A 137,016-nucleotide genomic window follows, 5' to 3' on the forward strand; every position below is an offset into this window, starting at 1 on the left:
GGGAGATGGGACAGGATTTGCCGGGGCCAGTTTCTGTGGGTCAGGTTGAGATTTTCTGAAAGAGGATTCTAGTGTGCAGAATTCTTTGGCTTGTGGGTAACTGAAATTCAACCTAAATCAGTTTAAATAAAAGGAACATTTTGGGGCTCGTGTGATACAGAAGGACAGTGATGGAGCTGGTTCATAGTGTAACTGACTCAGGTGTCTTCAGGTTCCTCTAATCCACCCTCTCTGTCCCCCCCTGTCTGTATGATGTCCTCCCTTCCTATACATAGACTCTTTCACTTCTGACAGACATACCCTAGGCACCTTCAGATGTGCATTAGTTACTCTAGACAAACGTAGAGAATCCCACAGAGAGAGATCTTTCTTTTGTACTGATACATATACATCTCCAGGAAGGACTCTGACTGGCTCTTGCTGTTGTTCAGTCAGTCAGCTGTGTCCGACTCTTTGCAAGTCCATGGACTGCAGCATGCCAGGCTTCCCTGTCCTTCACCTTCTCCCAGAGCTTGCTCATCACCATTGAGTCGGTGATGCCATCCACCTCTCGTTCTCTGTCATCGCCTTCTCCTCCTGCCCTCAACCTCTCTCAGCATCAGGGTCTTTTCCAGGGAGTCAGCTCTTCGCATCAAGTGGCCCAAGTATTGGAGCTTCAGCTTCAGCATCAGTCCTTCCAGTGAATATTCAGGGTTGATTTCCTTTAGGATTGACTGGTTTGATCTCCTTGCAGTCCAAGGGACTGTCAAGAGTCTTCTTCAACACCACAGTTCAAAAGCATCAATTCTTTGGCGCTCAGCCGCCTTTATGGTCCAACTCACACAGCCCTACATGACTACTGGAAAAACCATAGCTTTGACTATATGGACCTTTGAGTGACCCTATTGAGTCACATATCCAGCTTTTGGACCAGCCACTGTGGCCAAGAGGATTGGCCAGACCTAGGTGACAATGTCCATCTCTGTGGCCAGGGCAAGGTGGCTGTCCTGTAATCAGCAGCTCGGCCAGAATCACATATTTGGAGTAGGGAAAGAGCAGTTCCCCAAAGAAAGGAAGAATATTGTTATCAATAGAGAGCTATGCATTCCCCTTGGGCTGTGGAAAAAAAGTCGTATTTAACACACAGCTTTTGTTTTCCCATGAGCCCCATCCCTAATCCAAATGGCACCTTGTGCAAATCAGAAAAATTAGCCCCTTCCTTGAGATATTTTGCCACCATCTGCTAGAAAACTATCATCTTAAATATACTAATCTATAATGACTACAGATGTGATTGGTTCCCAGAATTGCGCAGTGCACAAACCATACGACCGAATGCGCACAACCCATACGACCGACTGCATACAACCCTGCCGCCTTATGTACTATAGTTCCCTTCAGTAACTTCAGTTCCTCATTAAAGAAAGTCTGACTCCATAGAGCTTTGGGCAGCGGCAAGGCAGAGGCCTAAAGGGCAGAGCCATAGTTGGGAATGACAGCTGCCTCCCACCACCTCCCCTCCAGTGCCCACGGACAGGGAGCAATGTGCTATCAAGGGAACACTGACCAGGAATTCCAGACGGTGGCCAGCAGCAAAGCAAACTGGAGCTGCATCAGGACTGGAAGTGGCAAGAGAAAGCCCCGAGGAGCCGTTTCAGGGAGACAACTTGCGAAGGATGGGAGATAAAATCTCATGTTTTCTCTGAATGCCAGAAGAAGCAAAGAAGTCGGGGCCGGCAGACGCTGGACTACATTAGCAATACAACCACATGGAAAATGGTTGTCAGGTCAGTGAGCAACGCAGGATAAAGAACCTTGCAGCGAAAACACCAAGGCTTCCACCTTGGTCTAAAGACACGCCTCTGAGGGTGTGAATGACTCACTGGGAGATGTTCGAAGTCTGGGCAGAGCAGGAACTTCTCAGACCACAGCCAGGCCTGGCCCCCAGGGAGGGGCTGGACTGTGCTGAAGCTGGAACCACAGAGAGCCTCTGGGAGGAGAGGCGCCATGGGGCCAGCTCCCAGGACCGAGGGTGACAGCTGCCCGGGCTTCCCTATGCCCCTTGCAAAGGTCACTCTGGCCTGGGCTCAGCTTAGAGCTCTGGCTGCCAGAAAAGTCAGTGGCAGTGAGGGGTATGGGAGACTGGGGGACGTTTTGGGGGACAGTTACTTTGGATTCACTCAAGAGAGTCTCTTGTTTGCCCCGGGGGCAGGAGCTAATGAGCAACAAGAGATGGGTCATTTCTAGACACCTCCACTAGAGGTCACCACAGCCCCAGAGTGGAAGTGGGGGAGGGGGGCTAAACTAACGTCGTCCTTCCCCTCCCCAGCTTCCGCGGGACAGATGTCTAGTCAGTGGGGTGGGGGAGTGTTGGTAGAGAAATGACCCTCAGGACTGCTGTGTGGTCCAGCTAAACAGCTGTGTTGGGGGGAGGAGCTCATGGGTGTGAGATGTGGGTGTGGACATATAGACAGCCACACACTTGATAAAATCCTAGTCACCACAGACGTGCCTGGTGGTCCCGGGGCAAGAAACTCCGCACACTGGGGAAAGCACGGGGCCCAGGTTCGATCCCTGGTCAGGAAACTAGACCCCACACACCACAGCTGAGATCCTGTGCAATCAAATAAATAAATAAAATCAATATTTAAAAAATATATAATGACCATAGGTACATATAGGTGGCCCTATGTACATGTGAATGGAAGCATGTTACGTGGGCACAGACAAACACCCGGATATAAATAACAGGCCTGAAATGCCAATCGCACGGGCATGACAGCGGTGTGTGTACACACTTGATACAACTGTCGTGTCTGGGATATGCAACATCTGTGCTCATCTGGGCAGAGAGTGCATGTGGCTGCATGCGTGTAATAATACACATCTGTGCACAAACCTGCTGTGAGTGTGGGAGCGTGTCTATGTGAGTAGCAGGTATGCATTTGAATAAGTGTGACACGCAGTGGAAGCATTTGTGTGACTGTGTGAAGGCTGTAGTTTACATGTCCAGCTGAGCATGTATGAGTGTGACAGTGGGCAGGGGGGAACGCAGCCGTGAGTGTGTAGAGTGTGCCAGCCAGTGTGTCCTGGGAGTACTTCTGGGAACGAGTGTGAAAGGAGAGTCCTGTACAAGAATGAGCCTGTGGGCTCAGACGCATGTCCACACAGTGGGCGTGTTGTGCGTGCATGTGTGTGAGAGAGTGGACGAACGTGTTGAGTGTGTCACGCTCTGGGTCAGCGGCCCCCCAGCCCAGGCAGTCCCAAGCCAAGCCCCGGGCACCCATGAGGCAAGCGCGGCCCAGGCTCCCACCTGAAGATTGGCTGGGTCCTCAGGTTTCACTCATGACCCTGTGACATCAGCGGCAGCAGCTGTCCCCGCCGGCCGGCCCCCCGGCCAAGTCCCCCAGAGTCCCAGCCCCAGCCCGAGGTGGGCACGCCGCTCCGAGCTCATCTGCTCCCGTCCAACAGTGAGTACCGCGCCCCCGCCCTGAGCCCCGCCGGGCCAGGCACCCCAAAGACAGGCCACCCCCAGGGGCCCAGTGCCCTGGCCCCCAGCCCAGCCTGGCTCCGAGGAAGTCACTGCTTTGCTCCAGGCACCACTGTCCTCCTGCCCACACCGGGCCCCGCTCCGCGGACACCCTGCCCCAGCTCCTTGTGCCATGACCCCAGCCGGATCCCTGTGCTTGCCTCTCCCTGCCCCGTCGGCCTGTGCCCCTGTCTGGCCGGCCAGCCCTGCCCTCAGCCAGGGTCGTTGTCCTGATCACAGACGGCCCAGGGGCTAAGGCTCGGCTCCGGACGGGGTGACCCAAGGGACAGAGATGGGACTGAGTTTCTCAGCGGAGGAGGGTGGAGGGCCCAGAGCAGTGACTTGGCTCTGCCTGATCGCAGTGCCCCAGAAGGCAGGGCTGGCGGCGGGGAGGAGAGCGGGAGGCCGGCTGGGGGGTGGCGGCGGCTCCTTTGCTCTGCTGGAGCAGGAATCTGTGAGATGCCAGCAGAGGACACATCTCGGGCTGAGAGGCCGGCCGGGCTCTGCCCGCTGCCCCTGCCTCTCCCTGCCCGGGGCACACTTGGGCTCCTCTCCTGGAGAAACCGAGGAGGAGGTGGGCAGAGGAGCAGCTCCTCTTAGTGAAGGGGGTGTGGGGACAGGGAGCCAGAAAGTCCAGAGTGAGGGGCATCCCACATGGGGCCGCCGCACTGAAGCGTCTCTGGGGGACTCAGAAGGAGACGGGCTGGAGTGAGGGGGCTGGAGGTGAAGGGGCAGGGGTGCGGCGCCAGGGCAGAGCACAGTCCCCCACCCTGCTTCGCTGGCAGAGCAGGGCACCCAGGACCCTAGGAGGGAGCATGGGCAGGGGCTGGTGGAGAAGGCCTGATGGTCTGAGCAGAGAAGGTGTTTTTGGAAGCTCATGGAGCGGAAGGGAGGGATGTTTTGTGTGTATTGGAGGAGTTTGTTCAAAAGATCGAAGATGCCGCATCTAGAAGGCCTGGGGATGGGGGTCGGATGGGAGGCTTCCAAGAATGTACTGGTAGGGGCAGGGGGGCCTGAGCCCCTTCCCACTCCGCCCCATTAAGTACTGTGTCCCAATGCCCCTCACCCTGCTCAGGGCACGGGGTCAGGGCAGGGGGCCAGGTCCTGATGAGAGCTTGTGACACCCCGCTGTGGGGAGATGGCTTTCCAGGTGGAGACTGGACAGGTCCGCCTCTGACTTATACTGCCCACTGCAGGCGTCTGCCCCAGAGCCCAGGAAGACTAGAGCCCAGGGGAGCCTTGACATGATGTAATTGTCGCTCAGTCTTGTCCGACTCTTTGCGACCACGTGGACTGTAGCCCACCAGGTTCCTCTGTCCATGGGATTCTCCAGGCAAGAATACTAGAATAGGTTGCGATGCCTTCCTCCAGGGGCTCCCCCAACCCAGGGATCGAACCTGCGTCTCCTGTATCTCCTGCACTGCAGGCAGGTACTTTACCGCTGAGCCACCTGGGAAGGCTTGAAGGCCATTTAATTCGGCCCCTAAAGATGAGCCAGCTCGGGGAGGGCAGCTAGAGACCAGTTTCCATGTCTGTCTAGTCTGGTGAGGGGAGGAGGCTGACAGAAGTTGGGGCAGAACCAGAGGTGAGCGTTGTTGTCACTCGTCTGGGGTGGCAGTGACTGAACCCAGGTGTGCAGAGCTGGGGTTGGGGGCAGGTGTCAGAGGGCTGGTTCTCTCAGAAGCCTCCCGCTTCTTCCAGGGTCATAGCTAGTGCCCTGCTCGTGGCCAGTGGTGTGGATGATTATAGCCACTGCACTGGTATTTGGAGCTACGTTCCCTGTGTGGGATGATGCAGGGGCCCAGACATAGCCCAAGGCCCACCCCATCTTCATGCCTGGAGGCTCTCAGGGGATGGGAGGGGTTTGGGGAAGGTACTTAAGGGTCCTTCCTAGGTGGTCCCATCCCTGCCTGGCTTCCTTGTCATTTTTGCATCGGGACCTGCTTAGGGTGGAGACTCAGGACTCAGGGTCGCCTCCAGCTCTAGACTGGCCTGAGTGTCAAAGTCTGCCCAGCCGGCTTCCCTGCCCTGACCCACCCAGGCCCAAGGGTCGGGGAGCCCTGAAGCTCATGCTGAAGGCACTGAACTCCTGGTCAGATGTTGGAGGTGGTCCTGACAAAGTCCCTGCCTTTGGGGGCAACTCTGTCCACCAGATCAGAGAAAAGCGTGGGTGATGGCAGGAAGGGGTGGGTTTAGAGAAGGCTCCCAGGGGAGGCAAGGCAGAGAGGAGAGAAGGGATTGGACCCTCCAGACCAGAGTGGGAAGGCTCACTCTCTCCAGGTGATAGGAGAGATGCACAGAAGGGACATGAAAGATCTGAGCCCAGGGGCCTTGGAGAGCAGGTAGAGAGAAGGCGGGGGCAGGAGGAGGGAGCGTCAGCAGCCCCAGTCCACATGACGCAGACCTCTGTCCCTCGAGTCCTCTTAGAGGGAAGGCTCAAGTTCAGAGGGCCCTGTCACTTACCTGGGGCACACGGCTTGTGAGGGGCCAGGGCTCTGTCCACAGTAGCCACGGCCCCTACTCCCTGGGGCAGAGCTCGCCCCCGAGACCCCCGGGGGCAGTGGGTCCCCGGTTGCATCCCTAGCGGTCCCCAACTCTGCAGGGGCAGGAACAGGCCCGGACTCCCCACGGCTCCACTGGAAGGTGCTTGTGGGGCTGGGGAATCCCAGGGTCTCTCCGCCTCCGCCACCCCAGCCCCAGGCCTTTCATGTGCTCTGGCCCCCATTCTGCCTCGTCAGCACAGCTATTTTTATTCCCTACAGTTTTCAGTCAACAGCCCTTGTGTGTGTGTGGTGGGAGGGGCGGCAGGGCACGGGACAGCCAGAGGAGCGGGAGGGGCTCGAGGAGCCCACTGGGCAGTGGGGATGGCAGGGGAGCCGTGGTGCCGCTCAAAGGGCAGGCTGCCCCCGGCCCCCCACAGGCCCCCTGCCCTCTGCTGGGAGGCTGAGCAGAAATGTTCAGTGCAAAACCCACAAGAGTCAGCAGACCCCACTCTGTTTTTGAACTGGTTTGTGAAACCAGGTGCCAGCCCCTCCTCCACCCCCATAGGTGCTAGAAGGTCATGGCCCAGTTTAGACACTGACTGGGGTGATGATATACCTTAGTGGTTCAGAGCCAGGGTCTCTTCCGAGAGCCCCAGGGGTCAAGTTTCCAGCCCCAATTTACTACCTAAATAACACCTGGCAACTTCCTTATCCTTTCTGTGCCTCCGTTTCCTCATCTGCCAAATGGAATAATAACAATAGGATCATGTCAGGATTACATGAGCTCATTGCATGTGAAATGCCCAGCATAGTGCTTGGCAAGTATGTAAGTGTTAACCAGGAATTCATTATTACGCTTGTTATCAGGTTATGACTCTGAAATAAATGTCTCCTTGTTGGGGGGTTGGGAGTCACAGAAGGGGAGAAGTTACAAGTTGGGGGTGCCTGGTAGGAAGCATTAGACCCTGTCCAGCTTTGGGTACCCTACATACCTGGGAGGAGGTGGGTTTTTTCCTACCAAGAGATGCTTTTATTATACTGACAGCAGAGCTCCCCTTATGAGAGTGTGTGGTTTACAGGGATTGCCTTAAGCTCTGTGAGAGTAAAGGACAAAGCCGAGCTTCCCCCTACCCCAGCCTCCCCCAGGCTCAGGGTTCAGTAAGAGCTGCAGGTGACTCTTATCTTTTTTGAGGCTTGTTAAGTTCTTGATTGGCCTAATTTGGGAGAAGTATCTTCCACAGGGTCACTGGTGAGAAAACATCCCTGGAGCAGTTTCCGGGGTTGAACCAAATTCTCTGAGTGGCAAAACCATGCTGCTGAAGGGGTGGGACGCCGCTTGGGGGTTTAGGTTATAGGCTCAGGTTCTGCGGGCCGCCCTTCCTAATGCTCCTTGTCCAATTCCCTGAGCCCGGCAGGGACCTAGAGCCCAAGTGTGGGGTGAAAGGGGTCAAAGCCCATGCTACCCAGATGGTTAGGGGTTGATGGAGGGAAGCGGGGCCAGATTGGCCCTGGAACTCTCCAGGCTCAGAATCAGTTTCGAACCATCCTCTTCTCACCCTCTGGGTAGACCTAAGGCAGGAAAAAGGCCTGGCAGCCATAGTCTGGGAGTGGGGAGAGTGCGTGGCAGAGAGAACAGAGGCCGGCAGATCCAGGGGCTGACCTAAGTGGGAGCCCGCAGGGTGAGGGGAGGCAGCCCTGTGTGCAGGGGTGAGTCTGCCTGAGGATGGGCAAGGTGGCTCTGGATATGTGTATAGACAAGGCTGTGCACACACAATTTGGAGGGGGACCATCCATGGAGCCCCTATCACCATGCTTGGGGGCACCTTTGAGAGAGCTAGCAGAGGGCAGGAAGCCCCAGGCCTGGGTGGAACTAATTAGCCTCCTCACCGCTTGGAGCAGCTGGGAAATGACTCATAGAAGCAACGAGTGAGTGAACGAGTGTGTGTGTATGTATGTGTTTGGTGTGTGTTTGTGTAGGAGCAGGCTGGCTGCTGAGGAAGTTGGGAGGGTATTTTAGAGTTGATTGGTGCAAATGAAAAACCAGACCTCGACAAAGGCTCTTTACCAAACTACAGGTGGGGGCCCTTAATCCCCACCACTCCCAACCCCCAACTCGAGGCCCCGGGAAGCCTGAGCCTGGGGCCTGCCAGGGTTTGCCAGACGCCCACCCCAGCCCACGCCTTTCAGGGGCTTGGCCCGAGGACTCTGGTCTGTCCTTTGAAGAGGACAGACAGGTGAGGATCAGGCCAGCCCAGGGGGAAACTGGATGGGACTGCAACCTGGGCGTGCCCCGGGCTGGGGGAGGGCAGCCAGGCCGAGCACCATCCCCACTGGGAGTGCCAGAGGGAGGCTGTGTTTGTAGTAGCAGGCACGTGGATTTGGCCCCTCCGAGAGCCACATTCGAATCCTGGCTGCACCACTTAGTAGCTGGGATGATGAATGCAAAGCACTTGAAACCGTGCCTGGCATGCGTTAAACACCAAATAAACATACGGATGACTGCTCTCGATCAAGAAATAATTCTCAGTGCTGGATTTCTAATTAAAAAAAAATAGATATACAACAAGCAACAAAGCTTTACTGTCTAGCACAGGGAACTATAGTCAATATCTTGTAAAAACCTATAATGGAAAATAATCTGGGAAATGATAGGTGTATATTATAACTGAATCGCCTTGCTGGGTATCTGAAACACTAAGTCAACTCTACTTCAGTGAAATATACATTTATATATATATATAAAGAAAAAAAATAATTATTGGGCCTCCACCTCTCAGGCCCACACATGTCAGGATGACAGGTGAATGCACTGAGGTTTGGGGGTCAGAGGGACCGCCCCACTCCCACTCCTAATAGAATCTTCCCCAAGCTGATGCTGATGAGGCCTGGAATTTACACCCTGAGATAAGATCAATTCCTTTGATTTAAGGCTCAGTCTCGGGAGAAGCGGGGGCTTCCCTCATATGCAGGAGACCCTGGTTTGATTACCGGGTCGGGAAGATCCGCTGGAGAAGGGATAGGCTACCCACTCCAGTGTTCTTGGGCTTTCCTTGGGGCTCAGCTGGTAAAGAACCCGCCTGCAATGCTGGAGCCCTGGGTTGAGAAGGTTCCCTGGAGAAGGGAAAGGCGACCCTCTCCAGAATTTGGCCTGGAGAATTCCATAGACTATAGTCCATGGGGTCACAAAGAGTCAGACACAACTGAACGACTTTCACTTTCACTTCACTTGGGAGGGAAAACCCATTCCTGGGAACCCCATCTCAAGGCAAACAGTAAGTGGAAACGTCACTCCAAATCTTTGTTGTGATGAGACAAAGAACCGAGGAACATACACTCGTGTGACATCTAATAAATGTGGCCACACTACGATCATTCTTTCCCCATAGGCAGGACAAATCATCAGGCTGGTTAAATCAGGTGCCTGAAAAAGGGAGGCTTATTTCAACCCAGTGAGCCCCAACTGGAAAGTGTCATCAGCGTTAGCCCACCCCTTCCTTGTCCAGGGTAACCCCCCCACCCCCCCACGGTGTGACCATGAGGGTTTCTGGAACTCTCATAGCTCCTGAGTGTCCAGAGGTTTCTGCATTAGGCTCCAGGCTGCCCTCCAAGACCTCTTGGAACAGATTTCCTCCACAGAGAGTGTCAGACCAGAGGGGAGGACCATCTGGAGTGACTTCCTCCAGGCCCCTGGCCTGCCAAGGCCGAGGCCCTAAGTGCTGGCAGAGAAACAACACAGCTACCCCCTTCCCATCCTTACCCCCAGCCTGCCCCGGCTGAGAAAAAGCTGTGATTTGAGATTTACAACTAGGGGGACTGGAGGAAGGGATCCATTTTGCATTCTTGGTGCTGGGCCACAGCAGAAATGAAGGAATTTGGGAAGTAGGCCACCAGGATGCCCGGTGCTGTCTTTGGCCAGGACAGAGAAAGTTTGATCTGTTTCAGCCTCCCAGAAAGTCCTGAGTCTGAGCCCTCACTGCAGGTGAAGCTTGAGGATTGGCTGCAGCTCTGGGTAATTTTGCCTTCAATCCAGAGAGAAACAGCTTGAGCCTGGACTGCGGCTTTACTAGAGATGAAGGGCATGCTTGGTTGGCAAGAGAGATGGTGACTGAGAAAGGCCAGCAAGTCATCCACCATCTCTGCATCCTGGGAAATGGGCCCTAGAGTGAACGGGAAGGCTGTGAGGGGCAGGTCTCATCCATTCTCAGTCTTCCGGAGGTTTCCCACAGCAACTGTTACCAAGCTGGCAGGGCATGGCTGAGGCTCCTTGGGGGGTTTCAGGCCAATTCAGTGCAGCTAGGTGGTTTGAAGGACCCTCACTGGAAGCTTGGTGTCCCAAGAGAGAAGGTTCTAGAAGCATATAAGTGGCAGGAGGTGGGGATGTCTGTCATGAGTTTTGTTTGGCCAGTAATTTGGGACAATTAGGATCATAGGCACTCAGCTGTGAGGGATTGGTCTTGAACTGAGTGGAGAGAATCAAGTTTTTACAAAAGATTGCAGGTCAAGAGGTGCAATGAATGAGAGGCACTTAAGTGGAGGTAGATGGAAAATCCTCCAACCGAATTTGGGCTTCCCAGGTGGCTGAGTGGTAAAGAATCCTCCTGCCAATGCAGGAGACATGGGTTCAATCCCTGGGTTGGGAAGATCCCCTGGAGAAGGAAATTGCAACCCATTCCAGTATTCTTGCCTGGGAAATCGCATGGACAGATGAGCCTGGTGGCCCTATAGTCCATGGGGTCACAAAAGTGTTGGACATGACTTAGTGACTAAACAACACCACCTGAATTTATATTAACCTTACATCCTGAAACTCTGCTATAATCATTATTAGTTCCAAGAGGAGGTTTGTTTGTTTGTTTTTGGTCAGTTCTTTTGGGTTTTGTACAAAGACAATCATGTCATCTGTTAACAAAGACCATTTTATTTCTTCCTTCCTGATCAGTGTAACTTTTGTTTCCTTTTCTTGTCTTATTGCATTAGCTAGAACTTCAGTATGATATTGAAAAGGAGTGGAGAGAGGTGACATTCTTTCTTTGTTCCTGATCTTAATGGGAAAAGTTCCAGTTTCTCACCATTAAGTACCATGTCCACTATAGGATTTTTTAGGAAAATGTTCTCTATCAGGTTGAGATAGAGAACTATTCCTAGTTTGCTGAGAGCTTTTATCATGAATGGGTGTTGGATTTTGTAAAATTCATTTTCTATATTCATTGATATGACTATAGGATTTTTCTTCAGCCTGTTGATATGACAGATTAACATTAATTGATTTTTGGAACTTTCCTGTGCTAATTTTCTTAGCACAGTGTCTAAGACTCTGTGCTCCCAATGCAGGCAGCCCAGTTCCATCCCTGGTCAAGGAACTAGAACCCACATGCCACAACTTAAAAAAAAAAAATGATCTGGCATTCTGCAACTAAAACCCAGTAGAGCCAAATAAATAAATAATTATAAAAATTAACTGATTTTCTAGTGTTGAATCTGTGCTGCATACCTGGGGTAAATGCCCTTTGGTTGTATAGTCCTTTCTATATGCTGTTGGATTTGATTTGCTAATATTTTGTTGAGCTCCACCTGGATTTAAAAGAGAAAAGTCAGTTGCATAATTACAGGATGGTGAAACTCTGATATGGCCACAGTTCATGATGAAAACTCCAGGGGTGTCTGTAAATTCCCCTTGTAAGTGGGCTGCTGAAAATGTAAATGCCATTTTGGGATGAATGAACACAATGGGTGTTCAGGCCAAGGAGAAAAAGCCTCTCTCTCTGCGGTCAGACTATATCTGGAATTGGGTGTTCCGACCTGGCAGCCCCACAGAGAGAGACAATGCAGGGCTGGACCCGCTCCAGAGAAGAGCTGCCTCGCCCTCCAGTGTCCTCCCCGCCCGGGGACAGCTGGCCCTCGCCTGGCTCCCTGACTCCGGACCCTTCTTTCACACCCCTTGCCTCCAGGTTCCCAAGACTTTAACCCCGACTTCCGCCCAAACTTCCGTTTTGACGCAGTTTCGGACGGAACTTCTCACTTCCTAACTGAGTTCTGGTGCCCACGGAACAGGGTTTTGGCCTTGGCTGAACCTTTCATTTATCATTCTCTAAAATTATCTTATTTGCTTCCTTATTTATTATCTGCCTTCTCCCTCGGGAATGCAAGCTCAGTGAGGACAGGGACTTCGCCACTCCTGTATCCCTGGCTCTCCAAACAGAGCCCCGCATAGAGTGGATGCTCAGGAAATGTTTGTTAAAGGAATAAATGTGTGGCCTGGGGAGTAGGGAGTTACTGCTCCTTTCAAGGCCTCAGTTTCCCCATCTGCAGAATGAGGGAGTTGGACTCCATGTCTCTGGTCCTTGCAAATCTAACATTCTTAAATTCAGTGGTGGGGGTGGGGGTGGGGGGGGAGGGGCACTGCCTGATGATCCAGTGGCTAAGACTCCACACTCCCAATGCAGGGGACACAGGTTCGATACCTGGTCAGGGAACTAGACCCCACATGCTGCAACTAAAGAAGCAACAAAGATCAGAGAGGCCGAGTGCTGCAACTAAGACCTGGCACAGCCAAAAAAAAAAAAATATTAAAAATTTTCCCGTGAGAAGAGGTTCCCCCCCAGGCCCTCAGACACCACATCTCTGAGGTGGAGGCCAGAGACTGGCTGGCGGAAGGAGGGTTTGAGCTATCACATGATCCCTTTACTCCAGGCTGGATTTGAGGGGCCATGTGGTGATCTGCCTGCGAGACACCCAACCCACTGACATGGGACATTATCAGTACTTGTCCCTGCCAGAAAGTCGCTGTGTGTATACCCCAGATGTCTTTTCATTCTCCACTGGTGCCACTGCAAATAGCACAGCTTGTCATTCTATTCTAGACACACTATTAGGGTGAGCAGGGGGCACATACCCACTGGCCAATGTAAGCAACCCAGCACCCCTGGGAGGGGCTTTCCAAACCAGGGGGATGAAGCCCAGACTCCCAGATGTGGTCTTCAAGGCCCTGGCCTAGCTGCCCAGCCCACTTCCCCAAAGCCCATAAACAGGGATTCCCTGGTGGCTCAGTGGTAAAGAATACCCCAGTCAATGCAGGAGACGTGGGTTCAATCCCTGCTCCAGGAAGATCCCACATGCCACAAGGCGACTAAGCCCATGTTCCCACAACTACTGAACCTGTGCTCTAGAGCCCAGGAGCCGCGACTACTGAGCCCACATGCCCTAGAGCCCACGTTCCACAACAAGAGATGCCACCGCAATGAGAAGCCTGCTCGCTGCAGCTAGAGTCCGCCCCACTCAGCCACAGCTAGAGGAAAGCCCACACAGTAACAAAGACCCAGTGCAAACAGAAATAAATAATCGTTTTAAAAAGCCCATACAGATTCCAAGCCTTCCAAAGACTGATGCAGCGTAGCTCCCTAGGTCCGGCTTCTGCATTTGCTCTGGCTGTCCCTTCTTCCTGGAGTGTCCTTCCCTTTCACTTCCCTGCTCCCATAACTTCCTCATCCTTTGTGACTCAACTGAAAAGGCACATCTTTCCTTTCCCTGGTCTGGAAGTCACCACTCCAGCCACCCAAACTCCCATAGCACAATCAACTCCCTTCTTTCTTTATTTATCTTTATTGGAATATAATAGCTTTATAATGTTGTGTTAGTTTCTGCTCCCTTCTTTAGGGCGAACATCTCTGTCTCCTCATATCCGAGCTTCTGGGCCCATCTCCCCAGCTATCCACTCTTGGAAGGCAGGATGCAGAGCTGGTGCATGTGTCCTACTCAGGGCTAGCTCAGCTTCTGACTTATGAACAGAATGAGCGGATGGCTGGGTGGGTGGATGGATGAAACCTTTCAGAATCCATCTTATTCCCAGAAAGATCGATATCCAAGGCGTCATCCACTCACTGAGTGTCTGCCGAGTGCCCAGGCCTGGGACCAGCCGTGGTGGTCTGGACAGACAGAGTTCCTGCTTTCTCGGCATTTTGGTCTGGTGAAGGAGATAGACAAATAAATTAGGCCAATAAACAAGTGATTATGAATTATGATAAATAATGTCAAGGAAAATACACCATCATGGGAAGTACAAGGGGCTAGGACAGAGAGATGAGGAGGAGAAATCCTCTGGGAGAAGGGACATTAGAGGCTTGATGGGAAAGTGAGCAGGAAGAGCCACGTGAAGAGATAGGAGACAAGAGCTCCAGAGAGAGCAAAGATCCAAAGGCAGACATGAGTTCAGTGGTCAAGAAGCTGGAAGGAGGCCGGAAGGACTGAGGCAGAGTGGGTAGGGAGAACAGATCAGCAGACAAAGGTGAAGAGGTATAGTTAGGGGCTGGATCACCAGGGCCTTGGAGACCACCAAAAGAAGTTTAGGTTTTATTCTAAGCACAATAGGCCATTACTGGAGAAATTTAAGCAGGAGAAACAATATGATTAGTTTCTTATTTTTAAAACAGTACCCGCTGGGACCTCCCTGGTGATCCACTGGTTAAGATCCTATGTTCTCAAGGAAGGGGGCCCAGATTTGATTCATGGTCAGGGAGCTAGATCCTACAGGCCACAACTAATGATCCTGCCACAACGAAGATAGAAGATCCTGCATGCCGCAACTAAGACCTGGCACAGATAAATAAATAAAATGTTTTTTAAAATGTTTACATAAACCAGCACCCGCTGCTTTACTAGACTGGTTTGGAGAGGGCAGGGGCAAAAGCAGGCAGCTATTGCAAGAAAATGCTGTGATACGGACCAGGGTGGGTGGGGGGAAACAGAGGTTATATGTATTTTGGAGATGTTATTAATAGAACTTTGGACAGGCTGAATATAGAGATGAGGGAGAGGAAGAATTCACAAAGACATCTCAGCTTTTGATTTGAGCAAATTTGGGGCTTGGATGGATGGTGGTACCATCTCCTGGGTTGAGGAAGAGGGTGAAAAAGACAATGATCTTGAGGAACCTAACCTTGCGGTTGATATCACAAATGTGGGCGGTCTTGGGTAGACTGTGTCCTCAAGCTTAATAGTTGATTGTAACCCCTTTGGGGAGTGAAACCTGTTCTCCATAGTGGCTGTACCAGTTTACATTCCCACCAACAGTGTAGTAGGGTGCCTTTTTCGCCTTACCCTCTCCAGAATTAATTATCTAGACTCTTTAGCAATGTTGAATCCTTTTTCATACGCATTTTAGTCATCTGTATATCTTCTATGGAGAAATGTCTATTTAGATCTTCTGCCCATTTTTTATTGGATTATCTATTTGTTTGTTTTGAGAATATATTTCTGTTATCTTTTTATTTTATATTGGTGTATAGTTGATTTGAGCGACTCTTTGAGACCCCGTGGATTGTAGCCCACCAGGCTCCTCCATCCATGGGATTCTCCAGACAAGAATACTGGAGTGGGTTGCCATTTCCTTCTCCAGATAGTTGATTTGGTGGCTCAGAGGTTAAAGCATCTGCCTGCAATGTGGGAGACCTGGGTTCGATCCCTGGGTTGGGAAGATCCCCTGGAGAAGGAAATGGCAACCCACTCCAGTATTCTTGCCTGGTGAATCCCATGGACGGAGGAGCCTGGTGGGCTACAGTCCACGGGGTCGCGAAGAGTCAGACACGACTGAGCGACTTCACTTCACTTCATAGTTGATTTGGGGCTTCCCTGCTGGCTCAGTGGTAAAGAATCCGCCTGCCAATACAGGAGATGAGGGTTTGATCCCTGGGTCAGAGGATCTGCTGCAGAAGGAAATGGCAACCCACTCCAGTATTCTTCCCTGGGAAATCCCATGGACAGAAGAGCCTGGAAAGCTACAGTCCATGGAGTTGCAAAAGTGTCAGACAGGACTTTAGGATTAAACAACAACAACATACTTGATTTACAATATTATGTTAGTTTCAGGTATACAGCAAAGTGATTCAGTTATACATATACATGTATCTCTTCTTTTTCAAATTCTTTTCCCATTAGGTTGTTACATATTATTGAGCAGAGTTCCCTGTGCTAAAAGCAGGTCAGTGGGCAAATGTTTCATTCCAGATGCAATTGGTTGCATGCCTATTACTATCCACATAGTGGGGTCCAGTAGCCAGTTGAGTATTTCAGTCTAGAGTTCAGAGGAGAGAGTTGCCATACTCCTATAACACTATCTACAGTCATAGGAATGATGCCATCCAGACCCAGACAGAGCCCTGGGGAGAGGAAGAGGGACAAACACAAAGGACATTGAGAAGGAACAGCCAGAGAGGCAGGAAGTAAAGCATGGGTGAGCTGTCATGGAGGCTGAGCAGGTAGAGCCTGCCCAGAAGCAGGCCACGGCCAACTGGGTTGAATGTTTCTAAGAGGTTGAGGGAGGTGAAGACAGAAACGTGTGCAGCAGGCTTGGCAGCATCGAGACTGCTAGTAACTTGACAAAAGCCACTTCCGTGGAGCGGGGGAGGTGACACACGCCAGGTTGGAGTGGGTTGGAGAGGGAATAAAAGGTAAGGAAGTAAAGACAGCTGGTGTAGACACTTTCCAAGCAGTCTGTCCATGAAGAGAGGCAGAAAAATAGAGCGAGAGTGAAGGGAGATGAGAATTCTGTACTCCCAATGCAGGGGACCTGGGTTCCATCCCTGGTCAGGGAATTAGATTCCACTTGCCATGACTCTAAGATCCTGCATGCCACAACTAAAAAAAAAAAATCCATCTGCCGCAACGAAGATCGAAGATCCTTATGCCTCAGCTAAGATCCGGTGCAGCCAAATAAATCAATAAAAATAAAATATCTCTTTAAAAAGAAGGAAGGGAGGCGTGGAAGCAGGAGGGTGCTTTTTGTTACCACTACCATTATTTTGAAGATGGGAAAGCCTAGTCACTGAGAGGGAGGGGCTGGTGGTGGGAGAAAGAGATGATACATAGAGAAGGAGGTCCTTGGGAAGGCAAGTGGAGTGAGGGGCCCAAGCCAAAGTGGAAGTCCTGGTCTTGCCTCTTCTGTTGGTAGGATGGAGGAGGAAGGGGCGGGCAGTGAGGCTAGGTCCATTGGTTTGACTGTGTGTGATGGATCCTGTGTGTGAAGACGGAGACTAAGTCATCAGCTGGGAGCACTATGGGGAGGATGGGGAGGGGATAGTTGGAGGAAAGAAGAGAAAGCACGAAATAGTTCTCAAAAAGAAGAAAAGTGAGACACTCAGGGAAACCTATGCTTAGAGGGTGGCACTCAGGGAAAGCCTGGAGCTTATAATCACAAAGGCAATGTGAACCCAGCCAGGTCCTGCCTTGGCAGCAGTAGCACCCAGCAGCTCAGGGACCTGACTCAGGCAGAGCATAGCTGGGCTACCAGGTAGATGAACGTTGCCCCTGGTGAAGGGTGGAAAGAGAGAGAAGGCTATACCTAAGGGTATTTTCTTTTCTTTTCTTTCTTTTTTTTAAAAAACTGGACTGCCAGGGAAGCCCCCTAAGGGAATATTTTTTACTATTATAGTGTAAGCATTCTATTGCTGTTCAGTTGCTAAGTCGTGTCCGACTCTTTGCAACCCCATGGACTGCAGTGCACCAGGCTTCCCTGTCCTTCACTATATCCCAGTTTGCTCAAACTCATGTCCACTGAGGCAATGATGGAGAAGGCAATGGCACCCCACTCCAGTACTCTTGCCTGGAAAGTCCCATGGATGGAGCAGCCTAGTAGGCTGCAGTCCATGGGGTCTCAAAGAGTCGGAAGCGACTGAGCGACTTCACTTTCACTTTTCACTTTCATGCATTGGAGAAGGAAATGGCAACCCACTCCAGTGTTCTTGCCTGGAGAATCCCAGGGACGGGGGAGCCTCGTGGGCTGCTGTCTATGGGGTCCCACAGAGTCGGACACGACTGAAACGACTTAGCAGAGGCAATGATGGCATCCAACCATCTTGTCCTCTGTTGCCCCCTTCTCCTCCTGCCCTCAATCTTTTCCAATGAGTCAGCTCTTCGCATCAGGTAGCCAAAGTATTTGAGTTTCAGCTTCAGCATCAGTTCTTCCAATGCATATTCAGGGTTGATTTCCTTTAGGATTGACTGGTTTGATCTCCTTGCCATCCAAGGGACTCTCAAAAGTCTTCTCTAAAGCCACAATTCAAAAGCATTTTATTATAAAGGATAATAAAGGGTAAAAATGAAGAGCCAGATGAAAAGGTACACAGGGAGAAGTCTGGAAGGATTCCAAGCATAGAATCTTTGGTCCCCCAACGGTATTTTCAAGGGGGGATTATGATGGTTCTTGTAACTGAGGCTGGAAGAGGAGGGAGGTGATGTCGGAGGGGCTGATGGAGAGGGAGAAATCTCAGGGTCAAGGGCAGAAGACAAGCAGAAGCTCAAGGATTACACAACCCGGCACTTGAGCTGAGTAGTAGGCGGTGGGGGAGGGGAGTGCTCAAAGCAGCCATATCAGAGGAGATCCAGGGTCTGTTCATGATTTTAGTTCAGAGTGGGCTCCAAGGAGAAATAACTCAGGTGGAAGGGCCCTCTCATTCATTCACTCATTTGATGAACTCTTCTTCAGCATCAGGCACACAGGTGATCCAAAGGAGAAATCCACTCAGCCAGGGTTACCAGGGAAGGCTTCCTGGAGGTGGTGGTTCGTGTGTAGGTTGAGCCTGGAAGGACAAATTAAAGCTCTCCAGGGTGACAAAAACAAGGAGTGCTGCAGGAGACACGGGCTTCAGTGAAAAAGTGTGGCCCATTTGTGAAAATGGAGGTACCATGGCCAGAGGGCGGGTGCATGTAGAGAAGGGCTGGGTGACGAGGTAGAGATCGGATCATGGAGGGCCTGGGAGCCGCATGGAGGAATGCAGACGCACTTTTAAAATAAACGTTTTATTATGCATTGGGGTCTAGCCGATTAACAATGTTGTGATAGTTTCAGGTGAACAGCAAAGGGGCTCAGCCATATCTATACATGCGTCCATTCTCCCCTAAAGTCCCGTTCCATCCAGGCTGCCACATAACTTTAAGCAGAGTTCCCTGTGCTTTATAGCAGGCCCTTATCGGTTATGGATGCATTATTAATCCAGCAAAGGATTAAGCAGAGGGTGACTGGAACAGATTTATGACTTTAGAAATGGGGGTAGAGACTTCCCTGGTGATCTGTGGTTAGACTCCACTCTCCCAATGCAGGGGGGCTGGGTTCGATCCCTGCTTAGGGAACTAGATCCCACATACCACAGCTAAAGATCCCCCACACTGCAACTAAGACCCAGTGCAGCCAAATAAATAAATTAAAATAATTTAAAAAAAAAAAAGAAATGGGGATGGTGGATTGGAGGAGAGCCAGGTGGGAGGCAGGGAGGCAGATGGGAGGCTGTTTGAATGGAGCGGGTGAGGGGTGTTGAAGCACCCCCTGCAGGATGGAGAGACAGGTAGGTGCTGAAGGGAGCCTCGGCGAGGTTGGGAACTGACCAGATGTGCCACTGGGATGATTTTGGCCATCACCAACCAAACCTTTGCCTCCACTAGCCTAGCCAAGGAGGGCATCCACCCACTCATATAACACAACATCCAGATGCTAAGTGGCTCCAGGGCTGGTGAAGAGGGGAGGAGGAAGCAGGGAATTTAGGACCAAGTGCAAATTCCAAAGGGAGGGATGAGAAGTCCACTGGGGGCCAGCTAGGGGCCAGCAGGAGGAAGTGCCAGGCTAGCTGTGCTGGCTGTGGGTCCCGTGCCAATGTGCCAGGCACCAGTTCAGGGTGACCCCAAGCCCTGGTCTCTGAGGATTCTGGTCAGGGAGACAGACACCCATCCCACAAGCAGGGCATGAGCCACCATTGACCTAAGAGCTGTGAAGGCTACACAAGAAGAGGAGCCATGACCTGACCTGTCCTGGGGCCCCTGCAGAGCGTGAACAGAGACCATGAAAGGAGGGGGATGGTGATTGTTCCCGGAGCAGAGGAGAAGGGCACAGGGAGAGGTGCCTGCTGTGAAAAACAACCAAAAACAGGGCTGCAGACCTGGCCTTGGAGAAGCAGCGTCTTCCAGGGGCAGGAAGGAAGCGCTCACAGAGCAGATGTAGAGAGAGCAGCCTGATGGGGAGGCCACATTCCTCTCTCAAGAACAAAGCCTGTGGGGACTTCCCTGCCGGTCCAGTGGCTAAGGCTCAGCACTCCCAACGCAAGGGGCCTGCGTTCGATCCCTGGTCAGGGCTTCCCTGGTGGCTCAATGGTAAAGAATCCACCTGCCGATGCAGGAGACGTAGGAGATGTGGGTTTGATCCCTGGGTCAGGAAGAGCCCCTGAAGGAGCAAATAGCGACCCACTCCAATATTCTTGCCTGGAGAATCCCATGGGCAGAGGAGCCTGGCGGGCTACAGTCCATAGGGTTGCAATGAGTCAGATATGACTGAGCAACTGAGCATGCACGCATGGGAAACGAGATCCCACATGCCACAAGTGAAGACTGTGCATGCCGCACAAACAAGTATTTCAACAGACCAGGCCAAATAAATAAATATTTAAACAGAAGGAGAGGCTATGGCCGGGAGATGCTTGAGGGAGGGTCAGCTGCGCAGAGACCACCGGGTCTGACTGCTGGGAGCTCTGGAGACTCTGGCCAGCAGTTTCCACCGGTGCTGGGGCCCAAGCTGGACTGTTTGCCTCTGGTTTTCTGTCATCCCACTTTGATGTTGTTGTTCAGTCTCTCAGTTGTGTCTGACTCTTTGTGACCCCATGAACTGCAGCACACCAGGCTTCTCTGTCCTTCACTGTTCCCTGGAGTTTGCTCAAACTCATGTCCATTGAGTTGGTGCCCATCCAGCCATCTCATCCTCTGTCGTCCCCTTCTCCTCCTGCCCTCAATCTTTTCCAGCATCAGGGTCTTTTCCAATAAGTCAGCTTTTCCCGTCAGGTGGCCAAAGTACCGGCGCTTCAGCTTCAGCATCAGTCCTTCCGATGAATATTCAGGGTTGATTCCCTTTAGGATTGATTGGTTTGATCTCCTTCACTTGGGCTCCTGCAAAGGAGGAAGGGGGCAGCATCAGGCCAGAGAATTGTGCCAAGTGGGGCCCATGAACCAGGAGGGTGCTAATTGGCCATGGTCTCTTCAGGGCCATCTGGCAGGTCAGTGTCTTCTGTTCGGACACGTATGTGGGACCAGTGATGGGGATGAAGGAGAGAAGGTGTGTGGCAAGTGGTGGGTACAACTGTGGGGTCAGTGTGAGGAGAGGTTTCAAGCTGGGTGTGCGCACTTCTGTGTGTACACGAGTGCACACGTGCGTGTCCGTGCCCAAACACATTTCCACGCACACGACTGGGCCGATGAGCAGCTGAGGGACGGGGTGGGCAGGAATGAGCAAAGTCATCCCCGTGGAAACTCGACTCCCCGGGTGATGGGAGGGAGCAGCTGGGCAGTCAGGCCGGGGGGCGTGGCCTGCTCTGCCCAATGGTTCCGGCCGCTCCCCGGGCTGCCCTCCCCACCTGTTGACCAAGCCTGAGGAAGTGCCCGCACTGGCCTGGGCACTGCTCGGGCGTCTGGGCCCACTGTGACAGAGCTGCCCTCTGGTGTAGCCCTGGGTATCTCTGGAGCCTCTGTCTGTGGGGTCCTTGGGAAGGCTGTGTATGACCAGGTGGCTGGGGTGTCCCTGTGTCCGTCTCCTGATGTGGGTCATTCCCCAGGGCCTTTGCCATAAGTGACCCACCACCGCCTCCCTTCCACAAAGAACAGGCTCAAAAAGGCTTTGGGGGAGGAAGGGAGTAGTAGCAACCAAGGGACTGGCCAGGAGACACAGTGTGTAGCTCTTATGGCCTCCAAGGCTCCTGGTAGGCGCCCCTCTATCTGCCCGGTTCATACAGGGACCACCAGCCAAAAGCAGTCCCTGGGAGCTCTGGTCCTGCCCCCACCATCGAAACTGTCCATCTCTTTCTCCCCAGGACCTTACCTATGTGTCCTGCTCTTCCATGTTAACACCTGCAGCCTCTCCTGACGTGGCCCCACACACACACCTTACATTTTCTTGCTCCAGTTCCCCCTCCCTGCCCATAGGTTAGATCCCATGGGTCATGGAGGAGGAAGCTATTGGAACTATCCCCAGAGCCTGGGAATCTTCCTTCTTTCCGCTCCCCATCCAACATCACACCTCCCCAAAGCTCAGGACAAGGTGCTACATGTTCACACATCTTCCTTGTCTCCTCCCTCCAAGCAAAATATGGTGAACAGTGGCAGGTACACGCATTCGCCTCCTTCGTGCCCCCCGGCAGACATTACTAATCAATCCCCGCAGTCTCCTCGCACCCAGTCTGTCTCCAGCCCACATGGTCTTTGCCCACATCTCCAGGCAGCCTGGAGAATTCCAGGGAGGGCAGAGCCTGGTTGGCTGCAGTCTGTGGGGTCGCACAGAGTCAGACACGACTGAAGCGACTTAGCAGCAGCAGCAGCAGCAGCCAGGCAGCCAAGAGCAGCTGATCCACGTCAGCCCTCGAGATGAAATCCGTTTCCCATTCCTGCTTTAGGCTGACCCCACCGAGCCCCTCACCCCAGCCCGTCCTCTGGGTCTGCCCTCACATCTCACATCCGATTCCTTTCTGCCTCACTGCAGGGTCGAGGTCATGGGGGTATAGCCAGCTGTGGTTTTCTCTGTTCCCCGTAGGCTGAAGCCACACAGTTCCCAGAACTCGGGCCCAGGAGGCTGTTGAAGTCACGGGGGTGTTGGCCACAAGTCCCCAAGGGAGAAGAGGACCTGGTTGGTTTTCTGTCGGTGCAGAGGGGAGCCAACCCCCTGCTGGGGCGAGTGTGGTGCAGGGCTGCGGGGGTGATGCTCTGTGTCCAGCATTTGTGCAATAGCAGCACCCGGGCCCGCAGGCACACCCTCCAGTTCCGACAGCGCCTGCTCGCCAACCTGCCTGCCCTGGCCCCAGGGCAGGCGGGAGGTGAGTAGCGGGACCGCAGGCCCAGGGCGGGGTGGCCGCCCAGCACCCCGGCGGCTGCACGCTGCAGCTGCCCCAGCTGCCCGCCGCCCTGCTGGCCCCTGAGCCCAGGATGCGAAGATGGCCAATGCGTCTCTGCCCACGGTGGTGCCTCTGGGCCCCGAGAGCCTACGGCCCTTCACCCGGGAGTCCCTGGCAGCCATAGAGCGCCGGGTGTTGGAGGAGGAGGCCCGGCAGTTGCGGAACAAGCAGATGGAGATCGAGGAAACCGAGCGGAAGCCGCGCAGCGACATGGAGGCTGGCAAGAACCTGCCGCTAATCTACGGGGACCCCCCGCCGGAGCTCATCGGCATCCCCCTGGAGGATCTGGATCCCTACTACAGCGACAAGAAGGTCCGCGCCGGGGAGGCCTCCCTCCACCTGTCTGTCCCTGGTCCGTCCGTCTGCCTGTCCGAGGCCTCACATCTCTCTCCCTGCTGCAGACCTTCATCGTGCTCAACAAGGGCAAGTCCATCTTCCGCTTCTCAGCCACTCCTGCTCTCTACCTCCTGAGCCCCTTCAGCATCGTCAGACGCTGCGCCATCAAGGTGCTCATCCACTCATATCCTGGCGGAGTGGGGCGAGCACAGGGGCGGGGAAAGGCAGGCAGGGGTCAGGGATGGGCAAGAACGGGGCGCTCTGGGTGAGGAGGCCCTCTGTCCTCCTCTGCTCCCCACCTGCTCCCTCACTTTCCTTGACCCTCCCCCCAACGCTGTTCAGCATGTTCATTATGATCACCATCCTGACCAACTGCGTGTTCATGACCATGAGTGACCCGCCTTCCTGGTCCAAGCACGTGGAGTAAGTGCCCCGCCCCCACTTCTGCTGGTTCCCCAGTGTCTCCACCCAGAGGATGCCCCGAGTGGCCACTGCTCTATCCCAGGGGGACAAACACTGTCCCTGCCACTCCGTCAGCACCCTAAGTCCCCAGCGTGGCACACACCGCCCCTCTCACCGGTGTCCTCAGTCCCCTGGGTCCTCCGTCCCAGGAGGCCCGCCTCTGCCACCCACATCCTGGCCCTGGCCTGCCGTCTCCCCGCCAGGTATACCTTCACAGGGATCTACACCTTCGAGTCCCTCATCAAGATCCTGGCCCGAGGCTTCTGCATCGATGACTTCACATTCCTCCGGGATCCCTGGAACTGGCTGGACTTCAGCGTCATCATGATGGCGTGAGCAGGGGCCCCCGGGGGGCGTCCGGAGCCCGATGCGAGGGAAGGGAGGGGGCCAGGCCTTGGAGAGGGCAGCTGAGTGGGCTGGGTGACCGTCCGAGGCTGGGCTGCAGGGCTGTGGTCCGGCGTGCAGACAGTGGGCTGCGTCTTTCCAGGAGCTGTCACTCTCGGGGTCTGACTTGGAGGCTGTCCATCCGGGTGCCCCTCCACACAGTGCATACGACCTGGGCCCCCAGGCCCCCACCCACTGGGAGAGCTGGGCTACCCTTGCCACTCCCCCACTCCTCAGCAAAGCCCCTGCGGTGTCTTTCCCACCTTTCAGGCCCCGAGAGGAGCCTGTGGTCCCTGACCTGTCTCTTTGCAGCTCCACGGTAACCCCAAATACAAGGATTCCTTGGGAATCCTCGTTCTGGGCCTCGTTCTGCCCCATCACCCACCCCTTGGCTCTGATACAGTCCTCGCCCCCACCCCCCACCCAGGTACCTGACGGAATTTGTGGACTTGGGCAACATCTCAGCGCTGAGAACCTTCCGGGTGCTGCGGGCCCTGAAAACCATCACGGTCATCCCAGGTACAGGGGAGGAGCAGGGACCCTCTGCCTGGGCCAGCTGGCCTGCCACCTTGCCCATGCCTGGAATGGGGCACTCAAGTTCTGGGAGCCTGACCCAGGGTCATAACCCTCCCAGGTGGTGTAGCACCCTCATCAAAGCCTGGACACAGAGTAGGGGGGGGTCCAGTGCGTCTACAGGGAGAAGAAGAGGCCCCAAGTGGGAGGATGGGCTTTGAGAGGCAGCATAGCAAGGTGGTTAGAGCACAGACTCTGGAGCCAGACTGCCTGGGTTCAACTCCCATCTCTACTACTTCCTGACTTTGACCCTGGTTAAACGGCTACCCTGTCTCCTTCAGTTTCCATATCTGTAAACTGTGAATAATGACAGTACTGCTCACTCGGTTATCATGAGAATTCAAAGCCTTGATAGCAGTAAGGTGCTTAGAGCCATGCCTGGCACTGGGAGGTGGTGGTGGTTTAATCCCTAAGTCATGTCCGACTCTTGGCAACCCCGTGGACTGTAGCCCACCAGGCTTCTCTGTCCATGGGATTCTCCAGGCAAGAACACTGGAGTGGGTTGCCATTTCCTTCTCCAGGGGATCTTCCCCACCCAGGGATCGAACCTGAGTCTCCCACATTGCACGGAATTCTTTATCAACTGAGCTACCAGGGAAGTCCTGGCATAGGGTTCATGTTTTAAATAAAATAAACAGACTGGGCAGAGCAGAGCGCCCCAGCTGAGAGACACAGAGGGACTCAGTGACGCAAAGTCCACACCCTGAGAGCTCAATAATGAACACATCACATACCCACTGAGCCATGAGGCCAGGGCAGTTCCAAAGTAATGCATCAAGAAAAGCATGAAATAAATAGAATCTGGATCATCCAGACCCTCAAAAAAGCATGTGAAGAAACTGGAGAAGGTTCATTAAAGGAGAGAAGCGTAGCCACTCACTCATGTCCAACTCTTGACAACTCCGTGGACTGCAGCCAGCCAGGCTCATCTGTCCATGGAATTCTCTAGACAAGAATACTGGAGTGGGTTGCCATTTCCTTCTCCAAAAGGAGAGAAAGATGATCTGAAAGGCATGGAGAACAGGCTCTGGGAGACAGGGAAGTTGTCTTAATGCTAGGAAGAACCTTAGTTTTCTCTAGTCCAAAGCTCTTGTGAATTGCAGTTGAGGAAGGAGGGACCCCCAGAGAGAAGGCAACATGGCATGTTAGCCACTGAGTCAAGGCCACAGTACCTGCCCTCAGGGCCACACTGCGGCGTCCTCAGAGCCCGTGGGGCTTTTATCATGAAGCCGCTGAACATCTGTCTTCATACCAGGATAAGAAAAGGAAATAAATATTGAAGTGAGAGACACCCCGATTAGGACCAAGGAAGAAGTTGTGGTTCTTCCATAAATGATGGGATCTGAGCCTATGCCTTTGCCTGTTCAGAGGGGCAGAATGCAATGATATTGCAAAGTCAGCCTAGAGCTTTTCAGAGTGAACCCTGGTGTTCCTTGGGTGTTAACAGGCTAAAAGAGAAAGGGTTCTGTGTCAAATAAGCTGAAACATGGTATTAAAAAGTTTTTGTTTCTGCAGAACTTTCCCAAGCCTCTGGTAGGATGATCTACATAAAGACCCTCCAGAAGGGTATCACAGGGTTGGTTGTTGTTGTTGAATCGCTAAGTGGTGTCTGACTCTTTGCGACCCTATGGACTGTATGTAGCCTACCAGGCTCCTCTATCCATGGGATTCTCCAGGCAAGAATACTGCAGTGGCTGCCATGCCCTCCTCAAGGGGGTCTTCCTGACCCAGGGATTGAACCCACATCTCCTTCATTGGCAGGCAGGTTTTTTTATTACTGAGCAACTATGGAAGTGCTACAGAGTTCAGCCTTCCAAAAGCATGACTGAATCCCTTTCATGAAGGGCGCAGCTTGTGAGATTAGTGTTCTATGAACACTTTGGGAGTCCTGACTTAGCGATATTTGTGAAGTTACACTGTGTGCCTGAGTGTTGTTGTTCTCCTGTGTTAGACAACACCCTGTGGAGTCTTCATAGTCTATTCTTCTGGTGGCTGAGATTCGGTGGCCATTGGAAGGCTCGAGATGAAGGTTGTAATCAGAGATGGATGGGGCTAATTTAGGAAGGCTTCAGGGAAGTAGCGCCCCAAGTAAGCCAAGGCCCAAAGGAGATGGAGCAGGCAGAGGCTCGGAGGTGCTGAGTCGGTGAGTTACCCCCTGCCACACTCTCCCGCTCTCTGTGATCAGGGCTGAAGACCATCGTGGGGGCCCTGATCCAGTCGGTAAAAAAACTCTCAGACGTGATGATCCTCACCGTCTTCTGCCTGAGCGTCTTTGCCCTGGTGGGACTGCAGCTCTTCATGGGAAACCTGCGGCAGAAGTGTGTGCGCTGGCCCCCGCCCTTCAATGACACCAACACCACGTGGTATGGCAACGATACCTGGTACAGCAACGACACCTGGAATGTCAATAACACCTGGGACGGCCAGGAGAGCTGGGCCAGCAACTCTACCTTTGACTGGGATGCCTACATCAATGATGAAGGTAAGAAGGGAGGGTGGGGAGGCCAGTGGGGTCTTTCCTAGCCCCATTGGCAGCCCCTTATATGAGATAAAGAACATGAGGAAGGGACTTCCCGGGTGGTCCAGTGGCTAAGACTCCATGCTCCCAACGCAGGGGGCCTGGCTTTGATCCCTGGGTGGGGGAACTAGATCCCACGTACCCCACTAAGTTCTCATGCTGCAACTAAAAATCCAGCATGCTGCAATGAAGATCCCATGTGCTAAGACCCCATGTGGCCAAATACATAAATAATTATTTTAAAAAAAGATCATGGGGAAGACCTGAGTGTGAACCCATGACTTAACAGCTCAGGTAACCTCTGACAAGTCACTTCATCTTCCTGACTCTCAGAATCTTTACCTATAAAATAAAGACCACAATACTGCTCTCAAGTTTCCCTGCTGGCTCAGTGGTTAAGAATCTACCTGCCAATGCAGGAAACCTGGGTTTGATCCCTGGGTTAGAAAGACCCTTGGAGAAGGAAATGACAGTCTGCTCCAGTATTCTTGCCTGGGAAATCCCATGGACAGAGGAGCCTGGTGGGCTACAATCTATGGGGATGCAAAAGAGTCGAATCAAACTTGGCAACTAAATACCAACAGTTACCCTCTCAAAGGGTTTACAGCAAACAAGGGTAACAGCAAACACCAAATTGTTTGGAAAATCCTAAAGCTTTGGCTAGGAAAAGCAACAATCCCTATGTGCGGGCTCCTTGTTCTCCTCCATTGTCCTGGCAGGGCCAGCAGCAGGCACCCACATCCCGTTCACATACCCAGACTTCACAGGTGCACACACACAAGACAGCGTTCTCATGAAGCCACTCCTAGTCCACACGGTGCCTCCTAGCAGCTTAGAAAATGGACATGGAATCGCCAGCTTAGAAATGCCACCTTCTTCAACCTGGCATCCTGGATTCTAGCTCCCCACTCACCCCTCCATTGGGGGTCCTGCTCAGGTACGTGGTAGCCCCAGGCACACACATACATGTCTCCCCATCTCCCTCTGTACCCCCACCTTACCCCATACAAGGCACTGTGCTGACAGTAAAATGTATCTACCCAGAGAGCTTAGGACTTGGAGCTGCCCTTAAAGGAGAAGGAAGAAAACAGATAGCTAATGAGAACATGCTGTATCACTCAGGTGAAAGTGAAAGTCGCTCAGTCGTGTCTGACTCTTTGCGACCCCGTGGACTATGCAGTCCACGGAATTCTCCCGGCCAGAATACTGGAGTGGGTAGCCTTTCCCTTCTCCAGGGGATCTTCCCAACCCAGGGATCAAACCTAGGTCTCCCGCATTGCAGGCAGGTTTTTTACCAGCTGAGCCATCAGGGAAGCCCATATAACACAGGGAATGTTACTTAATGCACTGAGGTGACCTGAGCGGGAAGAAGTCCAGAAGGGACTCCACGTATATATGGAGAATGTATGTGGCAATGGCTATGTATGCAGGTCTGTGTGGCTGATTCATTTTGCTGTACAGTGGAAGCTAACACAACTAAAGCAACTATACTCCAATAAAAATTATTTAAAAAAAAAAAAAGGAGCGGGAAGGGGCGCCCCAAGAGCATCCACGTGGCGGTGCCCGTGGCCCACACAGATGTGTCCACGGGTGTGCAATGGGCACTCTGCCCACAGTGTCCATGCGCTGACGTGCTTCCTTTGTGACCTCTGACTCCCACAGGGAACTTCTATTTCCTAGAGGGCTCCAACGACGCCCTGCTCTGTGGGAACAGCAGCGATGCTGGGTGAGTGACACCCAGGAGGGTGGGGGATGAATGGAAACAGTGGCCCCAGGGTTGCCAGAAGATGGGGGATGGTTGGGGATGAGAACCTGGGGTGGATGGAGGTGTAAAGACAACTCGTGAGCATGCACGTGTTTTCAGGATGCAGACAAGACTAAAGGATGTTTTTTTTTTTCTCGGAGTGCCCCCCTTGTGGCCCCTAGTTGGAGCTCTCCTTTCTCTCTAACACCAGTCCCCAACTTGTCCACAGGCATTGCCCTGAGGGTTATGAGTGCATCAAGGCTGGGCGGAACCCCAACTACGGCTACACCAGCTACGACACCTTCAGCTGGGCCTTCCTTGCTCTCTTCCGCCTCATGACACAGGACTATTGGGAGAACCTCTTCCAGCTGGTACAGCGGCCCCCTGCCCTGCCCTGCCCCTCAGCCCCACAGCCCTACATCCCTCCATCTCCATGGCCTCCTCGGGGCTTGGTAGGACCCTTACCAAAGCCATCCCTTCCATGGGACGCCCCCCTCAGTGGCCCTATATATGGGTTCTTGGCACCTCTGGCATTCGGTTCCTGCCCAGATCTGAGCCCCAGCCTTTTCTTCCTTTTCCTCATTTGCTTAGGAGCTGAGATCTAAGCTTAGCACAGACTCCCAGGCCTCCTCACAGTAACCACTAGGGCTGTTTAGACACCAGTTCTGCCCATAATGATTTACCTGCCACAGTTTGCAGGTGAGCAGGTTGAGTCTGGAGAACAATGCCTTCCAGTGCCTGGTGATGTTTCTAACATCGACAATGTTAATACTAAGAGTAATAGGACTTCCCTGGTGGTCCAGTGGTTAAGAATCTGCTTGCTACGTACACCTGTGGCTGATTCATGTTGATGTATGGTAGAAATCAACATAATATTGTAAAGCAATTATCCTTCGATGAAAAATAAATAAAAATTTTAAAGTAAAAGAAAAAGGCCACAACTAAGACGGGGCACAGCCAAATAAATAAATATTCAAAAAAAAAAAGAAGAAGGTGAGTCTGCCTACCCATGCAGGGGACATGGGTTTGATCCCTGGTCCAGGAAGATCCCACAAGCCATGGGGCAACCAAGCCCATGCACCATGACTACTGACCCCATGCTCTGGAGCCCACACTCTGAGACAAGAGAAGCCACCATGGCGAGAAGCCTGTGCCCCACAGCTAGAGTGACCCCAGCTCTTCGCAACTAGAGAAAGCCAGCGTGCGGCAACAAAGACCCAGCACAGCCAAAACTAAATAAATAACTGTAATAATAGTAACAACAATAGCTTCTATTTGCTGAGCTCTTACTAGATGCCAGGCATCATGGGGAAACTAGGATTCAAGCTGATCCCAAGGCCCACATTCACCAATTTTTTATCCTGGATCTCTGATCTCAAGATGTCTGGCCAGGGTCCTCAGGGCTGTCTGAGTCAGGAGCCCAGGAAGGTCTGGGTCCCAAGTTCATATATTGAAATGCCCCAGAATGTGGTTTAACCCATCAAGGGTGGCTGTAGAAGAAGATAGAACGCTGTCTCTATTTGCAGATGACATAATTACCTATGTGCGTGCGTGCTAAGTCACTTCCGTCGTGTCCGACTTTTGCCACCCCATGGGCTGTAGCCCTCCAGGATCCTCTGTCCATGGGATTCTCCAGGCAAGAACACTGGAGTGAATTGCCATTTCCTCCTCCAGGGGATCTTTCCTACTCAGGGATCGAACCCACATCTCTTACGTCTCCCGCATTGGCAGGCAGGTTCTTTACCACGGGTGCCACCTGGGAAGCCACACCTCGCCTCAAAAGCCCTCAAACTTCCAGGCTCCTTGAGGGATCCTTCCTGTCTGCCTCTCTGGGCAATGGCTGTATGGAGGGGGGCCCTGGGTGAAAGCAGGCAGGGTACCACGTGACACTTCCTCCCCTTCCCTCACTTCAGACCCTTCGAGCAGCCGGCAAGACCTACATGATCTTTTTCGTGGTCATCATTTTCCTGGGCTCCTTCTACCTCATTAACCTGATCCTGGCTGTGGTAGCCATGGCCTACGCTGAGCAGAACGAGGCCACCCTGGCCGAGGACCAGGAGAAAGAAGAGGAGTTTCAGCAGATGCTGGAGAAATTCAAGAAACAGCAGGAGGAGCTGGAGAAGGTCTGGACTTGGGGAGGTGGGGGGAGGGGAAGACCCAGGGGTCTCCCTGTCCCTCAGCCCGGGTACCCTGGGCAGGCTGAGGGGCACGAGGAGGTGTGGGGTGGGGGCTGCGAGACAGGGGACGGGGAGCAGAAGGCTCAGGTGGAGGTTTGGTGGGGTGGGAGGCTCCCAGGCAGTAGAAAGAGTATTTCGTAGCTCAGTGCCTCAGTTTCCCCATACATAACCAGGAATCTGGAGTAGTTAAACCTGAAGTAGCCTTCCAGCTCAAATACCTATGGTTTTATGATTTTTTTATGGGCAGTGTCTGGGTCCAGGCTGAGGGAAGGGTGGGTGCTGATGAGCCCCCAGGGAGCAGCTGTGCATTCACCCATCACCTCGTGAAGTGCAGGGTCAGTCAAGGCTTCAGAGAAGGAAGGGTCTTCAGGGATGAGGGTCCTCAGTCACTTTGGTCCCTACCCTGTCACCCCCCCGCCACCAACCACCCCTATTGCAGTAGACTGGGTGCAGGCCAAAAAGAGAGGTCCCCAGCCTGAAGGACTCAGGAAGAAGCTCTGAGAGTTCATTCCCATGGCTTGGCGATGGACTTTATGTCCATTACCATTGCTGGTCCACAGGCCAAGGCTGCCCAGGCTCTGGAAGGTGGGGAGGTGGATGGGGACCCAGCACACAGCAAAGACTGCAACGGCAGCCTGGACACATCAGCAGGGGAGAAGGGGCCTCCGAGGCCAAGCTGCGGCACAGACAGCGGTATTTCTGATGCCATGGAAGGTGAGTGCCCAGCATCCCGAGACCCATCCTGCCCACCCTGGCCATCGGGCCACTCGGGCTCCTGGGGTGGGGGCAGGGAGGGCCTGGCTGGGCCCAGCTTCAGGACAGCAACTTAATATTGGCATCGAAGAAATGGCCGTGATAAATATAGTCCTGGCTTAACCTGGCCCGATTCTGGCCACAAGGCCAGGCTGCAGCGGGAACTGGGGGCTTCCGGGAGGCCTTGTGGGCTGCCAAGGCAACGGGAAAGGACAGGATAAGAATACTAACCAGGAAGGCCCAATGTTCCGGAAACTGGAGATCCTGTTCCACAAATATCTTCTGGGTAAAAGCTAAAGGTCAAAGTCAAAGTCTGCCCAGATAGAGCCACAGACCCCCCCAAAAAACACATGCTGCCCCCCAGACCTCAGGAGACTAGGTTAGGGTAACAAGGAGAGGTGGGTAGACATACGCATGGATGGATGGACAGATGGATGGATGGATGAATGGACAGATAGTGAGTGGGTAGGTGGGTGGATGGATGGGTGAGTGGATGGATGAGTGAGTGGATGGGTAGGTGAATGGATCGATGCATGGGTGAATGGATGGACAGATGGTTTGATGGATGGGTGGGTGGGCTGAAAGACTAATGAATGGGAAGAGACACAGGGGTGTGGATAGATGAGAGGGAGGGAGGAGGAGGAAATGATGCAGTAAAGGGAGATTCAGGGAACTCTGACATCAGAAGGATTGGGTCCCCTCCCCCAGGTGGCTTGGCTTTTGGCAGGAAGAACTTGAAGGACTTTGCAAACCTCTATCCCAGCTGACCTTGCCTGAGGGGCATCCAGGTGTCTGTGCCCTGACAGAGAACACCCCAGGGGATGCTGGGCAGAGCCAGCCAAGGAGATCACTCAACACTGCCCTTTCTGGGACCACTGTGGGAAGTTTGGGAACCTCAGACACAATTTGAGGCACCTGCAGTAACACCTGGGTTGGGAGTGGGGGTGTTACTGTCAGAACCTGCAGCCTTTGGGAGGTCCGGTTTACTAATTGCTGGATGGGGGAGAGGCTCAGCTGTCCCCTCCCTGGGGTGTCCCATTCAGGCCCTCAAACCCACATGTCTATGGGACAGCCCCTGACTCCAGTTGCCTTTCCTCATCTCTGACATGGGGGCACTAATATTATTACCTCATACATTTTTCGTGGATTGAATGAGATCACGCCCTGGCTGAGAACTCCCCTGGGCACCAGAGGCCTGGAAGACCTGGAGGAGATGTAGCATATCCCTGGGCCTGACAGAGCCCCAGGGGTTTAGAGCTGGAGGGGCAGGGACAGGGCATGTTTCCAGGAAGCTACCCTGGTGGGAAAGGACTGGCAGGGTCCGGTCTGGAGGAGCTGGCGGCAGTGTGAGGCAGAGCCCCCAGGGAGGACTTGCTGTACTCCTCAGAGGCTCTGGCCAGCAACAGTTGGAACTGGGACCCAACCTTCTGCAGTGGCCTCCTGCCTCTCCCCAAGGCCCTTGGGCCCCTTCCTAGCCGGGATCCTGGGTCGGCAGCCCTGGGCCATAGGTAGTGGATGGAAGTCACCCTATGGCATAGGGGGATTTTGTGCTGAAAAGGTGGAGCTGAAGTAGAGCACTGGGAGAAGGGACCTGGGGTAAGGCTTCTGAGGGCATGGCTCTTTATGGGGCTGCCCTGGTGGCTCAGACAGTAAAGAATCTGCCTGCGATGCAGGGTTTGATCCCTGGGTCGGGAAAATCCCCTGGAGAAGGAAATGGCAACCCACTTCAGGACTCTTGCCTGGGAAATCCCATGGACAGAGGAGCCTGGCCGGCTACAGTCCATGGGCTCTCAAAGAGTCGGATACTACTGAGCAACTCTGGGAGTTGGTGATGGACAGAGAGGCCTGGCGTGCTGCGATTCATGGGGTCGCAAAGAGTCGGACACGACTGAGCGACTGAACTGAACTGAACACCTTCAGTTTCAAGGGACTGGTCATTGGGGGGCTCGGAGCACTGAGGGTGGGGCCATGTGGGCGGGGTCTAGGGGTGGGTCTTGAGGGTGACTCACTGAGAGGCGGGGCTTGGGGTGGGCGTCCCTGAGAGGGCGGGGCTTGAGGTGTGGTGCTCTGAGGGGCGGGGCTTGGAAGGTGGGCTCAAAGTTGGAGGTGGAAGAAGGAGCAGGTGAAGGAGCAGATCCTCATCTACCATCTGTTTTCAGAGCTGGAAGAGGCCCATCAGAAATGCCCACCATGGTGGTACAAATGTTCCCATAAAGTGCTCATATGGAACTGCTGCACCCCGTGGGTAAAGTTCAAGAAGATCGTCCACCTGATCGTCATGGACCCCTTTGTGGACCTGGGCATCACCATCTGCATCGTGCTCAACACCCTCTTCATGGCCATGGAGCATTACCCGATGACAGAACAGTTTGACAGTGTGCTCAACGTGGGCAACCTGGTACGGAGGGGACAAGGGAGAGGTGGTCCTTACTGGGCAGGACAGGAGAGGGGCCACAGGGCCCACGGGCTGTGTGGAAATGAGGGGCACGATTAGGGGGCATAAAGAGACAGGCTGGGGTTATTTTCCTAGCATATGGGAATACAGGGACATGAGTTGATGTACCAGGGGAGGTACATAGGGTACATGGGGATCCGTGGAACTTGGGTTTCGGGGTATTTGGGGGCAGAGAGAGTGGGGATGAAGTACTTGGCTTCTTAAGATCAGAACTCCAGGGGCTCTGGAGTCCAGGTCATGCCCTGGAGGCAGAGATGGGGGAGGGGGAGCTTGGGAATGGGGAGTGAAGTGCTGGATGGCAAGCCTCTCCACTTTCAGAGGTTGTTGTGGGCCCCTGGAGAAGGGCATGGCAACCCACTCCAGTGTTCTTGCCTGGAGAATCCCACGGACAGCGGAGCCTGGCGGGTTATGGTCCACAGGGTTGCAAAGAGTTGGCCATGACTGAAGTGACTTAGCCCGGGGGCCTAAGAGAGACCAAGGGACCCAGAAGATAGGTTGTAGAGCCATGGGCACCCAGGCCCAAGAGGCCCCAGCTCACCCTGAAGGCCCCAGGGCATCGTCCCCACTCCGTTTCTCCAGCACGGCCAGGCCAGCTCCCTCCCCGCCCTTTCTGCTCCACTATTGTTAACACCCTGATCCCCCTGGTCCCCACTCCGTTTCTCCAGCACGGCCAGGCCAGCTCGCCTCCCGCCCTTTCTGCTCCACTATTGTTGACACACACTGATCCCCCTGCTTATCCCTGCCCATTAGGGGCATTATCACCTAGTTGCCAGCCCCGGTGGAGCCTGACAAAGGGAAAAAGCCGCCGCCGCCTCCTCCAGCCCGGCCCCACCCTTCCCGATTCCCTTCTCAATCTGTCCAGGGTAGCCAATGGGCTCGATGCTTCCCGCACCCTGAGGGTGAGGGGAGACCAGGGAGAGGAAGATGTGAGGCCTGGAGCAAGATGAGGCTGGGGTGGGCGGCATGGGAATCAGATCCTGGACTCCCCAGCCCCCGAGGCAGGCGCATCCACCCCGTGGAGATGCCTGAGGCAGCTATGACCAGGCTGGGCTGGAGGGGCAAGGGCGGGCTCGGGACTCGCCGTGCAGCTGCTGGGGTGTGCGTGATGGGCCCGGCCTGCTGCCTGCCCACCCCCTGCCCACACTCTGCTGCTGTCTGGGCACCTGCTATGGTTAGGGACAGCTCCTGGGCGGGGCTCAGCATGTGCCCGGGCAGGCTGTGGACCCGGGGCAGCTGGTGCCTGGCAGGAGGGTGGGGGCCGTGCCCAGGGAGCTTTTAGGGGCTCTGAAGCCCTCAGACAAGCCCAGGATTGTGGAGGACCAGCTCTGGTTCTCACTGATCCTCAACTTCACATCCTGTCTGACCTCCCCAGCTTTCAGAATCCACCCAGATTTTCTGGGTCTTGGGACCACCCCCTGCCCCACCCCCGCCAACTAGGATAGAGAGGCTGTAGGGTGTCGAGACAGGAAACTGAACTAAGCACCCCAAGACCTGGGTTTGAGACTTGACCCCATATGGACAGCGTGGTCGAGAGCTTGTCACTGACTTCTCAGAGCCTCAATCTTTCTTCTCTGGGATGGACGTGGTGATCATCCCTCCCAGCTTCACGGAGATCAGGATACTGGTGAGGCCATAGCGTGAAACACAGAATGCTCTACGAGTGTCAAATATCATTTTGAGTGGGTTGAGACCCCAGGAAGTCAAGTGACAAGCCCACAGTCACAAGGCCAGGAAGAGATGGGCCCGGTCTCTGAGCGGTACCCACTCTGCCCGGTGGCATGGCTGTTCAGCTCCTCATTCATTCACACACCGCTGTGGGCCATAGGTACACATGCACCATGCCTGCCCCCTTGGGGCTCTGTCACCCTCTCTTCTGGCCTCGAGGGCTCTGCTCGGAGGTTTAAGAGTGGGGTGGGAGACTCTGGAGGCCCTGTGCTCCTGAGGCTTTGCACACCCCACCCCCCGCAGGTCTTCACAGGCATCTTCACAGCCGAGATGGTGCTGAAGCTCATTGCCATGGACCCCTACGAGTACTTCCAGCAGGGCTGGAACATCTTCGACAGTATCATCGTCACCCTCAGCCTGGTGGAGCTGGGCCTGGCCAACGTGCAGGGGCTGTCGGTGCTCCGCTCCTTCCGTCTGGTACATGAGGCCCCGGAACCTGGGCTGAGGGAGGGTGGGGTGTGGATGCTCGGAGGACACAAGCAGAAACCCCCAAGAAGCCAGAGGACTGGAAAGGAGGCCCCTCTGCCCTAGTGTGCACCCCTCTGCCTCTCGGAACTTTTCTTACTGGCAAAAGGGAGAAAGATGCCCTCCGCCTTATCACACAGGGCTGCTGTTAGACCAGAATGACAGCCCAGGAGCTGCCATTTGGACTTGACTCCTAAGTGAACTTGGGGGGGCAGTGGGGCAGGGACTTCAGCCCATATTGCAGACCTGAAAACAGCCTCAGGAAGTTCATCAGTAGTGGGATTGGGACTCTGAATTAGCATCCTTTTCACCACCTCGTAGGGACCTTTCATGCATCCACAAAAATATAGAGAAAGTAAGATACCTCTCTGTGTGCCTTTCAGCTGGCTCCAGTGGCCATTAATACCCTGAAGTTCTTGCTTTATCTGTCCCCCCACTTTTTATGGGGGAGTATCTTAAAGCAAATCCTGAGATTTTATTTCACTTGTAAATGTTTTAGCTTTTATATGTAAGAGACGAGGACTCTTTCTTTTGATCATGAGGATGAGGTGGTAGGATGCGAGCATTCCCATTTAACAGAGAGGTAAACTGAGGCCCCATATCCCTCAGGGGGTAGGAGCTGGAGCCATTCATAACAGTTCTTTCTGGGAAACCCCTGGTGGTCCAGTGGGTAGGACTCTGCACTGAGAGTCTGGGTTCAGTCCCTGGTCGTGGCTGCCTCGGGGTTGGGCCAGGCGTCCCTGGGTCTCACCAACCCCTGCATTCCCCCTGCCCGGCAGCTGAGGGTCTTCAAGCTGGCCAAGTCATGGCCGACCCTGAACATGCTCATCAAGATCATCGGCAACTCGGTGGGGGCGTTGGGCAACCTGACGCTGGTGCTGGCCATCATCGTGTTCATCTTCGCCGTGGTGGGCATGCAGCTGTTCGGCAAGAGCTACAAGGAGTGCGTGTGCAAGATCGCCGCGGACTGCGGCCTGCCCCGCTGGCACATGCACGACTTCTTCCACTCCTTTCTCATCGTCTTCCGCATCCTGTGCGGGGAGTGGATCGAGACCATGTGGGACTGCATGGAGGTGGCCGGCCAGGCCATGTGCCTCACCGTCTTCCTCATGGTCATGGTCATCGGCAACCTGGTGGTGAGTGAGCCCGCCTGGGCGGCTCCCATACCTTCGCCCAGAAAGCCCAGGTGTCCAAGGCGTGTCCGTGCCTTTGTTGCTGTTGTTTAGTGGCTAAATTGTGTCTGACTCTTTCGCGACCCTCTGGACTATGTAGCCCACCAGGTTCCTCTGTTTGTGGGATTTCCCAGGCAAGAATACTGCAGTGGGTATTTCCTTGCCTACGGGATCTTCCTGACCCAGGGATCAAATCCTGCCTTGGCGGGTGGATTTTTTTACCACTGAGCCACCAGGGAAGTCCATCCATGCCTTTGTTTCCCTTAAATCGGACTGTTGAAGGGTTCTTTTCCTATGAAACTGTGCTGTGTAAAATCGCTGACACGTGATTGTTTTATTCCTCCCCTGACCCTAGATGGCAGTTGTGTATGGTTTAACCCAGTGGCTCTCAAATGTTAACCTGCTTCAAAGCTCTCGTGAGTTTCTCAAAACCTAGATTCCCAGTCCCAGCCCCCCGGAGTCAGATGAGGCAGCTCTGAGCCAAGCCCCCTGGACCTGCATTTCTAATGAGCTCTGGGTGATGTCCTGTGCAAGTAGTTGAGACCTAGTGTTTTGGGGAAAGTAACATGATAACCGGAGTCAGACTGGCGCGTGTTCCAGTCCCAGCTCCTTCGCCATCTATGTGACCTTGAACGAATCACTGCCCTCTGGTCGGCTGGGTTCTCTAACTCCACATGGGAGAAAAATGGTAGACTCCTCAGGGCAACGGTGCCCAACCTTTTTGGCACCAGGGACCGGTTTCGTGGAAGACAATTTTTCCACGGACTGGCGTGGGGTGGGGGATGGTTTTGGGGTGATTCAAGCACGCTGCATTTATTGTGCATTTTATTTCTGGTGGTTCAGATGGTAACGAATCCACCTTCAGAGCAGGAGACACAGGTTCAGTCCCTGGGTCAGGAAGATCCCCTGGAGAAGGGAATGGCTACCCACTCCAGTATCCTTGCCTGGAGAATTCCATGGACAGGGGAGGCTGAAGTCTATGGGGTCACAAAAGAGTCAGACACGACTGAGCCACTAACACTTAACACCTTTATTTCTATTACTATTAGTACATCAGCTCCCCCTCAGATCGTCAGGCATTATATCCCAGAGGTTGGGGGCCCCTGCCTCGGGGGGTGGCCAGGGGGACTGACCGTGATGGAAGAAGGCACAGTGTGGGTGGGTACCAGGAACTCCTGGCCCTTTTGTTCTCCTCCCCTCTAACCCTCTGCTCCTGGGAATCAGGCCCCACATGTTGGGAGGATGTGGAGATGGCCTGAACTGCATCTATCCTGCCACTTTCTGGGTGGGGCGCTGGAGGAGGGAAGGGGGTGCAGGGCCCCAGGAGCAATGGGATGTGAGGTCGTGGTCCAGCTGACCAGAATTTCTGTGGCCGGGCGGAGGGAGGCGTTTCTCCTCACCCTGCCGACCCTGCTCCTCGGGGCGGGGTCACCCCTGCCGGGAGAGCTGTGCCGGGCTGCCCCGGGCGGGGGCGATGCCACCCTGGGCAACATCGGGTAGGAAGACGCACGTCCCCACGTTCCGCAAAGGCCGGTGGAATCCTTGAGCTGCTCCGTCAGCGCTTCTCAGATAACGCTGAGCTCCGCTGGGGCAGGGGCGGACCGGCGGCGGGGGAGTTACCGCGACTGAGGAGGGTGGGATGGGGTCGGACAGCCAGACAGCAGAACCCAGGCCGACTGCTCCTAGGAGGGGGTCTTAGGGAGCGGGGAGAGTAAAGGAAACGCCTCAGCAGGACTTGGGGGCAGGATTCCTGATGGGGGCGTTGCAGGCTCTGAATAGACTTTTGTGAGGGCCAGTTTAAGGGGCCTGGGAGTGACTATAAGGGTCGCAGTGGTTTCTGTGTACATGTAAACGCAAAAACATTTCAGGCCCCCTACTGTGCCGCTTTCTGACTGGGAAACTTTGAGCAAGTTATTTACACTCTCTCTGGCCTCAGTTTTTCTCATCGGGAAAATGGGGATGAGGCGGGTAGTGACTACTCTGGTGGTGGTCGGAAGGATTACACCAACCTAAGTGCTCAGCAAAGTGCTTGGCCTACAGGCCAGGGGAGTTCAAGAGTTACAGGCATCCAGGGAGCAGTGGCAGATTCCACACCTGCCACTAACCAGCGCCACATGCCAGGCACTGGGCCTCTGCCACATGCCAGTACCTGCGCCAGGGGCTTTACGTGTATTATCCCAACTGCTCCTGACAACCCCGCGAGGCAGGTAGTGTTGGCTCTGTGCTCCCAGGAGGCGCAGCCCAGAACCACACAGCGAGTGTGAAATTGAGCCTGGGCTAGAAACTGAGTCCGTGTACTTCCAACAGCAATAGCATCGATATCATCATTAGTGATACTAACGATGAGTTAGCATCAGAGTACCAGTGGTGACGACCGACCTCTATTCACACTCATACAGCATTCTGAGCACTTTCCGGATGTTAAGCTCTCTCTTTTTAAAAACTGGTGTGTATTTATTTATTCATGGCTTTGCTGGGTCTTCATTGCCCTGGGGGCTTTTCTCTAGTTATGGCGAGCAGGGGCTACTCTTTGTCACAACATGTGAGCTTTTCATTGCAGAGGCTTCTCTTGCTGCAGAGCTCAGACTGTAGGACACTCAGGCTTCGACAGCTGAGGCTCAGGGGTTGCAGCTCCCGGGCTCTAGAGCCTGGGCTCAATAGTTGTGGTGCATGGGGTTAGTCCCTCTGAGGCATATGGGATCTTCCTGGATCAGGGATTGAACCCGTGTCTCCTGCACTGGGAGGTGGACTCTTTACCACTGAGCCACCAGGGTGGCCCGGGGTATTGATCTCTTAATGCTCACCAGCCTCCATGTGGTGTGTGCTGGATTTTGTTTTGTTTTTAATATTAAAATGTTTAATAATATTTAACTTTAATTGTCTGTGTCGGGCCCCAGTTGCGGCACACAGGACCTTTCACCTTCTTTGAGGCACGCGTGATCTTTAGCTGTGGCATGTGAACTCTTAGTTGCATCATGTGGGACCTAGTTCCCTGACCAGGGATCGAACCCAGGCCCCTTGAATTGGGAGCTCGGAGTCTTAACCATAGACCACCAGGGAGGTCCCAGGGATATGCTGTCTTATCTCTATTTTGTAGACAAGAAAGCAGAGGTTCAGGGGGGTTCCTTAGTAACCTGTGCAGGATTTGAACCCAAGGAGTCAGGTCCCAGAATCCAGAACTGCTGCACGGCACTGCCTCTGTGTGTGCCCCCACGCCTCCCATCACATACACACACACATACATACACACACACACACACACCCTGACACCCTTCTCAGGCCCAGCTCTGCAGCTCTCCCACTTTGCTCAAAGGGATCGGAGCGGCCCTGGGAGGCTCGCTGCCAGCTCCTTGGGCACTGGCCCCGCCTACCACCCTCCCAGGCCTCATGGAAGCAAGTGTCTGCCAGAGGGCATGGGGCACCCTGCCAGGGAGGGTGGGGACCCAGGTCCCCAGTGTCCATGGCACTCAGGTACTTCCTTGGGGGTGAAGAAGAGGAAATGACCAGGTCATATGGAACTCTCCCATCGGAGCCCACTCCTGGGGAACCTAATGTCCATCCCCCTTCCCTAATTTAACCCACCCCCCATGCCTTGCCTGGGGCAGCTATTTCTGTCTCAGGCAGGAGCCGTGTGCAAACCCTGGTGACCCAGAGAGCAGCTAATTCCCATCTCAGATGTGTTTCTGGCAACTGAACACCTCCCCCCAGAGAGGGAAAGAAAGACCAGTACATTGTGGTGGGGGCCAAAGGCAGGACAGTAGCCAAAAGGCGTGGTGATGGAGCGAACCCCCCAGCACATTGCCCCAGAGAGAGAAGATGAACAATACGTAATAGATACATATATTTTTTTAATTTTTCTGCTCCCGTTCATATTTATTTATTTTTAATTGGAGGATAATTGCTTTACAATGTTGCATTGGTTTCTTCAGTATGACAATGTGAATCAGCTTTAAGTATACACATATCCCCTCCCTCTCAAACCTCCCTCTCTATAATTATTTTAAAGATATGTCAACATGATAGTTAAGACAATGACAAAAAGACCTTAGAGGACACTGGTGAAAGCCAGACAGATTCACATGTACGGTCCTCCCCTGGTCACTCAGGGAATTGGTTCCAAAACCCCCTGTCTGTTAGTTGCTCAGTCGTGTTGACCCCATGGACTGTAGCCCACCAGGCTCCTCTGTCCATGGATTTCTCCAGGCAAGAATACTGGGGTGGGTAGCCATTCCCTTCTCCAGGAGATCTTCCCAACTCAGGGATCGAACCTGGGTCTCCTGCATTGCAGGAGATTCTTTTTTGTTTGGGGGGCAAGCCCCTAAGACCCCTTGCAGATACCAAAATCTGGGGATACTCAAATCCGATAGAAAATGGCATAGTGCAGTTGACCCTACTTCTTTCCTGTCCAGTTGCACACTCAGCCCCACCCCGAGGCCCCCAGAATAAGAGGCCCCCCTGCCTCTGGTTGGCAGGAGCCGGGACCTCCCCCTCCTCAGTCAGGCTGCACCGTCCTCCTCACTGTCCTGGGAGGTGGGTTGGTGGAAGACAGGGCCACTGCATTGCACAGCTTCTGGGGTGGCCATTCACACTGTAGTCTAAATAAATGATGTCCTCTAAAGTTGTGCTGGGCTTTCCAGGGAGCTTCAGTGGTAAAGAGTCCACCTGCCAGTGCAAGAGATGCAAGAGACTTGAGTTTGATCTCTGGGTCAGGAATATCCCCTGGAGTAGGAAATGGCAACCCACTCCAGTATTTTCGCATGGGAAAGCCCATGGATAAAGGAGCCTGGTGGGCTACAGTCCATGGGGTTGCAGAGAGTTGGATATGACTGAGCACATACACACCAAGTTGTGCAACGACAGGAAACCTGGATTCTAGTTCTGAATGTGCTGTGTGTCCTTAGGCAAGTCACTCCACCTCTCTGGGAGAACTCAGGCTCCTCATTCATCAAATGCAGAGCTGGCCTCAGAGTTCATTGCACTCCTCCCACTACCGTGTAAAACCTTCTATTACCGCACACATAACAGCCCTCATGTTTGGAGTGCCTACTGTGCGCTCTAAGTGCCTACTGTGCACTCTAGGTGTATTGCCCTTTCAATCCGCACAACAACAATGTGAGGAGGTAGGTACCGAAATCATTGCCATTGTACAGATAAGGAAACCGAGGCACGGGGCAGCGATAGGACTTGCCTCTGGACACACAGTTAATCACTTGGGGTTCAAAGCCAAGCGGCATGGGTTCAAAGCCTGTGAACCCCAGTCTCTACTTTGTGCAAACCCACTGCGTTGTAATCGTCTGATCAAATGTCTGTCTCTAGGCTGGGAGCAAACTGAGGCCAGTCATTCCTGCACACAGTGGGAGAGGTAAAGAATATTTCAGATGGTAAAGAATCCGCCTGCAATGCAGTAGACCTGGGTTCGATCCCTGAGTTGGGAAGATTCCCTGGAGAAGGGAATGGCTACCCACTCCAGTATTCTTGTCTTGAGAATTCCACGGACAGAGGAGCGGTGGGCTACATACAGTCCTGGGGGTTGCAAATGGTTGGCCACGGCTGAGTGACTAATCATCAGCAGAAGCACCTAACAGAAAAATAAAGCCACCAAAAAATAAAGCCAAGGGAGGTAGACCAGTAGCCTCTTGCGTCCCTTTCAGTGGGGATAAGAGAAGAGAGTCAGTAGAGCAGGGAGCCCCGGGGGAAGAAAAGGGAGTGGGCCGAGGCAGATCAGACGTCCTTCCACAGCAACTGGGGACATACATCTGAGTACTGGGAACTCCAGGTGCCACTAGTGGTAAAGAATCCACACGCCAGTGTAGGAGACACAGGAGACGTGGGTTCGATCCCTGGGTCAGGAAGATCTCCCGGAGGAGGAAATGGCAACCCAGTCCACTCCAGCATTCTTGCCTGGAGAATCCCACGGCCAGAGGAATCGGGCTGGCCTCAGTCCATGGGGTCGAAGAGTCAGACACGACTGAGGACACAGGAGCACGTACCAGGAGCCCGTGGACTATTAAAAGTCCCACTTACAAGACAAGAGAAGGCTCAAAATAGTCAGGCTCCCAATAAGTCCTAGAAAGCTTGGAGACATGAGCCCTAGTTTTTGATCTGCTTCCTCTAGCAGTGGAAGTGGAGGACAGAGTCCCTGTCACCCAGTGGTCCTCCTCAAACCCTGCCTCCGCCTTGGTCAGCAGAGTCCTCTCCTGTGCCCAAGCCTCAGTTTCCTCATCTGTAAAGTGGGCGTGGCAGTAGCACTTCTCAGCTCCAAGAGCAGTTTTGAGGGTTCTGTTAGGTGCTTCTGCTGATGATTAGTCACTTAGCCATGTCCAACCAGTTGCAACCCCCAGGACTGTATGTAGCCCACCGCTCCTCTGTCCGTGGAATTCTCCAGACAAGAATACTTGGGTGGGTAGCCATTCCCTTCTCCAGGGAATCTTCCCAACCCAGGGATCGAACCCAGGTCTACTGCATTGCAGGCAGATTCTTTACCATCTGAGCTACCAGGGAAGCCCTCTCTTAGATGATGCCCCTCTTTAATGCCCACCAAGAGGTAGGTCTGACTTGGAGGCCCGAGGACACTCATGTGGACTGCAGGTGGCACCCTCGGGGCCCCACAGCTAAGCTCAGGCTCCCCCTCACCTCCTGCTCTCCAGGTCTTGAACCTGTTCTTGGCCCTGCTGCTCAGCTCCTTCAGTGCAGACAGCCTGGCAGCCTCGGACGACGATGGCGAGATGAACAACCTGCAGATTGCCATCGCGCGCATTAAGTGGGGCATCGGGTTCGCCAAAGCCTTCCTCGTGGGGCTGCTGCATGGCAAGGTCCTGAGCCCCAAGGTTATCATGCTCAGCCTCGGAAGCATCGGCGAGGCTGGGGAGGCCGGCGAGGCTCCGGAAAGTGCCCCTGAGGATGAGAAGAAGGAGCCTCCGCCCGAGGAGGATGGCAAGGACCTCAAGAAGGACAACCACATCCTGAACCACATGGGCCTGGCTGACGGCCCTCCCCCCAGCATCGAGTTGGACCACCTCAACTTCATCAACAACCCCTACCTGACCATCCACGTGCCCATCGCCTCCGAGGAGTCTGACCTGGAGATGCCCACAGAGGAGGAAACTGACACCTTCTCTGAGCCTGAGGATGTCAAGGTAAGCCCGTAGCAAGATCCAGATTCCGGGGTCGGGAGTCAGACAGTCACGACTCTACATTTGTGTATGACCTTGAACATGGCACAAAGCCTCTCCAAGCCTGTTTCTCCATCTGTAAGGTGGGGTAAATGGTACCTACCTTGTGGTGTTACTGTGAGCATTAGATGAGATGCTGTGTGCAGAGCATCTCTGTGAATGGTGACTTATAAATACCATTATTATGACCCGCTCCGCTTGTCTGAACACCCCAGGCCTCTCCCTGCACTCCTGCCCTGCAGCTCCTCCTGGGTCCCCTCTCACCAGTAGGTGGCGCTGTGAGATCGCATATTCTCACCCGAGAAGCCTGAATCCAGGGCTGGAACCCAAGGGGCCTCTCTTAACCCTGCCCTGGGGTTAAGAAACCCTTCCAAGTTCTTGCTATTATCATCTATTTCTGTGCAGACTCCCCCTGGTGGTGGTGGGGACCCGGTCCCAACTTCCCAGCGTGGGCCAGAGTGCCAGGTCTGGGCTGGAGACACTGGGGACAGGAGGTCAGGGATCCAGTAGGGTGGAGCTGAAGGAGAACTGGAGAGCTGGGCCCCAGCCTCAGCTGGAGCCCTGATGCCCACCCCCTGCCCCTGCCCCTCCCCTGTGAGGGTTGGGGAGGCCCTGGCGGTAGGCTGAGCCCGTCACCCATCCTCCAGCCCTATCAGGGGAAGGATCAGCACATAAGCTAGGGCAGGGCCCCCTGACCACCCCCACCCTGGCAGCTTGGGCCCAGCAGGCACCAGAGCCTGAATAAACTTTGCCCTGAAAGCTCTTGACTCCTTATTCCCCCCAAATACGTGGCATGCTCACTTACCAGGGAGCCGAGCGGCTGCCAAGCTATAAATACCCCGGGAAACGTGGCACCAACCTCGGTATGAGGAGTGGGGGTGGAGAAGGGCCGGACAGCAGCCGGGCCAAGGCACTGGGGACTCTGGAGGGGGCAGGCACGGCTCCCAAGGGGCAGTGGGAGTTGGGGGGCACAGGCAGGGCCAGTGGCTCAGCGGGCATCCTGCCCGACCTAATGCCCTGTGCCTCAGTTTCCCTTTCTGTCAACTGGCCACCATTCTGACAGCTGCCCCCTGCCACCACCCCGTGACCCTCTCCATTTTCCTTTTCAGGGGCCTCACCCCAGCCATAAAGGGGGCCCCTTGAGGAGTGGAGGCTGGGCCAGGAGGAGGTGAGGGAGGTCTGACCAGGCTGGAGTACCAGGCCCCCACCCCCACCCTTTCTGGATTCCCCCATCTTCCTGGATTCCTCAGCTGAACAGAGCATAGGAAGGCTCGGACCTTTCTCCATCCTGACCCCTTCCCTCCCTAGCCAGCATCTCTGAGCCTCTTCAAATCCAAGTGCCCCGAGATCAGGGCCAAAGCCTGGGTCCTTCTGCACAGACCCCAGTGCTGGCTCCACAATCCAGGGCTGAATGAATGAATGAGTGAGTCTGCTCCACCTCCCCCCACGCCCCCCACCCCCGCTTCCCCTTCTCCCTTCTGGGCCCTCCCCTCGGGGCTTCCATCTGGAGCCCCTCTGCCCCACATGGTGGGAGGACCCAGGGGTCACATGACCCTGTGGCCTCCGCAGAAGCCGCTGCAGCCCCTGGACGGGAACTCCTCCGTCTGCAGCACTGCCGACTACAAGCCCCCTGAGGACGACCCTGAGGAGCAGGCCGAGGAGAACCCCGAGGGGGAGCAGCCTGAGGAGTGCTTCACCGAAGGTGAGGGCCAGCCTGCCGGGGTGCCTCCCCCAGCCCGGCAGACCCTGGGAGGGGCGGGCCAGGCCAGGGCCCGAGGCGAGCCTCAGCCTCAGCTCACCGTCTCCTTGGGGACGGCCTGGGGACAGGCGAGTCACCAAAAGCGATCAGGGCCTGCTTCCTCCAATGGTGCCCTGCCCTTCTGCACCCGGGAGAATGCGACCCCAGGAAGGGGTGTCAGAGCAGACGCCCCTGAGCCCCTGCCCGCTCTGACCCCTGCCGAGTGTGCCCTGGGTGACAGTCCCAGCAGCCCACAGGCCACTGCACAGAATCGCCCTAGAGCCCTGAGTACGGCCAGCATGAAGCAGGCGCTCAGCACTGGCTTCTCTAAGGCTGTCCTCCTCAGCTTCGTCTTCCAGAAAGAGGCCTGCCTGGCCCTTCCAAAACATTCTTTGCCCAGAGACTTTGGGCTGTGCAGAGTAGAGGCTGCCTGGGGGACGTGGGGGAGGATGGGGACAGCTGAAAGCCGTGGAACCGGCATGGGTGGCCCTCACCCCTGTTCTTTGGCGTGTCTCTGCATGCAGTCAGGATGGGGAGGGGGCACATCCTGGGAAGGGGAGGGGGGAAACGGGCTGACCATGCCCCTCAGGCAGCCCATGACGGGTGCCCCTGCCGCCCTCCCTCCCCAGCCTGCGTGCAGCGCTTTCCCTTCCTCTACGTGGACATCTCCCAGGGTCGAGGGAAGAAGTGGTGGACCCTCCGCAGGGCCTGCTTCAAGATCGTCGAGCACAACTGGTTCGAGACCTTCATTGTCTTCATGATCCTGCTCAGCAGTGGGGCCTTGGTAGGTGCCACCCTGGGGGCCGGGCACGGGCAGGGGCAGGGGCCAGGCCGGAAGCAGGCCGTCCCAGGGCTCCCTCCTTTCTGCACCATGGGAGGGACACTTGCTGGACAGGCCGGAACCCAGAGAGAGAGCCCTGAAGAACTCACCAGTGCTTCCAGGGTGTGTGGCAGACTGTGCTCATTTTTACAAAGAGGCAGATGGGCTCTGACCCCGTGTGCCTCCCTGGCTCACAAGTCCTGACCAGGGAGCAGGTGGGAAGGGTATGTGGGGTGGGGGGCCAGCCTGTGTCACAGCAGAGCCCCCTGCAGGCTAGTGAACATTCCTATCATTAGGTCTGGGGAAGGGGAGCTGAGGGGCTTCCCCGCACCAGGAACTCCCTTGCTCACCCCCTTGATGGGCGCAGGGAGTCTGCCCCCCGATAACCTGACGCCAGTGCCAGACCCCTGGGAACCAGCAGCGGTAGGGACATGGCGGCTGCCCCAGCCTCCGGGCCCTGGTCACCCACCTGCTGGTGCCCCCAGGCCTTCGAGGACATCCACATCGAGCAGCGGCGAGTCATCCGCACCATTCTGGAGTATGCCGACAAGGTCTTCACCTACATCTTCATCCTGGAGATGCTACTCAAGTGGGTGGCCTACGGCTTCAAGGTGTACTTCACCAACGCCTGGTGCTGGCTCGACTTCCTCATCGTGGACGTGAGTCCGCCCCACTCCCGCCCGGCCCCACCGCCAGCTCCGGAGCCTCCCTGACCACCCACCCTCCTGTTTGCAGGTCTCCATCATCAGCCTGGTGGCCAACTGGCTGGGCTACTCGGAGCTGGGACCCATCAAATCCCTGCGGACGCTGCGGGCCCTGCGCCCCCTGAGGGCACTGTCTCGATTCGAGGGCATGAGGGTGGGTGTTGAGGAGGACTGTGAGTAGGGCTAAGGATTGGGGGAGCAGCCACAGCTTGGAAGGAGGCTGGGGGCATGTCTGTACTCTGGCCACCGCCGGGAGTCCAGGTTCGGGGGGCCCCCAGGCAACTGATGGCAAAAGGAGAAGCGGGTGGCAGAGGTTGAGATGGTTAGATAGCATCACTGACTCAATGGACATGAATTTGAGCAAACTCCGGGAGGTGGTGGAGGACGGACGAGCCTGGCGGGCTACCATCCATGAGGTCGCAAAGAGTCGGACACGACTGAGCAAATGAGAAACAACAACAACAAAAGGCACCTCCCCACACCAGCCCAGGTGCCGGTTCCTGCCCTCAGCCCCCTCCTTCACTCCTCTCTGCCACCACTAGGGGGCAGCAGAGGCTGCAGCCGCGCCCAGGAGGGGCCTGAGAGCACCCAGGCAGGCGAGGAAGGAAAGGCCTGTGGGTTTATAGGCGACTCTCCCCAGCCTCAGACTGGGGCCCCCCAGGGCTCCGAGCCCGCCCGTCCGTCCCTCAGGCCCCTGAGGGCGGAAGTGACAGGTAAATACACGGTTCGGGCAAGACCAAGGGGACTTTCCCGGCCAAGGCTGGAAGTAGGGGTTCTGTTAAGAGCAAGGCCTACTCTGGAGGGGACAGACTTCCATGAAGCAGATGGGTTGCAGGTCAGCAGGGCACTCAGCCTGGGGTCTCCCATACAAGAGCCCGGCGCAGCCAGGGACCCCTCCCCACTGGGGGAAAATGACCTGGCCTTGGCCGCACAGCTGGTTGGTGCCCCCAGCCAGGAATAGCATTGCCCTGGGCATCACGGGGCTTACTCCACTCACTTTGTCTGGAGGTCATGAAACCACTTCTCCTTGAAAACAGATAATTCTCAGACTCAGCTCAGCCGGAAACAATGAGGTTGGCCTGCGTGGCCAGGGCTGACTGGGCACAGAGCTCCAGTCTCCAAGGTTCCTGCCGCTTCAAAGGCTCCGTTCTTTTCTGGGTCTTTGTGTCTAATCCTGTGAGCAGATGAGCCGGGGGGCCAGGTCACGGGGACTGAGTTTCCTATGGGGGCCGAGGAAAGAGTGTTTGTCTCCTGCCTGGTGACCCGTGGCCGGGCTGCTTCCAGAGAAGCCCAGCTCCCCACTCTGGGCTGTTGGCTCCAGCGAAGCAGAGAGCCCTCTTCAGCCAGCAGGCCGGCAACCCCCTACCCCTGCTCCCTGCTCCCACCATCCCCCACCCCCACCAAAAGCCCAGTAGACTTCTCCTGCAGCCTGCGTTCATGCAGATCAGCCCTCCTCCAGGAAGCCTTCCCTGCCTGGTCCCTTGGTTGGTGTGGGTAGGGAGCCCTCTCCTAGAGGAGGCTGGGTGATGCCCCCGATCTGGCAGTGAGTCCCTCCTCCCACCCCCGGCCCCCCAGGTGGTGGTGAATGCCCTCCTGGGAGCCATCCCCTCCATCATGAACGTGCTGCTCGTCTGCCTCATCTTCTGGCTCATCTTCAGCATCATGGGCGTCAACCTATTTGCCGGCAAGTTTTACTACTGCATCAACACCACCACCTCCGAGAGGTTCGACATCACCGAGGTCAACAACAAGTCCGAGTGCGAGAGCCTGATGCACACGGGCCAGGTCCGCTGGCTCAACGTCAAGGTCAACTACGACAACGTGGGTCTGGGCTACCTCTCGCTCTTGCAGGTGGTGAGTGACGTGCGGCCCCTGCAGGGGTGGAGATGCCCCTGGAATCTCCCTGGGACTGAGCCCACGGCCACTCCTCGTTAGGGAACCTCCCACCTGCCTCCAGGGCTGGAGGACCCAGAGGTCGTGTCCGTACCTGTCTGTATTTTGATGGTCTGTATTTGATGCCTGCCCAGTGGGACTTGGAGCAGGCAGCTTCTGGGGTGGGCAGGGTGGGAAACTCATGGATGGTGGAAGCAGGGAGCAGCCCCTCCCCTCACACCAACCACACTCTCGCAGGCCACCTTCAAGGGCTGGATGGACATCATGTATGCTGCCGTGGACTCCCGGGAGGTGAGTGGGGGTCCCCGAGATGTGGCTGGTGAGTGAGCCAGTGGAGAGGACTCAGATCCACCCCCACCCCCATGCCGCCTCCTCGGGAGCCCCCGAGACCCCACCGCCTACAGGGGTGGGTGGGCTCACAGCGGGACAGGGAGCAGGCAGCGTGTGCCCCCAGCCCACCCCGCACACCCACCCCTGTCCTGTGACCGCTGCAGAAGGAAGAGCAGCCGCAGTACGAGGTGAACCTCTACATGTACCTCTATTTCGTCATCTTCATCATCTTCGGCTCCTTCTTCACCCTCAACCTCTTCATTGGCGTCATCATCGACAACTTCAACCAGCAGAAGAAGAAGATGAGTATCTAGCCCGCCTTCCCCCCGGGTCCTCCCCTCGCTGGGCTCCCTCCTCCCACCCGCTTTGTCCGCACCTCCCTTCGTATGTTCGATCCGCGCACCCGATCGGGGCAGAGCCTGGGTTCCGATCCCACCAGGTGACCTTGAACTAGTGACGGGGCCGGTGTGAACCTTGGTTTCCTTCATGAGGCTCGTGCTGCCTGCTTCGCTGGCTCCTTCTGAGGACCCAGTGAAATACTGATGGAAGGTGGCCCAAAATGGGCCGTGAGTGAGGGCTGCGCTGGCCCCCTCCCTCTGTCTGTCACCCGCCCCTGCTTCTCTGGACCCCTCCATCCCCGTCACCTGCCTCCTTCCAGCCCCATCTCTGGCCCTCTCGGCAGGTCTCCTTCCCTCTGCCCACCAGGGCTCCCTGCTGGGCTGGGGGAGGGCTTTACAGATGATGTCTGAGGTAGGGAAGTCCTAGAAGCTGGGAAGGGGGACTCTCCAACCTTACGGGCCCCATCCCATTGTACTTTGGAGGGAAAGACATCTTCATGACAGAGGAACAGAAGAAGTACTATAACGCCATGAAGAAGCTTGGGTCCAAGAAGCCTCAGAAGCCAATTCCCCGGCCCCAGGTACCAGCCCTCTGGGCCCCTCCCCCGACAGCCCATATGAGGCTCCTGCCCAAGGGGCCCCTGTGCAGGGGATGCAAAAGGCAGCCTGCTCTCTGCCCACCAAGCTGCGTCCCTCGTGTGAGGCTGGGGCCCCCTTCAGGAAGGTTGGGCCCACCTGCTGGGAGGAGCACCTCTCCGTAATGACACACTTCATGTGCAAGCAAGCAGCAGCAGCCTGATGAACTCCAGTCACTGGTTTAGCCCTGGCCCAGCCCTGCACAGCTCCCGCAGCATCCATTCAGCTCCTTAGCTGGTGGCCTCTGGGGGCAAGGGCCCCTGGAGAGAGGAGGAAGAGGATGTCCAGACAGCTCCCCCAGTGAGCAACCACTTGGGGAGAAGGAGGAGGGGTTGCTGAGGGCCCTTAATTCGGGGAGAAGTTCCCAGAGAGAGGAAGGAGGCCCACAGAGCCCACAGAATGGCGCGTTTCCACGGGCCTCCCCGCCTCCCGCGGCCCTGGCCGACTCCACCCCAGGCCCTCACGCCTCCTTCTCTCTCTCTTTCGCCTCCCCACCCCCATACTCTTGTGTCTCGTCCTCCCGCGTCTCCTGCCGGCCCATGGCCTGCTCTGACCACTGCCCCCCACACCCACCCACCCGCCTCCCCGCACTCCCACCCCTGCTGCAGAACAAGGTCCAGGGCATGGTGTACGACCTGGTGACCAAGCAGGCGTTTGACATCACGATCATGATCCTCATTTGCCTCAACATGGTCACCATGATGGTGGAGACGGACGACCAGAGCCAGCTCAAGGTGGACATCCTGTACAACATCAACATGGTCTTCATCATCATCTTCACGGGCGAGTGCGTGCTCAAGATGCTGGCCCTGCGCCAGTACTACTTCACCGTCGGCTGGAATATCTTCGACTTCGTGGTTGTCATCCTGTCCATTGTGGGTGAGCAGGGCCAGGCTGGGCTGAGTCACTCGGGAGGGCCCGGGGTCCCCCTCCTCGTGTCCACACCCACACCTGCTCATGCACTTGGTAGGCTTTTACACACACACAGACACACACACACACATGCATTTGCACCCGGTATCTACACCAAATGCACAGAAGCACAGACAGTGGGATCCCAGGCAGCCTGTTACCTGTGCACACACGACTACAGCTCCAGAAGCATTCACCTGACCTGAAGGTGCACGTTCAGGTGCCGATGTGCTTCGGGAAAGACGCAAGAAGATGGTTCTAGGACTTCCCTGATGGCCCTGTGGCTAAGACTCTGCACTCCTGATGCAGGGGGCCCAGGTTTGATCCCTGGTCGGGGAACTAGATCCTGCATGCCACAACTGAAGATCCCACGTGTTGCAACTAAGACCCATCACAGCCAAATAAATAAAGTTTAAAAAAAGAAGATGGTTCTAGGAGCCTTACACACAGGAGAGGTGTGAGTAATTATGACAGTAACTAGCTATCATTTATCCGTCACTTACAGTTTGCCTGAACTAGGCCATGCACTTCATAGGATTAACTGTGTAATTAGTAATTGTTCCTAACAAATGTCCTGAGACTGGGACCGTTGTCACCTCCATCTTACAGATGAGGAAACTGAGTCACAAACCAGGTAGGCAACATGCCCGTCGTCACACACCCAGAGCTGTTCTCCCCCTCCCTCTCATCCATGGCATCTGTGAACAGCCTTGGCAATGGGCCTTACCCACCCTCCCATCCACTTTGGCACATCCCACCTCCACCGGGCTGCATCAGGGCAGAGATGGAGCCCAGGATCCCAAGAGGCCTGGGAGAGTCTAATGGGTCAGGCCACTCAGGCTGTGCATGGAGCAATGAATTTCTATTGCTCCTTCCTGGGGTGGACGAGCCCAGCACTCCACACCCCATGGAGCCGTGCCTTCCCCCTGCTCCCCACCCTGCCGGCCACCCCCAGGGCAGCAGTGCTTCCTCACCGCTTCCTCCCTGCAGGCCTGGCGCTCTCCGACCTGATCCAGAAATACTTTGTGTCACCCACGCTGTTCCGTGTGATCCGCCTGGCGCGGATCGGGCGGGTCCTGCGGCTGATCCGCGGGGCCAAGGGCATCCGGACGCTGCTCTTCGCACTGATGATGTCGCTGCCCGCCCTCTTCAACATCGGCCTCCTCCTATTCCTGGTCATGTTCATCTACTCCATCTTCGGCATGTCCAACTTCGCCTACGTCAAGAAGGAGTCTGGCATTGACGACATGTTTAACTTCGAGACCTTCGGCAACAGCATCATCTGCCTCTTCGAGATCACCACGTCGGCCGGCTGGGATGGGCTCCTCAACCCCATCCTCAACAGCGGGCCCCCCGACTGCGACCCCAACCTGGAGAACCCGGGCACCAGCATCCGGGGCGACTGCGGCAACCCCTCCATCGGCATCTGCTTCTTCTGCAGCTACATCATCATTTCCTTCCTCATTGTGGTCAACATGTACATTGCCATCATCCTGGAGAACTTCAACGTGGCCACGGAGGAGAGCAGCGAGCCTCTCGGGGAGGACGACTTCGAGATGTTCTACGAGACGTGGGAGAAGTTCGACCCCGACGCCACGCAGTTCATCGACTACAGCCGCCTCTCCGACTTCGTGGACACCCTGCAGGAGCCGCTGAGGATCGCCAAGCCCAACAAGATCAAGCTCATCACGCTGGATCTGCCCATGGTGCCGGGGGACAAGATCCACTGCCTAGACATCCTCTTTGCCCTGACCAAAGAGGTTCTAGGCGACTCTGGGGAGATGGACGCCCTCAAGGAGACCATGGAGGAGAAGTTCATGGCTGCCAACCCCTCCAAGGTCTCCTACGAGCCCATCACCACCACCCTCAAGAGGAAGCACGAGGAAGTGTGCGCCATCAAGATCCAGAGGGCCTACCGCCGGCATCTGCTGCAGCGCTCCGTGAAGCAGGCCTCCTACATGTACCGCCACAACCATGACGGCGGCGGGGACGGGGCCCCCGAGAAGGAGGGGCTGATCGCCGACACCATGAGCAAGATGTACGGCCCCGACAACGGGAACAGCGGTGTGCTGAGCAAAGAGGAGGAGAGGGGCTCCACGGGGGCCCCCGGACCTGCCATGGGGCTCAGGCCCATCAGCCCCTCCGAAACTCCCCTCCCTCCCGCCCCACCCCTGGGGCAGACAGTGCGCCCCGGGGTCAAAGAGTCTCTCGTCTAGCAGGTGGTGGTGAGGTGGCACAGCCCCGAAGCACCCCCTTGGTGCCTGCTGCTGAGGGAGCTAGGGCTCTGCATCCGGGACTGACCCAGCTCCCTGGCAGGGACAGGCTTTGTCCTTGCTGGGCTGTCACCCAGGTCATGGAAGAGGGGAATTGTATCTGAAGCCTCCACTCTGGGCCGAGGCCGCTGCCTCCACGATATTTACCTTCAAGTTGCTCTCACCTCCTTGTGGGCCCTGCTGCCCTCCTCACAGCCCCGAGGGAGGTCAGAACATCAGAGTCTCTGCTCCCCACTTGGGAGGAGCTGGCCTGTGATAGAGGGATTGGCTGCCCTCCTGCCCCCAGAGTCTTAAGGGCTACTGACCTCTCTGCAGGCAGTGGCTCAGGCCTCCAGCTCCCTCTGGGACAAGGAAGTCTTAACCTCAGTGAGAGCAGACACCTGAGCCCAGGGCCTGCCACCCTGTCCGGCCTCTGGGATGCGGCTCACCCTGCCTGCTCAGGAATTCTCAGAAGGAAAACATCCCTGGTTCAGAAATAGCTCCACATACCCGGTGGAGGGGGTGAGGCAGGGAGGCCACTGGATGCTGAGACATTGGGCTGGGTTGTGGCCCCTGAATCCTTTCCCAACTCATCCATTGCCCAGGCCCTCCGGCTCCCTGGCTGGCCCCTGGGAGAAGAGCAGAAGGGAAGATTCCCCTCGGGAATTATCTTTTTCTAGAAAGCACGATGGGGTGGGTAGCAGGGGTTGGATCCCATCAGTGTATCGCTACACTGGGGGCTTCCTTGGACTGAGCACCCAGATCTTGGGTGGGGTCGGGGACGCTGGGGCTTGGGAAGAAGATTCCCTCCCTCTCCACCAGTCTTCCTCCTCCATCAGCACCACTTGAGCTCCTGGCAGCCTCCCTAGCCCCAGGGTCCCCTCCTGACCCCGCCCCCGCCCCCTTCTCTTCCTCTTGCCTCATCCTTCCTCCCCTCCTCGAAGTGATCCTAGGAATGTTCTAGCTGAGCTCACGTTCGAGATTTCAACACTGAGGTGGGCACCGCTCACCCGGCTCAGGCCCAAGCTCCCAACTTCCGGCCGCTGGAAGCTGTGCGGTCCATCTCTCGGCACTACTGATCTGGGCTCCCGCGAATAGATAGAGGCCGAGCTTGGAGGAGGGGGTGAGACGCCAGCTCAGAGTCACTGGATTTACTCACCTGTGTGTGTGTGCGTGTGCGTCTGTGAACCACTGTGTCCCGTAGAACCTGCATATGCATTTGTCTGTGTGTATATCCGTGTGCTGGAGTGCTTAACCAGTGAGTATGTGTGTGTCTTCTCTGTCGGCCAGTCCGTGGAAGTGTCCCTGTGCTGTGAGTGTGTATGTGAGTGTGAACACATGTGGTAAGGGTTGCACATTGAGCCCCCCACCCCGCCCCTGCTGCACTTAGTTCCTCTTCTTTTTCTTCTTGTTTCTCGTGAACAGTTTGATTAAAACTCAGGAAGCAGCAAAACCTCCAAACAGCATGTGTGTGTGTTTGCTTGTGTGCACGCCCACAGGCCGGAGCCTTCCGTTCTGTCTGCCCCGCTCTGCCTGGGCATTCCTTTCTTTCACCGCCGTGAGGCCACCCTACTGCTTTCCCTGCTTCTCTTCCTCACACCCACTGCCCAGCCCTGCTCCCCGGCCCTGCCTGGGTCCTCTCTGGAAGGAGGCCCCTGCTCCTTCCATCTCTTCCTGCAGCAGTTCCGGCTCTTTCTTCAGAAGTTCCTCCAGGGGTCAGCCTCCTCTCCGACCAGCACCCTGCCCACGTCCTTTACTTCCTCCTCCTTGGGGCCTGGACGAATGTGGCCCCAGAGCCTCAGCCTCTGTTGGACTGAACTCTCTCCACTGGGCTGGGTACAGAGCCAGCATGGCTGAACGGGGTCCAGGCCTCCTCCCTTTGCAGACCCACGGCCATTGCACCTTGTCCGGGTGGGAACAGGCCCAAGCCAGGCCAGCAGAAGGCTCCTTTGTACAGTTCTTATAATAAACCTCCCGGTGCCTCGGATGGGTTCGCTTTTTCCTTCTGTGCCTCTGCATGTGGACATGGACGGGAGCTGAGGGTGACAAGAAGGGCTAGGGGGGTTGGAAACAAGTGGAGAAGCCTTGAGGAGCTGCCAGGAATTGGGGAGGGCAGGATAAGGAGGGCCCCAGCTCCCTCCTCGGGCTCAGTCCGGCTGTCTCCTGCCCTCTCCGAAAGGAGGCTGGAACCCAGCCTCCTCAAGAGAACAAATGAGGTCAGGAGTTGTTCCCTCACCCCTGCCCGCCTCACTAACAGGCAGCACCCACGCTGCTCCTCCCTGCCCACAATAGTACCCAGCAAATAGATGTTGGGACCCATGTGCCCAGACCCTCCTCTCTGGAAGCCCCTATCACTTTTCTGCCTCACCCAAGGCCTGTGGGTCCATGGTATGGCCCTTCCCTTTCCTGAGGCCCAATCCCCCTGCCCCAGGATGCTGCCTCTGACCCCAGAGGACCCAGCATCCCATGGACCTATGGCAAAGAGAAATATTATATAGTGAACTCAGGCCACAATCCCAGTGAGTGAAATGTAAGTTTAGATTTAATTTTGCTTTCTGACAGCCAGGGCTGTATTCCTCTAAACTAGTAAATACTTAGTCCCTTTCAAGATTTCTGTATCCCCTATCCCCTTATCCTGAGTCTTGAGGTTACATGGCTCCCCTGGGGCCTGGGGAGGGGCACCCACAGGCCACCTCAACCTCCCTCAGCCATGTCCTCAAGCCCCTTCCCACCCTGTGGATGTCTTTGCCTGCGGGGGTGGGATGCCAGCAGGGTTCTCTGAGCCCCCACGGGGGTGCTGAACCCCTTCTCACTTTAAGTTTCTCCAAACCTTGGTTGGGGCTCAGGAGCTTGAGAGTGCGCCGAACTATGTTGCCCCTGAGCCTTGAATGGTGGAAGAATAAGGTACAATCCTGGGTGATAAATGTAACCGAGGTTCCTATTCAGAACAATGTCCTTCCCCCAGATATCAGTGCTACTCACCGCCTCCTGAGGGTGGACTGTGCTTCCACCCACGTCACCATGCACTTCAGGTACAAGAGGCCTTTCAAGGCTCACGACTGCCCTGCAAAGGACAGGTGGCTCAGTGGTAAAGAACCCACCTGCTAATGCAGGAGACGCAGGTTCGATCCCTGGGTCAGGAAGATCCCCTTGAGGAGGAAATGGCAACCCCTCTCCGGTATTCTTGCCTGGGAAATCCCATGTACAGAGAAGCTTGGCAGATTACAGTCCAGGGGGCCTCAAAGTGTCCAACACAACTAAGCCCCTGAGCACACACAAAGAAGGTTTTATTACAGTTATTTGTATTTTGCCTAAAGGAGGAAACTTGGTCCCTGAGAGGTTAAGAATGGGTGTTGCTTAACTGGGGTGCTGTTGGCAGGTAAGGCAGGACAAATCTGCCCCTCCCCCTGCAGTGCCTTCGCTGCCCCTGGCCCAGGAATGCCAGTGGTGTCCACTGGTCATTTGACCATGGCCACAGCCCTGGAGGCGGCTTCCCTTATAGCTCAGTTGGTCAAGGGTCTGCCTGAAATGCAGGAGACCCGGGTTCGATCCCTGGGTCAGGAAGGTCTCCTGGAGAAGGAAACAGCAACCCACTCCAGTATTCTTGCCTGGAGAATCCCATGGCCAGAGGGACGTGGCGGGCTATAGTAACACGGGGTTGCAAAGAATCAGACACAGCAACTAAACCACCATGGCCCGGGAAGGGCTTCCCTGGTAGCTCAGACGATAAAGAATCCACCCGCAATACAGGAGAGCTGGGTTTGCCTCAATCCCTTGGCCCTGGAGCACTTCCAGAGCTGTCAGTGTGGGGCGGGACCGTCCTTTGTTGAGAATCACCAGGTAACTGGGGGAGGCTTCCTGGCTGGTGTACTGCAGAGTTAGGGGTCAAACCGGCATTCTGTTTTTGTTTTCAGATATGTGTTCTGTGACTTGGCTTGGTTTCTCTCATTTATCTATTTATTTTGGGTTGTGCTGGGTCTTCGTTGCTGTGCAAGAGCTTTCTCTAGCTGTGGCAAGCAGAGGCTACTCCTCGTCACAGGTCACAGGCTTCTCATTGCCGCGGCTCCTCTTGTTGCAGAGCCCGGGCTCTAGGCGTGTATGCTCAGTAGCGGCTCAGTAGCTACCCTGGTCACAAGGGGCCGAGCAGAGTCAGTGAGGAAGGAAGGGCTAGGGGAGGGGCAGAGGTCATTCTTTCCAAACTGAGGCTCTGCCCTCCCTCCACTTCCCAGGGATGCTGGGGGTCCCTGCCCTCTTGCCCCTGAGCTCCTCGTCCACTTTCCCGACACCCCCATCTCTTGTTTTGATGCTGCCTTCCTGGAAAGGTGGGGTGGGAGCGGCCAGATGTCGGGGTGTACGGCCCAGGGCAGCCGGGGGCAGAGGCGGAGGTGGGCTTACGAGGCCTCCTGTTCCAGGAGAGAGAAAGCGTCACCAGCCTCAGAAGGAGCTCAGTGTTGTTGTCACTGTGGACGGAACAGCACGGCCCCATCTGTGACAAATAACCCTGTAGACGGTGGGGCCCCCGTCCCCTCCTGAAAATAGATCCCTGCCTGGCATGAATGGGAATGAGGTCTAAAGGACACATCTGCATTGCTGCCCACAGGAAATGCAGACATGTGTGTATGTCTGGAGGGTACCTGCTGCGTCCCCAACCTCCATGGCCCCCCAGAGGCACCCTGGGCGGCAGACCAGCTCCCAAACCACCTCCCATCCTACAACTCAGCAGTACACCCGTGTTGGCAGCTACACGCACACGCAAACACATACACACACGGGTGCACCCCAACCTTTCTCCGCCTTTCTCCCAAATTCTGGGGCCCCCAACCCCAAAGCTAACCAAGCCCTCCATCACCAGGAGGTGTTTGGCTAAAAGAAGAGACCCCTGGATTTCCCCCCATTCCTCTGGGGGAGTCTCCAACCACCCCCACCAGCACCAGGGGCTTGTGGTCCCCATGCTGACCTCAGGTGATGTTTATATTCCTGGGCTGTTTGTTCTGTGAGCAGAACATCTGACACCTTTTCAGAGAAATGTTTTTCTCTTCGTTTGGAACATCTGGAACCAGCAAGAACATCTGGGACTGCCGGGAAGAGCTGTTTCTCGGATGGAACCTGAACTCCCCTGTCCACACTTCCCACAGCTCCGGCCCCAACCTGTGCTCCTCGGGTGGGGGGTGGGGATGCCACTGTACCAGGTGAGGCCTATGCCCAGGACTGAGGGGGCCAGCATCCAGACCTCTGCCTTCTCCACCAGCAACCCTGGCCTGGGTGGTGGGTCCATGTCTCCCAGAACTCAGACCTGCCTGCAGCACAGGCTGCTTGAAAACTAGTGGGTGGTGAAGAGAGTGAGATGTGGGCAGAGGACACAGGATTCAGCATCTTCTTTCCCCTCCTGGGGGGTGAAGGAAGAGACAGAGCAAGGGGCCAAGAGAGAGTAAAGAAGGTGCCAGAATACATAAAACTCATGAACTCAGCTGTGGGGCTGAGGGATGCACGCCTGCCATGGGCAGCTCTGCAAGTTGTGCTCTGCACAAGGGCACCTCCCCCCCGAGACCCCAAGGGATGAGGGCTGTGTCTGATCCAGGGGCAGGGGCACATAGTTCAGCTTAGACAAGCTCCTAGACTCTGTGGTTCCATCCACCACTCTGCTGACAGATGAGAAAAAACGAGAGAGACTTTCTGTTTCAGAACTTGCAGGCTCCCCCAGACCAGCCTCTTGCCTTCCACTCCAGACCCACGGAGCTGTGGATAACACTTCTGTGCCCTGAGAGTCCACTGATTGCTGAGTTGGTGGGTTTTCAGTAAGCCATCAACACCTAAGTCCACCGTCTTTGGCAGCTCCCAGCAAACTCTCCCACCAAGTGAGTGAGGTGGGGCCTCTCGCCAGAGCCGGGACCAAATCTTCTCCCAAGTGGCTGCCGCTCTTGGCCTGTTCTTGCTCAAGAGCCTCTGTGGCTCCCTTCCTACACAAGGTCAAGCCTCCCTCAACTGCCAACATGGCCACCTGCACTCTAGCCAAGAGGCTGGGCTCTGGGGCCATAGCTGTCCCCCTAGCACTCATACCCCGTCCTTCCTGGATGTGTAACTTAAAGAGTGTAAATTGGTCCGGAGTGGAAGGGCTGTGACCACATCCATCCACAGGACCCATGTAGATTCAGTTAAGTGCCTGGGACTCAGGACTGCGAGGCCAACGGGCCCCAGGACATGACTTTGGGGGTTGGGATGGGGCCTCAGGGGCCCCTGCCTCCCAGGGGCGTCCGCCGTGGACCCCAGCCGCAGTGCCCGAGCCGGGGTGACCCTTGGGTCTTAGCGGCACAGCTGACAAGAAAGCCTGCCCTCCCCCAGGGTCCCCAGAGAGCTGGTGCCTCCCCTGGGTCCCAATTTGCATGGCAGGAAGGGGCCTGGTGGGGAAGAGGTGGGGAGGAGGCAGACTGCAGCCCAGGCAGTTACACGTTTTCCCCCAGGAGCCTCCTTTGTCACGGGCTTGGGGCTGGAGACAGGGTGAGCATGGCAGGGCCGGCGTTGATTCCCGGGCTCAACAACTGGCTGGTGCTGGGGCTGCTGCTCCTTTCAGGTACTGCTCGAGGGGCCCAGAGGTGCCCTGGTCTCGCTCTTTCCACTGCTTCTGCCTCCTGCTCTCGCCTCCTCCGCCTTCGTCTCTCACTTTTGCTGCCTCCTGTCTCCCTCTGACAGCCCTGGGGACCGGGTCTGTGGGAATCAGCCAGGCTGAGGGGCTGGTGGGCTCTGGAGTCTGCAGCCCCCAGCCCTTCTCCAGCCCGGAGGGGGTCGGGCTGAGCTGGGGATGAGGGGCTGGTGGCTCTGACCTCGGAGAAGAGCTAGGCCGGGGAGGAAGAATGGAGAGAGGGTTGTTCACCCCCAGGCGCTGCAGGGCCCTGGGTGGGGGAGGTGGTGGAAAGGCCGCCCCCCACCAGACCTGGGACAGGCCCACTCCCCACACGGCGCCCTGGTCTGGAAGGCGGGGCTCCCTGGTCTGGAAGGCGGGGCACCCTGGTCTAGAAGGCGGTAGAGCCCTCCAGGGGTGACTTCTTCCCTCTCGTCTCATCCAGGAGCCCACTCAAAGGCCGAGGGCAGAAGCGGGGCTGGGAATCAGATCCTCTGGTGACCCCACCCCGCTCTAGTCTCTCCAGGGCAGGCGTCTTGGAGCTGATGTCCTGGGGGGAGGAAGTGGGTCCGGGGAACGCAGGGGCGGGACAGCCAACTCCAAGGGACCAGCCCCGCCCACTTCCTCCCACTCAGCAGGTGAGACAGTGCTGGTGACCAAAGCAGATGACCCGCTCCAGGATCCCAAAGGTCAGCAACTTCCCCTGAACCTTCTGGGAGCAAGTATGTCTGTGTCCAACGCGGGGGTCATTGTCCACGAGCTGCCCCATGGTTGCCCTGGCACCCTGGCCCCTTTGGGTTCTCCCCCATCCCCAGGCCTCCTGAGGGTCTGTCTCCCTCTGTAAGACCTGGCTCTAAAGTCCCTCCAACCCCTACTCCTCCAATGTCACCCACGTCAAACATGAGTCCCAAAGATCAGGGAGGAGGGGATCCCACTGGGGATGCAGGCCTGGGCTGTCTGGCTGGGGAGTTGGGCTTAGCCCCAGCAGGAGCCTGCAACCTTGGGGGCCCCCTACAGGCTGCAGGGGCTTAGGGGTTCCTAGGGCACCCCTGACTGGGGACCAAGCAGGAGAGAGGCTTCGTGGGGCAGATGGGTGGTAGAGAGTGTGGCAAGCCGAGAAAGGCATAGGAATAAAAAGAGGAGCAGGGCCAAGCAGAAGAGGTGACAAGGGAGACATGGGCAGGAGATTGACGCGGGAGCCTTGATTGCCAGGCTGAGGATTTGTGGGGTCACTCTGAGGATTGGGGGCTGGTGTGGGCAGGGAGAGGTGAGAGCACCAGGCCAGGTGAGAGGCTGTCCTGGGGGCCCTCTGGCCTCCGAAGGTGAGGCCTGCATCAGGCTGCTGTAATGGGCATGGAAAGGCATTGGAAGGTTCCAGGCCCTTCTAAAGGAAAATCAAATGGGGAGAGTGGGCCATTAGGAAGGGGTGGGGTCCAGCTGTTTGGCCTGCGGCTGCTTACATGGCTCAGTTCCCCTATACCTCTGCCTCATGACTGTCCCACACTCTGAGAAACAAGGGCAAGCCAGGAGACCAAGCCAGGGGTCAGCGCTGCCCGGAACAGGGGCCATGGTTTAGGGGAGGGTGGCGGGCCACGGTCGGCCGGTGGTCCAGAATGCAAGGAGCAGGATTTTGACCCCAGCCCTGACACCCACAGGAAACATTTGTTCCCGGATCTGGCAGTACCCACGTTTCGTGGCCAAGAAACGGGGCTCCACAGTGGAGATCAGGTGCCACCTGGATGATATGGGCAAGGTGAGCTGGTTCCGGAAGCCGAAGCCGGACTCAGAGCCCAAGATATTTTTCCCGGAGGAGGGCCGCGTCCTCCAGCACCGCAACAACTCCGAGGCCATCCTCACCATCCTAGGCGTCCAGTTTCAGGACAACGGCATCTACTTCTGCAAGCAGGAGTGCACCAAGGGGCCCTCAAGGACAGAGCACGGCTGCGGCACTGAGCTCCGGGTCATGGGTGTGTGCGGGGCCTGCCCCCCTACCCCCACCAGCCAGGGCGAGCAAGGGGTACTCCTGTAGCCCCGCCAACACCCACCCCACCCCAGCCCTCCACCAGTAGGATGAAGGGTCACACCGTGTGGGATGGCTGTGACCCCGGGCGCCTGGGAGAGCCGCGGAGAAGCAGGTCCTGAGGGGTCCGGGCCCAAAGCGGGGACACGTCCCACCGAGCCTCACCACGTCCACCCACCTCCTCCCAGGGTTCAGCACCTTGGCCCAGCTGAAGCGGCGGAACACACTGAAAGATGGCATCATCATGATCCAGACCTTGCTTATCATTCTCTTCATCATCGTGCCCATCTTCCTGCTGCTGGATAAGGTGACCGTGGGGGCCGGCCAGACACTGGCAGGGTCTCCGTCTCCCCAGCCCCAGAGCCCACCCACTGACTCACCCGTTCAAACACTCCCTCATTCATCAGCTGCTCTCGCAGAGTGCCCCTCAACCCTGACCCTTGACCCTTGACCCTTCACCCAAGACCAATCTCCCTGGCCCTCCCCAGCCTGGCCCAGCAGTGGATGGGGTGGGGGACTAACACTGCTCTCCATCCCTCCCCTGTCAGGATGACAGCAAGGCCGGGATGGAGGAAGATCACACCTATGAGGTAAGGGGCAAGGTGGGCCCCCTATACTCCTGGAAGCTCCGAGGCACCATCAGTGTGCGGCCAGGGGAGTGTTCAAGGCCTGAGCTCCATTTCATGTCTCCAGGGCCTGGACATTGACCAGACAGCCACTTACGAAGACATAGTGACTCTGCGGACAGGAGAGGTGAAGTGGTCGGTGGGTGAGCACCCAGGCCAGGAGTGAGGGGCCGGCCTTCCCCACGCTCCTGGGCACAGCCCACTGGGCCTCAGTGACTGCTTCAGAGCTGTCCCCCCCTTTTCCCTGGACCCCCGTCAGCCTCCAAAGCGGGCCCACCAGACCCACCTGCCCCTCCAGCCCTTGGTCCCCATCTCTCACCGAAGGGACTGGCGCAGAAGGGCTGCAGGGCAGTGATTAGGAGCAAGGGGGTCCTCGGGGGCTAGACTGGACCCCGCCTTCCCGGGGTGCTGTGTGGGGGATCCGTGGCCCTGTGAAGGCCAGGGAAGGCAGAGACTTGTCTGGAACCTGCAAGTGGACTCAGAGCCGCCTGGCTTCTCTGGAGAGCCGGGCCAGGGTCACAGCCCACCCCAAGCAGCCGCAGACAGGCCGCGAGAGCTTCGTCCCTCTCCCGTCTCTCCTGCTCTCTCCCGCCCTCCCCCGCCCCAGGGGGCTGCTGGCCTTGCGCCCTCCACCCTGTGGAATAAACAGTGTTTCTTGAGAAACAGGCTTGTGACGTCTGTGGTTCTGGGGTGGATAAGGGTACCTGTCTGGGTACAAACGTTCAGGCACCCGCGGGCCTAGGGGCGGGGAGGTCCGGCTCAGCTCATGCCCGGCTCTCTCTGAAGGCCCGGTTGGGACCTGTGGTCGTGTCTACTTTCTTTCCCCACTCTGACGCTGGCGGGACCCCGAACAGAGAGAAGGTCTGACTGGACTGGTCCTTCTGCTTGGTGGGGATGCCCGTGTCCTGCCTCCTCTTTAGCCGACAAGCAGCGCTTGAGTCCTGCAGGACTTGAGCGTCTCAGCCCTAGAGGAGCTACCCTCCCCTACCCACCCCGTTCTCTTGTCCTTCAAGGTCCTCCACCTACAGGAAGCCTTCCCAGAACACCCCAGCCCCTGCCTGATCCCTGTTTGGATGCCGTCCTCCACAGCTCTGATATAGCTACAACTTTGCATTGCCCGTCTTGGCCTCGTTCTCCAGTTAAACTAGAAGGTTCCTGAGGGCAGGGCTTCCCCTGCCTCTATTATACACCTCCTGTCCTCCACCAAGCCTGGAGATATGTACATATATTTTTTCTTACGAACTTTGACTTTAACTTTTCACAGTCAAAAACTGTTCTTTGTCATCCAATAAATGTATAGGTATGGATCTGATTTTGGTCAAACGTTAAACTATGAGATGCTGGAGATATAAACTATGAGATGCTGGAGATATAAACTATGAGATGCTGGAGATATATATATATATATATATATATTTTGACCCAGAGCTATGCAAGAGAGATTCCTAAATCAAGAGGCCTTGTGGCGAGGAAGCCTGAGGATTCTTAGTCAGATAACCCCTTCAGACTTTCTGGCATAAAATCAGAGGCAAAACGATCCCCAGCCCGGCTGCTGCGGGAGTGACTGGGAGCAGCTCAGGGCTAGGAGCTGAAGTGCAGTGAACCTCTGTGTGCAGAGCCAGGTTGAGCTCCACTTCCTGTTGACCTTGGGGGGACCATGCTCTGATTTGCCACTTACATTCTGGATTCAGGTGGGAGAAATCCCTGCCCTCAGGGAGCTGCCAGTTTAATTGGAGAATCAAGGTCAGCATAGGGAGGGATGAGTCAAAGCAGCTCCACCTGGAACTGCAGGTGAGGCAGGCAGGTGGCCAAGGACCCCACGCCTGGGGTAAAGGTCCATCTCCGCTTTGATCAGCGGTGACCACGCTGAGCCAGGCCGGGGCTGGGCCTGGCCAGGCCTCCTTCCTCCCTGGTCTCTGGGCTGCCAGAGGAAACGCACTTGTTTTGGCATCTGCCTCCACTGAACTGGAGCTCTTCCTCTCCTGCTGCTTTGCATAGTGGGGCTAATTCTGTCCTCGACCTCCACCAGGGACCCTGGGCAGCCGGCTGGGGGTGGGATGGAGTCTTCACTTCTCCCCCCAGGCAGGGTCTCCCCCTGCTCGGGGCTGCCCTCAGTCTAGGGAGGATTGGCTTTTTTTGAAAGACAATTAAATATCTTTGAATAACTGTTTTCCTAATGCTTTGAGGTACTGTTGACAGAGAGTCATCTGAGCAGGGAGGCCTGCCTTGTCCACCAGACACCCCGAAAGGGCACTGATTTCATGGTTTCGATCTAGAAGCCCTCAATGGCCTGTTCTGTTTTAGAGGCTTTTACACTACGTGTGTCTGCATGTCTGTCGTATGGGGCCCTGGCCCCCAGAACTAATAGGCAGTGGTAACAAAGCTGAGTGATGCTGGTGGAAGTGATAATTATCTCAGATCTCAGTTGCTTTTTCTACAAAATGGGAATCATAAAACTTCTCCAAAGGAAAGAAGTTGAACCAGATGCTGGTTTTTAGAAAATTATCCTGCAGTAAAGTTTTCTTGTCATAAATTTTAGCACATGTACGAATTTGAATAACCACCACCACATCCAAAATACAAAACATGAATCAGATTCTCTCAGTGGGTCCCCCAGATTTTTATATATGGAGCATCTCTTCACTGCCAATAAGATTTTATGGAGCGCCTCCGTATTCATTTATGTGATATTTCCCCAGCATAACCCTGGAAGGGGACAGCTTCATTCCCACTTTACAAAAGAGGAAATCGAGGCCCAGGGAGATGATTACCATAATTGGCCACAAGTCAGACACAGACCTTCAGACTCCAAGTGTGGCATTCTTTCCACTACATCATAGCTGCCTCCCCTGAAGGACTTTGCAGCTCGGAGGCTTTGAGCCAGAGGAGGAGGACCATCAGGAGAGAACCCTGGGACAGCTTTGTCCTGGGAACCATCTCCAAATGTGTCCCCTTGTTCATGAGTCCCAAAGGCCCCGCTCCTTCCTAAGAGGCCCAGATGTCGGGCCACTCCTCAGCCTTCCTCCTCCCAGAATGCAGCCCGAGGCCCCGTTGGTGGGCACATGCCCCGCTGCCCACTGGGGGAATCCAGCCCAGTCCCTCGGGGGCCTGGTGGAAGCACAAGCTGGTTCCTCCTCCGTTTTAGCTTGACTTCCGGCCCCCTGTCTGCAGGTGCTGCTAGGTCAGGGGCGCTCAGGCCAGAGGGTTTGGGTGTTTTTCCAGCAGAATCAGAGATGAGAGAAAAACAAAACTCGGAAAGCTGAGGCTGTCTGGGTGTCCGTGGACCACCCCCAGCAGGGGTACAGCCTGGCTGGGTCTTCTGTGAAAGGCCTCAGAAGCCATTCAGCCCCCGCGGAGTCGGGGTGAGGGGCTCGGGATCCTGCACCGCTGTGCTCTGCTCTCTGCAGGCAACCTCAGCAGCTGGATTCAGAGTCCACACACTGTGAAATTTGTGGATTTGTCTCTGCTCTCCACGCTGCTGCACCTGGTCACAGCATCCTCGGGAACTGCTATTGACTCAGATACAAACAAAAACCAAAACCAACCCAGCCCCTCCGTCGGGGAGACCTTGGCAGCCCTCTCCCAGCCCAGAGCCTTTACTTGGAAACTTAGGTGACTCCACAGAGAACACAAAACAGCAAGCCTGAAACCCTGAATTCAGAGTGTAGTCTGTTAAAACACATTTACACAGATCCTAATGCACTTTTCAAACAATAATAATAAAAGACATTGTTCTGTTCAGCCCTAAGATCACTTTCTCACGTGGCAGGAGTGGGCGGCCAGACGCCTCGTGAGGTCCTGTTTGGGGCTCAGGTTCTGTGAGCTGTGGGTCTACTGAACATCTGTGTGCTTGCCCTCAGCATATGCATGCCACCCCGTCGCCTTTTACATTTGAATTTGTTCAGGTGTGTATTGCTGTGTATTGCAAGATCCCACGTTATCATTTTTTCCACACTTGTTATGCGAGGTTCGTTCTACAGACACAGCATGACCTGCCTGGCCATTTCTGGCTGAGGGGATATTTGAGTTTCTTTCCTTGACACTGTCCTTCCATCCATTCAAACCACTCGGCGGATGCTTGTTGAGTTTCCTGGGCCTGGGAATGTGGTTCCAGCTGCCAAGTCCCTCCCCTCTCCCCAGAGCTATACTCTCACCCCTTAGCTCTTTCTTTCATGGTAGTCTTCACAGTGTGAAATTTCTGGATACATGATACTGTTAGGTATTTATTTGTTTGCTATTGTCTCTCTTTCCCATGGACTGTAAACTCCAGCAGAGAAAAGGTGTTGTCCTTTGTTTATCTAGGTCTGCCCATCTGCCCGGTACATGGATGCCTGGCACATGGAAGGTGCAGCAACTGCTTATTAAATTGGTTAATGTATGAATAAGAGAATGAGTGAATGAAGGGAGGGATGAAAGGCATGAACCCAGCCTCAAAGAGCTTACCTTCCCCTACGGGGGTAAGATGTTCACAAACAACCACAGAATAAGGTAGAAGGAGGCAGAGGTTATTTCCAGTTGACAGCACCAATCAGGAAAGCACCTCAGACTTCCCACAGCTGCTGGACACACCCCGGTACTTACTACTTCATTCTCAATGGGCTTGTCCCCCTGGGGAGTCATCCCCGAGGCGAAATTACCCAGCAGGTCCAGTGATGTAGGTTGTTTTGCACTTCTAGATTGTTCAGAGATCCTCACCCACTGTAAACAACACCCCCATCAACTCACAGGGGTGCCTGCCCTCATCCTCCCCACCCCCACTCCAGAGCCCTCCTGGGCCCTTCCTCCATGCTTGAATCCTCTGGCAAACCCAAGGGTCCGATGAGATAAAGGAAGTGAAAATGTGATGTACACTGAAACGTGCAACACAAATGTGAAGGATGATGTGACTTGGTTCATTAAATCGGGCTGCATCGGGTGGCTTTCTCCCTGCTGCTTGTCTTGGTACCTGTACCTGTGGACCTCATTCTGGGCTGAAGCTCCTTGAACATCTTCTTTTTCTTTTTGGCCATGCCACACAGCGTGTGGGGTCTTCCTCGGCCAGGGAGCAAACCCATGTCCCCTGCACTGGAGACAGGGAGTTTTAACCACTGGGTCACAAAAAGTCGGACACGACTGAGTGACTGAACTGAACTGAACTGAACCACTGGATTGCCAGGGAAGTCCAACTGAACATTTTCTGAGTGGGGACTTGATCCCGCCCTGCCAGCTCTGCACTAAGGATAGTTCTGTCCATGCCCAGCAGCGCTACCATCTTTCCTAGGTGAGGCTTCTAAGCAGCTTGGCACCATGAAAGACTGGGACGTTGGGCTGCTATCACTCCAGGAAAACTACTTATCTCTGAGCCTGAGTATCCTTGTATGAAGGATATAGCCTCATACAATCCTCCCCACATCACTCAGTACAGCGCCTGGCACATGGAAAGTGCTCAGAAATGCTGGCCTTACGCATGTCCCCTGGAGAAGCCTTTGAGAATCCCCACATAACATTCTTAAAGACGTTGACCCAATGAGCTGTGATCCACTCAGCCATCAGACTTGTGCTGGAGTCAAAGAAATGGTGCATATCCTGGGGGCAATCCCAGCCTCTGGATTCAAGAAAGGCAGAACAGAGCTAGAGATGGGAAGCATGGACCTCAAGTGACAGAGAAAAATGGAGAGAGCTACCTCCAGTCCCTTTGCGGCTCTCTCGAAGACCAGGGCAAGTATGACTCTAAATAAAGAGATGGCCCCAAGCCAAGCGGACTTGAACCTTGGAGGGGTTCTTGAAACCTGGAAGAGGCCACTTTCAGATCAAGAGTGGGCTTTCCTGGCAGTTCAGACAGAAAGAATCTGCCTGCAGTGCAGGGGACCTGGGTTTGATCCCTGGGTTGGGAAGATCCCCTGGAGGAGGAGATGGCAACCCACTCCAGTATTCTTGCCTGGAGAATTCCACAGACAGAGGAGCCTGGTGGGCTACAGTCCATGGGGTTTTGAAGAGTCAGACATGACTGAGCGACTAACACTCAGATCAAGAGTAAATCTGTGAGTATCCATGACGGGTACAGAGAACCCCAGAGATGATCGAATCTGAAAATATGAAGGGCTACTAAACACGCTGAAATTCATGGATTCCAAGATGATGGGGGAATTCATCTCTAACCCTATGGGCCTGGGCCTGGAGATGTTGATCACAGCCTCCGCCCACTGGCCACCATGCAGAGGCCATTGCCCGGCAGTCTCTGAAACTGGAGAAGCTGCGGGTCTGGTCCCAGGTCATGCCCCAAGAAAGGGTGAGTGACTCCCCAGCATGTGCAGGAAAATCCCAAGTCTAAGTCAAAGTTTATCTTCTACTAGCAATGACTTATGTGTGTGTCTTCATTATGAAAAATCCTGAAAAAGACCTTATAGAGAAGAGGATAACCAGTATCCACCCCCACACCTTCCAGTTCTGAGAAAGGTGTATCCCAGGGGCGCCCAGGATCCTGTGGGCCAAGCAGAAGTGGGCTGGTGAGAGGAGATACTCCCCCACTCTGACTGGTCCCACCTGTTCTTGGCAGTCCCCTGCCTGGAGTCACCACTCCTCACTGTGCCCACTTTGTGTGGCTCTCGAGCAATCTCCAACTGGGGCTCCTGAACCCTCACTCCTAGGGAAGACCTGAGGCTTCTCCTGTGGTCCACAGCTCACGTACTAGTCCCCCCAGTATTAGCTAGAAGCCCACCATGGGAGCTTCCACCTCAGCACTGCTTCCCCCAGGTGGACTAGAAGGAAGAAGTGGCAGAAGAGGTAGAATGCTGTGTGGGGCTCAGAGACCCTCCCCTACTTTCCACCTGGCTCCTCCCCTTTGGTGGCACCGGAAGCAGAGGAAAGGTGGCACAGAGGTAAAGAACACACCTGCCAATGTAGGAGACGTGGGTTCGCTCCTTGGGTCGGGAAGATCCCCAGGAATGGAAATGGCAACCCACTCCAGTATTCTTGCCTGGGAAAGAGGAGACGGAACAGGCTACAGTCCATAGCGTTGCAAAGATTCAGACACGACTGAGCGCCTGAGCACACACTTTTCCTGTGGCCCTACCTTCATCAGAGCCAGTTTCTTTCTTTCTTTAAATAAATTTCTTTTATTTATTTGGCTGCACAGGATCTTAATTGTGGCTTGCAGAATCTTTAGTTGCAGCATGTGGGACTGAGTTTCCCAACCAAGGATTGAACCCAGGACTCCTGCATTGGGAGCATGGAGTCTTAGCCACTGGACCACCAGGGAAGTCCCAGAGACTGTTTCTTTCATGACACTCCCCTCTGGTCCCCTACAGTTGAGCCTGGGACAGTTCCCACAGGTCCCAGTACCCTTGGTAGCAGATAAAGAATCAGGGGCATGGTTGGGTGACGGCTCACGAATGACAGGGAAAAAAAGAGAGCTCTATCTTCTGGTCTTAAAAGAGGGAGGTCACAAGGTGCAAACCCTCAAGTTTTGGACCACAAGGGTATAACTTTTCAACACTGGTTGGCAACACCATCACCAACCACCTCTAAAAAGGTTTGTTTCTTTCTTGCTTTCCCACAGGGTCAAGTGCTAAATGTATTCAGACTCAAGGGGTGGAAGGTTTAAATGGAGGGGAATATGTTCTTTCCTGCTCTTATCCTTGGGGACAATTCAATGCTGGTGACTTCTGGATGCTGAAATAGCCCCAACTATAGGCACCAAGAGGTGGGAAGTTTGTAGTTCTAGCCTTCCTAACTCAGGCCTTGCCTTGCTGTGTGGTCTCTGCCGCACATCCCGTGTCTTTGGGCTGATCTCACCTGGAAAATGACAAGCTCTGAAGGGAGGACAAAATGAGGCAGAGACTCTTGTGACTAGAGGCAGGATCCTTGTGATCAGGAAGCTAAAAACACAGAGTGGCGCCCACTCAATCTGCTTTGAAGAAAGGACCTGGAGTGCTGTAATGAGAAGAGTAAGCATTTGGAGATTTGCTGTCTTGGCTGAAGTAGCTCTTGTAAATATGCCTCTTTGAGCCTCAGTCTCCCCTTCTGTAAAATGGGTGTGATAACCATACCTCCTTCACAAGATGGTCCTGAAGGTCTAATATGGGGCTGCACGGGCATGCTTTTCACAGCCTGATAAGCTCTATACAGATACTAAAAGGAGGAGGAGAAAGACTGGGAGGAGCCTACAATGACTAGAGAGAGCAATTTTTCAGGATGCTATGCTCCAGTGCTGGGGGTGGGACTCAAGCCTTCAAGGGCTCTTCCAGCTGAGATTCTCTGATGGTAACAGGGCTATGGGAGCAAGCACTTGTGGTCAGTGTCTGTTCCTGGGATTTCTGCAGCACATCCGAGGAGTAGGGGCTATGCCTCAAGCTTCCGTCCTTTGCCCCCACCCACTTGCCAGAGCGGGGACGTTCAGGAAGAGACGTAGGGATGTGTGGGACTGAAGCCCTCTAATGGTCACGGGTTAGCACTGCATCCACCTCAGTCTGGATCAGGTGGCAGGAGGAAGGTGATGGAGCGAAGGAGGAACTTGTGCCCAGAAACCTCAGAATCTATTGCTATTCTTGGCTCCCTTTCCCCAAACACACATTGTCTCTGGTGGATGGAGAGGAGCATTGCAGAGAGAAGGAAGTGGGTAGAGAGTGAGGCAGTGTCCACATAGCTCTCAAGATACATCCATCCTGAGATAACACTTCCTTCAGGGGACCAGTTTGGGCCTCCCTCACCCTGGGGAACAACCCCACAATGACACCCTGCCAGAGTTGTGCCTGGGCTCAGGATACTCCCTTCTGCTTGTTGTTGTCTAGTAGCTCAGTTCTGGGTCTGACTCTTCTGAGGCCGCATAGACTGTAGCTCCCGTGATGAAAAGGACATCTTTTTTGGGTGTTAGTTCTAGAAGGGCTTGTAGGTCTTCACAGAACCGTACAATTTCAGCTTCTTCAGCATTCCTGGTTGGGGCATAGACTTGGATTACTGTGATACTGAATGGGTTGCCTTGGAAATGAACAGAGATCATTCTGTCATTTTTGAGATTGCATCCAAGTACTGCATTTCCGACTCTTTTATTGACTATGAGAGCTACTCCATTTCTTCTAAGGGATTCTTGCTCACAGTTCGGTTCAATTCAGTTCAGTCGCTCAGTCGTGTCCGACTCTTTGCGACCCCATGAATCACAGCACGCCAGGCCTCCCTGTCCATCACCAACTTCTGGAGTTCACTCAGACTCACATCCATCGAGTCGGTGATGCCATGCAACCATCTCATCCTCTGTCGTCCCCTTCTCCTCCTGCCCCCCAATCCCTCCCAGGATCAGAGTCTCTTCCAATGAGTCAACTCTTCGCATGAGGTGGCCAAAGTACTGGAGTTTCAGCTTTAGCATCAGTCCTTCCAAAGAACACCCAGGGCTGATCTCCTTTAGAATGGACTGGTTGGGTCTCCTTGCAGTTCAAGGGACTCTCAAGAGTCTTCTCCAACACCACAGTTCAAAAGCATCAATTCTTCGGCGCTCAGCCTTCTTCACAGTCCAGCTCTCACATCCATACATGACCACAGTAGTAGACATCATTGTCATCTGAATTAAATTCACCCATTCCAGTCCATTTTTCACTGGTATCTATGTTGATGTTGATGTTCACTGTTGCCATCTCCTGTTTGACCACTTCCAATTTACCTTGATTCATGGACCTAAGATTCCAGGTTCCTATCCAATATTGTTCTTTACAGCATCGGACTTTACTTCCATCACCAATCATATCTATAATTGGTACCATTTTTGCTTTGGCTACATCTCTTCCTGCTTTCTGGAGTTATTTCTCGACTGATCTCCAGTAGCATATTGGGCACCTACCGACCTGGGGAGTTCATTGCTCATTGTCATATCTTTTTGAATTTTCATACTGTTCATGGGGTTCTCAAGGCAAGAATACAGAAGTGGTTTGCCATTCCCTTCTCCAGTGGACCACGTTTTGTCAGAACTCTCCACCATGACTCATCTGTCTTGGGTGGCCCTACACAGCATGGGTCATAGTTTCACTGAGTTAGACAAGGCTGTGGTTCATGAGTTAGACAAGGCTGTTGCCTGGAGTAACAGGTAAATTTGGCCTTGGAATACAAAATGAAGCAGGGCAAAGGCTAACAGAGTTTTGCCAAGAGAATGCACTGGTCATAGCAAACATCCTCTTCCAACAACACAAGAGAAGACTCTACATATGGACATCACCAGATGGTCAATACTGAAATAAGATTGATTATATTCTTTGCAGCCAAAGATGGAGAAGCTCTATACAGTGAGCAAAAACAAGACCGGAAGTTGACTGTGGCTCAGATCATGAACTCCTTATTGCCAAATGCAGACTTCAGTTGATGAAAGTAGGGAAAACCACTAGACCATTCAGGTATGACCTAAATCAAATCCCTTACGATTGTACTGTAAAAGTGAGAAATAGATTCAAGGGATTAGATCTGATAGACAGAGTGCCTGAAGAACTATGGATGGGGGTTCATGACATTGTACAGGAGGCAGAGATCAAGACCATACCCAAGAAAAAGAAATGTAAAAAGGCAAAATGGTTGTCTGAGGAGGGCTTAACTGAGAAAAGAAGAGAAGCTAAAGGCAAAGGAGAAAAGGAAAGATACCTATTTGAATACAGAGTTCCATAGAATAGCAAGAAGAGATAAGAAAACTCCTCAGTGATCAATGCAAAGAAATAGAGGGAAACAATAGAATAGGAAAGACTAGAGATCTCTTCAATAAAATTAGAGATACGAAGGGAACATTTCATGCAAAGACAGGCACAATAAAGGACAGAAATGGTATGGACCTAATAGAAGCAGACGATAATAAGGAGAGGTGGCAAGAATACACAGAACTATTCAAAAAAACCTTCATGACCCAGATAACCATGATGGTGTGATCACTCACCTAGAGTAAGACATCCTGGAATGTGAAGTCAAGGGGGCCTTAGGAAGCATCACTACGAACAAAGCTGGTGGAGGTGGTGGAATTCCAGTTGAGCTCTTTCAAATCCTGAAAGATGATGCTTTAAAGTGCTGCACTCAATATGCCAGCATATTTGGAAAACTCAGCAGGGGCCACAGGACTGGAAAAGGTCAGTGTTCATTCCAGTCCCAAAGAAAGACAATGCCAAAAAATGTTCAAACTACTGCACAATTGCACTCATCTCACACGCTTGCAAAGTAATGCTCAAAATTCTCCAAGCCAGGCTTCAACAGTACGTGAACCATGAACTTCCAGATGTTCAAGGTGGATTTAGAAAAGGCAGAAGAACCAGAGATCAGATGGCCAACATCTGTTGGATCATAGAAAAAGCAAGAGAGTTCTAGAGAAACATCTACTTCTCTTTATTGACTATACCAAAGCATTTGACTGTCGAAAAGCCTTTGACAAATTGTTGAAAATTCTTAAAGAGATGGAAATACCAGACTACCTTACCTGACTACTGAGAAACCTGTATGCAGATCAAGAAGTAACAGTTAGAACGAGACATAGAACAATCGACTGGTTCCAAACTGGAAAAGGAGTATATCAAGGCTGTATATTGGCACCCTGCTTATTTAACTTATATGCAGAGTACATCATGTGAAATGACAGGCTGGATGAAGCACAAGCTGGAATCAAGATTGCTGGGAGGAATATCAATAACTTCAGATATGCAGATTACACCACCCTTATGGCAGAAAGTGAAGAACTAAAGAGCCTCTTGATGAAAGTGAAAGAGGAGAGTGATAAAGTTGGCTTAAAACTCAACATTCAAAAAACAAACATCATGGCATCCGGTCCCATCATTTCATGGCAAATAGATGAGGAAGCAATGGAAACAGTGAGAGACTTTATTTTGGGGCTCCAAAATCACTGCTGATGGTGACTGAAACCATGAAATTAAAAGATGCTTTCTCCTTGGAAGAAAAGCTATGACCAACCTAGACAGCATACTAAAAAGTAGAAACATTACTTTGCCAACAAAGGCCCATCTAAGTCAAAGCTATGGTTTTTCCAGTAGTCATGTATGGATGTGAGAGCTGAACTATAAAGAAAGCTGAGCGCTGAAGTTAAAAAGAGACACTTTTGAACTGTGGTGTTGGAGAAGACTCTTGAGAGTCCCTTGGACTGCAAGGAGATCCAACCAATCCATCCTAAAGGAAATCAGTCCTGAATATTCATTGGAAGGACTGATGTTGAAGCTGAAATTCCAATACTTTGGCCACCTCATGTGAAGAGTTGACTCATTGGAAAAGACTCTGATGCTGGGAAAGATTGAAGGCAGCAGAAGGGGACAACAAAGGGTAAGATGGTTGGATGGCATCACTGACTCAATGGACATGAGTTTGAGCAAGTTCTAGGAGTTGGTGATGGACAGGGAGGCCTGGCGTGCTACATTCCTGGGGTTGCAAGGAGTCGGACACGACTGAACAAGTGAACTGAGACTGTTGCCCACCAGGCTCTCCTGTCCTTGGAATTTTCTAGGCAAGAATACTGGAGTGGGTTGCCATTCTCTTCTCCAGGGGATTTTCTGACCCAGGGATTGAACCCGAGTCTCCTGCTTTTGCAGCTGGATTCTTTACGGCTGAGCCACCTGGGAAGCCCATTCGTTTCTGCTACCTCCCCCTTAAAAAGAAAACCTATGGGGTGGGCTCTCAAGCTGAGACTCTGTGTGCACAGCCCTCAGGCTGGTGGCAGTGGAGAGGGGATAATGACAAGCCTGGGGGACATGACCCCAGAGAAGGAACGGGAACAGGATGAGTGAGAGGAGGTTCTAAATTATCCATTAGCACAGGCTGCCAGTGGTCCTTGCATAAATGTATAGAGCACACAGGTGGGGGGAAAAGGGAGAGAGAGAAGAAGCCAGGGTATAAAAAGGGCCCAGCAGGGACCAATTCCAGGATCCCAGGACCCAGTTCACCAGACGACTCAGGGTCCTGTGGACAGCTCACCAGCTATGATGGCTGCAGGTAGGCTCTCGAAAATCCCCTCCATTAGCGTGTCCTAAGGGGGTGATGTGGGGGGCCCTGCCGATGGGTGTCCACAGCTTTGGGTTTTAGGGCTTCCGAATGTGAACATAGGTATCTACACCCAGACATTTGGCCAAGTTTGAAATGCTCTCAGTCCCTGGAGGGAAGGGCAGGCGGGGGCTGGCGGGAGATCAGGCGTCTAGCTCCCTGGGCCCCTCTGTCGCGGCCCTCCTGGTCTCTCCCTAGGCCCCCGGACCTCCCTGCTCCTGTCTTTCGCCCTGCTCTGCCTGCCCTGGACTCAGGTGGTGGGCGCCTTCCCAGCCATGTCCTTGTCCGGCCTGTTTGCCAACGCTGTGCTCCGGGCTCAGCATCTGCATCAACTGGCTGCTGACACCTTCAAGGAGTTTGTAAGCTCCCCAGGGATGCGTCCTAGAGGTGGGGAGGCAGGAAGGGGTGAATCCGCACCCCCTCCACACAGTGGGAGGGAACTGAGGACCTCAGTGGTATTTTATCCAAGTAAGGATGTGGTCAGGGGAGCAGAAATGGGGGTGTGTGGGGTGGGGAGGGTTCCGAATAAGGCAGTGAGGGGAACCGTGCACCAGCTTAGACCTGGGTGGGTGTGTTCTCCCCCAGGAGCGCACCTACATCCCGGAGGGACAGAGATACTCCATCCAGAACACCCAGGTTGCCTTCTGCTTCTCCGAAACCATCCCGGCCCCCACGGGCAAGAACGAGGCCCAGCAGAAATCAGTGAGTGGCCACCTAGGACCGAGGAGCAGGGGACCTCCTTCATCCTAAGTAGGCTGCCCCAGCTCTCTGCACCGGGCCTGGGGCGGCCTTCTACCCGAGGTGGCAGAGGATGTTAGATGGCAGTGGAGGATGATGGTTGGTGGTGGTGGCAGGAGGTCCTCAGGCAGAGGCCGACTTTGCAGGGCTGCCCCAAGCCCATGGCACCCACCGACCACCCATCTGCCAGCAGGACTTGGAGCTGCTTCGCATCTCACTGCTCCTCATCCAGTCGTGGCTCGGGCCCCTGCAGTTTCTCAGCAGAGTCTTCACCAACAGCCTGATGTTTGGCACCTCGGACCGTGTCTATGAGAAGCTGAAGGACCTAGAGGAAGGCATCCTGGCCCTGATGCGGGTGAGGATGGCGTTGTGGGTCCCGTCCATGCTGGGGGCCATGCCCACCCTCTCCTGGCTAAGCCAGGAGAACACACGTGGGCTGGGGGAGAGAGATCCCTGCTCTCTCTCTCTTTGTAGCAGTCCAGCCTTGACCCAGGAGAAACCTTTTCCCCTTTTGAAACCTCCTTCCTCGCCCTTCTCCAAGCCTATAGGGGAGGGTGGAAAATGGAGCGGGCAGGAGGGAGCCGCTCCTGAGGGTGCTTCAGCCTCTCTGTCTCTCCCTCCCTTGGCAGGAGCTGGAAGATGGCACCCCCCGGGCTGGGCAGATCCTCAAGCAGACCTATGACAAATTTGACACAAACATGCGCAGTGACGACGCGCTGCTCAAGAACTACGGTCTGCTCTCCTGCTTCCGGAAGGACCTGCACAAGACGGAGACGTACCTGCGGGTCATGAAGTGTCGCCGCTTCGGGGAGGCCAGCTGCGCCTTCTAGTTGCCAGCCATCTGTTGTTACCCCTCCCCCGTGCCTTCCTAGACCCTGGAAGGTGCCACTCCAGTGCCCACTGTCCTTTCCTAATAAAACGAGGAAATTGCATCACATTGTCTGAGTAGGTGTCATTCTATTTTAGGGGGTGGGGTTGGGCAGGACAGCGAGGGGAGGATTGGGAAGACAACAGCAGGGATGATGTGGGCTCTGTAGGTACCCAGGTGCTGAATAATTGACCCGGCTCCTCCTGGGCCAGAAAGAAGCAGGCACATCCCCTTCTCTGTGCCGCACCCTGTCCACGCCCCTGGTCCTTAGTTCCAGCCCCACTCATAGGACACTCATAGCTCAGGAGGGCTCCGCCTTCAATCCCACCCCTTAAAGTACTTGGAGCGGTTTCTCCCTCCCTCATCAGCCCACCAAACCAAACCTAGCCTCCAAGAGTGGGAAGAAATTAAAGTAAGACAGGCTATTAAGTGCAGAGGGAGAGAAAAAGCCTCCAACATGTGAGGAAGTAATGAGAGAAATTGTAGAATTAGTTTTGTGCAGAAATTTTAAGGTGACTACATGCTTAACCCAACTACCCTTGGGAAATATGTGTGTGTGTTAGTCACTCAGTTGTGTCCAGCTCTTTGTGACCCCATGGACTGCAGCCTGCCAGGCTCCTCTGTCCATGGGATTCTCCAGGCAAGAATACTGGAGGGGGCTGCCATTCCCCAGGGGATCTTCCCAACCCAAGGATCAAACCCGAGTTTCCTGCATTGCAGGCAGATTCTTTACTCTCTGAACCATCAGGGAAGCCCTGTGGGAAATGGGAACCATGCAAAAAAGGCTTTGGGACCAATAGGACCACAATGTTTGGGAACTGAACTGGGTCAAGAGATGTGGAAGACAGATTCTAAATGCATGTGTACATGCTAAGTTGCTTCAGTCGTGTCCAACTATTTGCAACCCCGTGGACTGCAGCCCGCCAGGCTCCTCTGTCCATGGGATTCTCCACTCAAGAATACTGGAGTGAGTTTCCATTTCCTCTTCCAGGGGATCTTCCCGACCCAGGGATTGAACCAGCGTCTCTTATATCTCCTGCATTGACAGGCGGGTTCTTTACCACTAGCACCACCTGGGACCTAGTTCTAAATGAGGGGTTGAAAATTCAGTGCCAACAGGTGCCAGGCAGGTTATATACATAAGTGGCAAGGGCTGCATGTGAAGGGAGAAATAGCAACCAGCCCTTAGCCTACTTTTGAAGGATATAGCACAGAGGGGTAGGAACCAGGGCAGCCTAAAGTCTCAGGCCCCAGCTAAGGATGCAGCCCATCCAGCCTTGTTACATTGCCTTATCCTGCGTTCAGGACTGCAGGAGGACTTTCCTGGTGGTCCAGTGGCTGAGAATCCACGTGCCAATGCAGGGGACATGGGTTCAATCCCTGATCTGGGAAGATTCCACATGCCTCAGGGCAACTAAGCCTGTATATCACAACTACCGAAGCCCTCATACCTAGAGCCTGCTCTCTGCAACAAGAGAAGCCACTCAATGAGAAGCCTGCTCACCACAACTAGAAAATAGAATAGCCCCTGCTCGCTGCAACTAGAGAAAGCCCTCTTGCAGCAACCAACACCCAGCACAGCCAAAACTAAATAGACATATTTTTTAAAAGATCTCAGGGGACTTCCCTGGTGGTTCAGCATATAAGGCTCTGTGCTTGCAATGGAGGAGGCCCAGGTTCAACCCCTGGTTGGAGAACTAGATCCTTCATGCTGAAATTAAAGATCCCAAGTGCCCCAACATGACTCAGCCAAATAAATAAATTACAAAAAAAAAACTCAGATGCAGGGCTGTCAGACCTTCTGATTCTTCGAGACAGACAGGGTATCCAGACTCATGTAAAATCAAATGTTTAAACATTGGCAACTAATTCATATTGAAAACATTTTAAGGGCAAAATTTAACCCAAACACATTTGCTCTTCAAGCAGTCAGTGAGCAATCTGTTATTAGAGGAATGGATTGGGATAACTTAGAATAAGGGAAAGAATCAGAAAGACCTGGACGTTTATGCTCAGGAAGAAATTACTTAACCTCCCTGAGACCCAGTTTGCTCACCTACAGGATAGAGATAATAATGTATTGCCTTATAAGGCTTGGGTGAGGAGTAAATGAAATGAGGTTTCTAAAGTGATTGACACATTACAGCACGTAAGAAGCTTCAGCTATTTTTGTATTGAACTGAGGGATGCTCTATGTTTTTCCAAAGGAATTGAATCACATTCTGCTTCCCTAATGGCAGCCTGAATGTTTCTTTCTTTTTTCTTTCTAAATACACTTCAAAGGGCAGTTTTAAAGTTGTTTTTAGTCACCCAAGCACCTTGGCTAAGTAACTAGTGATCAATAAATTAATGCTTAGATGTTCAAAGGAACTCTATTGTCTGCTAAATTTTGCTCATAACTTTATTATTTCTACTTTACTACTCACTTTAAGTTTTCTTCTTTAAAAGCCTATATTCTTTAACTTTATTTCTAGATTACTAACTTTAGAGCTTTATTCTTTTCAAATATAAGATTTAAAGGTATAGTTCACTTCAGTTCAGTTCAGTCGCTCAGTCGTGTCCGACTCTTTGCGACCCTATGAATTGCAGCACGCCAGGCCTCCCTGTCCATCACCATCTCCCGGAGTTCACTCAGACTCACGTCCATCGAGTCAGTGATGCCATCCAGCCATCTCATCCTCTGTCGTCCCCTTCTCCTCCTGCCCCCAATCCTTCCCAGCATCAGAGTCTTTTCCAATGAGTCAACTCTTCGCATGAGGTGGCCAAAGTACTGGAGTTTCAGCTTTAGCATCATTCCTTCCAAAGAAATCCCAGGGTTGATCTCCTTCAGAATGGACTGGTTGGATCTCCTTGCAGTTCAAGGGACTCTCAAGAGTCTTCTCCAACACCACAGTTCAAAGGCATCAATTCTTCGGTGCTCAGCCTTCTTCACTGTCCAACTCTCACATCCATACATGACCACAGGAAAAACCATAGCCTTGACTAGCCGGACCTTAGTCAGCAAAGTAATGTCTCTGTTTTTGAATATGCTATCTAGGTTGGTCATAACTTTTCTTCCAAGGAGTAAGCGTCTTTTAATTCCATGGCTGCAGTCACCATCTGCAGTGATTTTGGAGCCCCCCAAAGTAAAGTCTGACACTGTTTCCACTGTTTCCCCATCTATTTCCCATGAAGTGATGGGACCAGATGCCATGATCTTCGTTTTCTGAATGTTGAGCTTTAAGCCAACTTTTTCACTCTCCTCTTTCACTTTCATCCAGAGGCTTTTTAGTTCCTCTTCACTTTCTGCCAGAAGGGTGGTGTCATCTACAAATCTGATGTTATTGATATTTCCCTTTAATCAGTGCTTTAGCTACATACTACAAATTTTGATATTTTGTGATTTCATTATCCTCGAGTTCAAATATTTTCCAAATTTCTTTGGGATGTCCTCTTTGACTATGGCAATTTAGAATTATGTTGCTTAATTTCCAAGTATTTCAGGAACATAAAACAAGTATCAAAGCATTTAACAATATTGAATTAATATGGAGAATGTCCTCTAATGAAAATTAAGAAGTTAACAACAAAGATGATTTTTGGGGAGGCAGCCTATTTACTTCCTTAAGTACTGAAAAATAAGTTTTAAAATCTCTGACTAAAATTGCAGGTTAATTTATCTCTCCTTTTTGTTTTTCTCTTATGTTTTGTTATTTCTATCCATATTTGTAAAACATGCTGCTGCTGCTGCTGCTGCTAAGTCAATTCAGTCGTGTCCAACTCTGTGTGACCCCATAGATGGCAGCCCACCAGGCTCCTCCGTCCCTGGGATTCTCCAGGCAAGAACACTGGAGTGGGTTGCCATTTCCTTCTCCAATGCATGAAAGTAAAAAGTGAAAGTGAAGTCACTGAGTCGTGTCCAACTCTCAGTGACCCCATGGACTGCAGCCTACCAGGCTCCTCCATCCATGGGATTCTCCAGGCCAGAGTACTGGAGTGGGGTGCCATTGCCTTCTCCGAAAACATGATGCTACAAAATCAATAATTCTTTTACAATGAAAATAATCAGCAAATCTTCCTAAAAAGCTTTTAGGAAGTTCTTACATGCTGTAATGAATTTTCTTCCAAATGGCACACACATGTATTCACTTGGGATATCTTACATTTAGCAATTAATGTAAATATACTTGGGGAATGGTTGAAAGTTGGAATAATCAGAACCCTGGAGCTCCATTTCTTAGCTCAGAAACCATCCCTCTGCTTCAGGTCAATCTTGAATTGTCTGACTTTAAAATCATGGACTTTGGGGGACTTCCTTGGTGGTGCAGTGGCTAAGACCCCAAGCTCCAAATGCAGGGGGCCTGGGTTTGATCCCTGATCAGGGAACTAGATACCACATGCTGCAACTGAAAAGATCCCACACGCCACAGCTAAGACTCAGTGCAGCCAAAATAAATAAATAAAAATCATGGAGTTTGGGGTTTAGGAGGGCTTCCCAGGGGCTTCCCAGGTGGCTCAGGAGTAAAGAATCCACCTGCAATGCAGGAGCCACAGAAGACCTGGGTTCGATCCCTGGGTCTGGAAGATCCCCTGGAGGAGGGCATGGCAACCCACTCCAGTATTCTTGCCTGGAGAATCCCCATGGACAGAGGAGCCTGGGGGATTACAGTTCATGGGGTCGCAGAGAGTCGGACACGACTGAAGTGACTTAGCAGGCATGCACAGGGCCTCCGCACAGGTCATCCTAATTTCTTCTAATTTAGGATTCTTATGCTATAGTATATCTCACAGGTCATACTCACTTGTGTAGCACTGGTGTCAAGGGAATCACTATTCATAAGGCAATTTATTCTATTAAACCCCTCAGGTTTCAATAAAGTATCTCTTACATTCAGCTGAAATCAATATCCCTGCAATGTCCCCATTTGACTTTAGAATTATCTGCAAATCTCAAGGTCTTTTAGAAGTTGATGTATTGAGCACAAATACTATTATCTATTACTTGAATAAGTGTTTTAAAGGGAAAGTGAGCCATATTAAGAAGTATGTGTTAAATGAAATGCGGCAGGAGAGGGGTGTTATAGCCACCAGTAAGAGGCCTCTATGTGGCTTCCCGGGTGGGTCTAGTGGTAAAGAACCTGCCTGATAACGCAGGTAGACACAAGAGACCTGGGTTCGATCCTTGGGTTGGGGAGATCCCCTGGAGTAGGAAATGGCACCCCACTCCGGTGTTCTTGCCTGGGAAATTCCATGTACAGAGGAGCCTGGTGGGCTACAGTCCATGGGGTGTGAAAGAGTAGGACAGGACAGTGGGCTTGCCAAGACAGCAGTAAACCGCAGGGGGAGCCAGACTCCAGACAGCTCTGGTTCCTCTCCTAAGCCTAGCTGAAACAACTCAACCTCTGCTGGTGGAGAATTAGAAAGATGCCAGTTGATTTTGCAAAATTTTTGAATTTAAAAAGAACTTGACGAGCCCACATGTTCCAACTACTAAAGTCCGCTGCACTCTAGGGCCTGGGAGCTGCAACTACTGAGCCTGCACGCCTAGAGCCTGTGCTCCACAGCAAGTGAAGCCACTGCAATGAGAAGCCTGAACAACACAACGAGCAGTAGCCCCTGCTCACTGAAACTAGAGAAAAGCCCACGCAGCAAGGAACACCCAGTGCAGCCATAAATAAATAAATAAATTTTTTAAAAAAGAGACCTTGAAGATCATCTTCCCTAAACTCTCTGATTTACCAGCTATTCATCTGCTTCCCTGGTGACTCAGATGATGAAGAATCCGAGTGCAATTCGGGAGACCTGGGCTCGATCCTTCAGTTGGGAAGATCCCCTGGAGGAGGGCATGGCAACCCACTCCAGTATTCTCTTCTGGAGAATCCCCAGGGACAGAGGAACCTGATAGGCTGAAGTCCCCGGGGTTGCAAAGAGTTGCAAACAGCTAAGCACCTGGCAACCCACTCCAGTGTTCTTGCTTGGAGAATCCCAGGGACGGGGGAGCCTCATGGGCTGCCGTCTATGGGGTCACACAGAGTTGGACACGACTGAAGCAACTTAGCAGCAGCAAGCAACTAAGCACACAGCACACACACACACATCTGCCTTTCAGCTCTCCAGCTAGGCACTGGATGGCAATCTTGAATGCAAATTAGAAAGGCCTGGGATGTTTGCCTAGAATCCCTGAGATTCTAAATTTAATGAATCTGGGAAAGGAATCTGGACAAGACAATTTTAAAATGCTCCCTGAGTGAGAACATGGAGAATTACTGAGTTTGAACCACAAAGATGAATTGCACATGTCCACATGTGAGCTTGGTATAAAGGAACAAAAGGAGACGAGAGACCTGGGCCAGTTTTGGTGCTTTCTGTTTCCAGTTCTAGCCAGTTAACTTTATTTTCTATTTATTTTTTAAAAATAAATAGGCTTTTAAAAAATTGTTTTTAAAGTCTTTACTGAATTTGTTACAATATTCCTTCTGTTTCATGTTTTGATTTGTAGACCAGGAGGCTTGTGGGATCTTGGCTCCCTGACCAGGTATCAAACTTGCACCCCCTACACTGGAAGGCTGGACCATCAGGGAAGTCCACAACCAGTCAATTTTAAAAGTTCTAATAAGCCAGGAGCAAAAAGACAAATATTAGATGAGTCATCGCATAGGAAGTACTTAGACTGGTCAAATTCTTAGAGACAGAAAGTAGAATGCTGGTTACCAGGGGCTGGGAGGAGGGTCAACAGGGAGCTGCTTAACAGGCTTTTAGTTTTGCAAAATGAAAACAAGTTCTGGGGACGGGTTACACAACAATATGAGTGTGCAGTAAATGTTATGTATAGTTTACCTCAGTTTAAATCTTCACATTGAGGTATAATTGACATAAAACATTATATTAGTTTCATATAATGCATTAGTTTATATATTTTTTAATGCATAAGATATATGTATGTTTCATACAATGATTCATATTTGTATGTATTATGAAGTGATCACCACAATAAGTCTAGCTAAAATCTGTCAGCATACATGATTACAATTTTTTTCTTGTGATGAGAACTGTTTTTAAAGACTTTTAAAAAATATGGATCATTTTCAAAGTCTTAATTAAATTTGTAAAAATATTGCTTCCGTTTTATGTTTTGGTATTTTGACCACTAGGCATGTGGGATCTTAGCTCCCCAACCAGGATCAAACCCAAATTTCCTGCATTGGATGGGAAACTCTTAACCCCTGGACCAACAGAGAAGTCCTGTGATGAAAACTTTTAAGATCCATTCTCTTAGCAACTTTCAAATAAGCAATAAAGTATTAAATATAGTCACTATGTTATATATTACATCCTAAGGCATAATTTAAAAAATTTTTAAATATTTTTTAATGAAAACAACTTCCCTATGATTAGTGAGATGTACATAGGAAAGAATTCAATAGATAGAGCTCCAGTAATCCTAGACCCTTTGGAATAATGTTTTCCTGACTTCCTTTAATCTTTTAAGTTTAACCTTAAATGGCTATCCTGAATCCTTTTCATCATTATTGCTGAAATACATACAGTGAGCTTTGTCCTTTTATATACATTTGAGAGAACTGACACTTTTCCCTTTCTTCATGAGTCCTCCTCAGATTTACAGGCCCTGGGCTTCTGGGAGAAGCAAAAATGATACTGTTTTGTGACTTCTTTGAGTCAGAATGCCCTGGCAAAGCTGAGAAACATTTTGAGGAATACTAGTATTAGAATGAACAATTCTTCCTAGTTTGTATGAGACTTTTCCAATTTTAGCATCAAAAGACCCATTGCAGGACCCTCTCAGCTCTATGCAAACTGGGACAACTGGTCATCCTACCAGTAGTCCTAAATCTTAGGGAACATAAACTTAAAAAAAAGGAAAAAGTAGAGGAAAGAAAACAGTAGAAAAAGAGGAAAACAGCGGGAAAAAGAGTCAGGAAGTATTGATGTGTATGTGTATGACTTTTGCTCATATACATTAACAGTGGTTGTCATGGATTTCTGCCTCTTGCTTTCAGTTTATTATGATTATCACCATCATTATATAGTACAAACTAATACTTGTAAATACACATATATGACACCATGCTAGTGTATTTATAAGCACTAAGTCATCTCTTTCCAAATATAGTTGAATACTACGTAAATGTTATTATTATCCCACTGAAGATTTGTGTTTTTTCAGGTCTAAAAGAAAGTCGCCTTGACTTTTCTAACAGGATAAACTTTTGGAGTATTCAAGGTAGTTCTTCACCTGGAAAAAAATCAGGATAAATGCAGTTAAATGTGAGCTGGTTGCTCTATTTTCAGAAAAGGAGTATGATCAAAACCTTTCAGGGAGTGGGGTTTCCTGGAGACACTGCCCTTAGTAGGGTGAGCAGAGACTAGCTCAGTTGTTCCGGGAAAGAAATGTAAGAAGGTCCTTTGTGCTTTAAGAATTGACTAAGAGGGACCACCTCCTTTGGGGAGAGAAGGAAAATAGAAGTTCCAAGTCTACAAGGGGAAGAGCCTACCCAGATCTGAGGAGACTGAGGGATCGAGGCATCCAAAGTGCCTGCTCTAAGAACCCCATGCAAGGTGTTCCCTAAGCTGGACCTGAACAGTAGATCATCCTCCCTGGAGGATCAGCGGCAGCCCACCAGGAATCTGGATCTCTATGGGCTGGGAAGGACACTGTCAACAGTGACACCAGGTGGCAGTGAGAAGCAAAGGCAGGAGCAGGCTAAGCCTCCACACTAAGGTGGACCTGAAAGACCCTTTCCTCCCTCCCGTTTAGGATTCTCTGTTCCATGGAACTCTGGGCTCATGAGGTGGGGTTTGCACATGATGCAGCTAGTGCCAAGACACTGAAGTGGGTAAAGATTCCTGGATGACGTAACTCTATACTCCTTCCTCGAACCTGTTTTCTAACTTACTTCCCCAAGAGCTCCATTCAGAAAAGTGGATAATTGCTATTACTCACATGATGAGAGAGCAGTGCCTACTAATTAGAAAAATGGAAGCGGAGGTCATTTGGAGGGTTGCTGTTGTACAAATTCAAACAAGGTATTTCCCAGCTCCCCCCGGAAGCCTTCCTTGACCCTGAGTTAGGTATTCTCCCAAGGGTCTGTGCGGCCCCATTCACAGGACTGTGCTTTGCTGTTGACAAGCTCTAGCTTCTAGTGGCAGGGACAGGGCTTTGTTCACCAGTGTATCCCCACTGCTTTGTGTGTATTAAAACCAAAGCATTATTTTATACCTAATCCACAACTCAGACTCAGGGAAGGTCTGGGAAGAATGAGACTATTTTTACTTTGATGCTTGTTGCTGTATTCTTTCTAGGTGGTGTTTTCAATTTGGGGAAGGCTGTTGCCCTCTATCTGGAAGTCTGAACTTTAGTTTTGAAGGCAAGCCAAAAATGCTACTTCCTGAACTACTGCACCACCTGCCCTGGGTTGGCTATGAACATTCTTTTCTTAGAAATTTTACTCAAAATGCAACTATGTGACTTAATAAAACTTTCACACACGGAAGAAAACTAGTTTCAGATAACGTAAAATCACTTTTATTTTTATCATATCCAACACTTCAATGACCCATACATAACTGATTTGGGAGAAAAGATTGGTTTTAGAAATCTTTATATCTTCTCTAAGGGTTTAATATGATCTTTCCAATGAACAGAAAAGGAAGCTCTATCATATGGTGAACACTATCATATGAGGAGTCCTCCTGAAGCTTAAAGGAAAGTTTGCAGACATATAAAAATATATACTTATATATGGAAAAGGAGAATAAATTGGGATTCTACCCTAAGAGCTTGTACAGGTAAAAAAAATGTTTAATATGGACTCAGATGATTTACTCTATAATGGATTTCCAAAGAGTAATTCAGAGATGTTTAGAGCCCAATTTCAAGGAAGAACTGTATCTTCCACTTCAAGGACAGAACAGTGGGCTAGGAAAGCTGCTTGTCTGACCCAATGTGGAATTTCCTATGATCTGTATACTCTTCTAGGGCACACAACAGATGGTTAGGGAGTTGAAGCCTGACTAGCCACTGAGCCTTAATGATGTTACCAAGCTCAGCTCTGGAGCCAGTATTCCAGAATTCCCCATTAGGGGAGCCCAGAATGTGTAATATGTAGGCAGAAACAGGCTTTTAATTCCCAGCCCTTTGCTAGGTACTGACTACCTTCAAACTGGTCCCTAGACTAAGAAATTGGTTCCCATTTAGTCATGAGGAAACCATGAGAAATGCACTGTATCTCAGAGATATTTCTGGCTATCTCTTCCATTTGGGAGCAAAGGGCAGTGGGAATGGGGATGACAAGGCACTTCTTTTCTGAATCTGAGAGTCGACTGATGAAGAACACACAAGGAGCAAAAGGCCCGTTCACTAGTTGAACACTGGGACTGGATTCTTACAGGAGTTGGGCTTGTGGCTGGATTGAATCCACAGGATGAGGACCAGAAATATTGCTTTATGGGACCACAGGACAGAAGATAACGTCTCCCTTTCTCTTCCACCCGCTCCTTCCTTCCCTTAGGAAACCCCAGTGGTAGAGGTTGCCTTCAACCAAGTAACTTTCTAATTAACAATTATGTTCATTGTGCTTTTCTGCTTGTTGAACAGCAAACTGGCTTTCCTCTTCTTTGTTCTTCTCCTTCTGCCTATAGGGCAATTTCCTCCTCTCCACTTTTCAGGGCCCCAAGGTTAGATACAGTACTATCATACCCACTCCAAAGGCGACCATAAGAATCACCAAGATGATAACACTGAGTCCTTCATCCACTCCTGCCAAAGCACGGAAGACAAGAGAAATGGGAGGGTTAGCAGGCAGGAGAATCACCCTGCCCCAACCCACCAGGCTTATGTGTCAGCCTCACCCTCCCCAAGCCCACTGAGCTCTTTCTTGTCTCCTTAAGAATCCCAACCCCCTAAGGGATTTCCACCCTGGGCCTGGCAGCAGGGGAGCCGCAGTCACCTTTAACAAGGACCGCAACATCTTTGCTGACAGAGCCCAGTTGGTTGGTGGCTGTGCAGCAGTAGGTTCTAGAGTGGTTCTGGGTTGCCTTCTGTGGCACTTCAAGGTCAACGACTGTGCCATTCCAGGTACACAGCAAGACCGGTGTCGGGTTTCCCTTTGGGACACAGACAAGCATCTGCACCATCCCTTCCAGCCAGATCTGGGTGCCAGGGCAACCAGATTCCTCAAATCGTGGCTTGTCTGCAAAGAGTCCCCAGAGGAGTCAGTTCAGTGTGCCGCATTTCTTCATGACCGCCATGCATTAGCTCCTTCTCCCTCCCCTACCCAAATGATGTGTCCCCTCCACCCAACAGCTTCCTTTCCCAAGGGGAGGACCATCAGTTCCCTGCTTTGAACTACACTTTTTCCTCCTTGGATGAATCTGAGATGCAACAGGGCATTTTAATGGGTTAATACTAAATGAGCTTGCTCGGTGGTAGTCCCGGGGGTTCCTGCTCCTCATCTTTGCTTCTCTGTGAGGGATATCATGGGTTGGGGTGAACCCAGAGACAAGGATTTTTCTATTTTTCAAAATACAAGTTTTCATGAAGAAATTACCCTCCTCAGCATAGGCTACAGCTGTTTTTACTCCCTATGTTCTCAGCCTTTGGCCCTCAGCCTGATCACTTTCTCTTCTGTTTCAGTTTCCCCCAGGTTTCTCCCTACTCATTTTCCCATGGGTAAGGTAAGCTTGCTGAGCTTTACTTTTTATTTTTTTCTTTGATTTTCTTTTTTAATGAGAAAAATGTGGCAACTCTAACAATGCAGCTATTGGCTAAGATCTCTGGAAATGTGAGACTAACAATCCATGTTTTGACAGGAAACATCAGGCTTCTACTCACACAAGACATGGAGTTGGATCACAGTAGTTTTGCTCAACTGCTGACCCTGAACCTCCAAAGAGGCCTCACAGGATAAATTCCGGCCATCATCTTCCTCACTGGCGTTAAGTGAAAGCCAGGCAGGCTCCCCAGGTGCAGGAAGATCTGGGGCTCCCTGAAGCCGCAGAGTAGGGCTAGAGGATGTTAAAATATGCCCCAAGCAGGTCACGTTAATTTCTGTCCCTGCCAATGGGTACATTTCTTCCATCTCCAGGATTGGTGGAGGGAAGCCTGTAAGGAAAGGAAAAAGAGAGTCAAACATATTTCTCAAAACTGGCAGCGACTTCTGTACTCAGCTGCTGGTGGTAGCCCTCGGGTAGGCAGACAAGAAGGGAAAGGCTTTGGATACCATTACTGCTTCTATGCTGACTTGCAGGAGCAATGAAATGGTTTTGGAAATTTGAGAGCTTCTCCATAACAAATGCCACATGAGCCTATTTGGCTGTGCCTCTGTGGCAAGGAGAACAAGATGTCTTTTCATCTTACAGATTTCTTTCTCACCTCAAATCACTGTACCTAGGAATAAGTTCAAGCATCCATAATCACTCTGTTAGTAGGATGGTCTAAGGAAACAGGGCGATGGCTGGATAGAACTGCTGCCTCAATGCGTCCCTGCACTTATCTGAGGAAGACGAAGACCAGAGTTCACTTAGGTTCATGGGGACACCTGCAGCTGAATAACCAAGCCTTCACTATGGAAGTTTTCAATGGCAGAGAACCTTCAAGGGAAGGGAAGAGGCAGGTCACTTACTATAGACATACACTGGCTGGCTTGTTTTCTGTTCCACTGGACCCAGAGATGTAAGGCAAGACAGCTCCTGATCACCAATCTCCATGGCCCGAATGGTGGCATTGGCCCATATTGTGTCTCCCTCCCAGAAGAGAAAGGGGCTAAGCTCCTGGTCTCCCAGGAACATGTGGATCATTACCTCTTCGGCTGGGAACACCCTAGCCACCTCGCAGCTCACCGCTTCTGCCATGCCAACCTCCAGAAGTGAAGAGACCCGGATTTGTGGGCTCTGAGAAAATTCTGCCAAGAAATGAGAAGGGAAGAAAAGAGAAAGGCCATGATAAATTGTATAAGACCCCACAGTGTAGGGACTGTGGCTAAAAGCTCTCTGCTCCCTACAGTGAGTTTAAAACTCAAGTAAAGGAGCTCAATTACCCTTCCACCCACATCCTAAACCCTATGGGAAATGAGTCCTAAAGGCCAAGGTAAGATGAGGAAAATGAGCTCCGGGATTCCCTCCACACCTGGGCTCTGACTTACCAAAGATTCGGAGTATCTGAAGGGCTGAGTTGCTGTGAAAGAGCCCCCCACCATGTGAATTCAGGTCCAGTTCTGCATGGCAGGAGAAATTGCACCTGTCATCCTCCCGTTGGGCTTTGACATTGATGGTGACCTCAGCTCTCTGGGAAGCCATAGCTAAGCTCCTAAAATTCTTCCGCTGTAGTTCTCGGTCATCCTGGAGAAGGGTGAGGGTGAGGTTCTCCAGGGGTGTGACCCTGGGCACATGACATGTCACCGTGAAAGCTTCATCCACGGCCACCCACGCAGGCTGCAGCTCCATGATCACCTGCTCTGGTGGCTCTTTAAGACCAAGAGATTGGTTTGATGAGAGAAGGATACTCACCTCTCCAGAGAGAAAGAGTAAGAGGACGGGAAGCCTGTGATAGAAGGTAGGACTGCTACTCTTAAACCATCTGATGAACAGCATCAGCTCTCTGCCCTGGATGAGATGAGTTAGGCTTCTTCTTCCCATTGCAGGGGGCTAAAGTCATAGCCAAGACATGTGACTGCTGAGAGGCCCCTTGCTTTGACTGCCATTTTGGAGATCCCCTTTGCTTTGGGGGGGCCCCTCTGCTGCCATTCTGGAGAGCTTTTCTCTCTTACCAGAAGTGCTTCAGAGGTGTGAGCAGCATCTGAAAAGCTCCTGAGCATCACATGAAAACTCCACCATAGCTAACCAAGCTCCAACCCCAGAGGGCACACTCATGGCTACATCTTTGCCGATGCTATTTGCTCACCTGAAAGATTCTCCTTACCCATTCCCATCACTTCAAATCCTAATCATACACAGGGGTGAAGTTTAAGAGCCTCCTTTTCTGTGGAGACTTCTCCAACTACCCCAGCCTACAAAGCCCCTCTTTTCTCCAATCCCTATTTATTCTAAGAATTTGTGACAATTCAACACTAATTTTACACTTTTTTTTGTAATTTACAGATCAGCATCATTAGCATATGCCTCCTGTATCTGAACATATTCTCAAGCCTAGATGCCAGGATGCACTCTGTGGTCTGCTCCTAATTTAAAAGCCTACACCAAAGGGAAACAAACAATTGGCTAGAGAATCCCTATAGTATGACAAAAATCTTTAGTAAAGGCCCCAATTCTTTCCCCTAAAAGAAATTCTCTAACTATTCCCTATATAAGGCATAGTAGTTATGTTCCCCCATGCTTCCCTTCCTCCCCAGCCCTCAGCTCCACTCACGGTACACAGTGATGCCAAGGTTTATGTCCTTTTGGATCCCTGCACAGGAGAAGAAGCATTGCAGGATGGAATTCTGAGTGACATCTTCCAGCAGAAACTCCTTCCACTGAGGCCCTTTGCCCACCTGGGTTTTCTTTAATAAGGTTTCAATTCCACCGGGTCCTGGGTCTGGACAGGTAGTGCTGCAGTTGACCATAAGGGACTGTCCATACTTTACAAGGGCCTGATCTGGCCAAACAGAAACCTCAAATCGCTCTTCTGCAGCTCCTGAAAAGGTCAACCAGTCATGCCAAAGTTTCTGGTGAGGACCACAAGACTTAAAGAGAATACAGAGCCTAGTCTACCTATTTACAGGTTAGAGAATAGGAAACCCACTCTGAATAAACAGGAACAAGGGACAGGACAAGAAAAGGGCCCTGAAAGGACAAGTTAGAATCCCAACTCTACCACCATCCCACCCCCTGTCATCTTTTAGGGGTTGATTTCTCCATTAGTGTCCCTGTGGAAACTATGGTGTTGCTAAAAATCATGCCCATAGAAGCTAAGGAAACCTTCCCAAAGAGCCTCACCTGGGTCAGGGATCAAGACCAGCAGGGCCCAGACACCAAACAGTAGCATTTCCATCCTGATGAGAAGGGCCAAAAGCTGGAGAGGAAGAAAGAAGGCAGCAATGCTGGAGAAAGCGACCAAATAAAGAGGAAAAGGAAGTAGGAGATTCTTTCTTTGATACTGTTAAAAGTTACCTCCTTTCCTGAAAACCTACACTGTCTGGAGAAACTGCAGCAAGAGTATCAATGCTGTGATGTATTAAAAGAAATTCTTTCATCTATCCATTTCAGTTTGGTTCATGTGCACAGCAAAAAGACAACAGGAAAATATGGGAAATAATGAAGGGGTATTAGATTAAATGAGATTCCTGTATCAGTTTGTATTACACTTATCTGTTTACACGTTTGCTTCTATTTGAGTTAATAGAAAACGGCTGTCAGCATGGAAATATGAAAAATGAGGTTTAGAGAGATGAAATTTGGCAGTGTTTATCTGGCACTGTCCAGTGGAAAGTGACCCTGAATCAAGAAAACATTTTCACTAGACTCTTATTCTCTTATGGGAGAAATGTTTCATTAGGCTTCATGAAATATCCCTCAAAATAATCCGTCTTTCTGATCTGCCTCCAGGCTCACCAAGCAACACTTGGATTACACTTTGGCTGCGTTAAGTCTTAAACATCTACTTCTTTTCTCTGCCAATCTATACCAAGAGTTTCTTTCAAAATCCAATTCAAGCTAATTTCTTCTAAGAAAGGAATTTCTTGACTAATGCTATTTCACTTCATAATCCCTTACTTATTACACATTATCTGTACACTTGATTCCAAAAGTGATTTCTGAAGCTATCTACCTTAAAATGTAATTCACCTCAGTGGATTATTTTAATGATGTAATCATAACTGTACTAGGAATTCCTTAAGAACAAAAGACCATTTTATTACCTTGCTTCTGCAGCACCTAGCACAGTATCTAGTGCATCATGCATATTCCATAAGCGAATGACAGCCCTATAATTCTGCATTTTTTCATACATTAGGTTTTGTACAAGACTACTATTACCTGTATGCTGGTCTGAAAGAGGGTTTTTTTGGGGTCTCTTTTATTCACACATAAAACAATAGGCATATCAAAATTTACCCTCCCAAGTAAACGCTACCATTCAAAACAATCATTTCTGCAGGCTATAAATTTAATCCAGTAATGACACCATTATTCAAAGTTTTTTTGGAAAGTGATCTGCTGCTGCTGCTGCTAAGTCGCGTCAGTCGTGTCCAACTGTGTGCGACCCCATAGACAGCAGCCCACCAGGCTCCGCCGTCCCTGGGATTCTCCAGGCAAGAACACTGGAGTGGGTTGCCATTTCCTTCTCCAATGTATGAAAGTGAAAAGTGAAAGTGAAGGCACTGGGTTGTGTCCAACTTTCATCGACCCCATGGACTGCAGCCCACCAGGCTCCTCTGTCCATGGGATTTTCCAGACAAGAGTACTGGAGTGGGGTGCCATTGCCTTCTCTGGAAAGTGATCTAGAACTCGATTTTAAGCTACATAAGAAAAATCAGTCTTTTATTAAGCTATTCTATTATTCTTCATGCAAAAGTGATATTATTCACTCATCTTATTCCCCAAACTTAACTTTGAGTGACTTAATGTCTCTTTCAAAGGAAGAGCTCCTATTATGGGAGAGATAATAAAGTAACACCAGACTGAAAGAAATCTCAAATCAAGAGTTTTGAGTAATAACAGCTCTGTGAAAAAAGTACAAAATCCCCAATTGGGGCTACTTATATTTATATTCGAGTCTTCCCTGGTGGCTCAGAGGTTTAAAGCGTCTGCCTGCAATGCGGGAGATCCGGGTTCGATCCCTGGGTCGGGAAGATTCCCTGGAGAAGGAAATGGCAACCCACTCCAGTATTCTTGCCTGGGAAACCTCTGCAAACAATTATTGAGCCAGGCTTGTAGTAAGGTGTTGAAGTTACCAAGATTTATCCTGTTACATAAGAATTCCTGGGAGTTAGCGGGAAAGACAAATGTAAATACAAATAACGATATACTCTGCTGAGCGCTATTGGGAGGGAGTACACTGACAGGTACTCCAGCCACTAAAAGGCTGCAAGGAGAATGGTGGGCAGGACTTCCCTGGTCCAGGGGTTAGAACTCCGCCCTTTCAGGGCAGGGTTTCAGGGTTGTTGGATGGCTTTGGCTGTGTAGCTGAACTAGACTTCCCGCCCAAGTTTGGGATGCTCACTATCCATTTACATCCCAAGGGTATTTGCAGTTTCTTATACAGATTGAGTCACATCCTGCTCTTTGATCACTCTCTCTTGCCTCTGCTTGGAATTCACTTCTTCCTCCCTGAACACTGCTTCACCCAGTTCGGTTGTACCTTTGCAACAAGGCCCACAAGCCCGAGCTTCCAAGGCCATATCCCAGCACACCCTCGAACGCGTCGGCTGCTATCTTCTCCCTCAGCAGCACCACCTTCTAACACACTCCTCCTGATCCGTTAGGCCTAGGAGTCCGGTCTACTTCCGGCCTGGACTGTAAGGCCTCTCTGAGGGCAGGGCCTTTTTCACTGATGGATCCCAACCACCCAGAACGGTCACAGACGTTCAACGACTATAAAATGAATGAATGAACTAAATAAAATATTGACAAATATATAAGTGAGGGGCTGTGCCCATCGTTCAGACAGAGAGTATAAAGGTCAGTTCTGCCTCAGGTGGAGTTTCCCGAGAAGCGTGTGCACTGCCCCACAGGCCCTGAAGGCCTTTAAAAGCATACAGTATTTTAAATTTTTAACTATGTGGGAAGCATACTTCAGTGAATGCTCCTCAACGATTCCCGAGTGTGAGGAGGCAAAGCCCGCCAAGAGGTCAGACTCCCACAGATTTGACAGGAAAGCCGGGAGGAGACCCCGGCAAGAATCTAAACGAAGAAAACAAGACCTAAAAGCTCACTGAGGGCCGCTCCTCGCTGCTCCAGCCGCTCCTCTACCGGGCTCCGCGGCTTCGACCGCTACGCCTTCAAGAGCCGACCACGCGCTCAGACCGTTTGGTAGGCACTGCCGGGCGGGGGCGCAAGACTCCTCTCCTAGCCGGGGGATTTGCCTATTCTGCCTAGAAACTCGTGACGTTTGCGCAAAAGCTTAGCAAGGGTTGGCTGAGGCAGGAAGCTAAGATGACCGGAGGGGGTTACGGAGAAGATGAGCGTAGGGTTGCCTGTATCCTGCTTGGCAGAGAGCACATATTTGACTCGAGGTAATGCTTACTGCATAAAACAACGTGAAAACAAAAGGTAAACGGTTGCTGTAGCAAGTAATGGCCCTATAAGGAAAACAAAGGATTGTAGGCACCCCTGCCTGTTCGAGGGGTGGTGCGGCCCGAACAGGTGAGACTCCCGCGCGGGAGTGGGCTGCGCGCGCAGCTTTGTTCCTGCCTTGGGCCTCAGTGCGGGCTTGGCGTTGGGTCTAAGTTAGTGACTCGCACGAAGCCCACCAGGGACTCTTCCCGGCTCTTCCTGGGTGGACTGGGAAAGGGATGCCCTGCCAGTGCCTGCCCCCGTTTCTGTAGCCCACTCCCCACATAGAAGTAACACGCTTGAGAGAAATATTGGTTCAGGCTTCACTTCCTACCCAATGTGCGTGCGCCCTTCCTCCCCACCCTGCCCCAGTCAGGTCCTATCAATAAGCCATAAAAACTGGGGTGAGCTTATAAATCTTACTTTGTAGCCTCTTTCCACCCTGAGACCTTTTTGTCAACTTCCACGTGGAACGTCTCCGGAGGGTCATGTCTCAAAACCCTTTCCCTGAGCCGAAATTAGGCCATTTGCTTCGGCGTCCTTTTGCGGCTCTGGCTCTCCCGTAGCCGCTGGTCTGATCCTAAGCTGTGGGCTGAATTTCTTGATGGAGTGAAATTTGAAGATCTGGAAGGTTTTTTCGAGTGCTTACTTCTCTAGTACCCTAGTACCACTACCTCCTCTTTCCCTACTCACAGTTTCAGGGACAATGTTGGATAGAATAGAAGCTTTGAGGCGAAAGAATTTTGTCCATGAATGTCTTACTAGCTTTAGGACTATGGGAAATGTAGGTAACTTACAGTGTCCTCCTCTGCCAACAGGAATGGCATTTAGTTTGTTTATATGAAAGTGCCTACCGTTGTTTTTGACACTGAACATAGGTGTGCAATAAATGGTCATCAGTTTTTTCCTTTCCCAATCTCAGAAAGGCCTTTCCTGATTACTCAAGCTGCCGAGCTTTATTTTTCTTTGTAGCACTAACCACTACCTGACTTTTTTAAATATCCAGCCACCAGCTTAAATGGGTGAGCTGTTCTCTTCCCAAGTCTGCATTTAGTGATGTTGGTTGGTTACCTGAAAACCAAAAACTCTTTCATTGAAGTATAGTTTCTGGATATATTCATATTCATGTACATAGAATAAACTATGTATATTCTTTTTCATATTCTTTTCCATTATGGTTTATTATAATGGTGGCTGCTGCTGCTGCTAAGTCGCTTCAGTCGTGTCCAACTCTGTGCGACCCCATAGATGGCCTCCCATCAGGCTCCGCCATCCCTGGGATTCTCCAGGCAAGAACACTGGAGTGGGTTGCCATTTCCTTCTCCAATCCATGAAAGTGAAAAGTGAAAGTGAAGTCGCTCAGTCGTGTTTGACTCTTAGCGACCCCAAGGAAGGCAGCCTACTGGAGTGGGGTGCCATTGCCTTCTCCGTATAATGGTGGAAGTATATATATATGTATATATACATATAAGTATATATATAAATATATATACATATATCACTGAAATTGTTAGAGGTTACAAGTTAGGGTTTGTATTTTTCTGAGAAATGGTTGGTAAACATTCACTAGTACACCACTGTATACATCTATTTGTTTACCTGTTTATTATTTTCTCTCTAGAAAATCTTTTTTTATAACTTATTTTTTATTTGTTTGTGCTGGGTCTTCATTGCTGCACCAGGGCTTTCTCCAGTTGCAGTGAGCAGGGGCTTCTCTTCATTGTGCGTGGGCTTCTCATTTCAGAGCATGGGCTCTCAGGCACACACGCTTCATTAGTTGCGGTGCATGGGCTCAGTAGCTGTTACTTGAGGGCTCTAGAGAGCAGGCTCAGTAGTTGTGGGGCGCCGGCTTAGTTGCTCCATGGCATGTGGAATCTTTGTCGAATCTTCCCTGACCAAGGATCAAACCTGTGTCCCCTGCATTGGCAAATGAATTCTTATCCACTGTACCACCAAGGAATTCCTTTCTCTAGAATCTTGTGTCAAAACACGAGGGCATGATTTTCATCTATCTTATTTATTGCTGTCACCTTAGCACTCAGAACAGTGATTGCACATAGCATGCACTAAATATTTAGTAATTGAGTGAGCTAGGAGTCTGTGAAGAGTGGTGATTTCATACCTTAATTTTCTTTGTGGGGAGGTGTGATGTAACTCCTTCAGAAGACTTCTAGTTTTATGATGCCAGCCTCTTTGACTGCTTTCCGTTTTCCCCCTGCTTCTTCATCCATTGTTGCCAAAGGTAGGGGCGAGGATGAGAATCTGGATCTGTCTAGAAAAGATATCACCACCGCCCTCTTTTAGGCAACAAGCTTGGTGCATCATCCCCACCCTTGGTGTCCTCTATCAGCAGGAGAGAGTGGAAGATTTGTGCCTGTCAGACACATACCTTCAACTTATCCTAACCCCAGATGACTCAAAAGGCCAAAATGGGGATGACCCCTAACACCGTTTTTCAAAAAAGTGTTTCTTTTACCTCTTCATAAAGTTCCCAACAATTACTATTGTACGGGTTAGTTTTTAAAGCGTTTGGCGATTTCTGAGAAGTTTTAATTGATAGGTTTCTATTTTGTTTTCATAGGAATATTTTAAGAAATATTTCATTTGCCTGAAGTTTTAGAGTAACTTAAAGAGTTTATGAAAATAGAGTACATATCAAAATTTATCAAACTGCAATTTAAATATGTGAAGTTGATTGTCAATCATATTTCAATAAAACTTTTCAAAAACTCACTATATGGGGCTTCCCAGGTGGTGCTAGTGGTAAAGAACCCGCCTGCCAATGCATGAGACATAAGAGACTCGGGTTTGATCCCTGGGTCAGGAAGATCCCCTGGAGGAGGGCATGGCAACCCACTTCAGTACTCTTGCCTGGAGAATCCCATGGATAGAAGAGCCCGGCTAGTTATAGTCTATAGGGTCGCAAAGAGTTGGATACAACTGAAGTGACTCAGCACATAGAAATACTTAATATTCTACATTAAAACTCTTATTTTTTTTTCAGTATCAGTAAACAAATTTCAGTTTCATGTGAGAATGTTTTTTCAGTTGTGTAACACATTACTTTAGTATGTTATTTCTAGCAAAATGTATTTGTGATGTGATGCTTCTGTTGCTTTACCTAATTTTTAGCATGTTCACTGTTTTTCGTTTTTGGCCCTTTACAAATTTATTTTCCTGGTTCAGTTCAGTTCAGTCGCTCAGTCGTGTCCGACTCTTTGTGACCCCATGAATTGCAGCACGCCAAGCCTCCCTGTCCATCACCAACTCCCGGAGTTCACTCAAACTCACATCCATCGAGTCGGTGATGCCATCCAGCCATCTAATCCTGTCATCCCCTCTTCCTCCTGCCCCCAATCCCTCCCAGCATCAGAGTCTTTTCTAATGAGTCAATTCTTCACATGAGGTGACCAAAGTACTGGAGTTTCCGCTTTAGTGTCATTCCTTCCAAAGAACACCCAGGGCTGATCTCCTTCAGAATGGACTGGTTGGATCTCCTTGCAGTTCAAGGGACTCTCAAGGGTCTTCTCCAACACCACACTTCAAAAGCATCAATTCTTCGGTGCTCAGCTTTCTTCACAGTCCAACTCTCACATCCATACATGACCAGTGGAAAAACCATAGCCTTGACTAGACAGACCTTTGTTGGCAAAGTAATGTCTCTGCTTTTGAATATGCTATCTAGGTTGGTCATAACTTTTCTTCCAAGGAGTAAGCGTCTTAATTTCATGGCTGCAGTCACCATCTGCAGTGATTTTGGAGCCCCCCAAAATAAAGTCTGACACTGTTTCCACTGTTTCCCCATCTATTTCCCATGAAGTGATGGGACCGGATGCCATGATCTTCGTTTTCTTTTTTTTTTTTTTTTCCAAGTCTATGCTCTGACCAGTAATGCTGAAGAAGCTGAAGATCTTCGTTTTCTGAATGTTGAGCTTTAACCCAAGTTTTTCACTCTCCTCTTTCACTTTCATCCAGAGGCTTTTTAGCTCCTCTTCACTTTCTGCCATAGGGGTGGTGTCATCTGCATATCTGAGGTTATTGATATTTCTCCCGGCAATCTTGATTCCAGCTTGTGCTTCTTCCAGCCCAGCGTTTCTCATGATGTACTCTGCATATAAGTTAAATAATCAGGGTGACAATATACAGCCTTGATGTACTCCGTTTCCTGTTTGGAACCAGTCTTTTAATGCATATCAAATGTAAGTCTAGTTCATAAGCTCTATCACAGTAACCTCTTCAAGCCACCCTCATTTCTCTTTTGTGGCTTTGAATAGTTTTGCTCATTTATGTTAACTCTTTCTGCAAAGTGCTACCAAGTCAAATAAAAGTTTCAGCACTGATAGTTGGCAGGACTTTTTTCAGCTTATTTTTTTCAGGTATTTTTGAATGTCATTTTCTATATTGTCATATGCTTATATTTTTACTATGCTTTTTCCAGTTCCTCAGCAGCCTATCATCCTTAACTCTAATTTCTTCAATTAAAATTTTAAGCTTCAACATGTTTAAGGCTATTTATATAATCCCATGTAATAAGAATAGCTGTATCATGTAAATATAGCTGTTTTTAAAGTTCTGATAATTTTATAAAATTATCACTTAGTGAATTGAATTTTGGCAAGAGAGCTCATTCCAGCCCACGCTTCCTTTTTATGAACGGTGCTTTCCTAGGGAAGTGGAAGTCATTCCTTCAGGTGTAGAATTGCTTTGGTTCAGGTAGTTCATGGTCACGTGACTGGGTTATAGAAGCAGCAGGTCTGAGCCTGACAAAAGCAGAAGAAACCGCAGCTAGAGAACTATCCTTTCCTGTACCTGTATCTCTCATTTGACTACTTTTTTTGATTTCTACGTTCTCCAAATCTGCTGCCTCCCTGATCCCTCAAGACCCTCTCTCTCCCTTTTGTTGTTGATTAGTTGCTAAGCCATGTCCGACTCTTGTGACCCCATGGACTGTAGCCCACCAGGCTTCTCTGTCCATGGGATTCTCCAGGCAAGAATACTGGAGTAGGTTGCCATTTCCTTGGGGATCTTCCCAATCCAGGGATTGAAACCGTGTCTCCTGCATTGCTGGCAGATTCTTTAGCACTGAGCCACCTGGGAAACCCCCTCTTTCTCTCTTACCTGCTTTTTATTCCTGGGACTGGCAATACCTGACTCAGGGCAACTTATTAATAGAGGCTAAATAGCTAGTTAGGATCAATATAGCCTTAACCAGAATCAGAAGAGCTTATAGATTAAGGGTTAAACATAAGGAGTTAGTATGAAGTGAATCAACCTTGGCGACCCATCAGAGTCAAGATAAGGATAAGATCTGAGTAGGGAGTAAACAAAGAAAAATCCAGGAATTCAGGTGGAGGGTCACAGTCAATACAATACGTCCACGGGAGTGAGGCTGTAAAGCTCAAGAAAGATTCGAGAGTCAAAGTTAACTGTTATGGTTGTTGTCCAGTCACTCAGTCGTGTCCAGCTCTTTGTGACCCCATGAACTGGAGCACGCCAGGCTTACCTTTCCTTCACAATCTCCTGGAACTTTCTCAAACTCATGTCCACTGAATCGGCGATGCCATCCCAACTATCTCATCATCCCCTTCTCTTCCTGCCTTCAGAACTGTTATGGTTAAGCTGGTTTTAACCTTCTGTCATGATGGATTACCTCCTGATTGGAAACAACTTGAAACAGAGTCCTGGGATGGGGAAGCAGAGGTAACTTTTATCAGAGTTATTTCCTGAGCAGGCATTGTTTCTGCACGGTCCTAGAGTTCACGCTGCAGGAATGTGTGGATGGAGACAGAGCCCCAAACAAAAGTCACAGCACAATAGGATGAGTACTCTTAGACAGATTTAGAATGCTGTGGAAAAACAGAAAAGAGAATAGCAAATTGACAGTGGCAGTTGGTGAGTGGGGATCAGAAATGACGGAGACTTCCAGAGGCAGTGACATTTGAGCTGGTCTTGAAGAATAAACAGACTCTTGCATAGCAGGGAACTGGGGAAGAACACTTACTTAATAAATATGTATTGAGTACTTTACTCTATGCCAGGTATAGTTCCAGGCAGTGGGGACACAGCAGCGAAAAAGTCCCCACCTTAAATGAGCTTATATTTTAGTGACATCATAGAAGAACCACAGCATGAAAGGCATGTTCAGGGAAGGGCAGGTTCAGTGTGATTTGATGGTAGAATTCATGGGATATTGATGGGGAATAAAGCTATAGAGATAGGAGGAGGACAGAGAATAAAGAGTCAATTGTGCCATGTTTATAGACTCTTCTGTAAGCCATTGGCTTTTAACATTTTAGGAACCTTTTCTGCCAAAGATATCTTTTCAAGGTCACTCAACATAAAAAAATAAATAAATAAATAAAAGTAGAGCTCCTTGGTTACAGCAGGGATATGGAGGTGGAGCAAGGGAGGAACTCCTAGCTCAGCCCTCTCAAGCTCACTTTCAACTCTCCACAAGAGCGCTGAGAAACCCAAAGGACCCCAGTGGGTTTAAAACCCACTAGTGAAGGTGATGGAAGACACGAACATGGGAGCACTGTTTCTCTGCAAGTGATAACAGACCAGAGGTAACAGAACAATAACAACTACCAACAAGAAATCATATACAGTGGTAAGTGCCTGGATTGTTAGGACCAGAACTGAATCTCAGCACCATCACAGGAAGAACAGGCAAGTATCTGAATCTCTCTGCCTTGATTTCTAAAACAGAGGTAAAAGTAGTATTTACATTATATGCATTGTAGGGATTAAATAAGGTGATGTGTAATAAATGCTTAATAAATGTTTGCTATTCTCTGCCCACTGTCTAGGAAATCTTTCTCAATTTCTACCATGTCTTAGGTATGTTTTCCCCCTAAAACCTTGAGGATATTTTTTTCATAGCAGTTAACTCATTGCTGATGTTATCATTTTATCTCATTGCACTTGAAGATCATTCACTTGTTTACACATACACAGAGGGTTGTACCAGAATTACCTGGGAGGTCTTTTTTTGAATACAGCACAGGGATCCAGTGGTTGTGTGTGTTTATGTGTAGCGGGGTGGCTTGGCGAGGATAGTTTGGAATAGCTCCCCAGCGGATTCACCCCTACTACTTCCTCTGGAACTGCTGTTGCTCTAGCAGCTTGAAAGGGCTGAAATGGACATCAACTGCATTGTCAAGAATTCTTTACCCACGTTGCAGTGGTGGGGAGGGGACCTGGTGGAACAGTTCCAGTGGTTTGCTCTCAGACTTGCAGGTAACCCACTTTTAGGGAGAAAGAGGAGAATCTCTGAGAAGACAAGAGAGCAGCAGCAGCAACAGCAGGGTTGACCACTGAAGGATAAAGCTACCAGGAAGTAGAGATGTGCAGAACTAATCAAAAAGGGTTGCACTATGAACAGGATCTGGGGTGCTTTGGTGCAAGACTTGGTTGGGGATGAAAACATAAAACAGAGAATTTATATAATGAAAAATTCTATCTTCGGTACTCCAAAGTGTACTGAGTAGCAACAGCATTGCTTGAGAGCTTGTTAGGAATGCAGAATCTTGATCCCTAGCGTAGAACCCAAGCTTACATAGTCTGCATTTTAAACAAAAGCCCGGGTGTTTCTTATGCTCCTTAGAGTTGGAGGAGCACTGGTCTGAATCATGGAGAGAAAGTCACAGAACACCTGGCAAGGCTGAAGCACTTTTGAGTACCTCTGACATAGGGCTGATTTCTGAAAAGTTATTGAACTTTTGAAAGTCGCTATAAATCTTGGACACAGACCTTATTTAACTCTAGGAGGCTTCTCGGAATGCAAAATTCCTTTGCCTAGAAACATCTCCTGTGGAGTAAAGTTATTACTAGGTTTCCTTAATGGGAGGCAGAGGCACATTCAAAATATGCGATAAGAGCTCGGCGCTTGGCCAATTCAACCCTTCACACAGTGGATCGGGTCCGGAGCAGCCAAGTCCGCTGGCAGCTCTGGCTTTTAAAGTCAAGTTGGCAGCTGCCCTGCCGCAGAGAGCAGCTCGTTGTCTTTAATTCTAAAAACGTAGAAGGGAGGACAAAACTATTTTCAGGGAGCATGACCCGGTACCTCGGGGATTCGGCTGCACCGAGGAGAAATCAGCAACTCCTCTTACACCGTACTCTTACCTCCTGACCTTCGACCTCTGACCCCCCCACCGCATTTCCGTGTGCAGCTTCCGCTCCCGCCCCTCCGGTGGAGGGCCGACCCAAGGGATGTGGGCGGGGCTTCGGGGCCCGGCGGTTAGGGGCGGTGCCTGTTGGGGGCGGGTCTAGCGAGGGGCGGGATTTGAGGAGACATCCTCGCATTGGGCGAGTAGGTATAGGCGGGGCTTAGTGCTGGGCTGGGTTAGGCGGGGCAGGGAGTTAGTTACCGCCTCTGGGTAACTGGAAGCTCGCGGCCAAACCTCCGGAGGCCCGGGGAGGCAGCGGGCCCGTAGCAGATCCCGGATCCGGAATTTTCCGGGCAGGACTGGAATCAAGATCGGCCCTGCCCCAAAGTGGGTTTCTGAAGAACTCGCGAACTTGGATTAGGAAAGCCCGGAATCCGGATCAACAAACCCCAGAACCCGGAATTTAGATCGGAAAGTCCCGGAGCACGGAGTGCGGAGCGAACTCAGCGCGGAGCCCGGAGTCCGGACCGAGACACCGCCGGACGGGACGGAGCGATGTCGGGCCGTGGCGCGGGCGGGTTCCCGCTGCCCCCGTTGAGCCCTGGCGGCGGCGCGGTTGCTGCGGCCCTGGGAGCGCCGCCTCCGCCAGCGGGACCCGGCATGCTGCCCGGACCGGCGCTTAGGGGGCCCGGGCCGGCTGGAGGCGTGGGGGGCCCCGGGGCCGCTGCCTTCCGTCCCATGGGCCCCGCGGGCCCGGCGGCGCAGTACCAGGTGAGGAGGGCGGATGGGCGGGCGGCGCCTCGAGCACTCCTGGGGCTGGGGGCCTCTAGTGAGGGCCCTGGGGCAGCCTCCTGAATAGGGGGCACAGAGGCTCTGCATGCGGATTTCACGGGGCACGGTGGGGGGCAAGGGCAGGGACCCTCGGGCTCGGCCAGGTGGTGGTGGAGGATTTGAGGGAGAAGGTAAGAGCGACTCGGGTGGAGGGTTTGAAGCATTTGGGAGCGTCTGGGGGTCTTCCTTGGAACGGGGATTCTGAGTAACTGAGAGATGGAGGCGTGTAGTCGAAGCTAGTGAGTTGTGGACGGGTGGAATGAGAAATCTAGTATAGATTCTTGGGTAAAGGGTCCTGGGAAGTGATGAGAAAGTTTTGGGAAAGAGCCCTCATTGAGAAAGCAGGGTTACCCTACGTTGGTCTTGGTCATACTCCAAGTCTGCTCTGGGTTTTTTTTTCTCCCCCTAGTTGGGAACTGGCAGAGTTTTAGCGTGTCTGAGATGGCTCCCAGCTGCTAAGGAGGAGGAAGAAGGGCCTGGCTTCCCAGGGGCACAGAAGGCAGAGGATGGGGATTGCAACCCATGCAAGGGGAATCTACTCCTGGGCCAGGTCCTGGCACCTTCACACAGGGATGCCTCTGGGTTAGATCAGAGAGGGTGGTGGACAGGCCTGAGGAAGGAGGAAAGCCTAGCCCATTCTGGACAGACTTTCTGGCTTTCTGCCTGGTGTCATAGTGTCCAGGAGTTGATTAGTCTGGAGGAACAGAGAGGCACCACTGAGTACTTCTGGTCTGGGGCTGGAGGAGCCTGCAGAGAGTTGCTTCAAAGGGTTCTGTCTGACCCCTTCTGGGTCTGGCTTTGCAGAGGACTTCTCGGGTTGCAGCTTCAAAGGCCATGGAGAAACTGTGGGGTCAGTGTGTGAGGAACTCAGCCTGACACTGGGGGTGGGGCTTACCAGTCCCCAAGTTCATTGTTTCTGGTTGCCCCAGAATGCTTGGAAATTGCCCTCATCCTTTTTCCTGCCCTCCTCTCCACTCTTAATTAGCCTTTAGGTTCTAAACAACGACATATCCCAATCTGTGTGCCCCAGCACTTGACACGGACGTCTTGCTAATCTCTCAGGGCAGCTGGGAGATTCTCATGTCTCCTCTCCCTCTTGCCCCCAGGTAAAGGTCCCCTAAGTGGTTCCTCATAGAGTAGGAGCCCTGGGTCCCCACTTTGTGAAGAGATGCTTCACTGGGATGGTGATTTTTCCTTCTTGCTCCTCATGTTCCCTCTTCTCTCTGAACCAAGGGTCTGGCTATTGACAGAGACAGACCTGGTCCCCAAGACTCCAGCTGGGATTCTTCTTTCCCATCTTGCTCTCACTCCAGGGGATTCATGGGCCCCGGGTGTCACTGAGGGATCCCTGGGTCTGTCATCCCAGCTCTTAGGTGAGTTAGGTGAGGAGCCTTCCCCCAAGGACTAGATAGGAGCCTCTCTAATTTCCTAAGCCTGGGGAAAGCCCTGAGAGGACGGATTCCAGAGTGATTTGGAGGGAGTGGCCTTGGACCGGTGGCAAGGCTGAGCTAACTGGCTGGGTACCCCAGGCTTCCAGGAGAGGGGACCTTGAGGAAGGCACGGAGCCTCTGCCTCCCTGGGCTTCCCCTGCAGCTTCTCATGGCCTCCTCCTCCTCCAGGGAAGGGGCATGTGTGTACGTGTGGGGGGAGGGAGCCCAGTTCATGTCTGCTGACTTCAAGGAGGATCCTGTGTGGCCTCTTTCCAAGTCCAGTTATGTGACTTCTGGGAGAAGGGACTTGAGATCTGAGGAGCAGAGGGGTGTGTCTCTGCTGGGGCATGTGAGGTGAGCTGGAGGAGTGAGGCTCTCAAGCCCATGGTGGGCAAAATAGGGGAGCTTACTGGTGGAAGGGAAGTGATGACCCCCAGCTCCTTACAGAGTGTTTTAAGCTGTGGGTCACGGTCTACTAGGGAGCTTAAAGAAAACATAATATTAAAAAAAAAAAAAAGACCACTAAGCCCCACCCCCCACCCCCCCACCCCCACCCCGCCGCAAAGAACACAGATTTCTGGGTTCACGCCAAAGAGTTGAAAATATTTTGTATGTCTGCAGAGGTAGGTTCTCTTCTTCTTGGTCCTTAGGCCCAGCCTTCAGAGGCACCAGGGGCCAGACTGGAGGCGGCAGCATCAGCCTGGCCTCCCACCCCTGCTGTCCTGGGCGGTGGATCCAGAGTCCGGTTGAGGACATGGGCTGTGCTGGGCTGAGGGAGAGGAGGTTACTGCTCACATCTGAGGCTCAGGGCGTGGAGCCAGGCCTCCCTAGCCCTGCTGCAGGAAAGGGGTCAGGGAGCCTAAGAGATCAGGGCTCTGTTCTTTTTTTATTCTTTTTTAAGTCTTGGGTTGTTTTTTAGAAGAGGAATTACTGGTGCTTCAGAGCCCAGGTGTGGAGCTTGGCCAGGCTGAGCCGGGACTGCAGAAACTGTAAGCCGCCTTTCCAGGGGCCCCTTCCCACCTTGGGAGAAGCCTGGGGCCCTGGGCGAGCTGGGGGGCCTCGCAGGCCTCCTCCAGGCCCTGCCTGTGCCGCCTGGTTTTGAGACTTCCTGTTCCGGGAGCACCTGCCTAGGCGGGCTGCGTGGTGCTCAGGACCTCCCACTCTGCAGGTTCCCTGCCTCAGTCGTTCCACCCCCTCAGCTCAGGCGCTGGTGGGAAACACTCGAGTCTAGGGTGCGAGGGGGCCGGGCTCTCAGCTGTGGCCACCCTGAGTTTTTTTTTCTAGCATCTCTAGCTGTGTAGCTCTGGCTCATTAAGGCAGAGAAGCAGGCTGTCTTTGCCTCTCCGCAGCTCAGAGGAGCCTCCTCCTGATGAGGAGACTTGTGGCAGGACTCCAGAGGCCCCCCATCCTCCCAAACGCTTCCTTCCCACCCCCTCCTTCTCCCCTCCCCCTGTCTTTGGGTCGTGGTTCTTCTCTTTTCCTCTGTGTCTGCCTCTGGTCAAGAATCTGACCGTCCTTGGTGAGAACGTGGGATGAGTGCTGGATGAAGCGTTGGAGTAGGAATCTCATCTCTGTGATGCTGGCAGGGAAGGGGGTTGGGGGGGCGGGAGGGGGTCCTTTGATTTGGTGTGAATCCCCACCCAGCCTGGCTTGGTTGGCTGGTTGTGTTGGTTGCATAATCTGGGCCCTGGGGCCAGTCCTGTGAAGCTGCCAGGGACAGTGTGTGCGAGGCAGAGCTGCCAAACAGGCCTTGCAGGCAGGAGCAGCCACGAGGAAGGGGGTGGGGGCTCCTCCCCAGTGGGTTCCACAGTAATGTTGGGGAGCCGGACCTCAGTGGGAAATCCTTTCTGCAGGCTTTGAAAGAAGCCACCTCCTACCCAGCTTCCTCTGCTGATCCTAAGACTTTGATCCTTGCATCCCAGGCTAATCTTATCTCCATTTTCCAGCTTGGCATTGCCAAGCAGCCCCAGCCACCAGGTGGCGTGTGGACCGCAGGCAGAGGCCAAGTGCCAGCTGCTCTCCCTTCCGCAGACCACTGGGGAGCCACAGCTTCCCCTTGGAGTCTTCAGGCCTAGAGGCTGGGGGCTGGGCAGCAGAGAGGTGAGAGAAGGGTCCAGTTCTGGGTGGTGAGTAGGGGCCATATGGCGACCAGATGGCCTGTGTACTCCGCCTGAGGCCGCCCCCACCCGTCGGGACCGGCTCCAAGCCACCCTGTTGCAGCTTGCTCACCTGGGGTGCCGCTGCCAATGGGCCTGCCAGCCCGTTGGACTGCCGTTCCCTGCTCAGTCACACCACCGGGCCGGTGACTGGGGACAGGCACTGGGGCTGTGCCCCGTCAGCCTGCTCGCATCACAGCCACAGTCCGCCGCCTGGCTACGACACTGCCCCTGGCTTCTGCCTCAAGCTGGGGAAGGAGAGGATGGAGTGCTCGGTGGCACCATCCGAGAGCCTTGAGGCCGGCTAATCCAGGGAGCCGGGCAGAGTGTTGCTGGGGCCAGAAGGTGGTTGCAAGTGGCGATGGGCCTTGAAAAACTCCCCCAGGCCCTTCTCCCTGCAGGCAGGGTTCTCCTCCCACCCCTTGGGCTCTGCGGGCCTCATTCGCTGGCACGGCTGCCAGGGCGGTTGAAGGGGGCGGGGCAGGTGTGGTTTACACTTCTGCTCTCGGGCGTCTGCTCCCCTTTGTTCCTGGGCTCGTGGCCCCGTGGTGTGCTGCTCAGGACTGGACCCGGCTGAGGAGAGGGATGGAAGGAATGGGTTACGGGCCCCGTTGGGCCCCACCCCTGACCTATGCACCCCCGTTGGCTCACTTCCCCCAGCGGCCTGGCATGTCCCCAGGGAGCCGGATGCCCATGGCTGGCTTGCAGGTGGGACCCCCTGCCGGCTCCCCCTTTGGCACAGCTGCTCCACTTCGACCTGGCATGCCACCCACCATGATGGACCCATTCCGGAAACGCCTGCTTGTGCCTCAGGCCCAGCCCCCGATGCCTGCCCAGCGCCGGGGGTAAGACCTTCCTGTTTCTTCTACCCCATCTAGCGTAGCTCTGGCAGTAACGCAGTTTCCATGTGTCCTAAGGGGTGCGATGACTGAGGAAGACTCCTGCTTGTCTTGGAAAGGTCCTGGGGGCTGGAGAGGTGGGGAGGCGGGGAGGTCCTTTGGACCGTTGACCTCTTCGTTGGGTTTCTGTCCTCTTAGGTTAAAGAGGAGGAAGATGGCAGATAAAGTTCTACCTCAGCGAGTGAGTATGTTGGGAGAGGACCTAAGAGGCCCACTCAAGGGCTGGTTGGCTGAGGGTTTCAGTCTCCCCTTACCTTGGGGCGAGGGAGGAAGTGAGGAAGGAGCCAGAGCTGCAGCTGAAACGAGCTGATGGATCCTTGCTCCCTCCACACCTCCAGATTCGGGAGCTTGTCCCAGAGTCTCAGGCGTACATGGACCTCTTGGCTTTTGAACGGAAGCTGGACCAGACCATTGCTCGAAAGCGGATGGAGATCCAGGAGGCCATCAAGAAGCCTCTGACGGTGTGTGCAGCCCCAGCCGCTCCTGGGCCTCACCAAGCTTCTCTCCCTCTCCCTGGCCTTGTTTTCCAGGGGCCAAGTTGGCGTCTCTGCTGGGCTAGAGCAGGATATTTTACACTATAGGATACAGCCCATTTAGCATGAATTTGTTTTAATGTGGTGAGGCCAGCCTGTTTTTAATGGAACATTAGGGTTGTAGAAATGATCATTCTTCACAGTAGCAAAGGAATTATGACATTTTTGTTTCATATGTTTGCATATATGTGCAGATCCTGGATCATAATTTAAAACATTAATATTGTACATCATGGTCAGAAGTTTGAAAGGCAAAGCTGGAGGGTAGATAAGGATAGTTCCTGTCTTCTTCCCCGTCCCTAGAGAAATTTTATCTAGAGAACAGTTCCTTGAATGGTGGAGGCTTTCCAGGAGACGACGTTCTGTAGCCACGATGAGTGTTTGAGTTTCACTTAAACTATGAGCCAGCGACTTCTGGTAGCACCCTCTGTGTATCTGTCACACCACCGATGCCCCTGTACTGGACTTTTTGGTACTGCATCTGTTTCCCCATAAAGTTGTGAGTCCCTTGAAGGTGAGGGGTGAGATTTCCTCGCCCAATTCCCAGGGCCTCACTAGGGGCCTGACCCATAGCACTCTCTGTATGGGTGTGAAATGAGTTCAGACGGGAGGATTGGGTAGCAGCTGGTCCCTGTCTAGTTAACCTGTTGTTTTTCTTTAGCAAAAACGAAAGCTGCGGATCTATATTTCCAATACATTCAGTCCCAGCAAGGCAGAGGGTGACAGTGCAGGAACCACAGGGACCCCTGGAGGAACCCCCGCAGGGGACAAGGTGGCTTCCTGGGAACTCCGAGTAGAGGGAAAACTGCTGGACGATGTGAGTTGGGAGTGACTGGAGGGGCAGTGGTCTGTGTGGGTTTCAGACTTGGGCCAGACACTTGGGCACTTCCGGGGTCATCCTGCTGGAGGGAGAGGGCACAGCACCCAGTCCAGAGGTGGGAGGTTTGTGTGGTTATTACAGCGCTTTTCCTGCAGATGGCAATAGAGTGTCCTGAGGAAGGAGCGCCCTTGCTAATTCCGGTCCTTTACTGGCTGACAGCGGGGCTGCCTAGGACCCCTTTCCGTGCCTCAGGTCTCACTTTTCCCGCTTCTTTCAGGGCCTGAGACTCCTCAGTACCCTGAGCTTTAGGACTGAAACAATATTCCTCTGTCCGGGGCTTCGTATGTGGCTCAGGCTTGAGCCTTCAGCGGCCCCCCTCTCACCCCCTTTACATCCCCAGCCTAGCAAACAGAAGCGGAAGTTCTCTTCCTTCTTTAAGAGCCTCGTCATCGAGCTGGACAAGGAGCTGTACGGGCCTGACAACCACCTGGTAGAGGTGCGAGCGGGCCTGGGGCTTGGAGCACAGGGGGCCGCGCCAGGCGGGCGAGAAATGGCCTCAGTCCCCTTGCAGGGCCGGGTGCGTATGTTGCCCGCCCCTTTGGTGATGAGCTTGACTCCCCTTCCTCCTGCCAGTGGCACCGGATGCCCACCACCCAGGAGACAGACGGCTTCCAGGTGAAACGGCCCGGAGACCTGAACGTCAAGTGTACCCTCCTGCTCATGCTGGATCATCAGGTGACAAGCGCCCTGAGGCCATGTCTGGGCTCACGGGGACTCTCATCTGGGGCTGGGGGCAGGTGCCTATTGTAAACCCTTCCTGTCCCTGCCCTAGCCTGCTTTGGTTTTTTTTTTCCCTCCTCTGACTCCTGTCTGTCCATGCCAGCCCCCGCAGTACAAGCTGGACCCCCGCCTGGCGAGGCTGCTGGGGGTGCACACGCAGACAAGGGCTGCCATCATGCAGGCCCTGTGGCTTTACATCAAACACAACCAGCTGCAGGACGGCCACGAGCGCGAGTACATCAACTGCAACCGCTACTTCCGCCAGGTGAGCAGGGACACCGCCCCCTCCCCTGCCGGGCCCGCCCTGCCTGCGGCGCCACACCACCCCGGGACGGGGAGGGCCACTTCCCCGTGTGCCCACCAGGGCGTCACCGACCCTCTGGCGCCCTCCCCAGATCTTCAGCTGCGGCAGACTACGTTTCTCTGAGATTCCCATGAAGCTGGCGGGGTTGTTGCAGCATCCAGACCCCATTGTCATCAACCACGTCATCAGGTAAACGGGAAGGGGGAGGAACCCCTGCTCTCAGGGGTTTACCTTTGATTTGAGTTAAAGCCAAAGCAAAGCAGCACGTTTGGTTTCTTGCTCCCTGGGTATGTGTGGTTTGGCCCCAGGTGGGTGGGCGGGAAGTAGCTCCCTCTCCCGTGTGCCGTGTAGCGTGGACCCTAACGACCAGAAGAAGACAGCCTGTTACGACATTGACGTGGAGGTGGATGACCCGCTCAAGGCCCAGATGAGCAATTTTCTGGCCTCTACCACCAATCAGCAGGAGATCGCCTCTCTTGATGTCAAGGTGGGCCCCAACCTCCTCTGGGCCCCCAGTGAGCGTGGGCAAGTGTCGGGCATTTCCATTTATATAGCACCTTGGGATGGGACCTGAGTCCTTTGGGGTTGGGGCTGGAAGCAGACCTTGTCGGGGTGGGAGCCAGTCTGACACGTACCCTTTGCCCAGATCCACGAGACTATTGAGTCCATCAACCAGCTGAAGACCCAGAGGGATTTCATGCTCAGTTTTAGCACTGACCCCCAGGACTTCATCCAGGAGTGGCTCCGTTCCCAGCGCCGGGACCTCAAGGTGTGCCCCTTTTTCCTGAGGGTGATCCCACGTTAAGCTCTGGGGGTTCTGTCCCTAGCACCGTTCTGGCTCAGGGGTGGGAATCGCGTTCAGCTCTGCCCCTGGCGCTCTACAGATCATCACTGATGTGACTGGGAACCCGGAGGAGGAGAGACGAGCAGCTTTCTACCACCAGCCCTGGGCCCAGGAAGCAGTAGGGAGGCACATCTTTGCCAAGGTGAGGTGGCTCTGCCCTGGCTGGCCTGGAGGGCACCCCAGAGGGCAGGGTGGGCAGCCGGGCCTGAGCTGCTGCTCTGTCCCTGCTCCAGGTGCAGCAGCGAAGGCAGGAACTGGAGCAGGTGCTGGGAATCCGCCTGACCTAACTGCTCAGGGACCCCTTCCTTTCTTCCCAGCCTGGAGCCATGCCCTCAGCCTGGAAGGGCACCACCCTCTGGGGTGCAGACACGTAGGATAACGAGGGGGTGAGGGGCATCTCCAGTCACCCTCGGCTCCCCGGCTTTAGTTTCTTAAGTGTAGTGATAGGATTCCTTGTTGCTTGGTCCTCCAAAGCCTTCTTACTTACACATTGGCTTTACCTGGGTTCACGAGAGGCCTCCTATGCCCCCTGCAGGCAGGCCTGAGAAGGACCTGGAGGCTCTGCTTTGACATTGTAACCGAGACCTTTTGGAACCAAAGGCCCCTGGCTTTGCTTGTTTACAGACCCCCTTGGGGCAAGTGTCCACGCTGGCTCCAGGGAGCAGACTGAGGAAGAGGAGCATGGCTCCCTTTCTTCCCAGCCTTTCCAAACCAAAGTTCTTTGCCATTCCTACCAGCCCAGCCTTGCTGCTGGTAATTTCCTTTCCTTCGGGTTATTTGCACTATTTGTGGAGCAGGATTTTCTATGCGGGAGCCACTTTTTTTATGGGGGCGTGTTGGGGGTTTTCAGGGAGCCCTACTTGGGGTTCCCTCCTTATTTTCTTTTCTCAATCTATGCAAGCGGCTCTGGCCGCCATCATCTCCTGCAATGCCAGAGGGCTGTCACCCCAGTTCTTGGGCCCAGGGTAACGCCTCCTAGGGAGAGGGCACCCTAATTCTCTGGCGTGGCCTGAGGCGTGGGTGTGTGTGTGCTTGGTGGAGGGCAGTGGGAGATGGGGAGGACTGTTGTTGCTCTTTGGAGCCTGTTAAGGAGGGTGGGCCGAGGGCTTGGCAAACGCCACTTCTGGCAGGTTTGGAAATTTCCAAATAAATCTTTGTTTATTGGTGGTACCCAGACCTGGTGATTGAACAGTGCAGCTGCTGAATAACAGACTCAAGTCCTCAAGGTCCTGACCGGCAGAGGTTTATTTGAGGGACCCACACAAAGGACGTCTGCCTCACTTCCATAGTTTCTTGATGGACATGTTTTTCTCACTGTCCTTTTGCATGACCTGGAAGAGAACATTTGAGTCAGAGACCCAGTGAACATGTGCCCGACCCCACTGCTCCAGAGTCACCACCAGCAAAGGCAGAAAGGTGTGGCCCTATACCTTAGCTACTGCCATCTCGAAGTCCTCCTGCGTGACGTGGACTCGGCGCTCCCGCAGCGCATACATGCCAGCCTCGGTGCACACGCCCTGAACAGGGAAAGGAGGCGGAGATGCCGCTGTGCCCTGAACCCAGTGCTTCCTGCCTCTGCCCCCTTTCCCTTGGGCACTCCTGTTACCTTCACTTCAGCCCCTGACGCTCCTGGCATGAGCTCAGCAATTTTTCTCAGGTTGATCCCCCGGGTCAGGTTCATTTTCCGAGAATGGATCTTCAAAATGTCCAGCCGGGCCTAGCGATGGGAGGGGAAAAGCCTGAGCCCAGGGCCTACCGCCACAGCTGGGGCTGCTGCCAATGCTGCTTATTACAAACCTCCTCGTTGGGGGGTGGGAATTCAATTTTTCTGTCTATGCGCCCTGGGCGGAGCAGCGCTGAGTCTAGGATATCAATCCTATTGGTTGCCATGATAACCTGAGTGGACAAAGCAGGTGGCGTCAGCTAAGCCCTTCCTAAGGCAGGCTGCACCTCACCCAGGGCCTTCCCTTGGTCCTTCCCCAAGCCGACCCCACCGTACCTTGATATTCTTGGTGGCCTCAAAGCCATCCAACTGGTTGAGCAGCTCCAGCATAGTGCGCTGGACTTCACTGTCCCCTCCAGAGCCCCCCTCCAGCCTCGAGGAGCCAATGGAGTCAATTTCATCCATGAAGATGATAGATGGAGCGTGTTCTCGGGCCATGACAAACAGCTCCCTCACCATCCGCGCCCCTGTGTGGAGACCAAGCGGGGTGTCAATAAGCCAACGAGTTCCGCCCCCTCCCCCCCGCTTAGTTTCATGTTTCTGACCACAGTTACCTTCGCCGATGAATTTCTGTACCAATTCAGAGCCAGAGACACGAATGAAGGTGCAGTCTGTATGATGCGCCACAGCCCGGGCGAGCAGCGTCTTCCCCGTGCCTGGAGGTCCGTACAGCAGTACCCCCTAGAGAGCAAGGGTGGGGCTCAGGGAAGGAAGCTGGCCCCCATGTTTCATTCAAGGAACATTTACTGAGTGTTTGCACTGTGCCAGATCTCACATTAGATGCTAGAGATAAAAAAGTAAATGTCAAAGTCCTTTCTGGAGCTTATACCCAAACTATCTGATGGCCTGGTAGCGTCTCTTCCCCCAGCCCCTGGGTGAGCAGGACCAGTGGAAGCAAGCTCCAGTCTACCCGGGTCGGGCAGGTGTACAGTAGCAGCATGGCCCTGGCACAGAAGCCCTGCTCACCTTGGGCTGCGCGATGCCCAGCGCTTCAAACAGTTCAGGATGCTTCACAGGCAGCTCAATCACTTCTTTGATCTCCTTGATCTGTTTGTCCAGTCCACCAATCATCTCGTAAGTTGAGTCTGGCACCTTCTCCACCATCATCAGGGACACCAGCGGGTCCACCTTGTTAGGCAGGATCTTGTGCAGAGTGTAGCTATCATTTCTGAGGGCCACCCGGCAATTGGGTGTCACCTGGGCAAGGGACAGAGGTTCAGGAAGTGGTGTGGTGAGAACTGACCCTCCAACTCCCAACTCCTGGGCTGCACTCACATCATTGATGTCGATGTTCTTGTCCACGTCGACGACAAACTTGCCCTCCGGATGTACCTACAGAAACAAGGGCGTGTGACCGTCCCCGACAGTTACCAAATCACTAACCTCACCCAGAAGACCCATGAATCTTACACTAAGGTGAGAACAATGTCCTCATAGCGCACATCGGTACGGGAATGCAGAGGCAGGTGGCTGGTGCCAGGTCCTGCTGCCTTTACCTTGACTAGCACTTTTTTCTTATCCATGGCCCGGACTACTTCCCCCACGTAGGAGCCCTGTTCCTGCAGCAGCTGTAGCTCCTCCCGCAGCAGGCGAACTAGATGGGAAGCAAGACACCATGATCAATCAGAAGTTTTGAAGGGAAGGACTCAAAAAGAGAGTCTAGAATTCACCTGTTTAAGGAGATTACAATGAAACTCAAGAGAGAGATGAAGCAATGGGCACTTAGGTGAAGACTCGCTTCAAGGACACGGAACACTCAGACCTCACACCAGTTGCCTCCATGCAGCCCTCCCATCTTTCCCTCCTCACCTTTTGCATTAAGCTCATTCCTCTGTGCCTGTAGCCTCCGGAGATTCTGGCTCTTATCATTCACAATCAGCTATTGGAGAACAAGAAGCAAAGGGTGGAAAACAGGAGGAGGTTAAAATCTTGGCCAAGACCCTCATAGGCTGATATGAGCTGAGTGAGGAAAGCACAGGGCACCTGCCTTCCCATTCAGATTCTCCAATATGACTTTAACCTTGACCCTGTCCTCCAAGAGCGCCTCTGGAGCAAAGGACAACCACGGGGGCGGGGAGGGGGGAGCTGCTTGTCTAAAACTGGTCTAGGAATAACAAACCCTAATGGAGACAAGGTAACAGCTGATTAACATAGTTTCTCAGAGTGGGAACTTGGGTATGGAGGGAAGATTTCTGAGTCAGAATCCTAAGTTCCAGCCCCACTGCTGGCAATCATCAGCTGAGTAAAGCCAATGAAAACCATGAGAAAGGTCTAGATCTGTTACCAAACCGAAAGTGGGTATAGCACCCCTATCCTGGCTCTTTTCAGGATTACCACAAGGAGCAAATGAAAGCACATGTTGTTTAGTTGCTAACTCGTGTCTGACTCTTTGTGACCCCATGGACTGTAGCACACCAGACTTTCCTGTCCTTCACTATCTCCTGGAGTTTGCTCAAATTCATGTCTACTGAGTCAGTGATGCTATCCAACCATCTCATCCTCTGTCGCCTCCTCCTCCTCTTGCCCTCAGTCTTTCCCAACATCAGGGTCTTTTCCAATGAGTAGACTCTTCACGCTGGGTCACCAAAGTATTAGAGCTTCAGCATTAGTCCTTCCAATGAATATTCAGGGTTGATTTCCTTTAGGTTTGATCTCTGTGCAGTCCAAAGGACTCTCAAGAGTTTTCCCCAGCACCACAATTCAAAAGGATCAATTCTTCAGTGCTCAGCTTTCTTTATTGTTCAACTCTCACATCTGTACATGACTACTGGAGAAACTACAGCTTTGACTATAGGGACCTTTGTCATACAGGTAAAGCATTTCAAAAATGACAAACCAAATATGATACCCACAACTCTGCGCCTCCATCCAATTTACGTTATTTTCCTTATTTCTGTGGTCCTTGCTGCTTCTCTAGGCTAGAGCACTGGGCTGTTCAGTTTCATTTCATTCAGTCCCATGGAATCAGCATTTTCCAGACTCCTCAATTCTTTCTCCAACCCTTCTCTGATAAATGTCATTTCCTGACCCTGTGTCTTCTCTTCACAGGAAACTGTTTCATTCCGGTTTCTAAAAGGAACGGCTTTTGGCTGGGGGGTACTTTTATGTTAAAATTTGACTCTTGAAGATGTGTAAGAAACTGTGAAACTGTGAATATTAATTATCTTCAAAAAGATGGGATTTCAGGGGAACATGAAACAGTTAATTTCATATATTTTATACTATTAACTTGTTATCAATACTACTTTTTCCACTGCATCGCAGTGGAATTACATGGATTTGTAGAGATCCGCTCATCCCCCTTCTAGCTCCCTCTGGACCTCTTAAGTCCGTTCTCACCTGGAGTTCTTCAATCTTGGACAGATAATATTGGCGGAGTCCACTGCCTGCCTTCCCCTCTTCCAGCTCCATCTGAGGACACAGTGTAATTATTAACCAACAGGCTAAACATCCAAGGGATAAAGCTACTTCCACGTTGACTTCGGAGATTTAAGATTTGTGTTCTCGTCCCTCACTCCATCTCTTCACAACTATTTTCTTAAGACTAAAACACAATGAGAATGCCGCCTACCTCTTAAGACTTTCAGGAGGATCAAGAAACAGCGCACCAGGGAACGCTACACAATCCTGAGATGTTATTTGTACAGGAGCAGCCAGCAGGAAGCACGGGGCCCCCGAATCCCGCAAGAGCGGGTTCCGGCTCCCGCTGTTCTCACCGCTCCCGCTGTTCTCACCACTCCTCACTCAATCGGCTTCCACCGGGTCTTCCACTCCCGGCCCTGCCGTGACCCGCCGCGGGCGGCGCTGACACAGCAGATCCGGTCCCAGGCAGGGCCCAGTCTAGACTGGCCCACCCACCCCGGACTCCCCCGACCCGCTGGCCCCGGCCGGCTGCCCACCTCGGATCGCACCTGCTTCTCTTCCAGCCCCGGTCCCCGCCCGGCCGCCGCCGCCATACCTGCTCTGGTCCGTCAAGCGCCATCTTCCCTCTTCCGCGGAGACCGCCGGCATCAGAGCCGCTTTGGCGCGCAGGCGCAAAGCCGGCGCTTGCGGGGGCGGGGGTACCAAAGACTCGGGCAGAGAACAGTTCCGGGTCAATGGGCGGGGTGTGAGGACGGACGGTAACAAATAACAAGGGACGTGAGGGGAGGGCCGGGGGTACTCTAGGTCAGGATCTTTGGTGTAAAAGGCACAGAACTCCTAAAGTTACTCTCTAGAAATTCGGTTTTGGCGCCATTTCTCCTGGTGCCAGCTTCCAACTTATAAAACCTGGGGAAGGATTACAGAGAAAATATTTGGGGCCACGCTCTAAATGGCGGAAAACTGGGAGCCGGGACGCGAGCGACGCAAGCGGAAACGGAAGTACGTTTGCTGCCCACATGTGCCTCTCCAAGGTGCAGAAAACGGTGCTGGCTGCCCGTGAGTGGTGTCGAGTAAGACTCTGAGTGTCTCCGCGACAGCGAGTGGGAAACGGAAAGCGGAATCTAGTGCTCCGGGAAGAGACGTTCCAACTTCTGCTTTCTCTCCCGCTTGAGTGGTGCCCCCACGTTACACCATGGGCAAAAAGAGCAAAGTCGGAAAGAGCCGGAGGGACAAGTTCTATCACTTGGCGAAGGAGACCGGTGAGTCAGGGTTCGTGCTGTCAGAGCAGGCGAGCCACCGACCTCGGTCGGTTCGCCCCGCTTTCCGAATATTGAGTTTCTTTTCCGCAGAAGGGGTAGTGGGTCGGGAGGCCGCAGAAATCCCGCTGGGAAAGCGCTTCGCGGACCTTGTTACAGAATTTTGTCGCCGCCTCCAGGTTACCGGTCCCGCTCTGCTTTCAAGCTGATCCAGCTGAATCGCCGCTTTCAATTTCTGCAAAAAGCCCGAGCATTGCTGGACCTGTGCGCTGCACCGGGTGGATGGTGGGTAACACCTGGCACCTGACGCTCCTTATGGAAACTTTCTGGGTTCCAGCCTTGGATGACTGAGAATTGGCGTTGAGGGGCGGGAGGGATGCAGTAATACCAGCCTCAAATTTCTGTACTCCCCAGAACTGTAAGCTTCAGGAGGGAAGATTTAGAACGTGTACCTACGTTTGGCTGGTACTGACCAGGGTTCTTCAGTTCCATTCAGTTGCTCAGTCGTGTCCGACTCTTTTGACTTCTGCACACCTGGCCTCCCTGTCCATCACCAACTCCTGGAGCTTGCTCAGACTCATGTCCATCGAGTTGGTGATGCCATCCAACTATCTCATCTTCTGTCGTCCCCTTCTCCTGCCTTCAATCTTTCCCAGACCAGGGTTTGTTGCCTTCCTCAATCAATAGAAATTGATTAGGGGCCAGACAGGAAATTCAGGCAGAGCTTTATTGGGGCCCCTGCTGCAGCAGGAGGGCATGAAAACAAGTAACACGTTCCCTTGGTTGCTAGCTCCTGGAGGGGTGTGAGCTGATTCTTTATATGGGGTGAAGGTTGCTGTATGTCTAGGAGCCCAGCCCTAGGAGTGGCTTCGGTGGTTTGCTCACCCTGTTGGTGATGGTGAGTGTTGGGGCAAGTGCAGAACCCTGCTTTTGCTCCTAGCTCTTCATAAGTGGCAGTGGATTTGTTTGTTTTTTGGTCTTTTGTATCTTGTCCAAAATTTACCCCAGCTGGGCATGCATACAGTCATTTTTAGTCACTTGTGGTTTGTTTGTATTTTATTACTTGAGTTGTTTGTTCAACCGCAAACACTGCAGCAAAAGGTCCCAGGTCCCAGAGATTCCCAACACTAGGGGTGGGAGATCAGATTGTCAAGGGAGAGGGAGAGGTTGTCGAGGGTGTTTTAATCTTTACTTCTCTTTTACAGGCTGCAAGTAGCTGCCAAGTTTATGCCTGTATCCAGCCTTATTGTGGGTGAGTGACCGGTGGCTCTCTTAGGTGTTCCGGGGGGTGGGAGAGTGAGACACTGTGGTTCTGCATTTCCTTCCTCCCTGCTTGAGGCAGCCTTTTGGAATCCTCTGCCCTCTTTTCTTCCAGGAGTGGATCTGGTCCCAATCAAGCCTCTTCCCAATGTGGTGACCCTCCAGGAGGACATCACAACAGAACGCTGTAGGCAGGTAATAGGAACCTTCTTTTTCCCATCCTTTTTATAAGTAGACATCTGCATCCATCCCTCTTACCACCCTGAGCCCCTGAAAGCACGTTTTTCCTGTTGACCATGCCCTAAGCAGTGCCCTCACATTATCTCTGTGACAAGGCCCAAAAGACAGTGTGTCCATCCAGCCTTTGTTTATTCAGGAAAGAGGTCTTTGGAATTAGAGGAAGTGCAGAGATTTCCATGAAATCCTTTCCAGCAGGTTCTCTATAAACTAAGCTCCACGAGGACAGATAGGTTTGCTTATCGCTGTATCCCCTGTCCACGGCACAGGAATTGGCCTTTGGCAGGCACTCAACAAATGATTGGGTGGACAGATGGCTGAACCAGTGATTCAGTTCATAGCCATGTCTGTATTTCAGTTGTAGTAATCTCTTCCTTCTCTGCAGGCCCTGAGGAAGGAGCTGAAAACCTGGAAGGTTGATGTTGTGCTCAATGATGGGGCCCCCAATGTCGGGGCTAGCTGGGCCCATGATGCTTACTCACAAGGTGCCGGGGTCAGAGGACGTGGAGATACGGGTGGAGGCGGGCATGCCCTCTCAGGCTGCAGAAGTCCTCAGCTTACCATCTCTGTCCCGCAGCCCATTTGACGCTGATGGCTCTGCGTTTGGCTTGTGACTTTCTGGGCCGTGGTGGCTGCTTCATCACAAAGGTTTTCCGTTCCCGTGACTATCAGCCCTTACTGTGGATCTTCCAGCAGCTCTTCCGCCGCGTCCAGGCCACCAAGCCCCAAGCCTCTCGTCATGAATCTGCGGAGATCTTTGTAGTCTGCCAGGGTGGGTGTAACTTCATTTGTTCTCTTGATTCAGTCTCCTACCTACCAAAGCACACTTGCTCATGAATCCTATTATCTTAGGTTTCCTGGCTCCTGACAAGGTTGACAGTAAATTCTTTGACCCCAAGTTTGCCTTCAAGGAAGTTGAAGTTCAGGCCAAGACTGTTACAGAATTGGTGACTAAGAAGAAGCCAAAGGTGTGTTAAGGGAGTGGGCCCACTCTCAGGTCCTGGAACTTGGGGGAGGCTGGGCCTGGTGGGTCCTACAGACAGCCCGGAAGGGACTGACTGCTCAACCTTCGTTATTTCCCTTAAGGCTGAAGGCTACGCTGAGGGCGACCTCACTCTCTATCACCGAACCTCCGTCACTGACTTCCTCCGAGCTGCCAACCCTGTTGACTTCCTCTCCAAAGCCAGTGAAGTGAGTCCCCAGACTCAAGGGCTGTGGGGGAGACCTGGAAACAGGGCCTGAGTATCTCCCCACTCCTCTCCCCGCCAAACAGATCTCACTAGACGACGAAGAGCTGGCCCAGCATCCAGCCACCACCGAGGATATTCGGGTGTGCTGTCAGGACATCAAAGTGCTGGGGCGCAAGGAGCTCAGGTTCGTGCTGCGGGTGGGCAGAAGTTCTGGGAGCCCCGAGGGCAGCGGGGAGGCCTGGGAGGGACATGAGCTGGATCTTGGGGAACAGGATGCTGCTGTGCTGGAGGTGCGGGGTCGGGGCCTGAGTCCTTGGACTTACGAGGCTCACACGTGAGGTTTGGGGTATGGATGTAAACCAGACAGCAGGGTCAGGAATGGTATTTCTGGGGCAGGTCCCTGCTGAACTGGAGAACGAAGCTTCGGCGATACGTGGCCAAGAAGCTGAAAGAGCAAGCAAAGGCACTGGACATCAGGTGAGGAGGGAGCTAAGCCAGGGCAGGTGCTGAGTGGGTGTTGGCCGGAGGCATCTGTGGAGATAATCAGCTTCTGGGACACTTGTATCAGCCTCAGCTCCGGGGAGGAAGAGGAAGGAGAGGAGGAGGAGGAGTCTGCAGCCGGGACTGGGCCACAGCCGTCTCAGGAGGAGGAGGAGGAGGAGCAGCTGAACCGGACCCTGGCAGAGATGAAGGCCCAGGAGGTGGCAGAATTAAAGAGGTGAGGGGAGCTGGGGGATCACCACAGCGAGTCCCTTGGTGGGCAAATATGCGGGAGAGTGTGAAGGCCTGGCTAGGGAATCTCCAGAGCTGGGCAGCTGTGACTCCTCAACCCGGCCCCTCAGGAAGAAGAAGAAGCTGCTGCGCGAGCAGAGGAAGCAGCGGGAGCGCGTGGAGCTGAAGATGGATCTTCCTGGGGTTTCCATCGCGGACGAGGGAGAGACTGGCATGTTCTCCCTGCGTACCATCCGGGGTCACCAGGTGAGGCGGGGTGGGGCCCACGCAGGAGATGGGAGGACCTGTGTGGGTGTTTGGAGGTGGGGGCCTTTGGTTCGGTACGCTGAATGATCATGGCTCGTGGTTGCTGTCCTCGCCCATAAATGACTTGGTGAGGGGAGGCTGGGAAAAAACAAGAGCCTTGTATCTCAAGGGCCGGGAGGAGACGCACACCTAAAATAATGGTAGGTAAGGAAGCTTTGTGACTGTGACGCAGGTGTATCTATCCTTGCTGAACTAGAGTATCAGAACCACAAGGCTCTCGTTGCCAGATCAGGTGATAGGCGATGCAGCCAGCGTCGCTGGGTTACCAGCGCATGTGTTGGGGGGTCCACCTCAGGGAGGCGGGGCGGTGTTGTTCAGTTCACCGAGACCAAGTCAGCACCTGGCTGCACTAGGCTGTTGGAGGGTGCTTTCTGCTGAATGCTAGAGAGTCTGCTTTTCCTGGTAAAAGCAGCATCACAAATAAAATGAGCTTCTGTGGCTCTTGTGTGGAAAGGTAACAGCCGGGTCACACTGAACCGGAGCCAGAGAGCACGGTGGTCCTAGAGCGGACCACCACTTTGGCATGCTTTGCCTGTCTCCTCCTCTGTAAAAGACATTAATAGAAGCCACCCACTAGGGTGTTAGGAAGGAATAAACAAAGATGGTTAGGTGTGATTCCTGGTGTGTAACTCAGGAAATAGCTGTCTTTGCCATGAGAACAGATTTTGGAGTTGACAAGTGGTTTATAAGTGAAACAGTTCTTCCTGTTAGATGTATGTTGCTGGGCTCCTTTGTTCAACGGAAACAACAGTTGTAGATATTCTCCAGTGATAAGGTGCCTTCTGAATAATTTGAAAACCAGTGATTTCAAAACATTTTCAAGTTTGGCACCAGTTAGGCCATGGGGTGCTTTTCCATAAACCTGTTCCTTTCACTAATTGAAGAGAACGCTGAGTAACGTGGCCTAGGATGGGGTGTTTTAAACAGTTAACCCCGTCACCTCCCTGTCTATAAAAGGAGGTAATGTACTTGCCGCAGTGTTTTTCTAGCGTTGCTGAGACTAAACCAAGATGGTGAACAGGGAGGACTACAGCAGTATGCTCCTTGTCATGCCCTTGACCTCTGTCTCCGTCCCTCAGTTGTTAGAGGAGGTAACGCAGGGGGACATGAGTGCTGCAGACACATTTTTGTCTGACCTGCCAAGAGATGACATCTATATATCAGATGGTGAGGATGACGACGACGCATCTCTGGATAGTGACCTGGATCCAGAGGAGCTGGCAGGAGTCAAAGAACCTCAGAGTCTAAAGGACCAGAAGTGGTAAGGAGTGTGTGTGTGTGTGTCTGGGGAGGTGTCTGTGGGCACCCTCAGCTCAAGTCCTCAGTGGGAGTGGGGGGCAGCAAGCCCTCTAGGGCCCTGACACACCCACTTACCTTGGGGCTACAGTGTACAATTTGCTGAAGTGGAAGATGATAAAGAGGAGGAAGAAGAGAATCCACTGTTGGTACCACTGGAGGAAAAGGCAGTGCTGCAGGAAGAACAGGCCAGCCTGTGGTTCTCCAAGGTACGCAGAGGCTAGGGGCCGAGACAGACCAGGGCTGGCATTCCCCGGGAGAGAGAGGGGTGCCTGACGACTCCCCCATCGCAGGACGGCTTCAGTGGGATTGAGGACGACGCCGACGAGGCCCTGGAGATCAGTCAGGCCCAGCTGTTGTTTGAGAGCCGTCGCAAGGGGCAGCAGCCGCCACCACTGCCTTCCAATGAGGAGACTGAAAACAAGCCTCCCTTGTGCCAGGGTGAGGCCCCTAAGGGGGCGGGGGCTCCTAAGGGGTCAGAGGTCGCCCCTGGGCCTGGAGAGGAAGAGCGCGACGGCAGCTCCGACAGTGACAGCAGCAGCAGCGAGGACGAGGAGAGGTGAGTGGTGGTGGCTGACAGGAGGGCTCAAGGAGCAGCCCGTGGTTCTGGCCCATCCTCTGGGAGCTGGAGATGGAGAACTGAATACAGATGGTTCTCTTTTAAGTGATCTGCAGTACAGCCCGAGGGGCAAGGTTTCTGGAAGTTCCTCAGGCAGTTTTAACTAAGAACTAGGGTTGGGTCTGGGTGGTGTGGGTTACGGTGGGACATGGGCGCTCGTCCTTCCCCTCTTGCACAGCTGGAAACCACAGCACGGGAAGAAGCGAGGCCGTGGGCCTAAGTCAGAGGACGACGATGGGATTGAGGTGGTGCCTATCGAGGACCCAGGTGAGAGCTCTGCACTGAGTGGGAGGGAAGGCCACCGGAGATGTGGGTGTTGCGGGCTGAGCTGTGACCTTCTGCTTCCCTCCCTAGTGAAACATCGGATCCTGGACCCCGAAGGCCTTGCTCTAGGTGCAGTTATTGCTTCTTCCAAAAAAGCCAAGAGAGACCTCATAGATGACTCCTTCAGCCGGTGAGGGGCCCGGAAGTCACGAGAATTGACCTGGGTAGGGGATGGAAGGGATGGTTTCTGTGAAAGCCTGATCTGGTGTTCTCTCCACCTAGGTACACGTTCAATGAGGACGAAGGGGAGCTTCCAGACTGGTTTGTGCAGGAGGAAAAGCAGCACAGGATACGACAGTTGCCTATCGATAAGAAGGAAGTGGAATACTACCGGAAATGCTGGCGGGAAATCAATGCACGGCCCATCAAGAAAGTGGCTGAGGCCAAGGCCAGAAAGAAACGGAGGGTGAGCTTGGGGCTGCCTGAGATGCTGGGTGGGCTGGGCAGGGGTAGGAGAAGAAGTTGGCCTGACTGTGAGGTCCCCCAACAGATGCTCAAGAAGCTGGAGCAGACTAAGAAGAAGGCAGAAGCTGTGGTTAACACGGTGGACATCTCGGAACGGGAGAAAGTGGCGCAGCTTCGAAGGTGAGGGGCCGGGGGTCACCCACAAAGGTACACGGAACCAGGGAGCAGCAGGAAGCCTCTAACCTGTGTCTTCCGCTTACAGTCTCTACAAGAAAGCCGGGCTTGGAAAAGAGAAACGCCAGGTCACCTATGTTGTAGCCAAAAAAGGTGTGGGCCGCAAAGTGCGCCGGCCAGCTGGGGTCAGAGGTCACTTCAAGGTGGTGGATTCGAGGATGAAGAAGGACCAAAGAGCGCAGCAGAGGAAGGAGCAGAAGAAAAAGCACAAGCGGAAGTGAGCGGGGCCACCAGGCCTCTGAGGGACTGTGTGAGGAGCAGGGGTTCAGTGCCCCTTCTGGCCTCCTTGGCGCCAGCCCCACCCTTGCCTGCCTCAGTCTTTGAAAAGACAGGTTCCAGCTACCTGTACTCTTGTGGTCCTGTGCAGTGAGGGGGGCATCATACTGACCGACTGGAAGAAAGGGCTCCCATCCAAGCCCCACTAAAAACGCCGTCAGCGCTATCAGAGCCCACAACCCTTCTGTGAAGGATGTGGGGCACTGGGCAAGGAGTCTTACCACTTCTAAATCATAAGGGAAGTTCCACACCACAGTGGCAGTCATTGCAGCCTATACCTGGGCAAGTGGCTCTCTCAAGCTTTCCCCCATTATCATCTGAATAGAACCAGGAGGAACATACTTGTATGTTCCAACTCATGGTGAAGTAGAAATGACGAGCAATCCACAGGTCCCAGTAGTAAAACATTTACTAGAGCAAGCAGAAGGGAATGCACATCTTAAAGAAACCCTCACAAAGTCACAAAATTTGAAGTATGTATATTTCTTTTCCTTTTATAAACAAGATAGAACAAAAATCATCAAAATCATTTCAGCAAAAGATTTTTCTACCATTGTGGCAAGTTAAAAAAAATACAATGAAATAGAAGACACTTTAAAAGCTGTTGTTGGGTTTTTTTTTTTTTTTTCATTTTAAATTTAGCAACAGTTTAGGCCCAGAGCAGTCCTGTTTCCAGGATCGCCTTTACCGCTCAGCTGCAGGGCCTCTGGGTCTGGCAGGCTGCTGCTTCCTGTCTCAGGGCTGGACACTAACCTGGCTGGGAAACCTGAGCATCAACTCTCATGTAGCATCAGGCCTCTCCCCTCCCCCCACCTCCCCTGCAGAGGTTTAGAAGCGCTTCAGTGCACATCCCCAACACCTCCAAGGACTGATCTGCAGAATCAATCCAGCCTCAAATGAGGACTGCCTGGCCACAGAAAATTTTGTTGATGTTTTTAAGGTGACACTTTAGTAAAAAATATGCACTACATACAGTATAAACCTGGAGTGAGTGTTGTGCCGTGAGGCCCCTTCTCCCAAGGTATCCTCACCTGCCCCTCACGACACTCGCCCAGAGCCAAAAGAAGCTGCCGACTCTAAGACGAAAGCAGCTTCCTAAGAAAAGACCTGAAACGTTCCCTAGGTGAATGGGTCACGTCTCCAAACTCCAGCTGTCCATTAAGGGCCCAGGGTCCTTACACCTTGGGCCCCAACCCAGCCCTGAGACACCTAGTTACCAAATCTAAAAATAAAGTTAAAGACAACTGACTTCACACCTCAGCACATACCCTCTAACTGTCCCACCGACTTTTCTTGCGCTTGGGCGGCTCAGGGACAGCAAAACCATCAGGAGTCTTATCTGTCTTGCTGTCCATCTTGTCCACCTTGGGGCTGTCCACCTTGGGGTCCATCTTGCTTTCACGATTACAACTTTCCTTCCTGCTTTCACCATTCCGACCATCATTGGCACCCCGGCTCTCCCCATGTCGGCCTCCGCCCCCTCCATGCCTGTTCTCTCCATGAGGATGACCATCAGCATGACGGCGGCTGTCAGCGTGACGGCTGCTGCTTTCTGGGTAGCGGTATCCCTCTCCATGGCGACCCCCATCTCCATGGCGACCCCCATCTCCGTGCCGTGGGCTATCGCCATGCCGATTGCCACTCTCTCCATGACTGTGACGACTTCCGCCCCGGTTCTCAGTATATCGCTCTCTTTTCCCATTGCCACCCCCAGTCCCTTCTCGGCCGTTACTCCCTGCAGCTGTGTTGTTGTTGACCCCTGGAGCTCCGGCAGAAGGGTAGGTCACCGGGGCACTGCTGAGGTTCCCAGGACTGCCAAAGCCTGGGATACCCTTTGTGGCGCTGGCAATGGGGCTGTCGGGACTGCTGTGGCCCTGCTGGGCTGAATTAGTTGGAACTGAATTCAAGCTCCCTGCACTAGTCCATCCACTTGCCCCAGCCGCAGAGCTTCCAGCCTTCTGGTTGCTTAAACTGGCAGCAACAAAGTGACTCTTGTACTGTGACTAAGAGAGAGACAACAGCAGTGGGTGAGACAGTAAGTTTAAGAAATGTAATGGCCCAGCTAGCTAATTGGAGGTACAGAAGAGACAGAAAAGCAAACTTGTCTTAGCTAAAAAAACAGCAATCACTCTCAACCAGATTACAAGAGCCTTGGCACCTTGATGTTTGTTAGAGCAGGGAGGGAACACTAAACTGTTTTAGGTTGAGGGCCCTGAGCATGCCTGAAGGAGATGACACGGGTCTGTCCAGCCTCTACACCTGCAGCTCTAGGTAGGCTGCAGGTAAGCCTATATTCAGAACTGAAAATGGCGCAAGGCCCTCGGGAGATCCAGCATCTAGTCTACAAGGCCAGCTACCATCTCAGGAAGATCAGTGCCCCTCACCCCTGCCCGAGTGCTTGATCTCAAACCTGGAAAGCTGCTTTCATCGCCGTCAGCCGGTCTCCCATGGCTCCCGTGGAGGGCTTGTAGGCCTCATAATTGCTCATTACATTGTTGTTACTTCCTCGGTCCTAAAAAATAAACACAATCATGAGAAAGGAAGAGTAAGCAGGGAAGCCTACTGCCACAGAAGGGCCTCAATATGCTAGAAACTCAAGAGGGAGCTGAAATAGGTGTGGGATTTTTTTTATGCCTTTCAACCCATTAAATCTATTTCTGAGAACCAACCCTAACAATAAGAAATGAGGTCAGATTATGCCCAAAGCTGATCACCTGTTATTATTTATAGGCATAAACATTACATTTATGTAATTGTGTAAAAATTATGTTAAAGCTGAAAAGGCCACAAGGCAGCGCAGCATATACATAACTGCTCAGGCTCTACATCCAAACCCTGAAGAGTCTGAACCTCAGCTTCAATGCTTCCCAGTATAACCCTGGGTGCCTCAGTGTGTCAGCTGTATTTACTCTGAGTGACTGTGAAGCCTGAGTTAGCGTGTGTGGCTGCTTGAACTGGCCGGGCACATACTAAGCGCTCGGTATTACCACCACCACCTGCACGATGCGTGGCGGCGGCATCACTGTGACACGGGGACAGACTGCTTCACCAAGAGACCGAGCTAACTACAGTGATCCAGACACAGACTGACAGCTTGCTTCCTTGGTTTAAGAATCAAAGTGACAAAAAAGTTAAGAAAGCCAGGCAGGGGGCGCTTTTGTTACTTGGGTTGTGAGAAAAGCTAGCTCTCGTATCTGAACCAATTTCCCAGCGAGTGTAGCACTGTTTGTGCGTTTAGTTACAAGATACAGCTGAATTAGAGGAACCCTCTGGCTTGAGGCCAATGCTGGAGGGCGTGTAGAAAGACCGCTAGGCCCCACCTCCAGAGTCTGATTCACCAGGTCTAGGGTGGGCCATGAGACTGCATTTGTTGCAGGTCCAGGGACCACACTTTGAGAACCAATGCTAATCTACACTGATTTCCTGAGCACACTTAGTCAAGGACACAGTTACTTCTTTAATATAAAGTCACATTAAGAACCAGCACTGTACTGACTCAAGTCAGCAGATGACAGCGTTTTGAACTCACTGAGACTCAGGTAAATAAGAATAGTCCTAACGTCATGAAAGATGCAGGACCAGCCTGAAGGACATTGCTCTAGTCTCCACTCACCGAGTTCTCAGAGCCAAGGCCAGGCCGCTCCCGGTAGCCCAGGCCTCCTCCACCAATGTTCAGCTTTTTCCCCTTCCCTCCTTTGAAGCGGGATTTCCGAAACCAGGCATTCTGCAGCAAACACAATTCAAGGTTAAGTCACGGGAGGAAGAGGCACCCAGAGAAAGAGAACAAAGTCAAAGAGGAAACTAAATGGGAGGGAGAATCTTTAGCCAATGTATCTACAGCAAAGGAGGAACTGTTCACAGGAACCACAGATTAGCTTCTTTTTGGTAGCTTAATCCATCAGATTTGTCAGGAGCCTTTAGCTAAGGCTTCCTTTCACTGCTCCTTTTTTCCTTCAGAGCTTCCAGGAAGGGAAATGATTACAATACACTTCAAATGTAGAGCAGTTCCTCTGGCTATTTCTAACTTCCTCATGGAAAATGAATTTATTTTCTGTTTCTCAGACAATCTATACATAAAATCTCTAGGGGAGCTTAGAGCTTTATCTGACTATCACAAGTTACAGTCAAAAGTACTTGAAAGGTGGCAAGGTGCTGATCAGAGAAGCTGATCAATCTGAGAGCACAGGAAGCCTGAAACACAATGAGATCTAGGAAAAGGCCAAAGACAAAATAGGTCTGGTTCAAAACCTTAGTTCAGGACTGGCTCTCCAGGAGAGGGAAGGAAACACCACTCTTCCCTCCCCTGAAATGCCGGTCCCTTACTCCCAGGGCGGGAAGCATGGGCAGTAGGACCACAGTTCAGCTGCATTACGGGTGAACAGCTCTGTAGGCTGACCTATGAATCTGAAAAACACAGAAGTCTCTACTATCAGAACATGTATCCCAAATACACTGGAATTTGGGAACTGTGTGTATCAAGATGACTCAAGATTTAATGCAGCAGAATGCCTCACTCAGTTTTGGATCAACAACCAGTATAGTCAAAGGTCTGAGAAGTAGTGAAATGCTTTTTTAAAAAAGACATCATACATTTTTAGCCCCCAACAGAAAAAACTGGGGTAAAGGGCAGTGAGGGGAATAGTAACTTTGACAGTAAAATTGCTCACAAGTGTGATATGCAGCAAGGAGGAAGAAATCCAAGGGACAGATTTTAGCACAAGAAAGGAATAGCTTTTCAACATGTATGCTGCTGAGAGAATGAGAAGGCAAATGAGATGAGCTTTAATGCCCCACAGTACCAATCTGTACCTTGTAAGTGCTGCCTGCCCAACGCTATTGTCATGTTTCTGTTCCCTGCCTCTGGCATAGTGAAGGTTTATCACTGAAGTGTGTCCAGTCACTCACCTGCATGGCCAGATCTAGGAGCTCCTTGGAAACATGCTGATTGGCTCCTTCCAAGTTCCGAACAAGGTCACCAGCAAAATTGCTGTCCTTGGGTGTCAGCAAGGTATAGGCCACGCCCTTCTCACCCGCTCGTCCTGTGCGGCCAATCCTATGAGTATGGGTGTCAATATCTCGTGCCACATCATAGTTAATGACAGTCTTAATTGAAGGGATGTCCAGACCACGGGCTGAAATAAAAATTCTTTTATTCTTTATCAGAAGTCGAAACACCAAAGTCACCCAAAATGCTTACCTAAGAAGCCACGTTCCTCTTATCTAAGCAAAGCACATGGTTTGATGTGCTGAGACAGAGGTATGAGAGCCACCCTTCTAAAAGGAATGCTACTATTATAGATTCTACAACGCTAGGTAAACTTACTGTGGAGGGACATCTATCTTCTACTACCAGTAACCTGCTGTGGCCTCTCTCTTGACCAGAAATAAGTTTACAACCAACATCAAATGTGTCTTGAGGCTGAGAAGTGATCACCCTTCTGGGAGAAAATACCAAGTGTTTAAGTGTAGCTATTAAAACTCACCAGAACAAACTCAAAAATCACATTTCAAAATTTTTTTCTGATCTTGAGTGAAATATGTCAAACTACATAATCAAACTAAGACGTCTACTACATTCAGGGACACAGCCTACGATGTATCTGTGTTAACAGTTTCATCCTCAAGTGTCTTCCAATTGCAGGGATTCTTTTTTTTCAGAGAGGAATATTAAGTGGGAAGTGGTACTCAGAGTTCCAGACTGTGATCACCGTGCTCTGAACTGCTGCTTCAAGGGATGTGGACAGCCAGGCCAGCAGAGTGCATTCAATTGGCCTCTTCAGATATTACAGGTCTATATAGCCAGACAGAGCAACCCATACAGCACAGGAACCAAGGGTTACTGGGGAAACACATACCCTACCTGCAACGTCTGTGGCCACTAGGACGGGGATGTCTTTTTTCTTAAAGTCGGAAATAACCTTGTTTCTTTCACTCTGATCCATGTCACCATGGAGCAGGCCAAGATTATGACCCTCCTGCTTAAGGTTATTGGCCAGCTCTTCAGCATTGGCTTTCTTAGTAACAAACAGGAGGACACTCCCTGAAGAGGTAAACTCCACTAGACGCCGGGTGAGCCAGTTCCATTTACTAGGTCCAGAATGGAGAATCTCCACAATCTGAGTCACATCTTCATTTGCCTGAAAAGAAATGAAAAAGATGACAGCAACATTTGTGCCACAGGGCACCTGAGTAAGAACCCGACACCACACTTTCCACCTGCGTCTAGAAGAACCGTGAACAATCCCCCGTATCCTTGGGCTTTCCTTCAGCAAGTCAAGTGCAACTCAAATTTTACCTCCAGTCTCAAATCACACTGCTCCCCACCTCCCCTGATGTGTGTGTGCGCGTGCGTGCTCAGTGGTGTCTGACTCTTTGCGACCCCATGGACTGTGGTCCACCAGGCTCCTCTGTCCTTGGGATTTCCCACGCAAGAATACTGCAGTGGGTTGTCATTTCCTTCTCCAAGGGATCTTCCCAATCCTGGATTGAACCCGGGTCTCCTGCATTGGCAGGCGCATTTCTTTACCACTGTGCCACCTGGGAAGCCCTCCGCTCACATGTGTACATATACCTAAATAATCTCTAAGCCCCAATGCTCTGCAATACTTTTCTACGTACCTATTCAGATTATTCCCAATAGAGTAAGAGCTCCTAGTACAATTCATACTCACACTCAGCAATCAAAGTAGACAATGTTTAAAAGCTAACTGCACAGAACTTTGGGAGAAGGCAATGGCAACCCACTCTAGTACTCTTGCGTGGCAAATCCCATGGATGGAGGAGCCTGGTAGGCTGCAGTCCATGGGCTTGCTAAGAGTCGGACACGACTGAGTGACTTCACTTTCCCTTTTCACTTTCATGCGTTGGAGAAGGAAATGGCAACCCACTCCAGTATTCTTGCCTGGAGAATCTCAGGGACAGGGGAGCCTGGTGGGCTGCCATCTATGGGGTCGCACAGAGTCGGACACGACTGACGTGACTTAGCAGAAGCAGCACAGAACTTTACTACCATACTAAGCATATGAAGGAATTCTCAAGGTTGCCTTATTTGATTTCCTAATCACAATTCAGAGAAATTTTCCACATAGGGCATATGTATAGGTGAGGAAAACAAAACATAATTCAACAGGCCTTTCAAATCTCCCCGCTCCACACTGTGAAGGCCACCTCCCACAATCACTGAAGATGTTACTTCCATGCAAACCGACCAGCATCTTTCAGACAAGACTTGCTTTTTTCTTCCCCAAAATAAAAATTAAAAAAACAACAACAACCTTTTATTGTGGAAAATATTTTAACATTCAAAATAAATAAAATGAACAAAATCAACTCCCATGTAACCATCACCAGACTTCAACAATTATTAACATTTTGCCAAACATATTTCACCTATTGCCCCCAACCCTTGTGCTTTTAAAGCAAATTTGAAACACGGTGCCTCATCTCTAAGTGCGTAATGTTTTTTCTCTCAATAGTGAGAAAAGAAATCCATGTTACCAGTGTGAAAAATAACCCCCTGGGACTCCATCTGCCCTACTCAGGCTTACCTCTCCAATATCTCCCTGTACCACACGAATGGGGTCAATCAGGATGTCTCTGGCGAGCTTTTCGATCTTTTTCCGAAAAGTTGCACTGAATAAGAGAGCTAAAAGGTAAACCATGTTAAAGAAACAGTATCACTTCTTTTTTGAATACCCACCAAGCTCCCTACTGACATTCACTGCTCAGGTTTTGAAAAATGAAAGCCCACTGAAGTTTAAAAATTAATTCGCTAAGGAAAACAAAATTACCATCATTCTAATTTTACACATTTTCAGTTAAGGCAGATGTTGCTGTCAGTATGGTTCAGAAAAAGGCTCCTGACTTCAAATCAGCGGATCTGCACTGTGTATTGCCTCTAGCCAGAGATAAGACGTTATTAACTGTGGCACGTCATTTAATTCTCAGTCTTGGTACTATCATCTGTAAAAATGAGTGTGTTCTATCTGGTGATCTCTAAGGTCCTATCTGGCTCAGAGAGACTATCATTATCTTCCCCTTTATGGTTCCTCACCAGTACAAACATGATTATTTTTACTGCCATAACTGAAAGTTATAAAATAAATAGGTGTTTATTCTGAGCACAAATGTGGCTCAAGGAAACTGCTTCATACGTACTCTGTCTGTCAGGACGGACATGACTTGCTATGGATCGCACCTGGTACTCTGGAAGAAGCAGAAGAGTAAAATCAGTATTATAACTCTGCATGACAGTTTGGGATACCTGGAAAATCATTTTATTAACAGCAAAAATCTTTCTACAAAGACATTACAAGAATTAAGGAAGTTCTGCAACTCCCAGACCTGTCACTCAGTGTGAAACTCAGAAACACTTAGTCCAACACCTAGCTGGGTTAGGCTCAGTGGTGTTCTACTCAACAAAGACAGTTACTCAGAATTTTCACACAACTGGTTAAGTCAAGGAGGACAGGAAAGCAAAGGCCTGGAAGGATATGACACGTACCTCCCGAATAACACAGACCTTGACCTCCACAATCAAAGGCAGATGAATAAAAATAAAGCCTAGAATATTCTCCCTATATTCACAGGTACTTTCAAACGTCCTCAACCCAGTTAAGCCTAACATACTTTTCCTGAAAGAACTCCTAAAAATAGCTAATGTCTTAGCTCTATCTCTACGGTCCAACACTACCCAGGAGTATTTTTAGCTTCTCACACAGAGAAAAAGTTAAGTCTAGAAAGACATGGAAAAAACTAGTGTCATTAAGACAGAGACAGGAGAATCTGGTATTCAAAGCATACCAAATCCCATGTCAAACATTCGATCTGCTTCATCAAACACAAGGTAGGAGACTCTCTGAAGGTTGGTAGCTTTCTTCTTCACATGATCAATCAGTCGACCCTATGAGAGCCAGAAAATGAACAGTAAGTCAAGTCATCCCAGTATCTGCCAGACACTGGTTCCAGCCTCATCCCCTATGAGGAAGCTCAAGTCCCTTAAACAAAATTAAGCAGTATTTGCACATACAACCTATGCACACCTTCCTGTATATTTTAAATCATCTCTACATTACTTATAACACACAGTGTAAATGCTACATAAACAGTTGCCAACATATGGAAAAGTTTGCTTTCTTGACTTTTTTTCCCCCTGAGTATTTTCAATCCTTGGCTGGTGGATCCCACAGGGAAACCTGCCAATGTTGAGGGCTGTTTAATTAAATGTATTTACAAGAACTTTCTAGAGTTCTGCTCCTGGCAAAAATAACACTCCAGTTTCAGACTGCAATATACACTAGTCTGACAGCCTTGGATTTTATGTATTGCTGTGCCCAAAAGAACAGAAAATCTGAAAACTCACTGGCTTCCTCCTTTACATTAATTGTGATTAAAACTGCAGAAAGATTGTGAAAACTATTTTTTATGAGGCTTTCTGAAATGACCAGAGTTAAAGCCTTACTGATGGGTCTTAATGTTTAAACTATAATCTTCAAGGCAGTTTTGACCATATTCTAAACTTAGGCTCTCCATAAGCATGGATCTATTTTCCAGGACAGTGTTAAGAAAAACTGTTTGATGCAGACAGAAATTTGTAGCATATAAAGAATCTTACTAGACGGCTATTTTAGTCCAGCAACCAAAATTAAACCAAAGCCATAAGCTATCACTGCCTCAGAGTATTCTCAACCCTGCTTCACCACATTTGAGGGGAAATGCCTTCCAACAACTGACATTTCTTCTATACCGAGGGAGGCTGATAAGCTATTTAAACCTAAGACATACTTACTGGTGTACAGACAACAATCTCTGCCCCTTCCTGAAGGGCCTTGGCTTGTTCCCACATGCTCCCTCCTCCATACACCGCCACTGATCGAAGATTGTATGCTTTCCCAAACCGCTTACATTCTGCATGGATCTACAAAGGTAACATGATGGCATATGAACAAATACCTCTGTGACACTTAACCTGTCACAGTCCAAAAAAGGAGTTATAAAAACACACAAAATGTGATGTCAATAGGAAATCAAAAGGTAGAAAATACAAACACAATTTTATTCATAAAGAAAATAAACAGGGTACCATTATCACATCTTAAAAGGCTATCTAAAATCTTGTTGTGACTATTCTTTTTCACTTCTCTTCCTGACCCTGTTATTGCCTTTCACTGCACAAAAGGCAAATCAATTGGTTCCCAAATCAATGGTTATATAGAAAATACATAACGTGCAATATTTTCCGGAAGTTTCCTGAGAGCACAACAGTGTGAATCTACTTAATGTCACTGAATTGTACACTTAGAAATGGTTAAAATAGTAAATTTTGTGTATTTCATACAATTATTAAAAAAAAAAAGTTTCCTGGTGATTCTACCCAGCTGATTAGTCCTCATTAGTTGATACATGGAAGGGGGCACTCTACACAAAGCGCATACCTGCTGGCAGAGCTCCCTAGTGGGGCACACAATCACTGCAATCGGTCCATCACCTGGTTCCAATTCTTTCTGGTCCATGATATGAATCAACATGGGCCAGATAAAGGCAGCAGTTTTCCCACTGCCTGTTTTGGCAATACCAAT

The 137,016-nt window shown here is 52.1% G+C and overlaps 8 protein-coding genes across 14 annotated transcripts in view; 5 read left to right on the top strand and 3 right to left on the bottom strand.

The window, feature by feature from the left end:
• The first annotated feature begins 3,371 nt into the window (after positions 1–3,371).
• Positions 3,372–56,444, top strand: SCN4A (sodium voltage-gated channel alpha subunit 4). 3 transcript variants are annotated; one of them, XM_040244980.1, is made up of 25 exons: positions 3,372–3,449; positions 22,541–23,210; positions 23,300–23,418; positions 23,568–23,657; positions 23,900–24,028; positions 24,508–24,599; positions 26,839–27,135; positions 28,834–28,897; positions 29,145–29,286; positions 30,829–31,038; positions 31,653–31,806; positions 34,005–34,243; positions 36,269–36,442; positions 37,270–37,626; positions 44,310–44,798; positions 46,404–46,536; positions 47,202–47,356; positions 47,878–48,051; positions 48,128–48,250; positions 49,672–49,950; positions 50,227–50,280; positions 50,484–50,621; positions 51,134–51,238; positions 51,902–52,172; positions 53,196–54,421. In XM_040244980.1, the coding sequence occupies exons 2-25, from the start codon at positions 22,938–22,940 to the stop codon at positions 54,419–54,421; spliced, it is 5,487 nt and encodes a 1,828-aa protein (XP_040100914.1). In that variant the 5' UTR covers positions 3,372–3,449; positions 22,541–22,937. The 3 variants fall into 3 exon arrangements, with proteins under 3 accessions (XP_040100914.1, XP_040100915.1, XP_040100916.1); XM_040244981.1 differs by lacking the exon at positions 3,372–3,449 and having other exon boundaries at positions 22,938–23,210; positions 53,196–56,444; XM_040244982.1 differs by lacking the exons at positions 3,372–3,449; positions 22,541–23,210; positions 23,300–23,418; ... (2 more) ...; positions 24,508–24,599; positions 26,839–27,135 and adding an exon at positions 28,027–28,108 and having other exon boundaries at positions 53,196–56,438.
• Positions 56,445–58,504: 2,060 nt separating this feature from the next.
• On the top strand, positions 58,505–64,382 carry CD79B (CD79b molecule). Its single transcript, XM_040244986.1, has 7 exons — positions 58,505–60,532; positions 60,916–61,025; positions 61,709–61,762; positions 62,729–63,040; positions 63,282–63,400; positions 63,642–63,683; positions 63,787–64,382. Exons 2-7 carry the CDS (start codon positions 60,959–60,961, stop codon positions 63,883–63,885), a joined length of 693 nt encoding a protein of 230 aa, XP_040100920.1. The 5' UTR covers positions 58,505–60,532; positions 60,916–60,958; the 3' UTR covers positions 63,886–64,382.
• A 12,007-nt stretch (positions 64,383–76,389) lies between these two features.
• LOC120866938 (somatotropin) lies at positions 76,390–78,372 on the top strand. The gene is made up of 5 exons (XM_040244987.1): positions 76,390–76,649; positions 76,896–77,056; positions 77,283–77,399; positions 77,629–77,790; positions 78,065–78,372. Exons 1-5 carry the CDS (start codon positions 76,637–76,639, stop codon positions 78,263–78,265), a joined length of 654 nt encoding a protein of 217 aa, XP_040100921.1. The 5' UTR covers positions 76,390–76,636; the 3' UTR covers positions 78,266–78,372.
• Positions 78,373–87,805: 9,433 nt separating this feature from the next.
• Positions 87,806–92,929, bottom strand: LOC120866939 (intercellular adhesion molecule 5). The gene is made up of 6 exons (XM_040244988.1): positions 92,666–92,929; positions 91,443–91,763; positions 90,924–91,202; positions 90,134–90,403; positions 89,250–89,492; positions 87,806–89,059 (listed from the first exon to the last, which is right to left on the bottom strand). Exons 1-6 carry the CDS (start codon positions 92,859–92,861, stop codon positions 88,965–88,967), a joined length of 1,404 nt encoding a protein of 467 aa, XP_040100922.1. The 5' UTR covers positions 92,862–92,929; the 3' UTR covers positions 87,806–88,964.
• An 11,968-nt stretch (positions 92,930–104,897) lies between these two features.
• Positions 104,898–114,394, top strand: SMARCD2 (SWI/SNF related, matrix associated, actin dependent regulator of chromatin, subfamily d, member 2). The gene is made up of 13 exons (XM_040244994.1): positions 104,898–105,392; positions 109,699–109,883; positions 110,076–110,118; positions 110,276–110,398; positions 111,132–111,287; positions 111,691–111,786; positions 111,924–112,025; positions 112,174–112,335; positions 112,466–112,563; positions 112,726–112,861; positions 113,021–113,143; positions 113,259–113,360; positions 113,452–114,394. The coding sequence occupies exons 1-13, from the start codon at positions 105,177–105,179 to the stop codon at positions 113,503–113,505; spliced, it is 1,596 nt and encodes a 531-aa protein (XP_040100928.1). The 5' UTR covers positions 104,898–105,176; the 3' UTR covers positions 113,506–114,394.
• Positions 114,395–114,439: 45 nt separating this feature from the next.
• Positions 114,440–119,010, bottom strand: PSMC5 (proteasome 26S subunit, ATPase 5). 3 transcript variants are annotated; one of them, XM_040244997.1, is made up of 12 exons: positions 118,900–119,009; positions 118,281–118,352; positions 116,751–116,820; positions 116,438–116,535; positions 116,217–116,273; positions 115,908–116,138; positions 115,496–115,622; positions 115,218–115,408; positions 115,016–115,114; positions 114,825–114,935; positions 114,649–114,735; positions 114,440–114,549 (listed from the first exon to the last, which is right to left on the bottom strand). In XM_040244997.1, the coding sequence occupies exons 1-12, from the start codon at positions 118,921–118,923 to the stop codon at positions 114,496–114,498; spliced, it is 1,221 nt and encodes a 406-aa protein (XP_040100931.1). In that variant the 5' UTR covers positions 118,924–119,009; the 3' UTR covers positions 114,440–114,495. The 3 variants fall into 3 exon arrangements, with proteins under 3 accessions (XP_040100931.1, XP_040100930.1, XP_040100929.1); XM_040244996.1 differs by having other exon boundaries at positions 114,649–114,935; positions 118,900–119,010; XM_040244995.1 differs by having other exon boundaries at positions 115,218–115,622; positions 118,900–119,010.
• A 46-nt stretch (positions 119,011–119,056) lies between these two features.
• On the top strand, positions 119,057–127,039 carry FTSJ3 (FtsJ RNA 2'-O-methyltransferase 3). 2 transcript variants are annotated; one of them, XM_040244992.1, is made up of 20 exons: positions 119,057–119,563; positions 119,740–119,845; positions 120,766–120,812; positions 120,936–121,015; positions 121,443–121,542; positions 121,635–121,829; positions 121,910–122,025; positions 122,144–122,248; positions 122,331–122,431; positions 122,644–122,724; positions 122,816–122,965; positions 123,090–123,225; positions 124,365–124,546; positions 124,673–124,790; positions 124,875–125,140; positions 125,379–125,467; positions 125,555–125,654; positions 125,747–125,930; positions 126,015–126,109; positions 126,192–127,039. In XM_040244992.1, exons 1-20 carry the CDS (start codon positions 119,497–119,499, stop codon positions 126,382–126,384), a joined length of 2,511 nt encoding a protein of 836 aa, XP_040100926.1. In that variant the 5' UTR covers positions 119,057–119,496; the 3' UTR covers positions 126,385–127,039. The 2 variants fall into 2 exon arrangements, with proteins under 2 accessions (XP_040100926.1, XP_040100927.1); XM_040244993.1 differs by having other exon boundaries at positions 124,875–125,135; positions 125,377–125,467.
• Positions 126,902–137,016, bottom strand: part of DDX42 (DEAD-box helicase 42) — a 33,814-nt gene continuing 23,699 nt past the window's right edge. The window contains exons 8-17 of one of the 2 annotated variants that reach the window (XM_040244991.1): positions 136,873–137,016; positions 136,227–136,355; positions 135,242–135,341; positions 134,597–134,644; positions 133,987–134,084; positions 132,300–132,576; positions 131,345–131,571; positions 130,053–130,163; positions 128,850–128,951; positions 126,902–128,442 (exon numbers count right to left, since the gene is read on the bottom strand). The exon at positions 136,873–137,016 is cut by the window's right edge and continues 33 nt beyond it. In XM_040244991.1, the coding sequence (XP_040100925.1) occupies positions 127,711–128,442; positions 128,850–128,951; positions 130,053–130,163; positions 131,345–131,571; positions 132,300–132,576; positions 133,987–134,084; positions 134,597–134,644; positions 135,242–135,341; positions 136,227–136,355; positions 136,873–137,016 (1,968 nt within the window). In that variant the 3' untranslated portion in view covers positions 126,902–127,710. The remainder of the gene's footprint in view (positions 128,443–128,849; positions 128,952–130,052; positions 130,164–131,344; positions 131,572–132,299; positions 132,577–133,986; positions 134,085–134,596; positions 134,645–135,241; positions 135,342–136,226; positions 136,356–136,872) is intronic. The other variant, XM_040244989.1, reaches the window with a different exon arrangement.

Source organism: Oryx dammah, unplaced genomic scaffold, assembly GCF_014754425.2.
Source record: "Oryx dammah isolate SB20612 unplaced genomic scaffold, SCBI_Odam_1.1 HiC_scaffold_8, whole genome shotgun sequence".
NCBI lineage: Eukaryota > Metazoa > Chordata > Mammalia > Artiodactyla > Bovidae > Oryx > Oryx dammah.

Excerpts from the sequence above, each read along its gene's own strand:
- SMARCD2 (XM_040244994.1), top strand. The coding sequence starts at position 105,177 with ATGTCGGGCCGTGGCGCGGGCGGGTTCCCGCTGCCCCCGTTGAGCCCT. Across the intron at positions 109,884-110,075 it reads ATGCCTGCCCAGCGCCGGGG|GTTAAAGAGGAGGAAGATGG; the intron begins GTAAGACCTTCC and ends CTGTCCTCTTAG. Across the intron at positions 111,787-111,923 it reads CTGACAACCACCTGGTAGAG|TGGCACCGGATGCCCACCAC; the intron begins GTGCGAGCGGGC and ends TCCTCCTGCCAG.
- LOC120866938 (XM_040244987.1), top strand. Across the intron at positions 77,057-77,282 it reads CTGACACCTTCAAGGAGTTT|GAGCGCACCTACATCCCGGA; the intron begins GTAAGCTCCCCA and ends GTTCTCCCCCAG. Across the intron at positions 77,791-78,064 it reads GCATCCTGGCCCTGATGCGG|GAGCTGGAAGATGGCACCCC; the intron begins GTGAGGATGGCG and ends CTCCCTTGGCAG.
- SCN4A (XM_040244980.1), top strand. The coding sequence starts at position 22,938 with ATGGCCAATGCGTCTCTGCCCACGGTGGTGCCTCTGGGCCCCGAGAGC. Across the intron at positions 24,600-26,838 it reads AACCATCACGGTCATCCCAG|GGCTGAAGACCATCGTGGGG; the intron begins GTACAGGGGAGG and ends CTCTGTGATCAG. Across the intron at positions 48,251-49,671 it reads CTCGATTCGAGGGCATGAGG|GTGGTGGTGAATGCCCTCCT; the intron begins GTGGGTGTTGAG and ends CCGGCCCCCCAG.
- FTSJ3 (XM_040244992.1), top strand. The coding sequence starts at position 119,497 with ATGGGCAAAAAGAGCAAAGTCGGAAAGAGCCGGAGGGACAAGTTCTAT. Across the intron at positions 123,226-124,364 it reads GTACCATCCGGGGTCACCAG|TTGTTAGAGGAGGTAACGCA; the intron begins GTGAGGCGGGGT and ends TCCGTCCCTCAG. Across the intron at positions 124,791-124,874 it reads CCAGCCTGTGGTTCTCCAAG|GACGGCTTCAGTGGGATTGA; the intron begins GTACGCAGAGGC and ends CCCCCATCGCAG.
- LOC120866939 (XM_040244988.1), bottom strand. The coding sequence starts at position 92,861 with ATGGTCAACTGCAGCACTACCTGTCCAGACCCAGGACCCGGTGGAATT. Across the intron at positions 91,764-92,665 it reads CCTTGGCATCACTGTGTACC|AGCCACCAGAGCAGGTGATC; the intron begins GTGAGTGGAGCT and ends TTGGTCTTAAAG. Across the intron at positions 91,203-91,442 it reads TCAGATACTCCGAATCTTTG|AATTTTCTCAGAGCCCACAA; the intron begins GTAAGTCAGAGC and ends ATTTCTTGGCAG.
- PSMC5 (XM_040244995.1), bottom strand. The coding sequence starts at position 118,923 with ATGGCGCTTGACGGACCAGAGCAG. Across the intron at positions 116,274-116,437 it reads AGAAAAAAGTGCTAGTCAAG|GTACATCCGGAGGGCAAGTT; the intron begins GTAAAGGCAGCA and ends TTGTTTCTGTAG. Across the intron at positions 114,936-115,015 it reads TCCCACCCCCCAACGAGGAG|GCCCGGCTGGACATTTTGAA; the intron begins GTTTGTAATAAG and ends TCCCATCGCTAG.
- CD79B (XM_040244986.1), top strand. The coding sequence starts at position 60,959 with ATGGCAGGGCCGGCGTTGATTCCCGGGCTCAACAACTGGCTGGTGCTG. Across the intron at positions 61,763-62,728 it reads CCCGCTCCAGGATCCCAAAG|GAAACATTTGTTCCCGGATC; the intron begins GTCAGCAACTTC and ends TGACACCCACAG. Across the intron at positions 63,684-63,786 it reads AGGAAGATCACACCTATGAG|GGCCTGGACATTGACCAGAC; the intron begins GTAAGGGGCAAG and ends TCATGTCTCCAG.